Source organism: Oncorhynchus masou, chromosome 5 (assembly GCF_036934945.1).
Source record: "Oncorhynchus masou masou isolate Uvic2021 chromosome 5, UVic_Omas_1.1, whole genome shotgun sequence".
Classification (NCBI taxonomy): Eukaryota; Metazoa; Chordata; class Actinopteri; order Salmoniformes; family Salmonidae; genus Oncorhynchus; species Oncorhynchus masou.
Genome location: NC_088216.1, coordinates 61,669,097 through 61,813,275, shown reverse-complemented (window position 1 = coordinate 61,813,275; position 144,179 = coordinate 61,669,097). Strand labels below are relative to the sequence as shown.

Genomic DNA, 144,179 nt, shown 5'->3' with positions numbered 1-144,179 from the left:
CCAAGAGTTGTTTAGTTGCCCTTTGGTAAACTCCAAGCGGGCTGTCATGTGCCTTATTACAGAGAAGAGGCTTCTGTCCACTCTACCATAAAGGTCTGATTGGTGGAGTGCTGCAGAGGTGGTTGTCCTTCTGGAAGGTTCTCCCATCTCCACAGATGAACTCTGGAGCTTTATCAGAGTGACCTTCGGGTTCTTGGTCATCTCCCTGACCAAAGCTCTTCTCCCCCGATTGATCAGTTTGGCCGGGCGGCCAGCTCTAGGAAGAGTCTTGGTGGTTCCAAACTTCTTCAATTTAAGAATAATAGAAGCCACTGTGTTCTTGAAAACCTTCAATGCTGCAGAACGTTTTTGGTATCCTTCCCCAGATCTGTGCCTCGACACAATCCTGTGTTGGAGCTCCATGGAAAATTCCTTCGATCTAAAGGCTTGGTTTTTGCTCTGACATGCACTGTCAACTGTGGGACTTTATATAGACAAGGGTGTGCCTTTCCAAATCATGTCCAATTAATTCAATTTACCACAGGTGAACTCCAATCAAGTTCTAGAAACATCTTAAGAATGATCAATGGAAACAGGATGCACCTGAGCTCAATTTTGAGTCTCATAGCAAAGGGTCTGAATACTTATGTAAATGTGATATTTCAGGTTTTTTTATATACATTTGCAAAAAATCTAAAAACCTGTTTTTGCTTTGTCATTATGTGGTATTGCATGCAGATAGATGAGGGGAAAAATGATTTAATGCATTTTAGAATAAAAGTGTAACGTCACAACATGTGGAAAAAGTCATAGGGGTCTGAATACTCTCCGCATGCACTGTATTATAGTGTATATACACTAAACGCTTGTTGTCACTTTTATCTTAATTGTTTGATCTTTTTTTGTGGTCTACTTAAAGGATTGCTTTAGATCATGAGTAATTAGTTTTCCTATTGCCTGTATTTAGTTTGTCAGGACCCGGTTTCGAACCTGGGTCTCCGGAGTGAGAAACAGTCACTTAACCAACTGAGCCACGAATAGACAGCAGAACCCAGAAGATGAGGCAGACACAGCAGTACTTAAGACGGTGTATTTAATAAAGAAAAAATCCTAAAATACAAAAAATGGCAAATCCAAAAGGTGGTAGGAAAAACACAAAAAGACCTCAAAAGAAACTCACCAAAAATAAACAAAAACAAAAAACAGAATACCACAAGAACTTCACCCGGAATCGACAAGAGCACACAGAACACTAGGGCAGGGTGCTAACATACAAACACAGAGCACAGAACTGAGGGAAACAAAGGGTTTAAATACAATCAGGGAAAACGAGACACAGGTGCAAATAATAATGGGGATCAAGGGAAAAACATAGGGACAAAAAGCACAATGGGGGCATCTACTGACCAAAACCCGGAACAACCCTGGCCAAATCCTGACAGAATCCCCCCTAGGAACGTCTCCTGACGTTCCTACCAGCTCTCTCAGGGTGGAGGACCCTGAACTGACGAATGAGGTCAGGGTCCAGGATGTCTTTGGCAGGAACCCAGGAGCGCTCCTCAGGACCGTAGCCTTCCCAGTCCACCAGATACTGCCAGGACCGCTGCACCCGGCGGGAATCCAGTATCCGGTGGACGGTATAAGCCGGCTGGCCTCCAATGACACGAGGCGGAGGGGAGGTCTGTCTGCCGGGACAAGGGGAGAAAAAACAACAGGTTTTAACAATGACACATGAAATGTGGGATTAATCTTAAGGGATCTGGGTAAGTGTAGGCGATAAGAAACTGGGTTAACTCTCCTGGCAACCTTGAAGGGACCAATGTATTTTGGGACAGCTTGCGAGACTCCACCCGTAGAGGTAAGTCTCTTGTGGAAAGCCAGACTCTCTGGCCGGGCGCAGGGTAGGCCCGGGACGGCGACGTCTGTTGGCTTGTTGTTGATACCTCTGTGAGGAACGCATCAGATTAAGACGGGTCTTCCTCCACATAAGCCGACAGCGTCTGACGAACCTCAAGGCTGAAGGCACTCTGACTTCTGCCTCCTGGTCCGGGAACAATGGAGGAGCATAGCCAAACTGACACTCGTGCGGGGACATACCAGTGGAGGAGGAGCGCAAGGTGTTGTGCGCGTATTCGGCCCAAACAATAAAGGATGACCATGTGGACGGGTTGTCACGAGTCATACATCGGAGGGTGGTTTCCAGCTCTTGATTCATCCTCTCTGTTTGGCCGTTGGACTCCGGATGGTACCCTGAAGATAGACTGGCAGAAGCCCCCATGAGTTGGCAGAAGGCCTTCCAAAACCTTGAGGCGAACTGGGGACCTCTGTCAGAAACCACATCTTGAGGAATGCCGAAGACTCGGAACACATGATTAATTACCAACTCAGCCGTTTCCTTGGCAGAAGGTAACTTAGTCAGAGGGACGAACCTGGCCGCCTTTGAAAACCTGTCAATTATGACTAGGATAGTAGTATTGCCATGGGATGGAGGAAGTCCAGTAATAAAGTCCAATGAGATATGGGACCAGGGTCTGTGGGGAACAGGTAAAGGGTGAAGGAGTCCTTGAGGGCGGAGGTGAGAAGATTTGCCCTGGCAGCACACGGGGCAGGCATTGACGAAAGTGGCAACGTCTTCTCTTATGGTAGGCCACCAGAACTTACGCTGGATGAACTCCAAGGTGCGACCTACGCCCGGATGACAGGTGAGGCGAGAGGAGTGCCCCCACAGAAGGACCTGAGTCCTCACTGCCTTGGGGACAAACAACCGATTGGCAGGGCCTCCTTTAGGGTCCGGTTCGCTAGCTTGAGCACGTCTCACGGTATCCTCAACTTGCCACGAGATCGGAGCCACAATCTTAGCAGCAGGAAGGACAGGCATGTCCGTGTCATCTCGAATGGCAGGAGCGTAGACTCGGGACAGGGCATCCGGTTTGAGATTCTTCGACCCGGGCCGATAGGTGAGGATAAACTGGAATCGATTGAAGAAAAGAGACCATCTAGCTTGTCTAGAGTTCAATCGCTTCGCCTGCTGGATATACTCCAGATTTTTGTGGTCCGTAAGCACTTGAAATGGGTGAGAAGCCCCCTCGAGCCAGTGTCTCCATTCCTTCAATGCCATCTTAACCGCTAGGAGTTCACGATCCCCCACATCGTAGTTCCTCTCAGTCGGGGTAAGCCGGTGTGAGAAGAAAGCGCACGGATGAAGCTTCTTGTCTTCACCCCTCTGAGACAGGACAGCTCCAACACCAACCTCTGATGCGTCTACCTCCACCACAAATGGTTCATCCGTAGTCAGTAGTATCAGGATGGGAGCAGAGAGGACGCGCTGCTTGAGTCCTTGGAAGGCCGTCTCAGCTTCTCTTCCCCACAAAAACCTTGCATTGCCACCTTTGGTTAAAGCTGAGAGAGGAGCTGCCACCAAACTGAAGTTCTTGATGAACTTGCGGTAAAAGTTTGTGAAGCCCAGGAAACGCTGAACATCCTTAACGGATTTGGGGGTGGGCCAATCCGCTACCGCCCCTACCTTCCTAGGGTCCATTTGGACTCGACCGGGTTCCACTACAAATCCCAGGAATTGTACTCGGGATGAATGGAATTCACATTTTTCCGGCTTAACGTACAGATGGCTGTCCAGGAGGCGTTTGAGTACTTGTCTGACATGCTTAGTGTGTTCTTGAAGGGAGCTCGAAAAGATGAGGATGTCATCCAAGTAAACGAACACAAATATGTTAAGCATATCCCTAAGCACATCGTTTATGAGCGCTTGGAACACCGCTGGGGCGTTGGTCAGGCCGAAGGGCATCACCAAGTATTCATAGTGACCAGTAGGCGTGTTGAAAGCGGTCTTCCACTCGTCACCAGGTCTGATCCGCACAAGATGGTATGCGTTCCGCAGGTCAAGCTTAGTGAAAACAACTGCTTCCTGGAGCAGCTCAAAGGCTGTGGCCATAAGGGGTAGCGGGTAACGGTTACGGACGGTTATGTCATTGAGTCCCCGGTAGTCGATGCAAGGACGTAATCCACCATCTTTCTTGGCCACAAAGAAAAACCCTGCTCCCGCCGGGGAGGTTGATGGACGCATGAGGCCTGCTTCCAGAGAGTCCTTGATGTAGGTATCCATAGCAGCTCGTTCGGGTGGAGATAGGGAAAAGATCCGACCCCTGGGGGGGCAAGTGCCCGGAAACAGGTCGATGGGACAATCTTAAGGTCTATGGGGTGGTAGCATGGTGGCCCTCTGTTTGCTAAACACCAGTTTGAGGTCATGGTAACACTCGGGAACTCGGGTCAGGTCGATGGATTCTAAAGACTCGGGAGTAGAACTCGGGGAATTCTGGAAAATACAAGTAGCTTGGCACGTAGGACCCCACTGCTTGATAGTGCCCACAGACCAGTCGATGTGAGGGTCATGGCTGTGAAGCCAGGGGTATCCAAGGACGAGAGGGAACTCGGAACAGGAGATCAAATGAAAGTTCATCAATTCCTGGTGTTGTGAAACTGAAAGTCTCAAGGAGGTAGTGACATGAGTGACAAGTCCAGATCCCAAAGGGCTTCCATCCAATGTAGTAACCCTCATGGGGTCACTTAGAGGTTCAGAGGGAACGCCATTCTCCTTCGCCCAGACACCATCCATGAAGTTACCTGCGGCTCCAGAGTCTACCAAGGCTTGAAGGTGAAGCTTGTGGTTGTCCCAGGAGAGGGTGACTGGAATGAGCAGACGGGAGTTGGACGGATGGGAGGAGGTTATGTTTCCCGTTACAGTTCCCCCGGTCTGTACGGGACAGAGCGTTTCCCTGGAGCCCGGGACACGTGGAACGGAAATGGCCCGGTTTGCCGCAATATAGACAGCGTCGCTCCCTCATCCGGCGGTCTCTCTCAGCCTGGGAGATGCGTCCAATCTGCATGGGTTCCGGTGGAGCCAGCGATGATAAAGGTGGGGACTCGGAGCTGGGACTGATAGGAGCTAGAGGTCTACGGTTGAGTTCTCTCTCTCAGACGCTGGTCAATGCGTGAGGCCAACTTGATCAGGGACTCGAGATTGTCCGGTGGTTCCCGAGTGGCCAGTTCATCTTGGATAGTGTCGGAAAGGCCTTTCAGAAAGCACACCGTGAGCGCCTCGTTGTTCCAGCCACTCGCTGCTGCCACCGTGCGGAACTGGATGGCATAGTCCGTCACGCTGCGCCAACCTTGATGGAGAGTCAGGAGCTGTTTGGCTGAGTCAGAACCACTGCTTGGGCCTTGAAACACTCGTTTGAATTCCTCAGCAAAGGCAGAGTAGCTGGCACAGCAGGAACTATGGGCATCCCACACAGCAGTAGCCCAGGCCAGGGCTTTTTCCGACAGCAGGGTGATGATATATGCGATCTTAGACCGGTCGGTGGGAAACGACGAGGGTTGCAGCTCAAAGGAGAGAGAACATTGAGTGAGAAAGCCTTTACAAGCACTTGGATCACCTGAGAACCGTTGGGGAGGTGGAAGACGAGGTTCAGCCAGGGGGTTAACTGCCATGGGTACGTGAACCTGAGGTACTGGGACGGAAACTGTTGCCGGGGTAAGTCGATCAGATATTTGCTTAATGGAAGTCAGCATCTCCGACAGAAGATGAGAATGTCTAGCCATTAAGGCCTCTTGCTGAACCAGGGCGGCTTCGTGGCGTTGGACAGTCTCCTGGTGGTGGGACAGCGTGGCAAAAGGTCCTGGGAACTGGCTGCCTCTGGGTTCATTTTTGGCTCTGTGTTTCTGTCAGGACCCGGTTTCGAACCTGGGTCTCCGGAGTGAGAAACAGTCACTTAACCAACTGAGCCACGAATAGACAGCAGAACCCAGAAGATGAGGCAGACACAGCAGTACTTAAGACGGTGTATTTAATAAAGAAAAAATCCTAAAATACAAAAAATGGCAAATCCAAAAGGTGGTAGGAAAAACACAAAAAGACCTCAAAAGAAACTCACCAAAAAAAAAACAGAATACCACAAGAACTTCACCCGGAATCGACAAGAGCACACAGAACACTAGGGCAGGGTGCTAACATACAAACACAGAGCACAGAACTGAGGGAAACAAAGGGTTTAAATACAATCAGGGGAAACGAGACACAGGTGCAAATAATAATGGGGATCAAGGGAAAAACATAGGGACAAAAAGCACAATGGGGACATCTACTGACCAAAACCCGGAACAACCCTGGCCAAATCCTGACAGTTTCTTTTCCATGGTAATTCTATATCCTGAGATTTTAGATTATTCTTAAAATATTTTTTTCAAGGGGAGCATTACATTTTCAGTGTTGGTGAGGTATATCAGGAGATCATCTGCCAATAAGTTTATATGAGTTTATATTCATTTTTACCAATACTGATACCTGTTACGTTTGGGTCTTGTCTAATTCTTTCTGCAAGAGATTTGATTGCCAGTGCAAACAGGAGTGGGGAGAGAAGACATCCCTGTCTTGTGCCCCTTTCTAAAGCAATAATGTATTATTTCTGTATATTTTTGCTTTATGACATTTTCTACAATATTTTTATGAAATGTATTACACTACATGCCCAAAAGTATGTGGACACCGGCTCGTCGAACATCTCATTCCAACATTATGGGCATTCATATAGATTTTTCTGCTATTACAGCCTCCACTCTTCTGGGAAGGCTTTCCACTAGATGTTGGAACATTGCTGAGGGGTCTTGCTTCAATTCAGCGACAAGATCATTAAAGAGGTCGGGCACTGATGGCCGATTAGGCCTGGCTCTCAGCCGGTATTCCAATTCATCCCAATGGTGTTTGATGGGTTTGAGGTCAGGGCTCTGTGCAGTCTATGATCCAAGCCACAGACCACATTAAGCCTGACAAGCAGAGTCCTCCATCCCTCCACACACATACACTGTCTGCTACTCCTACAGATATGTTGTGCAGCTTGGTTTTATTTGGTCATAATAGAATAAAGTAGTGATTAACTAATCTGCATTGCCTTGGCCTCCACTTAAACTTAAGCTCTACACTGTGAAAAATAAACCCAAAGCATAATTTTACCACAGATACGGTACTATCTTTGATTTTACTTATGAAAAACTCACTCACACTGGACATTATGAGCTAACACGCTAGGTGGCAGTATTGCACAAACCTTCAGGCTCCAGCCTGCACAGGTGGACGAAAAGAGAATGGGTGCTTCGCCAAATATTTCCTAGTATGGCTTCAATAGCTGCTTGCAACCATTAACTTATTCACCAAAATGGCTCGATTGGAATCTCTTAAGGTGTTTCTAGCCTTATGGAACAAATGATTACCAAGTATGAGGGTAAAATGTTATGTTTCAAGTAGGAGAACGACATGCACCTACCGAGCATGTTGGACGTTGCGGTGAACACTGAAACACTAATCTCAGGCCTGGAACTAGCTAGACTAGCTAATTTGAAGTTTATGTATAATTTTCTAAAGTATACTCTGGACCTATCTTGTTCCTGGCAACAGTACCATAGTGCCTAACCTATGTATTACTGTCTCTGACAAATCCATATCTGTCTACCACAGCTACTAAGTAGCTATAATTTGTCACTGTTGTGCATTTGAATAATGGTACGGTATCATCAACATAAGGTGTAGTTTGCTTTGATGAGGTGGATGCCTCTTAGATATTTTGTTCTATCTATTACTATTAACAATAGGTTGTGCGTCATTTTCACTATTTTATGCCCGATGGTCATTTGAGCTAATAATATAATCTGTATTTTCAGATTCTCGGAAGCTCGCACTCTCAGGCTCCATAGAGGATCCCCATGACCAGCCGCAGGAGTGGAGCCACTGTCTGGGACAGGAGGGCAAGACCAGCCATGAAAGACGCACCTCAGTTGTCACATGCATACCGAACTGTACACTCATCGGCACTCGCTGACACAGCCTTCCTCAGAGGAAAACACAGACAGCTCCTCAGCATGGAGTGAAAGCCCCAGTGAGAGTGAGAGCCAAGGAAGTGATGATGAGTACCAACAACTGCAGACGGAAAACTCACTCAGGAGAGGAAGTGGAAAGGGCGGAGAGTAAGGAGTCCAAAGAGTCAAAGGTAAGCGGTAGGAACGGGGCAGAGACCTCCCAGGAGTCTCCATCCTCCATCCAGAGCCAACAACCCTCCTTCCCCTGTAAGGTCTGCAAGTTATTCAGGCACATGGGAAATTTCAACGTGCATGTAAGGAGCTGTACCTCTGCAGTGTGTGTGGTAAACAGTGCCGGTCCTCAGAGGAACTGACAGGAAACTATGAGATCCACATCGGGGAGAAGCCCTACCGCTGCCACTCCTGTGGAAAGGGCTTCAGACAGGCAGGAGAGCTGAGGGTCCACACAGGAGAGAAGTCCTACAAGTGTTCTGAGTGTGGGAAAATGTTAATCTCGCCACTACACTCAGAATCCATCAGAAGATCCACACAGGAGAGAAGTCCTACAAGTATTCTGAGTGTGGGAAAATGATAATCTCGCCACTACACTCAGAATCCATCAGAAGATCCACACAGGAGAGGAATCCATCAGAAGATCCACACAGGAGAGAAGTCCTACAAGTGTTCTGAGTGTGGGAAAATGTTAATCTTGCCACTACACTCAGAATCCATCAGAAGATCCACACAGGAGAGAAGCCCTATTGCTGCGAGGTCTGTAGGAAATTCTTCACTCAGAAGGTTCACCTCAACGTGCACATGAAGGTCCATGTAAAGGGCAAATAGTGAGGATATAGAGAGAGGAGTAAGGGATAGACTGCTTTTAAGGTCAATGGCATAAACTATTCTGACATGTGGCGTCACTCCTACGCAAAGCTCTGTTTAAAGATATTGTGTGAGACTGATTCCCTTCTCCTGATTTTTTAAATTATAATTATACTCAAAGAACATTTGCTATGTGTGGTAAGTGTTAATCTCCAATGCTTCAAACCAGTGGCGATTTTAGAATGTAAATCTTGGCAAAAAAAAACTAAAGTAGGCTGCATTGCTAGCAAAGCCACTACACTACACAACACAACACTGAACAATACATTAATTGCACTATAACAGTGACAAAATGTACCCACAAACCGTTAGGACCTACATAAAGCTGTCCCAAAAGCAGTCTCAACACCGTACCACTGCTACACCTGGCTATCAGCGGAGACTTGTCTGGCAGCGAAACAGTTCATTCAGCTTAATTTACTGCCTTATAAAAAACATAGCTGATATGGCTGACTTGCTTAAACAAATGTGGTTTCTACTGACAATTGAGATGTACTAACTATGGCATAAGGGGACAACAAGCAGATAAGAGGCAATCAGTCATTTCTATGAAGACATTCATGAGCGAGCTAGGTCGGACGTAGTCAATATAAGTTCAGCACCTTTGTAATGTACAGCAACATAATTCAGAACATGTGCCGTTCTTACAGTGTTCTCCATGTACACCAAGTCAGAACCATAGGATAAATAAAGGGGTCATACAGTATAAGCAGACAATGAAATCTCTTAAAATATTTGATGATTACATTTCTCTAAAAACAGGTTATAGGCTACATGTGCTACAAGTGATATCAGTTTGCAAACAATGTAAAAAAAATTACATATATTAATGTCAAAATAACATGTAAAACAGGAAGGACCCCCCAAAATGTTTTAGGCTCTGTCCCACCTGCACTGAATGGCCAGTTGCTACTGCTTACATTAATTTGGGATCCTAGGCCGAAAGCAGACATTTTGCCAATCATTAATAGACAGAACAAAACACATATCACATATCACAGAGACAATGATAAACAGCTGCCTCTGATCTTCATTGTTAAGGTTTTAAACACTGTTTCCCATGCTTGTTCAATGAACCATAAACAATTAATGAACATGCACCGGTCGTTAAGACACTAACAGCTTACAGACGGTAGGCAATTAAGTTCACAGTTATGAAAACTTAGGACACTAAAGAGGCCTTTCTACTGACTCTGAAAAACACCAAAAGAAAGAATCCCAGGATCCCTGCTCATTTTCTTGAACGTGCCTTAGGCATGCTGCAAGGAGGCATGAGGATTGCAAATGTGGCCAGGGCAATAAATTGTAATGTCTGTACTGTGAGCCGCCTAAGACAGCGCTACAGGGAGACTGGACGGACAGCTGATCGTCCTCACAGTGGTAGACCACATATAATAACACCTGCACAGCATCGGTACATCCGAACATCACATCTGCGGGACAGGTACAGGATGGCAACAACAACTGCCCGAGTTACACCAGGAATGCACAATCCCTCCATCAGTGCTCAGACTGTCCGCAATAGGCTGAGAGAGGCTGGCCTGTTGTAAGGCGAGATTGTGTGATTTTCTTTTTCAAAGGAAAACATGCAGCACATTAGGCGATGGTGGTGCCTAGTTCTCCTGCAGAACTTTCTCATGCCGTAAGTCTTGAACATTATAAAAACTTGTCATTTGCATCCTTATAATCACATGTTTCACTGTAGCCAGACTGACCTGAATATATTTTCATATTGAATGTATGTCACTCACTAAGGTCTGAAGAAGAGGTTGAAAGATTGAAAAAGGCAGCGAAAACAAAAACACATTTCAGGTAGGAGGTGTCAGATGATGAGTGGTATAGTCTAAAACCAATGTACAAAGACTTACCCCCCCTCTCATATGATGAGTGGTATAGTCTTAAACCAATGTATAAAGACTTACCCGCCCCCCCCCTCTCATATGATGAGTGGTATAGTCTAAAACCAATGTATAAAGACTTACCCCCCCCCCCTCATATGATGAGTGGTATTGTCTAAAACCCCCCCCTCATATGATGAGTGGTATAGTCTAAAACCAATGTATAAAGACTTACCCCCCTCATATGATGAGTGGTATTGTCTAAAACCAATGTATAAAGACTTACCCCCCTCTCATATGATGAGTGGTATAGTCTAAAACCAATGTATAAAGACTTACCCCCCTCCCTTATATGATGAGTGGTATAGTCTAAAACCAATGTATAAAGACTTACCCCCCTCCCTCATATGATGAGTGGTATAGTCTAAAACCAATGTATAAAGACTTACCCCCCCCTCTCATATGATGAGTGGTATAGTCTAAAACCAATGTTTAAAGACTTACCCCCCCCCCCCTCAAATGATGAGTGGTATAGTCTTAAACCAGTGTTCAGAAACTTACCCCCCCTCTCATATGATGAGTGGTAATGTCTTAAACCAGTGTTTAAAGACTTAACCCCCCTCTCATATGATGAGTGGTATTATCTTCAACCAGTGTTTAAAAACTTAACCCCCCTCTCATTTGATGAGTGGTATAGTCTTAAACCAGTGTTTAAAGACTTAACCCCCCTCTCATATGATGAGTGGGATAGTCTTAAACCAGTGTTTAAATACTTAACCCCCCCTCTCTCATATGATGAGTGGGATAGTCTTAAACCAGTGTTTAAAGACTTAACCCCCCTCTCATATGATGACTGGGATAGTCTTAAACCAGTGTTTAAATACTTAACCCCCCTCTCTCATATGATGAATGGTATAGTCTTAAACCAGTGTTTAAAGACTTACCCCCCCTCTCATATGATGAGTGGTATAGTCTTAAACCAGTGTTTAAAGACTTAACCCCCCTCTCATATGATGAGTTGTATAGTCTTAAACCAGTGTTTAAAGACTTAACCCCCCTCTCATATGATGAGTTGTATAGTCTTAAACCAGTGTTTAAAGACTTAACCCCGCCGCCAATATGTTTCAGGATGTAGAAGATGTCCCCCCTAAGAAGTCACAGCATGTCACATCAGCACATCAGCATCCAGCTCTGCAGGAACAGGCACTGTAAAGGCTATTAGCTAAAGTAAGGTGCACTCTTTTACACACATCGCTAGAGGTTCCCTTACATTACTTACTGACCACAATCTGTTTTCTTTCTAGATGATACTGAAAACAAAATGCACGACAAACTGGGAGCTGTGAACTGGGTATGTAGTCTGTTGTTAATGCTGAAGGCTTGATGCATGGCAAGATATAATAGTTGTGATGACTTGTTGAGTAGTTATAGATATCATTGAAAACCCCTTTAGTAGTAGTGTTTTTTGTTTGCATGGTGGTATTGTGAAAATGGGGTGTAATTTGTCTAGTGACCCAACTATACCACTCATCATATGAGAGGGGGGGGGGAGTCTTTATACATTGGTTTTAGACAATACCACTCATCATATGAGGGGGGGGGGTAAGTCTTTATACATTGGTTTTAGACTCTTAGGCACTACTCTTAATATGTATTCTTCCTTTTTCTTCAAGGAAGCAGATGTTCTTCTCAGGGACAGCCTAGAGGCAGCAAGGTGGTGCGAACGCCAAACATTTAAAGGCACCATTTCCCTCCCAGGTGCAATTGGGATGGACGGGGAAGACCATATTACAACTCTTAAAGAACTACGGTTGTATGATGGCCTGGATGAAGAGGAACATATTCTCCTCAAGGAACCATTCATGTTCTCATTCCAGTTAGAGAGATGAGATGTTCCATGTGGAGGCAGTTGACAAGAAAATGACTGTCTGCCTCTTCTGAGGAGCAGGAGTGAAGCCATTTTTGAGGAGTGGTCAAACCTTGTTTTTGTCTGCTGTGTAAATTGTGTTATGTTGTTTAGTAAAGATGACATAGAAGTCACCCGAGTCTCTGATCTCTGTACTGGAGCTGGTATAACTCAATGTACAAAACACATTCAGCTTGTCAGTATGTCTATATGGTATAGTCTGTCTCCATACTCATGAGGAAAGTAAATAGCATTATAAATCAGGATAGGTAGTAACAATGTATATATATATATACGTATAATATATATATATATATATATATATATATGTATATATATTCTCAATTAAATAATATAATCAAGTTATAATATTTATCAACACAATTTTAACAGTACATGACATAATTCTGTTGTTCACTGCAACAATATCAGTAGCTTGTCTCAAATATAGTATCAAGCAAAAAGTGTTACAACACATCTGCCGGACCACTTTATATAATATTTCTTATGATCTTCAAAAATTAAATACGTTTGTATTCAATGTGTCTTACGCAAACGTGTGTTGTTTTTATTCAGTGTGTGACTGAAACCTCAGATGGACAAAAAAGTGGGTGGGGTCAAACGTGGGTGGGGTCAAACGATTGACTCCGCCCGCACAGCTCCGAACTGTACAGTGCAGTCAGAGGTACTGTATGTCTGTCTGTGTCTGGTAGGGAATCTGCAGTAACTACCTCCCGCCCACATTGAGCACTGCCCCGAACTGCACAGTGCAGTCAGAGGGTCTGTCTGTCTGTCGGGAATCTGCAGTAACTACCTCCCGCCCACATATTTGCACTGCTCCGAACTGTGCAGTCAGAGGTCTGTCTGTCTGTCTGTGGGGAATCTGCAGTAACTACCTCCCGCCCACAGGGGCACTGCAGCACAATCACTCTGCTTGTGCACGCGGAAGGCCTTAGAGCGCGCCATTGAAGAGAACTCCAACGTGATTATTTCAATTTCGCTGTCGGACTGCGACTGAAATGTTTTGCTGAAAAAAAGTTTTTTTAGACAACTAAGCGTTAAACCGACAAGGAGGATGGCGTACAGAGGACAAGGGCAGAAGGTCCAGAAGGTTATGGTGCAGCCAATCGTATCCTTTTATCATGAAATACTCTGTGCAGTATTGTGTTGTAACGTTAGCCTGCTATTTTGCTCTGACTTGTGTCTGAATCACTGTAGCTAAGTTAGCAGGGTAATAATAACTAGCTAGTGGTACGTAGCTAGCTAAGTCAGCAGGGTGATCATAACTAGCTAGTGGTACGTAGCTAGCTAAGTTAACAGGGTAATCATAACTAGCTAGTGGTACGTAGCTAGCTAAGTTAGCAGGGTGATCATAACTAGCTAGTGGTACTTAGCTAGCTAAGTTACTAATTAATGAGCCGTTGCTATTAATACACATGGGCCTTAGAGTTTCAGCAAGGAACTGAAATATTATGGCCAGGTATGTAGCTAAATTAAATATTGAGATAGTAATGTTGCTAATGGCCAGAAAAACCTGTGTAGCCAGTTAAGCAATATGTTTGTAGTTTCCTTGACCCTCCCCTCTGTCCACCAGAACCTTATTTTCAGGTATCTACAGAACGTAAGTATTACATTTTTATATGATTTTCTTCATTTCAGTCACATGATTTTATGTTCATGGTTGTAAATAGACCTCGTACTTTCATAATACGTCACCTAGCGAGCGATCTCTCAAATGTATTCAATGCCTCTCTTCTCCCTGCAGCGTTCTCGGATACAGGTGTGGCTGTATGAACAAGTGAACATGCGGATAGAGGGCTGCATCATCGTAAGTCCTCTTCCTCCTGTGTTTCCTCCCTTATTCTACTTGGCCATGGCTCCTGAAACTATATATTTGCTGCTGATGCCTAGCTGTGTAGTTGAAACAAGCAAATCTCTCCCTCTTTCAGGGCTTTGACGAGTACATGAACCTGGTTCTGGATGACGCTGAGGAGGTCCACATGAAGACCAAGAACAGGAAGCCCCTGGGTAAGTCAGTTTTTCTGTCTTTCTTACCTCACATTTCTCAGTGTCTGTAATTGTGTATTGCATGTTGATTCATACACATTTCAGTAATAAGACTTGCAGGCTATTGTCCACATTCCACAATATCAGTTTGTCTGGGACTAGCCTCGGAGCCCCAGGCTTCTCACATTATGTTTGAAAGCTTGGGAAAGTTCTGTCGAGGAAGATGATACAAAAGGGGGTTTAGTCAGCCACCAATTGTGGAAGTTCTCCCACTTAAAAAGATGAGGCCTGTAATTTTCATCATAGGTACACTTAAACTATGACAACTGAGAAAAACAATCCAGAAAATCACATTGTAGGATTTTTAATGAATTTATTTGCAAATTATGGTGGAAAATATGTATTTGGTCAATAACAAAAGTTTATCTCAATACTTTGTCATTGCCAACAAAGGATATATAACAAAGGTCAAACGGTTTCTAAGTCTTCCAGGTTTTCACCCACTGTTGCTGGTATTTTGTCCCATTCCTCCATGCAGATCTCCTCTAGAGCTGTGATGTTTTAGGGCTGTTGCTGGGCAACACGGACTTTCAACTCCCTCCAAAGATTTTCTATGGGGTTGAGATCTGGAGACTGGCTAGGCCACTCCAGGACCTTGAAATGCTTCTTACGAAGCCACTCCTTCGTTGCCCGGGGGGTGTGTTTGGGATCATTGTCATGCTGAAAGACCCAGCCACGTTTCATCTTCAATGCCCTTGCTGATGGAAGGAGGTTTTCACTCAAAATCTCACGATACATGGCCCCATTAATTCTTTCCTTTACACGGATCAGTCGTCCTGGTCTGTTTGCAGAAAAACAGCCCCAAAGCATGATGTTTCCACCCCCATGCTTCACAGTAGGTATGGTGTTCTTTGGATGCAGCTCAGCATTCTTTGTCCTCCAAACATGACGAGTTCAGTTTTTACCAAAAAGTTCTATTTTGGTTTCATCTGACATTCTCCCAATCTTCTTCTGGATCATCCAAATGCTCTCTAGCAAAGTTCAGACGGGCCTGGACATGTACTGGCTTAAGCAGGGGGACATGTCTGACACTGCAGGATTTGAGTCCCTGGTGGCGTAGTGTGTTACTGATGGTAGTCTTTGATACTTTTGTCCCAGCTCTCTGCAGGTCATTCACTAGGTCCCCCTGTGTGGTTCTGGGATTTTTGCTCACTGTTCTTGTGATCATTTTGACCCCACGGGGTGAGATCTTGCGGGGAGCCCCAGATCGAGGGAGATTATCAGTGGTCTTGTATGTCTTCCATTTCCTAATATTTGCTCCCACGGTTGATTTCTTCAAACCAAGCTGCTTACCTATTGCAGATTCAGTCTTCCCAGCCTGGTGCAGGTCTACAATTTTGTTTCTGGTGTCCTTTGACAGCTCTTTGGTCTTGGCCATAGTGGAGTGTGACTGTTTGAGGTTGTGGACAGGTGTCTTTTATACTGATAACAAGTGGAGGACAGAAGAGCCTCTTAAAGACGAAGTTACAGGTCTGTGAGAGCCAGAAATGTTGCTTGTTTGTAGGTGACCAAATACTTATTTTCCACCATAATATGCAAATAAATTCATAAAAAATCCTACAATGTGATTTTCTGGATTTTTTTTCTCATTTTGTCTGTCATAGTTGAAGTGTACCTATGATGAAAATTATAGGCCTCGTTCATCTTTTTAAGTGGGAGAACTTGCACAATTGGTGGCTGACTAAATACTTTTTTGCCCCACTGTATATGGCGGAGTCCAGATGGAAACTACTGATGTGTTACCACTTATTAAACCAATCAAATGTTTTGCATGGGTGGAGGTCCAAACAGAGGTTGTTTGAACATTTGTCTGACTTGCAAAAAGCTAGCTCGCATAAGATATAGAATTAGCACAGGATAGGCTACCAAAACGTTGTCTGACACGATAGGAAAAGAGACACGGACCAAACAAGGAAATCCAAGGACGTGAAACAAGGAAATGCCTCTTCCGGTGGGGAGCACCTTGAAGAAAACACTTCAAACCAGATGACTCTTGTGGCCTAATGCCATCAAATTAAGGCCACTCCAGTTGACTAAGTCGTTAGTTTCTCATTCGTTGTCGATGATTAGTCATCTTTTCTTTGTCGGCAGTCTGAACAAGTGTCTCCTGCTGAAGTGTCAGTTACTCTAGACTGATCACCTGTCTCTCTATCTCCACCTATCCACCTCTCAATCCCTCCCTACATCTCTCTCTCAGGGAGGATCATGCTGAAAGGTGATAACATCACCTTGCTACAGAGTGTTGCCACTTAACTCAACAGGACAACATCTTTCTACAGCCAGCAGACAGACTTGTGGATGTTTTTCCCATTCTATTTTGTAATGTTTTTCAACACTTAACTCAACAGGACAACATCCATCTACAGCCAGCAGACAGACTTGTGGATGTTTTTCCCATTCTATTTTGTAATGTTTTTCATTTTTTTTGCAAACAATGTTGAAGCTCGATGGTGTTTGGTACATGAATAATGTAATTTTCCATTTATTAATGTTTCCTCCTCTGAAATAAATTGAGTTTTGTTTCTTAGTGGTTCTCATTTCAATAATGAAATATCTATTTACAACCTTTATTATCCCAAAGGGAACATAGCGAGCAGGGATCATATACGCATCACATCATTATTCTGTTGATCTGTATTCCTTCTGTTAATTGCAAAAGCCAACAAATAGAAAACTGTTAATTTGAGTGTTACTTGGTTTCATTTGGCTACAAATTCAATTGGATCATGCTGCTAGATGCATTTTATTTGCAAGCAATATTGACCATCATACTGGCATCCACTTTTATGGTCTTTGGGTTAATACTGTGAGGATCCACCAGATGGCGATATGTACTGTGCAACTCATGAGAAATGTAGATATATTTTCAGCAGGGATTCTATACTTCTCTCAATTTTTTTTTGCATCCAGGAAACATTGCCTGTGACATTTTAGATACAAGACTGCTGACTGCAGAGTACCATTTACGTCAATCAACAATTCCACACATCTTACCATAAGTGGCCATAATATTTCATATGGTATTAATAGAGTATTATATAAAGCAGGATTGGCCATTTCACTGTTGGGTACAATATACCTGTAACATGATGATCGGAGTCAGCGAGGCCAGCCTTGAGTTTGCAGTTAACAATAGTATTAATAACATACAACACTAGGCCGGCTGGCTATCTGGGGGAAGTGTGATGGAAACGAGCAGCCGAGGACAGACGGGAGTTCACAAGTGGAGAAGGAGCAAGGAGCTTCGGCAGCGAGGGCTGAGGTGTCGCCTTACTGGTCAGGAGCCCTGCGCCTCATCTTAAAAGGAAGGGGTGCCACAGCTTGTGGCAACATGCGTCGCTCATCAGGCATCGTTGTCAAGTGCCAGATGACTCTTTGTGCTATGAGGGGAGGAATGGGCTGACTCTCAATGCCACACGCCTCCCACACATTCTTAAGTCAGGCTGAGAACAGTGAGGCTCTACAGACGTTGGCAGTTGACTGTCACAGTGGTGCAGTTCAAGCAAACAAGTTTTACTTGAAGATTTCTGTATGTTGTAAGCCAATTTAAATTATTTTGGTGGCCTTTCAGCCATAGAAAGCTTTACCAGACACACACTCATACGTAACATAGCATGCATAACATACAATGCCATAACATAGTCCTCCATAGGAGTGTTAGGGCCAACTCCCCTTCTCATCCCTCTCTGTCTCCCCACTTCCAGACAAAGGACACAGTGCACGGGTCAGATGCACCCCCCCCCCTCCAGAGACTATTTCCCCTCCTTAGACCACTCCCTAAGCCACCTGACCCCTCTCCTACCTTGGCTTGGCTCAGCAAGGTGTGGGTCTGTATCCTGCCTACCTCCCTGCCTTTCTCTCATTCTGTCTATTCATAGCACCTTCATTGAACATGTTTTGGGGCTCAGACTTGTGTGGTGGTTATTTCTTTCAACCTCTGCTCTGTCTATGGCCTATATCAAAACTTCATGAATAAATGTAATTCAAAAAGTTCAAATACACAACATCAATACAGTAACAGATGTATTGTAATGGGATTGTTATTTCAACCTCTGGGTGGCCTTGGTACCTATTCTGACTCGCAGGGTAGTATGTTTGTTTGTTTGTTAGTCTGTGTGTCTCCCTCTAAAGCCAGCACCCATTGATAGCATCATATCATGACCTGGACTGAGAATAGGACCAATAGGTATTAATACATGGCTATTATATGCATGTTTATTTTGTTTATTCAAAATGTGGGTGGAGGTCCACCTCTTCTTGTTTAAAATAAAAGGTGCTATCCTTGGAGTTTTTGTTTTGTTTCTTGTTTTTTTTAAGGTTTATGTTTCTCACAAATAAAGCATTCAAATTCATCTAACCAGATATGATGTGTTTCTAAGTCAAACTGGAGCAGCAGATGCAGCTAGCGATAGCTTGTGGTAATGAAAATACTACTTACTGTGTCAGCAGAAAGATAGACAGCCATCTCTGCCTTTTTTTGTTTGGGGGGTAGAAAGGGCGAATATGTGTAAGTTTGTAACATTAAGCAACGTTAATACAACATCAGTTTAGCTAGTGCTTTGCATGATGGAATGGCGATAATTCATTGAGAAAATGTAGAAATATGGTACCTCAGATTGCTCTCTGTATGTTCATCTCCTCAGAATCAATCAAATGTACAGGTGTATGTATGACATCTTACCTGCAGAGATGCATTGTGTCAAACATAGCAATCTGTCACCATCTCTGACAGAATCCAGGAGAAACTGTCAGAGCAGAGCTGGGGAACTTCCAGACTGGTCACCTCAGACAGGCAGACTTGGTCAGAGCAAAAAGGAAAAAGAATGTGTTTTCAACTTGTTCACAATCTTCATACCAAACAATCCCATTGAATGGCCATCGGCTTGGACCTGTTCACGAGGCCCTTATCTTGTTTTCACAGGGCCGTCGCGATGCACAATACATGTATTTCCCCCCAATTAACACCGTGAATAATATGCAGGTCGCCTTTAAAAAAAAAATAGAATTTGTGAAAATGAGGAAATGTGGAGGCTTTTTAATTGTGGTGACTTTGGCTGGAATCTGATCTACAGTGGCAGGTTTGTTGAGGCCAAACTTGTACCAGAGGTGGGAAAGTCACCCCAGAATTTGGGGAAAATAGGCTGCAGGACTCATGTTAACATATGAATCCTGATGCTTATTGATCCTCTATGATCAGTTATTCAATGTCTTAACGGTCTGTTGATATCTTACTGAATCTCGTGTATTAGAGCTAGGCTGGGATGAAGGCTAGCACACATAATACAGTAGCTCTTCAGGACCAGGGTTAGTGGCCACTTCTGTGGTTTACTGTGTTCAAACAAGATCTATTGATTTACAATGGATATTTCATAACAATGGAAAAGGTCCTAGCTGTGCACGGCCATGCGATAAGCCTGTGAATAGATTACTACTTCTCTCTTCACAACGACCCTTTATTTTCTCTGCAGATACTGTATATGTAGCTGTTTGTAGCTTTTTGTGATGTTACAGAATGAGAGACATATCTTTTCAGATGATTTACTTCCTGTTTTATCTCATCATGAAACTGACACCTGTTTAGCACACACACACAGACACAGACACACACACAGAGAGTGGCGGTGGCTCCAAATGAAGTGCCTAAATGTGTTGAACAAAAGATCTGCAGGGGAGCAAAAGGAGAAGCGGAACAAAAAACAAACGAGTAATGAAATTATAACAATACGGAGAGAGGGAGAGGTAGAGAGAGAGAGAAAGAAAGAGAGTTGGGTGCGGGTGCCACAATGGCAGGGAACAATCGTGCCGCGTCAATGGAAAAAGAGAGGTGGGGGAGGGCTATCTGGACAATAGAGCCGGTGACAGGAGCACAATGGAAGCAGTGTTTTCAATTAGACATTATCTCATAGACAGAGTGGCAGGTCTCATTGTGTGAGGGGGCTATTTCAGGGCTGCCTTTGTGTGGGGCAGTGCCGTACCCACCTTCCCTCAATCCCCCTCAACCCTGCCGAGAGACTGTACCCCTCCTGCGCCCCTGTGTGTGTGTGTGCGTGCGTGTACCCATGGAGAGAGAGCAGGCCTTTATGCAGCCCTCCGTCAGGACAGGGGAGAATGTGGGTGGCTACTGCGACTGGACCTCAGACAGACAGACAGACAGACAGACAGACAGACAGACAGACAGACAGACAGACAGACAGACAGACAGACAGACACAGACAGACAGACAGACAGACAGACAGACAGACAGACAGACAGACAGACAGACAGACAGACAGACAGACAGACAGACAGACAGACAGACAGACAGATAGATAGATAGATAGATAGATAGATAGATAGTAAGAGAGAAACAGAGATATATAGTGAGAGAGAAACAGAGACAGAGAGATGGATAGATAGTGAGAGAAACATAGAGACAGAGAGATGGATAGATAGTGAGAGAAACATAGAGACAGAGAGATGGATAGATAGTGAGAGAAACAGAGACAGAGAGATATAAAGATAGTGGGAGAAACATAGAGACAGCGAGACAGATAGATAGTGAGAGAGAGAAACAGAGAGATAGATAGATAGATAGATAGATAGATAGTGAGAGAAACATAGAGACAAAAACAGATAGATAGTGAGAGAGAAACAGAGACAGAGAGATAGATAGATAGTGAGAGAAACATAGAGACAGAGAGATAGATAGATAGTGAGAGAAACAGAGAGACAGAGAGACAGATAGATAGTGAGAGAGAGAAACATAGAGACAGAGAGATAGATAGATAGTGAGAGAAACATAGAGACAGAGAGATATATAAATAGTGAGAGAGAGAAACAGAGAGACAGAGAAGAGACAGAAGTTAGCTTGTCATCAGGCTTTTGCTCCAGCCCAGCAATAACACACCTGATTCCAACCATTCAACAGCAATAACACACCTGATTCCAACCATTCAACAGCAATAACACACCTGATTCCAACCATTCAACAGCAATAACACACCTGATTCCAACCATTCAACAGCAATAAGAGGCTTGACAAGCACAAGGGCCCTGGTTTGAGGCCTTCTCTTGGCTATCTCCCAAATTGTTGTCACAAATAGATTGGCTGTCATATCAAAGAAAAAAATGTAATCAAATAAAAATAAAATATTTGTCACTTGCCGAATACAACAGGTGTTGACCTTATCGTGAAATGCTGAACACAACAGGTGTAGACCTTATCGTGAAATGCTTGCTTACAAACTCTTAACCAACAATACAGTTCAAGAAATAGAGTTAATACAATATTTACTAAATAAACTAAAGTTTAAAAAAATCTAATCAATCCAAAAAGTAACAGGACATTTACATAACGATAGCAAGGCTATATACAGGGGGTACTGGTACAGAGTCAATGTGCGGGGGTACAGGTTAGTCGAGGCCATTTGATTAGTTGTTCGGCAGACTTATGGATTGGGGGTAGAATCTGTTAAGGAGCCTTTTGTTCCGAGACTCTGGTACTGCTTGCCGTGCGGTAGCAGAGAGAACAGTCTATGACTTAGGTGACTGGAGTTTTTGAAAAAAAATGTGGGCCTTCCTCTGACAACGCCTAGTATAGAGGTCCTGGATGTCAGGAAGCTTGGCTCCAGTGATGTACTGGGCCGTACGCACTACCCTCTGTAGTGGTCAGATGCCGAACAGTTGCCATACCAGGCAGTGATGCAATTGGTCAGGATGCTCTCGGTGGTGCAGCTGTAGAACTTTTTGAGGATCTGGAGACCCATGCCAAATGACGACAAGACCTCAAAACAATTTCTGTTAAATTGCCTGCATTCACTAAAACTCTCAGTTCAAGCGGGTCCCTGCGGTCTGTCTCAATAGGGTCATGTTTGTGAGAGGGAGTGGCACTGTGGCCGTATGTTTTTCCGATGGCAGATGTGTTGTTTTGCTCGAATCTGCGGAAGTGGTGTCAGAACGGGGGTGTTGCGGTCCCTTCGCTTCTGAGAAATAATGCGAGCACTTGTTATCGTTTAAACACGCATGACGCACACAAATACACACAAACACATACACAGGAGTGATGTTTTTGCTGTTCTCGATAACAGCCTACTTCTCCCATGCGGTTGGTGTGTGTATCCGTCCTCTTCTGTTTCCCACCCCGCCTTTTTCATGTTGGTGAAGACACCTTGGTTTGTGTAAGTGCACACATAGGCAAATCTGCTTCATCGCTTTGGCTGCTATCAAATCTACTGGAGTGTCAGCTAAGCAAAATAAAGTCAACCTCACGAGGAGCCACACAGCTTTAACTGTTATCTCTGTCGTCACTGGGTCTTCCTTTGATGCTCACAAGATTCCATGGTTTTTCTTGATGTTCTGGCTGACATTGTTAAAATACACATTCGCAATCATATTAGTCATACAGATGGTTATTCCATTTGGCAAAATGTGTGTGAACTCCTTAAGGAAAACATGACCCATCAGCCCCCTCTGCTAGGGTGAGTGATACAGCACAACAGGGCATTGTGAGTATGATTGTTCTCTATCCCCAAAACATGTAGAGGCCTATCATAAGCTTTTAGGATTGTCCTATGGCCCACTCATTACTAACCAAAGGCCCCTGCAGACCAATGTCATGGTTTTGGTAGTTTAGTGGTTAAGGTCTTCAGTACATTGTGTTGTTGTGAACACTGGTTGGGATTGTGGGTCTGCCGTGTTTGAGATGGACTCTGTTCCACCAGCACCACAGGGAGAGGCAAACAGTGTGCTGATATTCACTTGCTTCAGTCCAACCCACCAGTGGTGCTGAGAGTGCTGTTAGATTAGACAGACAGGCAGGATGACAGATCAGATGCAGGAGAGAACAGAGAGGCCCACAGTCAGATAGACATCTAATGGGTGAGGGCAGAAGGCAGACAGCAGTGTGGTCTGATACAGATCTTAGCCATCAGGGAGGGCAGGGGGCTGCCAACCCCACAAAAGGGGGGCAAAGAAACAACCTGGCACACAGGAAGAGAGTGTGGTAATCTTAGTCAGTTTGGATCGTGTCTGTTATGACATATATCACATGGAGGTAAGGCGCTGATGCAAACACACATAACGGACATAAATTGTTTGGTTTGTGGGGATAGGTCGGCTGAAACCAATGTGAAGTTTGACTCTTTACCTTGCCTAGGGCAATTCTGGTCCTAGGAGGCCATTGTGTGCAGGCTTTTGTTCCAGCACAGCTCAACGCACACATGCCAGATTAAACTAATCAAAATATACCAGATTAAACTACACACATACCAGATTAAACTAATCAAAATATACCAGATTAAACTAAACACATACCAGATTAAACTACACACATACCAGATTAAACTAATCAAAATATACCAGATTAAACTAAACACATACCAGATTAAACTACACACATACCAGATTAAACTAATCAAAATCAATGATAAATTGATTATTTGAATCAGGTGTTCTAGTGCTGGGTTGGAATAAAAGTGTGCCCACCCCTGGAGTAGGGTTTTCACATTCTCTCTCTCTCTCTCTCAATATGAAAGTGGCTTAACAACCTTGGCTCAGCTCAACTCAGTTCGGTTGGTTTAAGCAGGCAAGGTAGAGAAAGATGCATGGCCTGAAAGGCAGAGGGGAGAATAAGGGTGCCAGATCCTGAGCCTGGCAAACAGTCTCACTGCAGCTCACTGACACCAGAGTGACTCACAAATAAACAGAGAGAGTAGAGTGCACAGAGAGGAGGGGGAAACAAAAAAAACAAATACAAAATAAAGGAGATGGGGAGAGATTGAAAGAGAGAGAGGGAGAGAAGAAAAGGAGAGAGAGCGAGGGAGAGAGAAAAGACGAAGGGGAGCGAAAAGGAGAAGTGGAGAAAGGGTTCTGTAATCCCGCAATAGTGGTGTTGGGCCGTCACCATGGTGACAGGCACAAAGGCCTGTGGTTGGCCATTGATGGCTAATTGTATTCTTCACAGCTCTTTTGTTAATTGTTGTCTGCCCAGCTCCTACTTCCTGCTGGGCCACAGCACAAAGGCAGGAACAGGGGGGATTAGAAATGGCACATCAGCTCCCAGCTAGCTAGCTATAGTCTCTCTCCCTCTCTCCGAGCCCTCGCCTCTCTCACTCCCTGTCAGTCCTTGCCTCTCTCTCTCTCATCTATCTGAGCCTTTCTCTCTCTCTCTCTCTCTCTCTCTCTCTCTCTCTCTCTCTCTCTCTCTCTCTCTCTCTCTCTCTCTCTCTCTCTCTCTCAGAGTCCTTGACTCTCGCTCTCTCTCTTTCTCTGACTGACTGATGGACTGACTGGGTGAATGACTGTCTAGTTTTGGCATAGGGCCTCACTGTATTTCTCTGTGCTTCTCTGGTCCACCACTGTATGGCTCCCATCCACGTAACAGATGAAGCACTATGTGGTACAACTATTAAAAATAGGCTTCTGTTTCTAGCTACAGACAGTACTCTGAAGTCTTACTCTAAGTGCCACTTTAAGGTGATAGTAGGCACACTTCCACTTCCACCCACAGAAGGTCATGGGGATCAAACACTTTTCTCAATGTTTGGAATACTGTACTCCAATAAGGGATGTTGTGTCCCATGTATGTTCAGATTATACACACCTGTTGCTGAGCAGTTTTAGGTTAGGTACTTTTCAGCCCTAATGTATGCTCTCCTTTGCTGTGTGTGTGTGTGTGTGTGTGTGTGTGTGTGTGTGTGTGTGTGTGTGTGTGTGTGTGTGTGTGTGTGTGTGTGTGTGTTGTTTTGGAGGGTAGGGGAGGGGATACCTTATTGACAGTTTGATTATTGTGTCAAATGAGAATCGAGTGCAGAAAATACCTTTCTTTCCAGTCTAAAGATCATATTGATTGGATACCCGGGCCCTTTCTCATTATCCTCTATCTTCCAAGCCCGCTGCCGCGACAGTTAAATGAGTCCTTTGCCTTTAAGGGGGAGGTGAATGGCAGGGAGCGTGAATGTTGGACACAAAACACCAGAAAGTAATCGGGAGAAAGCGGGTTGAGGTTGTGTGAGCGTTGGGGAGAACTACCGCGACGCTGATAGCAACGATAGGCGCTCATGTAACTCTGTCCTCGTCTTCTCTGTAGACCGAAGAGAACTCGACACAACGCACCCTCTTGTGCTTTGCATGCGGTGAGCGATCAAGCGCGAGGGCTCGGAAAAACAGCGGTGGAGACGGAAGTTTGGAAACCCCGGGCGCCTCAGGAGTGGTGAGTGAACAGCGCGGCACTGGAAAGCTCCAGACGCACATAGTAGTTTTCTATTTCACTTGATCCAGGATTGGTGTGATGACTCCCGACACACTGTACTACTTGCTATCGACAACACATACAGTATTATCTATTGTCTATAGAATGACATAAAGCATAACTTTGGGTGCTTCGGGATGTTTCCCCCCAAATAGAATGCGCCCATCCTGGATCGCGACTGTTTCGAATCCCAAAGGACAATTTGCAACTTTCATATGTGCACCATATTCACAGCTAATATCATATGTATCAATTACTCAGATCAGGCCATCTCGACTATTCTTCAGTTTGATTCTGTGTGAGTGTCAGTTAGTGTTTTTATAGGCAGAACAGTGACGATGAACGCAATAAGCAAGAGGAGAAGATGCCAGTTCTGTTGGCAAATGCAAATTAAACTGTTTCATCTACTTTCCAGAGAATAGCTGCTAGTGTTAAAACGCAGATGTTTTAAATATATGTGTTCTCTCATGGGTTGGGGCATAATTATTATATAAATACTTTGCTGGGGAGGTGTTGGGTGTTTGCATGGGCAGACAAGGCATCTGGCATAATGGCCAAATGCCAGATTGCTAGTCCATTTTGGGCTCATTGAGGAAAAAAAGTGGGCCGGTGTGTGGGCATCAAAGAAAGAAATTGGCTGGTGTGTTTGAAATGCCAGGGCCGATTTCTGGTCCCAGTCCGCCCCTGGGTGTTTGGATGTGTAGATCTTTGTAGTTTTGGTAGAGTTGGAGGATTGGTTGGAATAGGTAAGGAAAGAGAACATGCTTCATAATTCAGTAAAGTTTTACCTTTTGTAGAGTCTATGTGCAATCTGCTCTTCTAGATCATATGGACATAGCTCTGGGTGGAGGTGACAGAACATGCCCATTGAGCCAGATGAGGCATCTTTAGTGGTGTCCAGTCTTGATGGCTGGAATGAGTCGATTGACAGCACTAGACAGCAGAGACATCTTCATGGACAATGTGTGTGCATTGTGTTTTATAAGCAAAGTATGTCACTGTAGTGTGCAGGGTCTGGGTAGTCATATCCTACTGTGTGTTTTGTTATGTGTGTTGAGCATGCTTGGTCTGGGTAGTGTGTGTGTGTGTGTGTAATCGGACTGTGTGTGTGTGTGTGTGTGTATGTAATCGGACTGTGTGTGTGTGTGTGTGTGTAATGGGACTGTGTGTAATGGGACTGTGTGTGTGTGTAATGGGACTGTGTGTGTGTGTGTGATGGGACTGTGTTTAGGTCTGTGTGTGTGTGTGTGATGAGACTGTGTTTAGGTCTGTGTGTGTGTGTAATGGGACTGTGTTTAGGTCTGTGTGTGATGGGACTGTGTTTTGGTGTGTGTGTGTGTGTAATGGGACTGTGTTTAGGTCTGTGTGTGTAATGGGACTGTGTTTAGGTCTGTGTGTGTGTAATGGGACTGTGTTTAGGTCTGTGTGTGATGGGACTGTGTTTTGGGTGTGTGTGTGTGTGTGTGTAATGGGACTGTGTTTAGGTCTGTGTGTGTAATGGGACTGTGTTTAGGTGTGTGTGTGTGTGTGTGTAATGGGACTGTGTTTAGGTCTGTGTGTGTAATGGGACTGTGTTTAGGTCTGTGTGTGTGTAATGGGACTGTGTTTAGGTCTGTGTGTGATGGGACTGTGTTTTGGTGTGTGTGTGTAATGGGACTGTGTTTAGGTCTGTGTGTGTAATGGGACTGTGTGTGTGTGTGTGTGTGTGTAATGGGACTGTGTTTAGGTCTGTGTGTGTAATGGGACTGTGTTTAGGTCTGTGTGTGTGTAATGGGACTGTGTTTAGGTCTATGTGTGTGTGTTTAGGTCTGTGTGTGTAATGGGACTGTGTTTAGGTCTGTGTGTTTAATGGGACTGTGTAATGGGACTGTGTTTAGGTCTGTGTGTGTGTAATGGGACTGTGTTTAGGTCTATGTGTGTGTGTGTGTGATGGGACTGTGTTTTGGTGTGTGTGTGTGTGTGTGTGTGTGTGTGTGATGGGACTGTGTTTTGGTGTGTGTGTGATGGGACTGTGTGTGTGTGTGATGGGACTGTGTTTAGGTCTGTGTGTGTGTTTTAGGTCTGTGTGTGTGTGTGTGTGTGATGGGACTGTGTTTAGGTGTGTGTGTGTGTGTGTGTGATGGGACTGTGTTTAGGTGTGTGTGTGTATGATGGGACTGTGTTTAGGTCTATGTGTGTGTATGATGGGACTGTGTTTAGGTGTGTGTGTGATGGGACTGTGTTTTGGTGTGTGTGATGGGACTGTGTTTAGGTGTGTGTGTGTGATGGAACTGTGTTTAGGTGTGTGTGTGTGTGTGTGATGGGACTGTGTTTAGGTGTGTGTATGATGGGACTGTGTTTAGGTGTGTGTGTGTGTGATGGGACTGTGTTTAGGTCTGTGTGTGTGTGTGTGATGGGACTGTGTTTAGGTGTGTGTGTGTGTGTGTGTGTGTGTGTGTGATGGGACTGTTTTTAGGTCTGTGTGTGTGTGATGGGACTGTGTTTAGGTGTGTGTGTGTGATGGGACTGTGTTTAGGTGTGTGATGGGACTGTGTTGAGGTCTGTGTGTGTGTGATGGGACTGTGAAGCCTGAAGTTACATAATTTAAGATGATTTAAGGCTTTAATTTCCAGCCTATGTCCTCATGTGTATCTGAGAGAGCCAGTGTGTGTGTGTGTGTGTGTGTGTGTGTGTGTGTGTGTGTGTGTGTGTGTGTTTGCCTTTACAGTGACTGGCTGCACACAAAGCTGTCCGTCAGTGGGGAGTCCCTGACCTTTCTGTCCATATCTATTCCTCACTCGCTTTTCTTATTCTCTTTTCTTTGCCGTCCTCATTCCCACTCTGTTTTCTCTCATTCTCTCTCTGTGTGTGTGACTGTGTTTAGGTGTGTGTGATGTGACTGTTTAGGTCTCTGTTTTGTCTCATTCTCTTTCTCTCTGACACACACAGCGAGAGAGAGACACACTCTTGCCCAATGGTTGTGTTGAGTTCCAGTTGTCTTTAGCCTACAGAGCAGAGAGGGTCTGTGTTAAAGCAGGCAGAGAAGGGAAAAGGGACTGGCATAGTCTGTCAGCAGCAGAGAGCTGACTCCATGTTCATGCTGTACTGTCTCAGCTGTCACTGTCTCCACTGTCAAACATTTCAGCGGGTGCACCTACCTCTGTAGAAACACACACACACACAGTTCCACCTACCTCTGTAGAAACACACACACACACACACACACACACACACACACACACAAACACACACGCGCGCACACACACACACACACACACACACACACACACACACACACACACACACACACACACACCCAAACAGTTCCACCTGTTGAGTGACACGGTGCATATGTTTCTGCTCCACTTCATTTCTATTGGCAAAGTTCAAGAACTCAGGGCAGTGTTTTTTTTGTGTGTGTGACCCATCTCCACTACACCAAGCAGGTCCATAAGGGCAGCAGAGCAGACAAAGATTGTCCTCTTTCTTCTTCTGTGGCAGTCTGCATTGCTCTCCCTGTCCTATTGAACCAGGGGTCCACAGAGACACACCACTGTGGAGACAGAAGTGTGTGTGCTCCCCCTGTGTGTTGTGTGTTCAGATCAAATAAAAAGTGATAGATTGGTTGCTGTGATCCATAGAATGTATTATGCAAATGTCCTTGGATCATCAAGTCATTAAACAATACGATGAATTTGTCATTAAAAACTGAATACACATGGAACACACACTTATTCAGTCCTTGACAAGTTAAGTGGATGTTTTAAATCACCTCTGTCACCTTTTTGTTGTTGTTGACATTTGTGTGTCAGTGATGTTGTGGGAAGGGTGTCACAGGGCAGAGTGATAAGGTGTGCTTGTGTCTATAATGAGGGGAGTGAAAGGCCTGTGGTGAAATGGAAGTGCATGTTGTCTCCTGTTGGATCTGAGACTCAAACCCCATGATTAATGAGCCAGGCAGATTTCTGTATGTGTGAGAGAGGATGAGAATGATAGAATATTGACAAAGAGGGCAGTAATCATTGACTACATTTTACTAAGTGTGTGTTCAAGAGGCATTGCAATGGAAGAAAATGGTTTCACACACCATTGCTCTGTGTGTGTGTGAGAGTTCACATGGTTTTGGGCTCTCTCCTTCTTGAGGCATGATATGATTTAGAGAGATCTTGAGGTAATATTTTATAATATGCTTTGATTTCATTAGCTACATGATCTTTGTACCTAACTCTGAAATGCACCACTTCAGCGCTAGCTATCTTAACACAGTGGTTCCTCTGAAAAAGAACATTTGCTTGAGAGAAGGGTTGTGTCATGATGCTGGCTTTCAATGGCCTCATCACAGGAAACCCAGTTTAGTGTGGTGTTTCACTGATTGGTTGATGCAGACTTCATACTCTGGAGGAGAGTTAGAAGATCATTGACTTTTGATGAATCTCCGACCCCTCCCTCTAACACCTCATCTCATGCGTACACACAGTCTCCACCTGTTGTCTCGTGGTGAGTGGTACCTTATTGGGGAAACATAGATGAGGATGTCTCAGACTCGGCATTGCTTATAGAGCTCTCAGAGACAGTCAGTAAACTCTATAGCTCAGTCAGTAGAGTCCAACAATAGAGAACACATCTTACCTGCTGCCCTGCATATCAGCCTCTCTTAGGAATTTTAAGGTAAGACTCCTTTCCACCAACTGGTTCCACTTCAGTCATTAATATACAGTATTATGAAGCAAAATTACTGAAAATAAGTTTAATCCATGAGTGTTTTCAACTTGCGATGTTCTAAAGTTCCAACTAAGACAGTAACATCTTGTTTGTGGCGCACTGAACTTCGTTTGTTTGTTGGGTTAAAGTTGCACTTTGCCTGTGACTGTATTTTTCTGTTTTCCAGTCATCTCATTTGTATGGTGTCTTTTCGTTAGATTTTTGTGCCAGTTATTAATACAGCATTATGTCACAACGGTCTGTAACAGGCATCGTCATCTAGATTCAGCCACAGGCCAATTTATTTCTTGAGGGGATGGTCAGGGGCCCGGGACATAATAATCATTTGTGGACTGCAAATTGACAGCAAGAAGCCCAAACAGACACTGTATAATATTTGACTACAACAATCATTTCAAACTCCGTTTACATTTGTATATGATCACATGTATCTCTCTCTTATGCGTGGGAATACTTGGGAACAGATTCCCAAAATTTTAAATCACTTTGAGCAAAATATTGCTCAGAACTTGGCCTGCGGGTGAATACATTTTTGTTAACCCCCCCCCCAAGTTTTGTCAGCAATTCTATATATTTTTTCTTCTAAATGTTCCTCCAGATGGCGAACCCTTGTCTTTTAACATCATACAGTCTATGATGTCTTTTCTACAGGTGTCTGAATGTGGTGTTGTTGAAGGATGCTTCATGGTAGACACATCTCTTCCTGTATCTCCTAACTCTGGTCATTTCTGGGAATGATGTCAACCACACCTGCTGTTGTATTGTGCTTCTTTACCTTGGTGTGAACCGTGGGTGTAGATTCAGGGGTCTGTAGTGCTGTTAGAAGCCGGTGACGTGTTCTACTATAGGGAGATATTCACTAACGGTAATAAATCAGTCTGAACAAGAAAGAACGGAAGCTGCTGTGAAGGCTGCTTTGACTTCCTCATGCCACAGCTAAACAGCTTTTAATCCCTCTCAGAATACATACGTGTGTGTGTGTGTGTGTGTGTGATCCTGTACCCGCTGCAGGTGTGTGTTAGTGCAGAGGGCACTAGGTGGGGCGCTGCTTCAAAAAGCAAGCTGCTACAGGACCAAGGCGTGTTTCGCCATGCCTCTATCTAAATAGATTTCAGGAGGATCTTTTGTTGGTTCAAATGTTTTGTTTCGCCCATTTCATTGTTTGTGTAACGTGAGCGATGCAACATCAGACAGTGGAATTTTACTTAATTCATTCGGCAATGTATGACTGACTCTTCTCTCACAAGTCTGTAAGAAAAAAACAAATGATATGGAATGGCCAAACATACTATTTAAGTGTTGAATTGTTAATTTATGTTTAGACAACCATAAGCAATATATTTTAGACAGTCTTCCTGTAAAATCCAACCACATAAAAGAACAGTTATTTCCCATCACCATAAGTTGTTAACGGGTGCCTGGTGTGACTATAGGTAACAATATTAGACTGCTCTTGCCAATGCATTTTCCAAGACACAGATGGGGAGAGGCAGTACATTTCACACAATACAAATCGTTCCAAATCGTTCTTTATGTTGTTCTGTGGTTAATGGAATGTCACTGTATAGTCCTTGTATGGATGATTGTGATGCCAACTCTCGATTGTGATGCTCCCTGTTCATAAGTAGAGCACCTCAACCATTCCTTGTCCTGGGACCCCCTCCCAGGCTAACTGGCGACCCCAGGGGCCACCATCATACGTCAGCAAAAATATATTTTTCAGGTCTAGTCTTATCATCAGGTGAATGATCATGGCAAGGAGAAGTAATCAACATTTTTAAAATGACTAGATTTCGTAGATTAGTTTAAATTATTTTGACCTTCCCGGAAGAATAATTTTCAACTCTAATATATCTAATATTTCTAGCTAATTGATTAACTCAACACGTTTTTCTAACAGCAGCTGGTTAATGGGCCATATGTTGGCAAAAATTAATATCCAAGTCAAGAAAGCTTACCAGCAGCTAGCGGCACTTTCTGCACTGGTAGCCTGTTCTGCACTGGTAGCCTGTTCTGCACTGGTAGCCTGTTCTGCACTGGTAGCCTGTTCTGCACTGGTAGCCTGTTCTGCACTGGTAGCCTGTTCTGCACTGGTAGCCTGTTCTGCACTGGTAGCCTGTTCTGCACTGGTAGCCTGTTCTGCACTGGTAGCCTGTTCTGCACTGGTAGCCTGTTCGCGGGTGCTCTTTCAAAGCCTATGTCAGATACTCCAGTGAGTGTAATTTGATCGATATGAGGAGATGAGATATAAAGTTGACATCATTATGAAGAAATTATATTTTTATAGGAATAACATTCAAAATGTGTTTATTCTGTTGTTACTTACGATACTTAAAAAAAAAGACCTAAATAAAACTGTGGGTTTTGGGACCACCGGTTGAATACCCCCCCTGCTATCAGAATTTACTCTGGGCCTTCTTAGAAACTCTGAGCGTTCAAAGTGCACACTGGACGCTCTGGCTGAGGAGTAGGGTTGATCCGAATACCCCGAGCGTTCTGACCTCACAACTGCAGTCAAGCACCGAAGCTAACTGGCTGAAGTTGGCTAGCTTGCTACTTCCAGACACAAATGTGAGAACACCTCACTAAACATTTTACTCTCCCTAGCAGACCTGGTTAGTGTTCATGTTATCAAGAGGGTTAGTGACTGAACTGTGTTACTGGCAATAATTTAATTCATTTTTTTTTCTTTTTCAGATGTTTACTGTTCATCTTTTATAACAACGGAGTTTAGGGCTTCTGTTAATTGCTCAATTATTCTGCGCTCTGGTACTCTCAACCCAGAGTGCTCTGAAATCAGAGTAGATTGCCAGGGTGAATTTACAAATACACCCGATTTATCTCAATGGGACTGGCCTTGTTCAATGAAGTCTAAATATATACACAAATAAAAATACATGAACTATTGACAGAATATGCAATATCTTAATATTTAGCAACTTTACAGTATTGTACTGTAGAAGGTCTTGATGGAGTAGTTATAGTTAAAAGTTGCCTACTCCCAAAATATTCTGAATTTGCTTCTGATACACTTTTTTACACTTTTTTGTTATTATTAACCATGAACATTTGCATGGTTGCCGTCCTGGTGTAGCCCCTCAGATACAAATATATGTGTGTTGTGGCTGTCAGGTGTGTGAGGGGGGTGAATATCACCTGTTGGTTGTCACAACCCAGTGTCCAGTGGATTTGTTTATCTCCCATCAGGAGAATTCACAAACACTCTATTGATCAGCACCCACCTAAACAGCATAGCATTATAGCCCACTAGTTTCCTGCTCCATTTACATGTCTTTCCCTTGTGTGTTTGAACAACATACACAACAGATTGCTTGTACCGTTAAGTTGAATTCCTCATCGCCGGACACACACCTCAGTGTGTGTGTGTGTGGCAATTTGCAAATGACCAGAGACAGTTTTTTTTTCTTCCCCATAGCTGTCTGAAGAATGATTTGCATCTCTTTTGGAATCAGTGAAAACGAATAAAGAACTGTGTGTATCTCTTTTTTTGTTATGCTTTCTGTTTGTCAGTGAATGCCTAAGTTAATAAACAATCTGAGCCAGCACTAAATGTGAACGTAACAGTGCTTAAATAAATAACCTTAACTGTGGAAAAACAACCATATTACGGTCAATTCAGTAGAATTCATTCTCTCAAATCCTCTATTTAATTATTCAATTAAAGTAAGCACATTTTGGATTAAGTGCCATGTATTTTTGTTTTTAATTTTATGGTTGTTTTTTAAGATGTCCACATATTATATAGGTGTATTCCAGGGGCAGACTGGGACCAGAAATCGTCCCTGGCATTTAACACACGGGACCAGTTTTTTTCTTCTTTGAGGCCCCCACACCGGCCCAGCAGATAATGCACCGTATCAGACATTTATGTAGTTGGTGCTGTATATTTAAGCAATAAGGCATGAGAGGGTGTGGTGTATATGGCCAATAGGGCTGTCCTTAGGCACGACACAATGCCATGTTGGCCATATATCAAACCCCAGAGGAGCCTTAATGCTGTTATAAACTGGTTACCAACATAAGAGCAGTAAAAATACAATGTTGATCATACCTGTGGCATATGGTCTGATACACCACGTTTTCATCCAATCAGCATTCAGGGCTCGAACCACCCGGTTTATAATAACTAACTTGACATGTTTTTGTTTTCAATTGTACAAAAAGACTGCCAGAAAGGCCAGATTGCAAGATCGTAATTTGATGACTCATGGTTAGCCTACTGTACATGGTAAGCTAGTGCACACCAAGTTGTACTTCACGTTTTTAGTATGGAAAACATCTGAGGATTTTTCTGCAATATTCAGAACATATTGACACAATTACATTTTTTTATTGAATAATAATCTAATTTCCTCAATTACATGTGGAAAAACATATATTTGAGTGAACAGTATCAAGCCAACAGCTTCTCCCTGGTTTTAGCTTGTGGCTATCACTGTCTAGCTGACTAGCTTTAGGATATTTTCTAGCCCTATACCAGTGACAAACTTAGTTATGGTATCGATACGTCAGTACACAAAGAAAATCTAGCTCACTTTATTTTGCCTGTTAGAAAGAAATAGCCACAAATTCATTCAGAAACGGAGGAAGATGATAGCCAGCTATAGCAAGCTAATGTTAGCCGATGCCTCTTCAACAAGAAGCAACTGTGACAACATTGATCCTAAGATGATTAAAAAAAGAGAATTCCCACTGAACAAAATCCACAATCCATCCCTCCAAAGACACCATCCAACGGGTCATCCACACACACCGAGAGCCCAAGTGCAGACAGCCAAAAACACAACTCTTGCGGCAAGCTACAGAAATAAACTTTGAGCAAAATCCACAAGCCACTCTATTAAAGGGAACCGAGCTCCTTTTCTCCGGAATGCCATCAGATCCATGATTGAAAACAATGCCGACACGTTGCATTTCGTTTTAGCCCGACATCCCCACACACAGACACACATACAGGTTTGGCCCCAACCACAGGGCTCTATAGATGAGCTAAATGCCGTAGCTCTATAGCTAGCTAAAGTTAGCATAGAGGTAGTAGAGGGAGCTCTTTCACTTACCTGGTAAAGCCCTGATAATGCTCTCTCTTTTGGTGCTGCTGGCTGTTTGTGATACTTTATATGCCATGCTGTTTGTAATTATACCCAATTTGCCCAACTCATTCTCACAAATGTAACCCACTTTTTACTAAGTGTTTTTCATGTGTGTAGACATAGAGACATAACATACATTTGCATAGTAAGTGTTGCTACACCCTACTTACCCACCCTTTTTTGTCATTTCTATATGAAGCACTTGATGTGACGGGTGAGCATGGCTTTTTATGTCCTCACTGTGTGATGCTGACCAGAGGGCATTGTGGGATTGTTAAAGCTGATTTGAGGAGAACCTCAAACCCAACTTTTTTAGAACAATACAGTATAATAAAATTGTATTTAATTTGGAAATGTTTTCTTGGGGTTCTCTAAGTTAGTATTATATGTTTTTCTGGCATTGAGAAATGGCTGCTACATGCCCTTTTAAGGCCTCTTACCAGCGAGATAATGATAATTTGTCTGAAAAAAAAACGAATTAGACAGGCCCACTGGGATAAAAATGGACCAACCATCTGGCATTTGCCCGAAATGCCAGCTGGCCAGTCTGCCCCTGGTGTATTCAACTGGTAACACAAAAACTTCAGTTAGGCAAACTCTAAATAAGGATGAGGGTTAAGATTAAAGTTAGTTATAGTTCCAATGACGTTAGGGAGAGGCATACAAGTTAACATTGGGTAAGCAAACGTCTCCATTCATTGCTCTGTCAGTTAAATATACCTCTATATCAGGGGTAGGAGTGCCGCTGGCACTTCTGTTTTTGATTCAACCAACCTAGAAGACCAGGTATGTTTTAATTTTTTTTGTCCATAACTGAACTGATTAATTAGCTCAGTTGGTCTGCTGTGGTGCCTATTTGGAGAATGTTGCAGTACCTGGTACTCCAGGAACAGCATTGCCTACCCCTGTTCTACATTAACAGACTGAAAATGTCACACTGTAGAGTATTTCTTAGAGTGTAAATGTAGCTGGTAAGCTACAAGTGATTCATAGCTATGATGGATAAAGATAGGCTATCGCACCTCTATTTAAATATGGATTTGGACAGCATGTAAAATACCAGGAAACACATCTGAAAAATAATAATGTATTGTTACTGTAAATCTGTCCAAGACCATTTCACCAATTACAAAGTTTGTTCAACTGATAAGCAGTGCAAAAGAGTATATTATAAATCCAGAAAACAGGCTATTTTAGGCTAGAGACTAGACTCTAAATAAAAACTTGATCAGGCAAGTCAGTTAAGAACAAATTCTTCTTTTCAGTGACGGCCTGGGGGCAGAACAACAGATTTTACCTTGTCAGCTCAGGGATTTGATCTTGCAACCTTTCAGTTACTAGTCCAACGCTCTAACCACTAGGTTACCTGCAGCCCTGAATTACCCTTCATTCCATCTGGGACAAAGCAAAAAAGAACACTTATCTCATCATGTGTTGAAAACTGACTTTTAGCCCTAAGTTTCCATAAAAGAGTGTTGATTCTTAAACCATCTTTATCTGTGCACACCCCTTTAAAGAATTGGATGATTGATTGGTTAATTGGGTTCCTTGTTGTCAATCCATAGCCTATGACCTTGTCTTGTTACTTAAGTTGCTCTCTGACTGCAGAGGCTTTGATGTTTGTTTAATGTCATTTATGTCGGTATCTTTCTGACATGTATGACAGTATATGTGTATGGCTGGCTTTGGCTCAGCCAAGTTTATCCAGTCCAAGGAGAAGAACCAGTTTTGTATCTCTCTCTCGCTCTTTCTCCCTTTTATAGTAGATTTCGCAATACTAAATGTGATATGGGGGGTTTTACACTCTTGGAGTTGAAGATATGATAAACTCTGATGCGTATGCACACACACCCTGTCTTTCGGTGAGGTTAGATACATGTGTGTAAAGCAGTGTGGCCCGGTAAGCCCAAGCGATTTTAGACATGATCTGTGTATAAAGGAGCTAGTTAAGAACTCTGGGCCAAGCTGGATCCTAAAACGGCTAACACCTCGTATAATCTCACTCACTCGCTCTCTCACTCGCTCTCTCACTCGCTCTCTCACCTCCCGCAGTTCTCAATACTGAGACCAGCTCAGCTAGCCTTCTTTAGAATCACCTGTTGTGCAACTTACTGCACAAAGACATCTCCATGGCAACGCCTTAGAGCCATGGCCTGTCAGTCTATAAGGCCCTCAGCAAACAGGGATCTATACGGACACACACACACATCCTCTCTCTCAGCCACATATGCTCTGTGCACACACGGGTGCCCTAAAGTAGTCGTCCTGAATGGGGCTAGGATATAAAGTGTGTCGGGGCTAAAGGAAACAGCACATTGTGTGTGCCTGCCCCTTTTAAGGGAGGAGGGGGCAAGAGGGGGCTTTCTGCAAAAGGGGCCCTTCATACACGTCCTTTCTTCCCCTTCTCTTGTTCTTTCTCTTTATTGGGAGTATGTTTTGTCCTCCTCCCCCCTCCTCTCTTTTCTGATAAATACCACAGTACTCTTCCGCTATCCACCACAATACATTGCCTGTTCCTAAGTTGGAGAGAGATGACAGAGCGAGAGAGAGAGGGATGAGAGAGGGATGAAAAGGCTGCTTTTTAACCTGCGTTTCTGAAAAGCAGAAGAAAGGAGCCACTGCACCAGAGCCAGAGTTCCTTTCTCTTCTCTTTTCTCTCCTTTCTCTCTTTTTGTGAAAAGTGCAGTTGTGTCATCAGCCTATTTATATGTCTTATTTAGAAAGCCTCCTCAGAGAGAGAGAGAGAGAGGACACAGGGAACGGGGGGAGAGAGAGAGAGAGAGAGAGAGGACACAGGGAACGGGGGGAGAGAGAGAGAGAGAGAGAGAGAGAGACGCAGGTAACGCAGAGAGAGAGACGCAGGTAACGCAGAGAGAGAGAGACGCAGGGAACGCAGAGAGAGAGAGACGCAGGGAACGCAGAGAGAGAGACGCAGGGAACGCAGAGAGAGACGCAGGGAACGCAGAGAGAGACGAGGGACGCAGAGGGAACGCAGAGAGAGAGAGACGCAGGGGAACGCAGAGAGAGAGAGACGCAGGGAACGCGCAGAGAGAGAGAGAGACGCAGAGGGAAGGGGGAACGCAGAGAGAGAGAGACGCAGGGAACGCAGAGAGAGAGACAGAGAGAGAGGGAACGCAGAGAGAGAGAGACGCAGGGAACGCAGAGAGAGAGAGAGAGACGCAGGGAACGCAGAGAGAGAGACGCAGGGAGACGCAGGGAACGCAGAGAGAGAGAGACGCAGGGAACGCAGAGAGAGAGAGAGACGCAGGGAAGCAGAGAGAGAGAGAGACGCAGGGAACGCAGAGAGAGAGAGACGCAGGGAACGCAGAGAGAGAGAGACGCAGGGAACGCAGAGAGAGAGAGAGACGCAGGGAACGCAGAGAGAGAGAGAGACGCAGGGAACGCAGAGAGAGAGAGACGCAGGGAACGCAGAGAGAGAGAGACGCAGGGGAACGCAGAGAGAGAGAGAGAGAGACGCAGGGAACGCAGAGAGAGAGACGCAGCAGGGAACGCAGAGAGAGGAGACGCAGGGGAACGCGCAGAGAGGAGACGCAGGGAACGCAGAGAGAGAGAGAGAGACGCAGGGAACGCAGAGAGAGAGAGAGACGCAGGGAACGCAGAGAGAGAGAGAGACGCAGGGAACGCAGAGAGAGAGAGAGACGCAGGGAACGCAGAGAGAGAGAGAGACGCAGGGAACGCAGAGGGAGAGAGAGACGCAGGGAACGCAGAGGGAGAGAGAGACGCAGGGAACGCAGAGAGAGAGAGAGACGCAGGGAACGCAGAGAGAGAGAGAGACGCAGGGAACGCAGAGAGAGAGAGAGAGACGAGAGGGAACGCAGAGGGAGAGAGAGAGACGAGGGAACGCAGAGAGAGAGAGAGACGCGCAGAGAGGGAACGCAGGGACGCAGAGAGAGACGAGACGAGGGAACGCAGAGGAGAGAGAGAGACGCAGGGAACGCAGAGAGAGAGAGAGAGACGCAGAGAGAGGGAGACGAGAGCAGAGAGAGAGAGACGCAGGGGACGCAGAGAGAGAGAGAGCGCAGGGAACGCAGAGAGAGAGAGAGAGCGCAGGGAGACGCAGAGAGAGAGAGAGACGCAGGGAACGCAGAGAGAGAGAGAGAGACGCAGGGAACGCAGAGAGAGAGAGAGACGCAGGGAACGCAGAGAGAGAGAGAGAGAGACGCAGGGAACGCAGAGAGAGAGAGAGAGAGACGCAGGGAACGAGAGAGAGAGAGAGAGAGAGAGAGAGACGCAGGAGACGCAGAGAGAGAGAGAGAGAGAGAGAGACGAGAGGGAGACGCAGAGGAGAGAGGGGACGCAGAGAGAGAGAGAGAGAGAGAGACGCAGAGAGAGAGAGAGAGACGCAGGGGGAGAGAGAGAGAGAGAGACGCAGGGAACGCAGAGAGAGAGAGAGAGAACGAGGGAGAGACGCAGGGGAGAGAGAGAGAGAGAGAGACGCAGGGAACGCAGAGAGAGAGAGAGAGAGACGCAGGTAGAGCAGAGAGAGAGAGAGAGAGAGACGCAGAGAGAGAGAGAGAGAGACGCAGAGAGAGAGAGAGAGACGCAGAGAGAGAGAGAGAGACGCAGGGAACGCAGAGAGAGAGAGAGAGAGAGACGCAGAGAGAGAGAGAGAGACGCAGAGAGAGAGAGAGAGACGCAGGGAACGCAGAGAGAGAGAGAGAGAGACGCAGGGAACGCAGAGAGAGAGAGAGAGACGCAGAGAGAGAGAGAGAGACGAGGGAACGCAGAGAGAGAGAGACGCAGGGAACGCAGAGAGAGAGAGAGAGACGCAGAGACGAGAGAGAGAGAGAGAGAGACGCAGGGGAGAGAGAGAGAGAGAGAGAGAGAGAGAGACGCAGGGAACGAGAGAGAGAGAGAGAGAGACGCAGAGAGAGAGAGAGAGACGCAGGGAACGCAGAGAGAGAGAGAGGAGGCGCAGAGAGAGAGAGAGAGACGCAGGGAACGCAGAGAGAGAGAGAGAGGGAACGCAGAGAGAGAGAGAGAGAGAGAGAGAGAGAGAGAGAGACGCAGGGAACGCAGAGAGAGAGAGAGACGCAGGGGGAAGAGAGAGAGAGACGCAGGGAACGAGAGAGAGAGAGAGACGCAGAGAGAGACGCAGAGAGAGAGAGAGAACGCAGGGAACGCAGAGAGAGAGAGAGAGAGACGCAGGGAGGGAACGCAGAGAGAGAGAGAGAGACGCAGACGCAGAGAGAGAGAGAGAGAGAGCAGGGAGAGAGAGAGAGAGACGCAGGGAACGCAGAGAGAGAGAGAGAGACGCAGGGAACGCAGAGAGAGAGAGAGACGCAGGGAACGCAGAGAGAGAGAGAGAGACGCAGGGAACGCAGAGAGAGAGAGAGAGAGAGAGAGACGCAGGGAACGCAGAGAGAGAGAGAGACGCAGGGAACGAGAGAGAGAGAGAGACGCAGGGAACGCAGAGAGAGAGAGAGACGAGAGGGGGAACGCAGAGAGAGAGAGAGACGCAGGGAACGCAGAGAGAGAGAGAGAGAGAGACGCAGGGAGGGAGAGAGAGAGAGAGACGCAGGGAACGCAGAGAGAGAGAGAGACGCAGGGAGAGAGAGAGAGAGAGAGAGAGACGCAGGGAACGCAGAGAGAGAGAGACGCAGGGAACGCAGAGAGAGAGAGAGACGCAGGGACGCAGAGAGAGAGAGAGAGAGAGACGAGAGACGCAGGGAACGCAGAGAGAGAGAGAGAGACGCAGGGAACGCAGAGAGAGAGAGACGAGGGACGCAGAGAGAGCAGGAGAGAGACGCAGGGAAGAGAGAGAGAGAGACGCAGGGAACGCAGAGAGAGAGAGAGACGAGGGAACGCGCAGAGGAGACGCAGGGAACGCAGAGAGAGAGAGAGAGCAGAGAGAGGAGAGACGCGCAGGGAAGCAGAGAGAGAGAGAGACGCAGGGAACGCAGAGAGAGAGAGAGAGAGAGCGCAGAGGGAGAGAGAGGGAGAGAGAGAGACGCAGAGAGAGAGAGAGAGAGCAGGGAACGCAGAGGGAGAGAGACGCAGGGAGCAGAGAGAGAGAGACGCAGGGGAACGCAGAGAGAGAGAGAGACGCAGGGAACGCAGAGAGAGACGCAGAGAGACGAGGGGACGCAGGGAGACGCAGAGAGAGAGAGAGAGAGACGCAGAGAGGACGCAGGGAGAGAGAGAGAGAGACGCAGGGGAACGAGAGAGAGAGAGAGAGACGCAGGGAACGCAGAGAGAGAGAGAGAGACGCAGGGAACGCAGAGAGAGAGACGCAGACGGAACAGAGAGAGAGAGAGAGACGCAGGGAACGCAGAGAGAGAGACGACGCAGAGAGAGAGAGAGAGAGAGAGAGAGAGACGCAGGGAACGCAGAGAGAGAGAGAGACGCAGGGAACAGAGAGAGAGAGAGAGACGCAGGGAACGCAGAGAGAGAGAGAGAGAGAGACGAGGGAGAGAGAGAGAGAGAGAGACGAGGGGAGACGCAGAGAGAGAGAGAGAGGGACGCAGAGAGCAGGGAACGAGAGAGAGAGAGAGAGACGCAGGGACGCAGAGAGAGAGAGAGAGAGACGCAGGGAGACGCAGAGAGAGAGAGAGCAGAGAGAGAGAGGAGACGAGGGCAGAGAGAGAGAGAGAGAGACGCAGGGAACGCAGAGAGAGAGAGAGAGCGCAGGGAACGCAGAGAGAGAGAGAGACGAGGGGAACGCAGAGAGAGAGAGAGAGACGCAGGGAACGAGAGAGAGAGAGAGACGCAGGGGAACGCAGAGAGAGAGAGAGACGCAGAGAGAGAGAGAGACGCAGGGGAACGCAGAGAGAGAGAGAGAGAGACGCAGGGAACGCAGAGAGAGAGAGAGAGACGAGGGAGACAGAGAGAGGAACGCAGAGAGAGAGAGAGAGAGAGACGCAGGGAACGCAGAGAGAGAGAGAGAGAGAGACGCAGGGAACGAGAGAGAGAGAGAGACGCAGGGAGACGAAGAGAGAGAGAGAGAGAGACGCAGGGAACGCAGGGAGACGCAGAGAGAGAGACGAGAGAGAGGGGAGACGCAGAGAGAGAGAGAGAGAGAGCGAGGGAACGCAGAGAGAGAGAGAGAGAGACGCAGGGAACGCAGAGAGAGAGAGAGAGAGACGCAGGGAACGCAGAGAGAGAGAGAGACGCAGGGAACGCAGAGAGAGAGAGAGAGAGACAGGGAACGCAGAGAGAGAGAGAGACGCAGGGAACGCAGAGAGAGAGAGACGCAGGGAACGCAGAGAGAGAGAGAGAGAAGAGAGAGAGAGAGAGACGCAGGGGAACGCAGAGAGAGAGAGAGACGCAGGGAACGCAGAGAGAGACGAGAGACGAGAGAGAGAGAGAGAGAGACGCAGGGAACGCAGAGAGAGAGAGAGACGCAGGGAACGCAGAGAGAGAGAGAGAGAGAGACGCAGGGAACGCAGAGAGAGAGAGAGAGAGACGCAGGGAACGCAGAGAGAGAGAGAGACGCAGGGAACGCAGAGAGAGAGAGGAACGCAGAGAGAGAGAGAGAGAGACGAGGGAACGCAGAGGAGAGAGAGACGCAGGGAACGCAGAGGAGAGCAGAGAGAGAGAGAGACGCAGGGAACGCAGAGAGAGAGAGAGAGGGAGACGCAGGGAGAACGCAGAGAGAGAGAGAGAGAGAGAGACGCAGGGAACGCAGAGAGAGAGAGAGAGACGCAGGGAACGCAGAGGGAGAGAGAGACGCAGGGAACGCAGAGAGAGAGAGAGAGACGCAGGGAACGCAGAGAGAGAGAGACGCAGGGAACGCAGAGAGAGAGAGAGGGAACGCAGAGAGAGACGCAGGGAACGCAGAGAGAGAGAGAGACGCAGGGAACGCAGAGAGAGAGAGAGAGAGACGCAGGGGAACGCAGAGAGAGAGAGAGAGAGAGACGCAGGGAACGCAGAGAGAGAGAGAGGGACGCAGGGAACGCAGAGAGAGAGAGACGAGAGCAGAGAGAGAGACGCAGGGAGAGGGAACGCAGGGGGCAGAGAGAGAGAGAGAGACGCAGGGAACGCAGAGAGAGAGAGAGACGAGGGAACGCAGAGCAGAGAGAGAGAGAGAGACGCAGGGAACGCAGCAGAGAGAGAGAGAGAGAGAGGGGACGCAGAGAGAGCAGGGAGACGCAGGGAGAGAGAGAGAGAGAGACGCAGGGGACGAGAGAGAGACGCAGAGAGAGAGAGAGACGAGGGAACGCAGAGAGACGAGAGAGAGAGACGCAGGGAACGCAGAGAGAGAGAGAGAGAGAGACGAGACGCAGGGAGCAGAGAGAGAGACGCAGGACGCAGAGAGAGAGAGAGACGCAGGGAACGCAGAGAGAGAGAGAGAGACGCAGGGAACGCAGAGAGAGAGAGAGAGAGAGAGAGACGCAGGGAACGCAGAGAGAGAGAGAGAGACGCAGGACGCAGAGAGAGAGAGAGAGAGAGACGCAGGGGAGACGAGAGAGAGAGACGCAGGGAACGCAGAGGAGAGAGAGACGCGGGGAACGCAGAGAGAGAGAGACGCAGAGAGGGGACGCAGAGAGAGAGAGAGAGAGACGCAGGGAACGAGAGAGAGAGAGAGAGAGAGACGCAGGGAACGCAGAGAGAGAGAGAGAGAGGGAGACGCAGGGAACGCAGCAGAGAGAGAGAGAGAGACGCAGGGAACGCAGAGAGAGAGAGAGAGACGCAGGGAGCAGAGAGAGAGAGAGAGAGACGCAGGGAGAGAGAGGAGAGAGAGAGAGAGAGACGCAGGGAGCGAGAGAGAGAGAGAGAGAGAGACGCAGGGAACGCAGAGAGAGAGAGAGAGACGCAGGGAACGCAGAGAGAGAGAGAGAGACGCAGGGAACGCAGAGAGAGAGAGAGAGAGAGAGAGAGAGGAGACGCGCAGGGAACGCAGAGAGAGAGAGAGAGAGAGAGAGAGAGACGCAGGGAACGCAGAGAGAGAGAGAGAGAGACGCAGGGAACGCAGAGAGAGAGAGAGAGACGCAGGGAACGCAGAGAGAGAGACGCAGGGAACGCAGAGAGAGAGAGAGAGACGAGGGACGCAGAGAGAGAGAGAGAGAGACGCAGGGAACGCAGAGAGAGAGAGAGACGCAGGGATACGCAGAGAGAGAGAGAGAGAGAGAGAGACGCAGGGAGACGCAGAGAGAGACGCAGAGAGAGAGAGAGAGAGACGCAGGGAACGCAGAGAGAGAGAGACGAGGGAACGCAGAGAGAGAGAGACGCAGGGAACGCAGAGAGAGAGACGCAGGGAGGAGAGAGAGAGAGAGAGACGCAGGGAGACGAGAGAGAGAGAGAGAGCAGAGACGCAGAGAGAGAGAGAGGAGAGACGCAGGGAGAGAGAGAGAGAGAGAGACGCAGGGAACGAGAGAGAGAGAGAGAGACGAGGGGAACGCAGAGAGAGACGCAGGGAACGCAGAGAGAGAGAGACGAGGGAACGCAGAGAGAGAGAGAGAGAGAGACGAGGAACGCAGAGAGAGAGAGACGCAGGGAACGCAGAGAGAGAGAGACGCAGGGAACGCAGAGAGAGAGAGAGAGAGACGAGGGACGCAGAGAGAGAGAGAGAGAGAGAGAGACGCAGGGAACGCAGAGAGAGAGACGAGGGGACGCAGCAGAGAGAGAGAGACGCAGAGACGCAGGGAGCAGAGAGAGAGAGACGAGGGAACGCAGGGAGAGAGAGAGAGAGAGAGAGAGACGCAGGGAACAGAGAGAGAGAGAGAGAGACGCAGGGAACGCAGAGAGAGAGAGAGAGAGAGACGAGGGACGCAGAGAGAGAGAGACGCAGGGAACGCAGAGAGAGAGAGAGACGCAGAGAGAGAGAGAGAGACGCAGGGAACGCAGAGAGAGAGAGAGAGAGACGCAGGGAACGCAGAGAGAGAGAGAGAGACGCAGGGAACGCAGAGAGAGAGAGAGACGCAGAGAGAGAGAGAGAGACGCAGGGAACGCAGAGAGAGAGAGAGAGACGAGGGAACGCAGAGAGAGAGAGAGAGACGCAGGGAACGCAGAGAGAGAGAGAGACGCAGGGAGAGAGAGAGAGAGAGGGAACGCAGAGAGAGACGCAGGGAACGAGAGAGAGAGAGAGAGAGACGCAGGGAACGCAGAGAGAGAGAGAGAGAGAGAGAGAGAGACGCAGGGAACGCAGAGAGAGAGAGAGAGAGGGAACGCAGGAGAAGAGAGAGACGCAGGGAAGAGAGAGAGAGAGAGACGCGGGGAGACGAGAGAGACGAACGCAGAGAGAGAGAGAGAGAGGGAACGCAGAGAGAGAGAGAGAGAGACGCAGGGAACGCAGAGAGAGAGAGAGAGGGAGAGACGAGAGAGACGCAGGGAACGCAGGGAGAGAGAGAGAGAGAGACGCAGAGAGAGAGAGAGAGGGAACGCAGAGAGAGAGAGACGCAGGGAACGCAGAGAGAGAGAGACGCAGGGAACGCAGAGAGAGAGAGAGAGGGAACGCGAGAGAGAGAGAGAGAGACGCAGGGAACGCAGAGAGAGAGAGAGAGAGGGAGACGCAGAGAGAGAGAGAGAGAGACGCAGGGAACGAGAGAGAGAGAGACGAGGGAACGCAGAGAGAGAGAGAGCAGAGAGAGAGAGAGGGAACGAGGGAACGCAGAGAGAGAGAGAGAGACGCAGGAACGAGAGAGCAGGAACGCAGAGAGAGAGACGAGCAGAGAGACGCAGAGAGACGCAGAGAGAGAGAGAGAGACGCAGGGAACGAGAGAGAGAGAGAGAGAGAGGGGGAACGCAGAGAGAGAGAGAGACGCAGGGAACGCAGAGAGAGAGAGACGCAGGGAAGCAGAGAGAGAGAGCAGAGAGAGAGAGAGAGACGAGGGAACGAGAGAGAGAGAGAGAGACGCAGAGAGAGAGAGAGAGAGACGCAGGGAACGCAGAGAGAGAGAGAGAGAGAGAGAGACGCAGGGAACGCAGAGAGAGAGAGAGAGAGACGCAGGGAACGCAGAGAGAGAGAGAGAGACGCAGGGAACGCAGAGAGAGAGAGAGAGAGACGCAGGGAACGCAGAGAGAGAGAGAGAGACGCAGGGAACGCAGAGAGAGAGAGACGAGGGAGAGAGAGAGAGAGAGAGAGAGAGACGCAGGGAACGCAGAGAGAGAGAGAGAGACGAGAGAGAGAGGGAGGGAACGCAGAGAGAGAGAGAGAGAGACGCAGGGAACGCAGAGAGAGAGAGAGACGAGGGAACGCAGGGAACGCAGAGAGAGAGAGACGAGGGAGACGAGAGAGAGACGAGAGAGAGAGAGAGAGAGACGCAGGGAACGCAGAGAGAGAGACGCAGGGAACGCAGAGAGAGAGAGACGCAGGGAACGCAGAGAGAGAGAGAGAGACGCAGGGAACGCAGAGAGAGAGAGAGAGGGAACGCAGAGAGAGAGAGAGACGCAGGGGAGAGAGAGAGAGAGAGAGACGCAGAGGGAACGCAGAGAGAGAGAGAGAGAGACGCAGGGGAACGCAGAGAGAGAGAGAGAGAGAGAGAGAGACGCAGGGAACGCAGGAACGAGAGAGAGAGAGAGACGCAGGGAACGCAGAGAGAGAGAGACGAGGGACGCAGAGAGAGAGACGCAGGGAACGAGAGAGAGAGAGAGAGAGAGACGCAGGGAACGCAGAGAGAGAGAGAGACGCAGGGAACGCAGAGAGAGAGAGGAACGCAGGGAGCAGAGAGAGAGAGAGCAGAGAAGAGAGAGAGAGAGAGAGAGAGACGCAGGGAACGCAGAGAGAGAGAGAGAGAGACGAGGGACGCAGAGAGAGAGAGACGGGGAACGCAGAGAGAGAGAGACGCAGGGAGAGAGAGAGAGAGAGAGAGACGAGGGAACGAGAGAGAGAGAGAGACGAGGGAACGAGAGAGAGAGAGAGAGAGACGAGAACGAGAGAGAGAGAGAGAGAGGGACGCAGGGAGAGAGAGAGAGAGAGAGAGACGAGGGAACGCAGAGAGAGAGAGAGAGAGACGCAGGGAACGAGAGAGAGAGAGAGAGAGACGCAGGGACGCAGGGAAGCAGAGAGAGAGAGAGAGACGCAGGGAACGCAGAGAGAGAGAGAGACGCAGGGAACGCAGAGAGAGAGAGAGGGACGAGAGAGAGAGAGAGACGCAGGGAACGCAGAGAGAGAGAGAGACGCAGGGACGAGAGAGAGAGAGAGAGACGCAGGGAACGCAGAGAGAGAGACGCAGGGAACGAGAGAGAGAGAGAGAGAGACGCAGGGAACGCAGAGAGAGAGACGAGGGGAGAGAGAGAGAGCAGGGGGAGAGAGAGAGAGAGAGAGCAGAGAGAGAGAGAGGGAACGCAGAGAGAGAGAGAGAGACGCAGGGAACGCAGAGAGAGAGAGAGAGACGAGGGAACGCAGAGAGAGAGAGAGAGAGACGCAGGGAACGCAGAGAGAGAGAGAGAGACGCAGGGAACGCAGAGAGAGAGAGAGAGAGACGCAGGGAACGCAGAGAGAGAGAGAGAGAGACGCAGGGAACGCAGAGAGAGAGAGAGAGAGACGCAGGGAACGCAGAGAGAGAGAGAGAGAGACGCAGAGAGAGACGCAGGGAACGCAGAGAGAGAGAGAGACGACAGGGAACGCAGAGAGAGAGAGAGAGACGCAGGGAACGCAGAGAGAGAGAGAGAGAGAGAGGGAACGCAGAGAGAGACGAACGCAGGGGAGAGAGAGAGAGAGACGCAGGGGGGGAACGAGAGAGAGAGAGACGCAGGGAACGCAGAGAGAGAGAGAGAGAGACGCAGGGAACGCAGAGAGAGAGAGAGAGAGAGACGCAGGGAACGCAGAGAGAGAGAGAGAGAGAGAGAGAGACGCAGGGAACGCAGAGAGAGAGAGAGAGAGACGCAGGGAACGCAGAGAGAGAGAGAGAGAGAGAGAGAGACGCAGGGAACGCAGAGAGAGAGAGAGAGAGACGCAGGGAACGAGAGAGAGAGGGAGACGAGACGCAGGGAACGCAGGGAAGCAGAGAGAGAGAGAGAGACGCAGGGAACGCAGAGAGAGAGAGAGAGAGACGCAGGGAACGCAGAGAGAGAGAGAGAGAGAGACGCAGGGCACGCAGAGAGAGGACACAGGGCACGCAGAGAGAGAGAAGGGACACAGGGAACGAGAGAGAGAGAGAGAGAGAGAGAGAGGACACGCAGAGAGAGGGAAGGGACACAGGGAACGCAGAGAGAGAGGGAGGACGCAGGGAACGCAGAGAGAGAGGGAGGACGCAGGGAACGCAGAGAGAGAGGGAGGACGCAGGGAACGCAGAGAGAGAGGGAGGACGCAGGGAATGCAGAGAGAGAGGGAGAGAGAGAGGACGCAGGGAACGCAGAGAGAGAGAGGACGCAGGGAACGCAGAGAGAGAGAGAGGACGCAGGGAGAAGGAGAGGACACAGAGAACAGAAGGAGAGTCGAGCTCTTAAACTATAGGTTTAGATAAATAACAAAGTGAACATGTGACAGTGGTAACAGAATGTGTTTTAAGTTTTAGATGTTGTAAAGTCAAGGGTAATCTACTAAGTTATTTGAATGAGTCGTGTGTGTGGTAAGACAGAGGGGGAGTCCTTGGGGCTGTCCCTATATGCTCCACACGGAAAAAGCTGAGGAAAAAGAGTGCTTATTATCAGTGTATCCTGGAGCTCTCAACGCTGGTCTTTGTGTGGTGAGATCTGGCTATCAACCACAGAGAAACACGAAACTGATTCAACCTCGACTATCTCTCCTCTGCCCTTATCATGCTTTTACAACTCTCATCGTGTGTGTGTGTGTGTGTGTGTGTGTGCGTGTGCGTGTGAAAGTGAATGAGTCTGTTGTGTGAGCGTATTCTGTGGCCAGAGTGGAGCCCCCTGGGATTGGCACTCTTGACATCAAAAGGCCAAAAGAACAGAAAAAACAGAGAGGAAGAGGAGAGCGAGGGAAGGGAAGCTTTTGTGTGTGAGGCCCTGAGAGCTCAGTTCCTAATGATACGCAGTCAGCAACACAACACAATAAACCTGCTTCAGGCCCTACCCATTCAAAGAAGGAAAGCAAGAGTGTGCGTGTGTGTGAGAGAGAGAAACATTGTATGCCGGCATAACACTAAGAGAAACATCCATGACATCCACAACACCTGTATCGCATTTAGTTTCTGTCGTCTTGCCTCTAAAATCTCATGTCAAATATTGACACTCACACAGCAGCCGCTGCGTGTCGGCCTCATCATGTCAGACAAATGGATGTGTTGACGTTGTTCTCTCACTACAAGGCTTAGTATACTAAATATCTGACACATGGTCTGGGCGTGAGGCTATCTATGATTCAGGGGAGACTGAGAGAGGGACATGGTCCTGTGAACCCACTGTGGATCCAGGTTTTCATCTCAACTCAGTTAATTAGCCCACGTTAAACTATTATCAATACTATTGGTAAATATTCTTAGAGATGGCATTTGTCTGTGTGTATTTTGGGGAGAGAATCTCTAAAATGAGAGATTGAAAGTGAATTGGTGGCCTTTAAAACAAGGCAGATCCTAATTGCTGGCGGTCTTCAGTGAGATCCAGCATCCACAGTGGGTACCCAGGACCAGGGTCGAATCCATAGGTGCATTGTGTGGGCCGAAGAGAAGCAGAGGGAATATTTTGTTTCACCAATGAAAGGCGAGTGTATGTCTGTCCGCCTGCTCTTTGCTGCTGCCGAGCGTGATCTTAATATAACTATTAAACATATCTTCTTACTAAACTCTCTGACTCGACAGTCACATAATCACACACTGATGACCAGATCAATTAAAATCATGCTTGGGAGCAGGAAGCACATATGCCTTCATTTTCCTTGACATGTTGTTTCTAGTCCAGCTCCTGTGCTATATTTGAATGTGTGATTTTTCTTCTTCTGTGGTGTCTCCGTTTCAGGCAGGTGGCCAGGAAACCCACTTGGTGCATAAAGGTGACATTGTTAGGCGCTCCTGGACATCCCAGCGCGGTATCACACACCTGGATCACACCTGTGGGTCCAACTATTTGATTATCACATGTTAATGTTCTAGATAGGCTCACCGGTTGCAAAACATATTATGCAAATTAGTGGATTGTTTGGATCAAAGATGCCAAAAAGAGGCTCTTTGTCACAATAACGGGAGGTTTACATGAACACACAGAGAGGGAGGCGGGATAGAGGGAGATAGAGAGACTGGGAGGGCGCTAGAGGGAAAGAGTTGAAAGGAACATAGAAAAAGAGATGTCACAGAGTTGAGACTGCAGAGTGGCTTTGGGCTCTGCTGTCCTGAAAGAGGGAGTGTGTTAGACGGCTGTCCTGTGTGTGACTGAAGAGAACATGACGTGTTTCAGCATCACCAGTGCTCTACTGTGGAGGGGTCCTCTGGGTCTGGGGACCTCCACACTCACCGCACCGAAGAGGTATCTCTCCCTTACTGTACCTTCTCTGTTTCTCTCTCTGACAGGGTCCTGAATGAGGAGAGACGGAATGCTTCTTTTCCATAGTTGTCATTAACTCTGAAATGGGGGAAGGTTAAGGGTTTGAAGTGTTTGTCCTATACCTAGGATATATTTATTTTATTTAACCCCGGCAAGTCAGTTAAGAACAAATTCTTATTTTCAATGATGCCTAGGAACAGTGGGTTAACTGCCTGTTCAGGGGCAGAACGACAGATTTGGACCTTGTCAGCTCGGGGGTTTGAACTTGCAACCTTCCGGTTACTAGTACAACGCTCTAACCACTAGGCTATATATTTTTTTACATATTTAACCCCATATGTTTTGGGGCACACAACTACCGCCATACTTCCATGTGTTTTGTACTGGTTACATTGAGGAGCTCCATGACCCTGGTGGGGGTCGTAGAGCAAAACAGAGAACACCATCGTGTTCGTGCGAGTCTCCGCCTTCTCAGAAAAACAGTTTGACCTGCAAAATATTATGGGAAGACTGATTTTCGGGACGTCTCATGGTCTGACAAACACTGCTGTAGCTCGGACACCTTCCCACAGATGTGGAAGGCCGACATGGGCAGATTCAGTGAATTGGGACTCAGCCCACGCAAAACAACTGATATCTCTAGCTTGAACTGATGGATTTTGATGGGGTTGTCTATTGACACATGCAAGGTTTAAAAACTTGCTTGTGATATCACAAGTTAATGATTTGTTGTACTGCATAATTTAGCTGGTATAGAAATGTAGACATTTCATGGTAAATATTTTCAATTCAAGTAACAGTCCAGTGTTTTCAGATTTCTATGAAATATGACATATATAATGAATTACAATATGAGTTAAATAGTTTTCCTTCCAAAAAATTGTAATTAAGTATGTTAAACAGCTTGTCTGTGTTGGAATAGTGTGGGTGTACCCCAACAACAGAATGGTGTGGGTGCACTGTATACCGGTCATTCAAAATATTCATGCAAGTAGACGGCTGATTGGCCAGCTCATCATCCTCAGGAAATAGGCAACCTTGTGTTTGAGTTACAAGTTTGAGGTGGGGCTTTTCAAGGTTTTTTTTCTCCAATTGATGTTTTGGCCACTTACGAGTATAGGATTCAACTAAATAATTTGGGTATGAGTCAACAGACTATGAACTTTTAAAAGTGAGAATTTCACTGGACAGCTACTTAAACAATTACCTTCCTCTTTGGTTTGTTTGGGATTCAGTCAAACCACCACCACAACGTAGAATGTAGTTATTTCCATTTGTGTACTTATCACCATGTTAACAGTAATACCAGCTGAGATGGGACTGTTTAATAAAGTGTAATTAAACAATTGGCAGAGGGAATGGCTGCAGTGGGGTTCCACAGGGCATCTAACTTAATTCCCCCAGGGAGGACCATGGTACTAGAGTCCCACTAAGCATCTGAACCTGTACTATAGTGCACCTGCTACTTTACAAGGGTTCTGTCCCAGCCACCAATCAGGCTTTAATGTTGCCATCGCCAGCCTCACCTGCTACTATAGCAGCCCTCAGGGTTTAAGGGAATCAACCACTCTCGGCTGGCGAACAACTGCATGTCAACATGCTAACTTTGCCAGAGTATTGAAACATTCCTTAAGCAGGATTGATTGAATCCAGTCATAGGTTTATAATGGCTCGTGGCACCGTAACACAACATTAAACAAACTTTTTTTTAGACTTGTCAGTTCTGTCTGTTTGTCTCTCTCTCTCTCTCTCTCTGCCCCAAGGAGTCCATGCAGAGCTTCTGCCTTTACATTTGTCAGAGTTCAATGGCAGTTTTTAAATTTGTTTAATAAAATAATTCAGTCACTTGATCAGCCGCCGTGTGCAGGAATGGAACGGACACCTTGCTCAACTCCGTCTGTCTCTCTCCCTCTACTCGTCCCCTTCAGGCCATGTTTGGAAAACAATAGACAGTTTTCCCACCACTAACTGCTCCTGTCAGGGAGGGAGCGATGTGTATTTATTTTCCCTTTTGTACTTTCACTATTTGCATCATTACAACACTGAATAAATAAAAATATATATATATATATACACACACACACATAATGACATTTGAAATGTCTTTATTCTTTTGAACTTCTGTGAGTATGATGTTAATTTTTATTGTTCACTTTTGTTTATCTACTTAACTTGCTTTGGCAATGTTAACATGCTTCCCATGCCAATAAAGCCCTTCAATTGAGAGAGAGAGAGGGAGAACAACAGATAACATTGGCATTGCAGATGCCCCGGGGTGAGATGTTGTGTTTGCATGTTACAACATGTTGTGTAACTGAAGCTTTTGTCTGATGTTTAGTGTGTCGTGGGAAGTGTATGATTTCAGAGGTGTCGGAGCTCAAGACTCAGTGCTAATCTTATCTCTGCTCTTATCCTGCCTCCCTCCTTTCTTAGATGTAATCACTGAAAATGACTGGATTGGTGAAGGCAATGTATTGGAACTTGCTTTCACCTCTCTCCGAGTTTCCATTCCATTTAAACTGTTGATAAGTGCACACTGTTTACGTGCAATACAGTTTTCCAGTCCCACTTCAATGAAATAGTTTTTAAATGCTCCTGATAAATGCATGGTGTCATGACAGAGTCCCAAGCAGCTATATTCACCAGGAGTCTTACATATAGGACTGTGGTGAGGCTCATAAACTCAGCAGAAAAATACATTTCCCTTTTTCAGGACCCTGTCTTTCAAAGATAATCTGTACAATCCAAATAACTTCACAGATCTTCATTGTAAAGGGTTTAAACACTGTTTCCCATGCTTGTTCAATGAACCACAAACAATTAATGAACATGCACCTGTGGAATGGTTGTTAAGACACTAACAGCTTACAGACGGTGGGCAATTAAGGTCACACAAACTTAGGACACCAAAGAGGCCGTTCTACTGACTCTGAAAAACACCAAAAGAAAGATGCCCAGGGTCCCTGCTCATCTGTGTGAACGTGCCTTAGGCATGCCACAAGGAGGCATGAGGACTACAGATGTGACCAGGGCAATAAATTGCAATGTCTGTACTATGAGACACTTAAGACAGCGCTACAGGGAGACCGGACGTACAGCTGATAGTCCTCGCAGTGGCAGACCACATGTAACAACACCTGCACAGGATCGGTACATCCGAACATCACATCTGCGGGACAGGTACAGAATGGCAACAACAACTGCCCGAGTTACACCAGGAACACACAATCCCTCCATCAGTGCTCAGACTGTCTGCAATAGGCTGAGTGAGGCTGGACTGAGGGCTTGTAGGCCTGTTGTAAAGGCAGGTTCTCACCAGACATTACCGGCAACAATGTTGCCTATGGGCACAAACCCACGATCGCTGGACCAAACAAAAAGTGCTCTTCTCTGGCGAGTCACGGTTTTGTCTCACCAGGGGTGATGGTCGGATTTGCGTTTATCGTCGAAGGAATGAGCGTTACGCTGAGGCCTGTACTCTGGAGCGGGATCGATTTGGAGGTGGAGGGTCCGTCATTGTCTGGGGTGGTGTGTCACAGCATCATCGGACTGAGCTTGTTGTCATTGCAGGCAATCAACGCTGTGCGTTACAGGGAAGACATCTTCCTCCTCTCATGTGGTACCCTTCCTGCAGGCTCATCCTGACAGGACCCTGCAGCATGATAATGCCACCAGCCATACTGCTTGTTCTGTGCATGATTTCCTGCAAGACAGGAATGTCAGTGTTCTGCCATGGCCAGCAAAGAGCCCGGATCTCAATCCCATTGAGCATGTCCAGGACCTGTTGGATCGGAGGGTGAGGGCTAGACCCATTCCCTCCAGAAATGTCCGGAAACTTGCAGGTGCCTTGGTGGAAGAGTGGGGTAACATCTCACCACAAGAACTGGCAAATCTGGTGCCGTCCATGTGGAGGAGATGCAGTGCAGTACTTAATGCAGCTGGTGGCCACACCAGGTACTGACTGTTACTTTTGATTTTGACCCCTTTTTTCAGGGACACATTATTCCATTTCTGTTAGTCACATGTCTGTGGAACTTGTTCAGTTTTTCGCTGTTGTTGGATCTTATTATGTTCATACAAATATTTACACATGGTACGTTTGCTGAAAATAAACACAGTTGACAGTGAGGGGATGATTCTTTTTCTGCTGAGTTTACATCTACACTACATGACCAAAAGTATATGGACACATGCTTTTTAAACATCTCATTCCAAAATCATGGGAATTAATATGGAGTTGGTCCCCCCTTTGCTGGTATAACAGCCCCACTCTTCTGGGAAGGCTTTCCACTAAATGTTGGAACATTGCTGCAGGGACTTGCTTCCATTTAGCCACAAGCATTAGTGAGGTTATGCACCTACGTTGGATGATTTAGGCGTGGCTCGCAGTCGGCCTTCCAATTCATCCCAAAGGTGTTCGTTGGGGTTGAGGTCCGGGCTCTGTGAAGGCTAGTCAAGTTCTTCCACAACGATCTCAACAAACCATTTCTGTATGGACCTCGCTTTGTGCATGGGGGCATTGTCATGCTGCAACAGGAAAGGGCCTTCCCCAAACTGTTGCTACAATGTTGGAAGAACAGACTCATCTAGAATTTCATTATATGCTGCAGCATTAATATTTCCTATCACTGGAACTAACCATGAAAAACAGCCCCAGACAATTATTCCTCCTCCACCAAACTTTACAGTTGGCACTATGCATTCGGGCAGGTAGCCTTCTCCTGACATCCGCCAAACCCAAATTCGTCAGTCGGACTGGCAGATGGTGAAGCGTGATTCATCAAGCCAGAGAACGCATCAGCTCAACTGCTGTGCCCTATAATAATAATTTGAATGTGTGTTACAGTTTTGATCTGCATGTTAAACTAGCCCAGAGCCCTAGGTAGTCTATTAGACCACTATCAGACACTACTCTGTAATCCTATTGCATACTCAGCCTATTGCATATTTACTTGCTTCAAGATGTCCAAGCAAGCTAAGGTAAATAAACTAAATTACTATTGCCCTGTGGCACACCTCTGTCATCACGAAGCGCTTTGAGAGGCTGGTGAATGACCATATCACCTCCATCTTGCCAGACACACTAGGCCAACTACAATTTGCAATCGCTGTTGCACTGCACATCGTCCTATCCCACCAGGACAACAGGACTACCTATGTGAGAATGCTGTTTGTCGACTACAGCTCTGCTTTCAGCACCATAGTGCCCAGCAAGCTTGTCACTAAGCTCAGGGCCCTGGGTATTCGGGCAGGTATGAACCCCACCCTGTGCAACTGGGTCTTTGACTTCCTCACGGGCCGACCCCAGGTGGGTGTATGGGTAGGAAACAACACCTCTGCCACGCTGATCCTCAAAATGTGAGGCCCCCCAAGGATGTGTGCTCAGCCCCCTCCAGTACTCTCTGTTTGCATTTCCTGTACTCCCATGACTGCATGGCTACGCACAACTCCAACTCAATCATCAAGTTTGCTGACGACTGCTTACAGGGAAGAGGTTAGAGCACTGGAGGAGAGGTGCCAGGAAAATAACCTCTCCCTTAACATAAAAAAACAACAGGAGCTGATTGTGGGCAACCGGAGACCGAGGAGGGAGGACCTGAAATGTTCCCACCACACCGACACCATGGGGAAGAAGGCGCATAAGCACCTCTACAACCTCAGGCGACTAAAGAAATTCGGCATGACCACTAAGACCCTGACAAACTTCTATAGAAGTGCACCACCCTAAACTGAATGGCTCTCCAGAGGGTGGTGCGGTCACCAGGAGCATGCTGCTTTCTCTCTAGGACACTTACAGCACTCTGTGTCAAAGGAAGGCCCACAGATCATCAAGGACCTCTGCCAGCCGAGTCGCGGTCTGTTCACTCTGCGACCATCTAGCAGAAAGAGACAGTACAGGCGCATTAAAGCCAAAAGACTGGAAAAACAGCTTTTATCTCGAGAGTATCTACTGCTGTACATATTCTTATTATATACACTGCTCCAAAAAATAAAGGGAAAACTAAAATAACACATTCTAGATCTGAATGAATTAAATATTATTATTAAATACTTTTTTCTTTACATAGTTGAATGTGCTGACAACAATCATACAAATTATCAATGGAAATCAAATTTAGCAACCCATGGAGGTCTGGATTTGGAGTCACACTCAAAATTAAAGTGGAAAACCACACTACAGGCTGATCCAACTTTGATGTAATGTCCTTAAAACAAGTCAAAATGAGGCTCAGTAGTGTGTGTGGCCTCCATGTGCCTGTGTGACCTCCCTACAATGCCTGGGCATGCTCCTGATGAGGTGAAGGATGGTCTCCTGAGGGAATTCCTCCCAGACCTGGACTAAAGCATCCGCCAACTCCTGGACAGTCTGTGGTGCAACGTGGCGTTGGTGGATGGAGCGAGACATGATGTCCCAGATGTGCTCAATTGGATTCAGGTCTGGGAACGGGCGGGCCAGTCCATAGCATCAATGTCTTCCTCTTTCAGGAACTGCTGACACACTCCAGCCACATGAGGTCTAGCATTGTCTTACATTAGGAGGAACCCAGGGCCAACCACACCAGCATATGGTCTCACAAGGGGTTTGAGGATCTCATCTCGGTACCTAATGGCAGTCAGGCTACCTCTGGCAAGCACATGGAGGGCTGTGCAGCCCCCCAAAGAAATGCCACCCCACACCATGACTGACCCACCGCCAAACCGGTCATGCTGGAGGATGTTGCAGGCAGCAGAACGTTCTCCACGGCGTCTCCAGACTGTCACATCTGTCACATGTGCTCAGTGTGAACCTGCTTTCATCTGTGAAGAGCAAAGGGCGCCAGTGGCGAATTTGCCAATCTTGGTGTTCTCTGGCAAATGCCAAACGTCCTGCACGGTGTTGGGCTGTAAGCACAACCCCCACCTGTGGACGTCGGGCCCTCATACCACCCTCATGGAGTCTGTTTCTGACCGTTTGAGCAGACACATGCACATTTGTGGCCTGCTGGAGGTCATTTTGCAGGGCTTTGGCAGTGCTCCTCCTGCTCCTCCTTGCACAAAGGCTGAGGTAGCGGTCCTGCTGCTGGGTTGTTGCCCTCCTACGGCCTACTCCACATCTCCTGATGTACTGGCCTGTTTCCTGGTAGAGCCTCCATGCTCTGGACACTACACTGACAGACACAGCAAACCTTCTTGCCACATCTCGCATTGATGTGCCATTCTGGATGAGCTGCACTACCTGAGCCACTTGTGTGAGTTGTAGACTCCGTCTCATGCTACCACTAGAGTGAAAGCACCGCCAGCATTCAAAAGTGACCAAAACATCAGCCAGGGAGCAGAGCATATTGGGGGTGTCTTGCTAAATGCCTATAATTTCCACCTGTTGTCTATTCCATTTGCACAACAGCATGTGAAATGTATTGTCAATCAGTGTTGCTTCCTAAGTGGACAGTTTGACTTCACAGAAGTGTGATTGACTTGGAGTTACATTGTGTTGTTTAAGTGTTCCCTTTATTTTTTTGAGCAGTGTATTTTGGGTGTATATACACACAGATTGCATTTGGATAACTATTTGGGTGGTTAACTGTATTCTTCCTGACATTCCTGAGTTATTATTTTTATATTGGATTATTATTATTTGTGTACTTGTTTTTGACATTTTTACTTCATTTTTCAGAGGTAGTAACATACGCATTTTGCTGCACCCGCTATAACATATGCTAAACTGTGTAAGTGTTGATATTCAACTTATTCAAATCACACTTTGCAATTCACAAATCCACATGCACACAAGTTCCGCATGGATGCAGTTTGTTATAAACATGGAAGGTGTACATTTAACTTAGATTTGTGTGTAGAGCACTGATAAGCTGTGGAGGGCTGAGGTGAGGCGAGCCCATGCATTGTCTGAGTTGTGACGCTACGGCATTGTTTAACTCTAAGATTAGATGTGTTGGACCCCAAACTCAGAAAACACACACACCTTAATGCATACCTGGCTGTCAGCAGGTCTGTGACTCAGATTCTGGGCATGCCTTTGTGTTGGACACAGGCAGAGCGGAGAGACACTCTCGCGGAGAGACACAGAGCGGAGAGACATGCACGCACACGCACGCACACACGGGTGGCAGTCTAAAGCCACATGTGTCAGCTCTATAAGCCAACCACTTTGGAACGCTGATGAGAATGCTGTTAAGAAGCCCAGGAATAACTTCCTGTGCTCCACAGCAGGATGCTGAATGCCACCAACACCCCCACAGGGAAACCTCATCACTCCTTAAACATAGGAACAGTAAAATGAACAGAGTGTTTGAGGTGAAGAAGAAAAGCTTGAGGTGTGTAGAGGAAAGGGATTTGAGTGGATTCTGAAGGTTGTTGCATGTTTGCCCATCCTCTATAACCTAGTGGTTAATGGGGTTTGGTCAGTAACCGAAAGGTTGCTGGTTCGACTCAGAGTCAGCAAGGTGGAAAAATCTGTCATTCTGCCCAGTAACCCCCAACAGCAACTGCTCCCATGATGTCGATTAAGGCACCCCCCTGATTCAGAGGGGTTGGGTTAAATACGGAAGACAGTTCATCTCCACCTCCTCATATACACACCCTGGGACTGGTAATCTTGAGAACCCCCCCCCCATATTATTTAAAAGGTTTTGGTGAATGGATTGGTTCATATCTCACTCACTCACTATAGCACTCACACACAGGTTCAGAGCCTTGGCCTCTGGAAGGCAGGTGGCTTTGTTAGAGACAGAATATGAGAGGGGGAACGGGGGGAGGAACTCTAATCACTATGCGCTTGGCAGAATGGTGGCGCTCTGCATTTTCCCCCGGTCCCGGAGTCGGTCGGCACATTCCGCTGGCATTGTTATCTGCACTGTTTCCTGCGGCCGCGGCTTTTGTCCGTCTTTTGCCCATTGTCCCGGCTTCCTTTGTTCCCTCCGTCTAACAATGGCTTTTTTCTCTCCCTTTATTTATATATATGTGCACTTTTCGCCCTGTGTGTTCTGTTTGTTTTGTTCTCCTGTCTGGCTGCTTTTCTTTCCTTCTGCAGCGGAGGTGGGGAAAAAACGCAGCTAAAGTCAGAGTTCATTAAGGTTCAGCCTCTCTCTCTCTCTCTGCTCTCTTAGCCTGTCCTTTACTCCATCTCTCTCTTTCACTCTTTCTCTCCATCTCTCGGTCTCTTTCTGTTCGTGTGTGTTTGATGTGCAGAGTCTTCGACTTGTCATGATGATTAACTTTCCCTGAGACCTACAATGTCTCCCAAACTAGAAGTTTGGTTTTCAAGGTACAGTTGACTTGTGTTTGTGTGACATATTCACAGTATGTCCTTTGTTCCCTACGCAAAGCAGGGGTTTCACACACACCCAAAGCTCAGAGACCCAGAGATAGTCACGCCTGGAAAGCTTATGGTCACATTACAGAGAAAGGTGGTGTGTGTGTGTGTGTGTGTGTGTGTGTGTGTGTGTGTGTGTGTGTGTGTGTGTGTGTGTGTGTGTGTGTGTGTGTGTGTGTGTGTGTGCGATGCGCGGGTTGCGAACTTTACCAATGTCAACTAGATTGAATCATTCCTTCTATCGATCTATTACATTATTCTGTTGAGCAAGTGTTAATATAACGTTAGTCTTCTCGGACAACATAATGACGAAAGAGAAGCTACATTTTATCTAATTGTAGACAAGTTGATTAACACAGCCTACCAAACTGTTAGAAATTATAAGCAGAAACATATGTATATCAGGCCCCAAAACAATATCCTGCATCCCCTGTCAAAAAGTTGTGCTGTTGTGCAGTCACTCTGGTAAGGCTAGAGGCATGAGGGCAGAACAGCATTTGCGTTGCTTTCCCCCTACGTCAAATCAAATTTTATTTGCCACAAGGGCCGAATAAAACAGGTGTAGACCTTACAGTGAAATGCTTACTTACAAGCCCTTAACCAACAATACAGTTAAGAAAAATAAGTAACTAAAAATAACAAATAATTAAAGAGCAGCAGTAAAATAACAGCAGTGAGGCTGTATACAGGGGGTACGGTACGGGTACAGAGTCAACGTGTGGGGGCACAGGTTAGTCGAGGTAATATGTACATTTAGGTTGAGTTAAAGTGACTATGCAGAGATGATAAACAGAGACTAGAAGTAGAGGGGGGTGACAAAGCAAATAGTCTGAGTAGCCATTTGCAGAGTCTTATGGCTTGGGGGTAGAAGCTGTTAAGATCCTTTTGGACCGAGACTTGGGGCTCCGGTACCGCTTGCGGTGGGTGCGGTAGCAGAGAGAACAGTCTGAGTAGGGTAGCTGGAGTCTTTAACAATTTTTAGGGCCTTCCTCTGACACCCCCTGGTATAGAGGTCTTGGATGGTAGGAAGCTTGGCCCCAGTGATGTACTGGGCCGTACGCACTACGCTCTGTGCCTTGCGGTCGGAGGCCGAGCAGTTACCATACCAGGCAGTGATGCAACACTCGATGGTGCAGCTGTAGAACTTTTTCAGGATCTGAAGACCCATGACAAATCTTTTCAGTCTCCTGAGGGGGAATAGTCCATGTGAACAAGCCTATCTATTCACCTGAATGGTTCTTCTGCCCCCGCCCCCTCACACCACTATTTTTATTTTACCCCCCGTTTTCCTCCCAGAATGGTGGAGCCCAGTCCCCCAGCGCTGCATCTCCATGCCAGCGGTGATGTTAGCATGGTGGGCGTCAGTGTGAAGTTGGAGGAGTCTGGAGGAGAAGGGGGAGGAGCCCACACCAGGGCAGAGCAGCTCTCCTCTCCTGCCTGTGATTGGTCAGGACATCAGCCAATGGAACGACCGGAGTCTAGACAGCTGACTCCTCCCCTCTCCCGCTCACCCTCAGTAATAAACTTATCACATTTTTTAAATGTTTAAACAATTTGTTTTTTAAAAGTTTATCCAGGTCTGCTTCCCAATCCCACTAGTCCTTGCCTATAGGCACTTGTGCAGATCTGGTTGTACTATGTTTATCACAGACAAGCTAGCTACAGTTTGTTAGCTATATGATTGTGTTCTAACAATGTTTTCCCCTGTCCTCGGTAGGAGGGCTCTCCTGGTAAGGAACAGCTTCTCAGACAGAGTCCTGTTGGGATGAAGGGGGGCAGCAGGGGGTACAACCACCGACCAGAGGGACACATGCACCCCACTGTCAGCGAAGGTATGGCAAACCTACACCTCGTCTGATCATCAATTTGCTCTATAGAGATCTCTCCTGTACATTGATATAGGTGAAGGTGTTGAGTTTTTTTTTTTTACAATGCATCCCATTTAGACTCTGAGAAGGCCAGAAGAGTTTGCCTTAGCTCTTTGTGCTCATGTTTGTGCTCCTGTTCATTGGCTACAGAATTGCATTAAATTTCCCTTGGCTGTTTTTATGTTTAAAGAGAAAGAACACAAAGTACCTTTCTATTGGAATCCTTACAAACTGGCAGACCTTGAAATTTGAACTACTGCATTGATTCATACACGTACACAATCTAATTCTGTTGTTCATACAATATGGTGGCTGAACAACAACAAGTAACACATCTTTGTCCTGTTTCCTGTTGGCAGTCATGCCCACCATAGAGAAGCTTCTGAGTGTGGACTGGAGGGAGAAATTTCTGGACAAAAGCCCCCTGGGAGGCAACCACCTGAAAGGTGAGCTTTTACCCCTAACCCTTGACCTTTTACCTCTCACCCATCAGTGCTTGGTCCTTCCGGTCTCTCCACCTGTCTGTCAGTCTCTGCTTGCCTGCCCGTCTGCTTCCTATATCTAATTGTGTCTCTATGTATAATCATGTTTGTACTCCTTTCTCCTCCTTCCTTCCCAGGCACTCCAGAGTCTCTGGCAGAGAAGGAGCTGCAGTTGTTATTGATGATCAACCAGCTGGGTGGTCTGAGGGAGCAGCTGCTGGGAGCCCACTCTGAGCAGAGGAACATGGCTGCCTTGCTGCTGGAGAAACAACAGCAGCAGATGGAGCTGGCCAGACAGCAGCAGGAGCAGGTGATCCTGACCTCTGACCCCTGGCACAACTCACACACTCTGACCCCCAAACCATAACATTGACCATAACCTGAGTGTACCTGGACTAAGCTTTGTGTGGTTAATTCCAGATTGCCAAACAGCAGCAGCAGTTGATCCAGCAGCAGCACAAAATCAACCTGCTTCAGCAACAGATCCAGGTGAGACGAGACCTCTACAAATGACATGCTATTTTCATAACAGAATTTAGAAGTAACTTTGGGGTAACTCTGAGTGGGACTTACCTTGTGCCCTCTGTCTGACCTGGTCTCAGCAGGTTAACATGCCCTATGTGATGATCCCAGCCTTCCACCCCAACACCCAGCAACTCCCTGTCACTGCCGACAACCAGATGACCATGCCTCTGCAGCCAATCCCCTGCAAGCCAGGTGAGTCACACCCGCTCTAGCTTTTTTGCTCGGCGTGGATGTTGCCTGTAATCCATGGCTTCTGGTTGGGATATGTATGAACGGTCACTGTGGGGACGACGTCGTCGATGCACTTATTGATGAAGCCGGTGACTGAGGTGGTATACTCCTCAATGCCTTTGGATGAATCCCGGAACATATTGCTGTCTGTTCTAGCAAACCACTCCTGTAGTGTAGCATCCGTGTCATCTGACCACTTCCGTATTGAGCGAGTCACTGGTACTTCCTGCCTAAGTTTTTACTTGTAAGCAGGATTCAGGAGGATATAATTATGGTCAGATTTGCCAAATGGAGGGCGAGGGAGAGCTTTGTAAAGGTGGTCTAGAGTTATTATTATTTTTTTCTCAGGTTGCACATGCTGGTAGAAATTAGGTCAAACGGATTTAAGTTTGTCTGCATTAAAGTCCCCGGCCACTAGGAGCACCTCTTCTGGATGAACATTTTCTTGTTTGCTTATGGCCTTCTACAGCTCGTTGAGTGCGGTCTTAGTGCCAACATCGGTTTGTGGTGGTAAATAGATGGCTACGAAAAAAATACATAAACTTTCTTGGTCGATAGAGTGGTCGACAGCTAATCATGAGGTACTCAGGCGAGCAATACCTCGAGACTTCCTTAATATTAGACATTGCGCACCAGCTGTTATTGCCAAATAGACCCCCACCCCTTATCTTACCAGACGTAGCTGTTCTGTCCTGCCGATGCACAAAACCCAGCCAACTGTATATTATCCGTGTCGTCATTCAGCCACGACTCAGTGAAGCATAAGATATTATAGTTTTTCATGTCCCATTTTTAAGAGAGTCTCGAACGGAGATCATCCAGTTTATTCTCCAGTGATTGCACGTTGGCCAATAGAACGGATGGTGAAGGCGGGTTACCCACTTGCCAACAAATTCTTACAAGGCACCCCGATCACCGCTCCTTGTATTTCCGTCTTTTCTTCACGTGAATGACGGCGATTTAGGCCTGGTCTCGGAGAGGCTGTAAATCCTTTGCGTCGGACTCATTAAAGATAAAATCTTTGTCCAGTTCGATGTGAGTAATCGCTGTTCTGATATCCTCAAAGCTCATTTCAGTCATAAGAGACATTAGCAGCAACATTATGTACAAAATAAGTGTCAAACGATGTGAAAACACACCAAATAGCAGAATTGGTTAGGATGGCTCCCGTAAAACGGCAGCCATCCTCTCCATTAATTCCAAGGCCCCGTCGCAGTGCTTCGAAAGAAGGAGGGTAGATTGGGGCCCATTGGTGGGCTGTGACATGGTTTAGATTACTCACTGGTTCATTATAAACACTCAATCCTCTCATACACTATGAAAACAAAAAAAGTAACATGCTGACATCAAGTGATCTCTGCAGACTTTTAATGTATCATAAATGTCAATCTGAAACAACAAAACAATGGTCAATTTAGCGCCTCGGTTTTGTTTATCTTGTTGCTATGTACTGTATAAGTTGCTATAGAAGGAGCAGCAGTCCCTTTCAGATTGTATTGTGGTCAGTAACCTCAGTCAAACCCCCTTTTCCCCTGCTCATACACTTCAATCTGTGGTGGAGTCGGCATGATGATAGTACAGATAATGTCTAGATGTTATTGATTCTGTTCCCTTCTGACAGAGAAGAGCTTTCATCTCCCCCTTCTTATTTTGCAGTGGACTATCCCATGCAGCTGCTGCAGAACTCTCACTCCACCCCTGTGAAAAGGCCCAGTGGTACCTTCCGTCAGGTAGTGCTTTTCATCTATTACTATACTAAAACTATACTGTACTGTACAGTAAGACCTTTTCCAGATGGAATAAAATAAAGACAGGTTCATGTTTTCTCTGCTTTATACAGTGCATTCGGAAAGTATTCAGAACCTTGACTTTTACATTTTGTTACTTTACGGCCTTATTATAAAGTGGATTAAATTGTTTAATTACCCTCATCAATCTACACACAATACCCCATAATGACAAAGCAAAAACAGTTTTTTTTTTAGAATTTTTTGCAAATGTAATAAATATTAAAAACGGATATCACATTTACATAGGTATTCAGACCCTTTACTCAGTACTTTGTTGAAGCGCTGTTAAATGAATTATATTCCTATTTAAAAGCACCTTTGGCAAAGATTACAGCCTTGAGTCTTCTTGGGTATGATGCTACAAGCTTGGCACACCTGTATTTGGGGAGTTTCTCCCGTTCTTCTCTGCAGAGCCTCTCAAGCGCTGTCAGGTTGGATGGGGAGCGTCGCTGCACAGCTATTTTCAGGTCAAGATGTTCGATCGGGTTCAAGTCTGGGATCTGGCTGGGCCACTCAAGGACATTCAGAGACTTGTTCCGAAGCCACTCTGACGTTGTCTTGGCTGTGTGCTTAGGGTCGTTGTGCTGTTAGGTGAACCTTCATCCCAGTCTGAGGTCCTGAGCGCTCCGGAGTAGGTTTCCGTCAATGATCTCTCTTTACTTTGCTCCGTTCATCTTTCCATTGATCCTGACTAGTCTCCAAGTCCCTGCCGCTGAAAAACATCCCCATAGCATGATGCTGCCACCACCATGCTTTACCGTAGGGATGGTGCCAGGTTTCATTCAGGCGTGACACTTTGCATTCAGGCCAATGAGTTCAATCTTGGTTTCATCAGACCTGAGATAATTTTTTTCTCTCTCTTTGGGGCCATGGACTCATGCTGCTTACGCCAAACCCCGAATTGCTCAGTTTGACCGGGTGGCCAGCTCTAGGAGGAGTCTCGGTGGTTCCAAACTTCTAAGAATCTTGGGGATCGTCAAAGCTGCAGACATGTTTTTTGGCACCCTTCGCCAGGTCTTTGCCTCGACATAATCCTGTCTCAGAGTTCTACAGACAATTCCTTCGACCTCATGGCCTGGATTTTGCTCTGGCATGCACTGTCAACTGTGGGACATTTTATATAGACAGGTGTGTGCCAAATCATGTCCAATCAATTTAATTTACCACAGGTGGACTCCAATCACATTGTAGAAACATTTCATGGATGATCAATGGAAATCTGAACTAAATTTCAAGTCTCATAGCAAAGCGTTTGCAAAAATGTTTTTGGTTTGTCATTATGGGGTATTGTGTGTAGATTCTTTCAGATTTTTTTTCTCCTCATCAATTTTAGAACAAGGCTGTAACGTAACAACATTTGAAAAAAGTGAAGGGGTCTGAATACTTTCCGAAAGCACTGCACCTAACAGCTGCAACCATTGCACAGGTTGCATGCCGAATCCAGCACTATAGTACATGGTTATTTGTATTTTTATAAGCATGTCATGTTTTTGGTAAAGGCCTGAGGTATGTATGTACCCGATGAAGCCATCTCTCTTAATACTACAGATACAGGCTGGGAGATCTTTGAAAATTCTGTCAAAACAATGCACTCCAAATGAACAATGCATGTTTCTGGTATCTGGGACAGTGAACAACTGAACAAATACACCACACCCTGTTCACAGTTGTGTGTGTGTGTGTGTGCCTTTGTGTGCACAATGCAGTCATGCTCTGTCTGCACTGTTGCACAAGTGGAAAAGGGCATCACGTAAATCACTAGACAATCACTAAACAAAAGAAAGACCGGAGAGAGAAAGCACAGACAAAAAAAAAGGCTAGACTAAAGAAACACTACAGTGGTGTGAAAGGAAAGATATGCTGTGACACACCAAATCTGTCATTCATAACCCTAAGACACACACACACCCCATACATGGGTGTGTTTTTTGTGTGTTTTTTTTTACTTTGATGAGAATTGGAAGTTGTGTGTGTGTGTTTATATTGACTGCACTAAGCAGTGTATTCGGAATGTGTTTTTTTTGTGTTGGGCTGACACACCGCTAATTGTCTACTTTTTTGTCTTTCATCCGCTTAGGAAGCCAGCCAGCCTCTGAATCTGACCTCCAAGCCCAAGGGGATGGACATGGGGAAGAGCCCCAGCCCGCAGATCTTTGAGCTGGGCTCGCTGACTCTTCAGGGTGGGTACAGACCAAGGGACAACCATAGAGACAGCCCTTCACGGCCTGCACTTAACCTAGGTCAGTATACACACACATACATTACATGCAAAAGTTTGGGGTCACTTAGAAATGTCCTTCTTTTTGAAAGAAGCACACATTTTTTTGTCCATTTTAAAATAACATAATCATCACAACATTTTTTTCTGCTGTTCTATGAAGGGAGTAGTACACAGCATTGTACGAGATCTTCCGTCTCTTGGCAATTTCTCACATGGAATAGCCTTCATTTCTCAGAACAAGAATAGACTGACTGACGAGTTTCAGAAGAAAGTTCTTTGTTTCTGGCCATTTTGAGCCTGTAATTGAACCCACACATGCTGATGCTCCAGATACTCAACTAGTCTAAAGAAGGCCAGTTTTATTGCTTATTTAATCAGAACAACAGTTTTAAGCTGTGCACATGATTGTAAAGGGGTTTTCTAATGATCAATTAGCCTTTTAAAATTATAAACATGGATTAGCTAACACAACGTGCCATTGGAACACAGGAGTGATGGTTGCTGAAAATGGGCCTCTGTACGCCTATGTAGATTATCCATAAAGAAAATCTGCCATTTCCAGCTACAACAGTCATTTACAACATTAACTATGTCTACACTGTATTTCTTTGTTTGTTAGGTACATGAAAATGCTACACATGGTTCACTCCTACAGACAGTCACAAGGCCGTAACTTGCCATATAAAGTAGACAAACCGGCATCGAGGCATCCGGTTACTGTTTGATTGAACATTAGAATGGGCAAACCGAGTGACCTAAGCAACTGAGTCTGTTATGATCATCGATGAAAGGCACGCCATTTCCAGTATCTTAAACTGTCGACCTACTGGGCTTTTCACGCACGAAAAGGTTTACCAAGAATGGTGTGACAAACAAAAAACACACTGTCATGGGCAGTCCTGTGGGCGAAAACAGCTCGTTGATGAGAGAGGTCGAAAGAGAATGGCAAGAATCGTGCAAGCTAACAGGCGGGCCACAAACAGACAAATAACGGTGCAGTATAACAGTAGTGTGCAGAACGGCATCTCGGAATGCACAACGTGTCGGTCCTTGTCGGAGATGGGCTACTGCAGCAGACGACCACACCGGGTTCCACTCCTATCAGCTGGAAACAAGAAGAAGAGTCTCCAGTGGGCACGACATCACCGGGTTCCACTCCTATCAGCTAGAAACAAGAAGAAGAGTCTCCAGTGGGCACGACATCACCGGGTTCCACTCCTATCAGCTAGAAACAAGAAGAAGTGTCTCCAGTGGGCACGACATCACCGGGTTCCACTCCTATCAGCTAGAAACAAGAAGTGTCTCCAGTGGGCACGACATCACCAGGTTCCACTCCTATCAGCTAGAAACAAGAAGTGTCTCCAGTGGGCACGACATCACCGGGTTCCACTCCTATCAGCTAGAAACAAGAAGTGTCTCCAGTGGGCACGACATCACCGGGTTCCACTCCTATCAGCTAGAAACAAGAAGTGTCTCCAGTGGGCACGACCCCACCGGGTTCCACTCCTATCAGCTAGAAACAAGAAGTGTCTCCAGTGGGCACGACATCACCAACACTGGACAACTGAGGAGTGAAAAAACATTGCCTGGTCCAACGAATCCTGGTTCCTGTTGCGTTCCTGTTGCATCATACTGATGGCCGAGTCAGGATTTGGCGGAAGCAGCATGAGTCCATGGTCCCATCCTGCCTGGTGTCAACTGTACAGGCTGGTGGTGTATTGGTGTGGGGAATGTTTTCCTGGCACCCCTTAGGTCTTTTGACACCAATTGAGCAATATTTGAAAGTCACACCTTTGTAGAATCCACACCCCGAATAATTCAGGTTGTTCTGGAGGCAAATAGGGGTTACGGGCCGGTACTAGATGGGTGTACCTAATTGACTGTTTTTATGTATACGCACACACACGTCTACCTCCGCTCATGCCATTCCTCAGCTTCAGACATGTCAACACCCTGACTGTGTGTGTGTAGTGAGAGAACCTGTTCCTCCTTTGACTTCAGGGCTTGTGCGCTACCATCCCCGTTTCCTCTCAGATGCAATAGGTTGTACTCCGATACTTTGACTCACTTTTATATTGACATTTGCAACCCGTTGTCGGTGCCCTGCCCATTTGAGCTTTTAATGACAATTTTTCCCTGATTTTTCTTTTTTTTTTTTCACTCACTCACTCACTCACTCACTCACTCACTCACTCACTCACTCACTCACTCACTCACAGGTTTCCTGGGAGAGGGGGATGTGGTGACCCAGGCCATCCACGATGCCCAGCAGCTGCTGTGGAGTCATGGGCCGGGCGGAAGAGAGAGGGAGCGAGAGAGAGACTGCACTGCCAGGATGGTAAGCCATTGTCTAAAGTCACTCTCTCCTGTCACACACGCAGGCTTAGGGTCGTGGGTGGGTTCAGGGCCAGGTTTAGAGTTACAGGGATCCGTGGTCTCACAGTGGCTGTTATAGACTGGAGAATGTCTCAGCTACACACACACACACACACACACACTGAGAAAGTCTCAGCCATGTCCTCAAGCAGGAACAACAGCTGCTGTAAACTCATGTGTTCTTATAAACACTGGTGATGACTCACCTTTCTCCTTTGTCCACTGCAACACACCGCTCCCCTCCTCTCTGCCTTCTCTCTCTCCTCCTCCTTTTCTCTCCAGAGTCATAGGTACAGTGTTCGGCCATGTGTGTTTGAAATGTAGACTTTTCATGGACTCCACAGTGGCACCAAAATCTCCAAGACAAGTCCTTTCATCAGCAGTGACAATGTCATGTGGAGCATTTGGTGCCATCATAGTCCTTATGTCTTTCACCCCTCCGCCATCCTCTTTCCTTCCCTCAGGTTGAAAACACAATTCTCTCCTCCTCATCCCTCTATTTCCTGCTTTTGCGTTTCCACCCCTGCTTTCAAACACCGGCTGACATGAGAAACCTCTTTCTGCTCAGCCAGAAAGAGTGCTGTTCAACACACACACACACAGAGAGAGAGACGGATAATGATAAATGCTCTCTTCAGATCTCTTTTTACGGCCACAACATTCAAATTTGTGTACCCATGTGGGTACAGGTGTAGGCCTGTGTCTGTCAGGTGTCTGTCAGGTGTGTGTGTGTGTGTGTGTGTGTGTATATAACTCTCCCTGTCTCTGTGTAGGAGCATAAGGAGTCTGGTCGCAGCGACAGGCTGCCACACCAAGACCGGGGAGAGAACAGACAAACCCGCCAAACCAACGAGGACCACCACAGCAGTGACTCTGAGGGTAGGCCCTCCAAAACTGCCTGATCAAAAATAACATGTGGTTTAGATGGTAGAGGGCAAGCATCATAGTAAGTCTATAGCTTAAATGTGTTCTCCTTTCCTTTATCTACACTGATCTGAACACACAGAGCAGGAGAAAGCAACATGGAGGATTTCTTGTCTAGTATTTGTTTTCATGTTTCCTGTTCTTTTACCAGTGAACTTGAAGGAAAGTAGATTTGTTGTTGGCCACTGACTGTCCCCCTCCTGCAGGCCCCCTGTCTGCTCCTGGTGTGGGGTTGTTTGCAGAGGTTCGCAGTCCCCCCTCCTCCGTCCACATCAAGAGGCCCATGAACGCCTTCATGGTCTGGGCCAAAGACGAGAGGCGACGTATACTACAGGCCTTCCCTGACATGCACAACTCCTCCATCAGCAAGATACTGGGTGAGCATGGACACACACACGGGACATACAGCATGCACTAATTGGGATTAATAGAGTTGTATGAAATTGAATTGACATGCAAAACACATACATGCTGTCAGTCAATGAGCACTGTAATTGTGTGTTTGTGTATAGTCTTTGTATAAATATTGTTTGTGTGTGTGTGTGTGTGTGTGTGTGTGTGTGTATATCTATTCCGGGTGTGTCACCTCCTGTAGTCCTGGCACAGAGGGGACAAGCGAGGGCACGATCTGCCACCTGCTTCCCCCGGTGACAGGAACCCCCCCGCCCACACACACACACACACACACACACACACACAAACACAAATACAGCCACGCACCCCTTTCCTCTGACCAAACACTCACATTCCATTCCATTGTGGAGCACTGGAGACACTCATGCTATCTCCCTCCCTCCCTCCTCTCCTCTCCTCTCCTCGTCCCCTCCCTCCCCATCGAACGTAGTTCAGCTAACTCCTTTCTCTGAAAGTCTGTGTCCAACTAGTTCAAGTCTTAATGTCACGAGCACAAGTGCAGTGGAATGCCTTTCTTGCCAGCTCTAAACCCAACAATACTGTAATACATATCAAGGTAGAACAAAAAACATACGAGAAATACAATTAGAAATGAGAAGAACAGGAGAAAGTAAGAAGCTATATACAGGGTCAGTATCCAACATTATATTTACAATGTGCAGGGATACTGGAGTGATGGAGGTAGACACAGTTGAAGTCAGAGGTTTACATACACCTTAGCCAAATACATTTAAACTCAGTTTTTCACAATTCCTGACATTTAATCCTAGCATAAATTCCCTGTCTTAGGTCAGTTAGGATCACCACTTTTATTTTAAGAATGTGAAATGTCAGAATAATAGAGAAGTTTACATACACTCAATTCGTATTTGGTATCATTGCCTTTAAATTGTTTAACTTGGGTCAAATGTTTCAGGTAGCCTTTCACAAGCTTCCCACAATAAATTGGGTTAATTTTGGCCCATTCCTCATGACAGAGCTGGTGAAACCGAGTCAGGTTTGTAGGCCTCCTTGCTCACACACGCTTTTTCAGTTCTGCCCACATATTTTCTATGGGATTGAGGTCAGGGCTTTGTGATGGCCACTCCAATACCTTGCCTTTTTGCCACAACTTTAGAAGTGTGCCTGGGGTCAATGTCCATTTGGAAGACCCATTTGCGACCAAGCTTTAACTTCCTGACTGATGTCGCTTAATATATCCACCAAATTTTTCTACCTCATGATACCATCTATTTTGTGAAGTACACCAGTCCCTCCTGCAGCAAAACACCCCCACAACATGATGCTGCCACCCCCATGCTTCACGGTTGGGATGGTGTTCTTCGGCTTGCAAGTCTCCCCCTTTTTCCTCGAAACATAACGATGGTCATTATGGCCAAACAGTTACATTTTTGTTTCATCAGACCAGAGGACATTTCTCCAAGAAGTATGATATTTGTCCCCATGTGCAGTTGCAAACCGTAGTCTGCCTTTTTTATGGCGGTTATGGAGCAGTGGCTTCTTCCTTGCTGTGTGGCCTTTCGGGTTATGTCGATATAGGACTCGTTTTACTGTGGATATAGATACCTTTGTACCTGTGTCCTCCAGCATCTTCACAAGGCCCTTTGTTGTTATTCTGGGATTGATTTGCACTTTCCGCACCAAAGTACGTTCATCTCTAGGAGACAGAACACGTCTCCTTCCTGAGCAGTATGATGGCTGCGTGGTCCCATGGTGTTTATACTTGCGTACAATTGTTTGTACAAATGAACGTGGTACCTTCTGGCATTTGGAAATTGCTCCCAAGGATGAACCAGACTTGTGGAGGTCTATAATGTATTTTCTGAGGTCTTGGCTGATTTCTTTTGATTTTCCCATGATGTCAAGCAAAGTCGCACTGAGTTTGAAGGTAGGTCTTGAAATACATCCACAGGTACACCTCCAATTGACTCAAATTATGTAAATGAGACTATCAGAAGCTTCTAAAGCCATTACATAATTTTCTGGAATTTTACAAGCTGTACAGTCGTGGCCAAAAGTTTTGAGAATGACACAAATATTAATTTTCACAAAGTCTGCTGCCTCAGTTTGTATGATGGCAATTTGCATACACTCCAGAATGTTATGAAGAGTGATCAGATGAATTGCAATTAATAGCAAAGTCCCTCTTTGCCATGCAAAAAATATCTAAAGACACTGAAGCAGCAAACTTTGTGGAAATGAATATTTGTCATTCACAAAACCTTTGGCCACAACTGTTTTGAGGCACAGTCAACTTAGTGTATGTAAACTTCTGAACCACTGGAATTGTGATACAGTGAATTATATGTGAAATAATCTGTCTGTAAACAATTGTTGGAAAAATGACTTGTGTCATGCACAAAGTAGATGTCCTAACCAACTTGCCAAAACTATAGTTTGGTAACAAGAAATTTGTGGAGTGGTTGAAAAATGAGTTTTAATGACTCCAATCTGTGTATGTAAACTTACGACTTCAACTGTATGTTAGGTGACAGGGATACTGGAGTGATGGAGGTAGATATGTATAGGGGTAAGGTGACTAGGCATCAGCATATATGATAAACAGATAAAAAGCAGCGTATATGATGATTGTGTGTGAGTGTGCATAGACGGAGCAAAAAAACTAACTTCTAAGGGTCAACTCACTGGTAAATAGCTAACGGCTACAGTCTTATTTATGGCTTGGGCATAGAATCTGTTCAGGAACCTATTGGTATCAGACCATATGCACCCATACTGCTTGCCATGCAGAAGCAGAGAGAACAGTCTATGGCTTGGTTGGTTGCTGTCTTTAATGATCTTCCGGGCATTCCTTTCACACCGCCTGATATAAAGGTCATGGATGGCAGGGAGCTTGGTCCCAGTGATGTACTGGGCTGTCCTCACCACCCTCTGTAGTGCCAAGCGATAGAGGGCGGTGCTGTTGCCATACCAAGCAGTGGTGCAGCTGTAGAACTTTTTGAGGATTTGAGGGCCAATGCCAAACCTTTTCAACCTCTGAGGGGGAAGAAGTTCTGTCTCGCTTTCTTCACAACTGTGCGCACGTGTGTGGACCATTTTAAGTCCTTAGTGATTTGGACACAGAGGAACTTGAAGCTCTCGACCCGCTCTGCTGCAGCCCCGTCTCCAATGCAGCCCCCCCCCTTTCCTAACTAGGAAAAGCCTATGTATTCTTGTACAGAAAGTCCTCTGCTCTTTAGTCTGACATTGTCTCTCTGTTTTGTCTGTGTCCCTCCTTCCCTCCAGGAACTAGATGGAAGTCTATGTCTAACCAGGAGAAGCAGCCCTACTATGAGGAGCAGGCCAGGCTGAGCCGACAGCACCTGGAGCGTTACCCCGACTACAAGTACAAGCCCCGCCCCAAACGCACCTGCATCGTGGAGGGGCGGAGACTCCGGGTGGGCGAGTACAAAGCCATGATGAAGAGCAGGAGACAGGAGCAGAGAGGGGCATACACACACAGGTAACACACACTGGAGATGATGTTCTGTTACAGATTGGCTCTGATAGTGAAGAGAACCTGAGTTGATATTATGCAGAGAGCTCTTAGCGAAACAAACTCTGCTCTAGTCCCTTGTGTTTTTTCTGTAAGAACACAAACAAACCCACTGTGGTTAAATAGAAATGCAGGCCTACAGCTGGTTATGTCTTCTCTCATAGACAACAATAGAGCAGAGTTTTATTCACTATGACTGTAAAACTGCTCTTGAGTAACAGCAGCTTCGAGGGGTTTGTTTTTTTCAGTCCTCTTTTCTGGGTATGGACATGTCCTGAGACATGGTGGTAGACTCCTACATACAACCATGCCTCAGGGCAAACACCTATCCAGTCCTTTCAGATTTAGACAAGGATTTGGGAATTGTTGTACATTCCAGCACCAACGTCCTGTCTCTGTCTGTCTTCCAGTCACTCAGAGCCGCAGAAGCTGCACTACGCCCCAGGCGAGGGCCAATACCCAGGCGGCGGTGGAACGGTCTCCATGCCGACTGTGCCATTCCACCCCGCGCTATTGGAGCACTACCTGCCACGAGGGTTGGAGGCTCCGCCTCCTCGCAGACTTGATGGGCAGATCACACCCACACCCCTCCACAGAGAGAGGGAGAGACCACCGTACAGCGAGGGGGAGGAGAGTGACAGAGGAGAGAGGAGTGAGGGAGAGCTAGTTCTCCTCACTGACTGAGTGGGAGAGAGGAAGGGAGAGAGTTTGTAATAGGGATAAAGGAGTAAGGGAGAGCTAGTTCTCACTGACTGACTGACTGGGAGGGAGAGAGAGAGGGAGAGTTTTCAATAGGGATAAAGGAGTAAGGGAGAGCTAGTTCTCCTCACTGACTGACTGAGTGAGAGGGAGAGCGTTTTTAATAGGGATAAAGGAGTAAGGGAGAGCTAGTTCTCCTCACTGACTGACTGAGAGGGAGGGACAGAGAGAAAGTAGTGTGTGTGTGTGTGTAGACAACTGAATGAAAAGGTGTGTGTGTGTGATGAAGGGGATCTTGGTCCACATCAAGTGTGTCAGAGTTCAATGGTTATATCTTAGCCATGTGATATGACCATATCAGCAGAGTCCATGACATGTTAGGGTTAGTAGGAGACAGTTGTTTGTTACGACGTTAAAGGTGTCTGACAGCTGAATCTAAAAGATCATTGGTCATGAATCATAGATTGGTCTGTCCATGTTGCTCGTAATAAAGGTACATTCACAATGTGGAATGAGTTGAGATACACTGGATTAGACTTGGGGTTCATTACTGTCACCAAAAGGCATTGACATAGATGTTTCCCCTAAACACACATCTATTATTTCTAGACCCTATCCTTAAAAATATTAGGGCCAGGGTATGAAACATCTGATCTCTCCCTAATGACATGTATCAGTAATTAGGTAGAGATCTGATTTTGATTCTGAGGGAGAGTGCTGCCCTCTGCTGTTTGGGATGGGCACAGCACCATTAAATATCCCGATCGCTAGAAAGTAAGATTTTTTTTAAACATTTTTTATTACCAATATTTACAGATGACCTAGTCTGTGGTGATAGAGATTGAATAACCCCCATTAATAGCATAGGTAATGAGATGCACTCTGTCAGAATGCACTTTCACTGAACACTCATCTCCTTTCCAAACAGACTCAGGCTGCACCAAAGTAGTCTAAAGTATAAACTTGTCTCCTTATATCCTCTCCTTCATATGCACTGACAACAAAACAGGACAAGGCAATATGGGGGATTCCTTGTGCGAGAGTTCTTTCACATCAGTGCAGGTGGAGTAAAAGGAAGCCACTTCAGACTATCAGGATGCACCCAGTGTTTGTTTTTGCACTTGCGATAGTAGTTGATCAGCAGTGACATCTAGTGTAATGAGGAGAAATGTCTAAGGAATCTCCCTCCAAACCCTTATTCTAGATTGATCTCATCCTTCTCTGTTCTCTAGTTATGTACAAGCTGTATGTGATGTGTGGATAATGTCTTTCAATCAATTTATTTTGAACACGGGTTTACAATGTACTTGTCACAGAATGTTATACAAATGTTCTGTAAAATGTGTGTTTCTTTGAGTGTGCGTGTGGGTATTGAACTCAAAGGTTGGCCTGAACCCTTTGTCTGTGTATTCTGACACCATGGCCTCTTGTCTTGACCACAGATGTTGCTCTGTCCATGTACTGCAGTTTGCCTTGACACAACAGTGCTCCATCTCAATAGTCTTAATGTCGCTTCGTCTCCATCTGCGCTGACCTGAAAGAACTGGACAGGTGAAAGGAAGGTTTTCAACCCATCAGTGCAGATGGAGAAAAACAGAATAGGAATCCATTTGACTGTTGTGATGAAGGCTGTATCCCAATGTCCTGGACAGAAAAGAGGTCAGATTTGTGGTGTAATTGTATTGTTAACTGAGGCAGGCCTGTGGTTAGTTGCTGTTACACTGTTGTAAAGCATTTGGTGAGCAGGGTGAAGTGGCCACTGATCTATGGTCAGTTTTACATCTTTGCCTATGTTAAGGACAACTTCAACCCAGAGCCAAGGGGATGGCACTGTATAGAGACTGTATCAGAGAAACATGTTTATCTAATTATGACAGAAACCCAGAAGAGAACTGTCACCTGTTGTCACCCCTGCTGTTGTAAATATAGATAGATTTTATTTTGTTTATAAGAGCCTGTGTAATTTAAAGGTTTACCTTTTCTGTATGTTTTCTAAGTTGTGGTTTTGTTTTTTGGAAAATAATAAATTTGGTTGTTATCTTTTCTGTGTTCAGCTGCAATCACGTGCTCCTATATCCCCAAAGGAGTGCAGTCCAATAATGACTTCTTACCGTACTGACTCAGGTTACCAAGGTGAATTTCCACCCCCAGTCCTCATCATGGTAACGATATTTAGGACCTTACATAAACAGTTCCTTATCAGCCGGGCCTATAGTGAAACTAGAAGGCAAATACACGGTCATAAATCATGATATATTACTGACCAAATGCATAGAAGTCAACTCCTATAGAAATGCAATGGCAGTGATAGGTGACTTCATGTCATCAGAGCAGTGTATTAGGATGTGTTTTAGAGGAGATCTTCAGTAGTGGAGCCCCTTGGTGGTATTCCCAGGGCCAGACAGGTCGCAGGAAACTAGTGAAGCCAAAACGTATTACCCCTTCAAGGTTGGTGTTCTGTCACTCACATACACAATAAATAGTTCAACGTTTAATGGAAATATTTACTGACCAATGTTACTCTCCCCAGCACAGTCAGATTCACAGTATTTCTTAGTATTTACAACCGCTGACTCCCTACACTCACCTAAAATTCAACAGTCAAAAAAGAAAATATGGAGAAAGTAGAATCTAGTTTTCTGTAGTGTTTCTAAGTTATTTGCAAATGAACTGCAAGCCTTATGAAGCTAACCATTTTGGTATGTGTGTATATAGAAAAAGTAAAATGAAAACATGAATACACCCTTCAACACATCTCTAGTCTACAAATACCACTGTCAGGATGTAACCCTTCCATAGTCAGCACATATCCACAGGGTTATGTTGAAAGAATAAAATCAAGTCCCACAGTAGTGCACATTTATCTTCCTACATGTGTATTATTGGCTATTTTTCTAAATGGGGAACTTACTTCCTTTACTTCAAATGTAAAGTATTCTAGGACACATTCAAAAGCTCTTCCAACGTTTGTCCAGTGAAGGCATGTGCTGTAGGAGTGTATAAAAACTCTACTTTATAGATTTCACTAGTAGAGCTACGGGCACTGAGATTCTTGAACCCGCTCCTGCTGGCTTGCCCTCAAAGATCTGAGAGGATTGGATAGGTGTTAGGCTGGAGGGAGTTTCTAAAACGACTAGTAGTAGCAATAAGCATAATCGTTTACATTTTGTGAAGGGAGTTAAGGGCATATTTAAGAATTGGAAAGCAGCCCTAGCCTGCCGTAGTTGGTCTACCACTTTAAGTGGGGTGCATTTCCATGAAACCCAGGGTCATTTTTGGTTGTGCATTCAGGAAGCAGACATTTACAGTCATCTGGCCATGCTAGCATGAAGTAGGCTGTTGCTTTCTAATCACAAATCTCAACCATTAACCTATGTTGCCACTTCTGTTTGTTGTAGCTTGGCAATCTAGTGTCTGACTAGTTTAGTTGAATGTAACCACAGACCACCAGGAGTGCTTTGGTGCATAGAACATCTTGACATTCGACCACCTTGTCTCCCTCATACTCTTACGGTCAGTCTCCATCTCGTGTCTCCCTCGTACTCTTACGGTCAGTCTCCATCTAGTGTCTCCCTCGTACTCTTACGGTCAGTCTCCATCTAGTGTCTCCCTCGTACTCTTACGGTCAGTCTCCATCTCGTGTCTCCCTCATACTCTTACGGTCAGTCTCCATCTGGTGTCTCCCTCATACTCTTACGGTCAGTCTCCATCTCGTGTCTCCCTCATACTCTTACGGTAAGTCTCCATCTAGTGTCTCCCTCATACTCTTACGGTAAGTCTCCATCTCGTGTCTCCCTCATACTCTTACGGTCAGTCTGCATCTCGTGTCTCCCTCATACTCTTATGGTCAGTCTCCATCTAGTGTCTCCCTCATACTCTTATGGTCAGTCTCCATCTAGTGTCTCCCTCATACTCTTACGGTCAGTCTGCATCTCGTGTCTCCCTCATACTCTTACGGTCAGTCTCCATCTCGTGTCTCCCTCATACTCTTACGGTCAGTCTCCATCTAGTGTCTCCCTCATACTCTTAAGGTCAGTCTCCCTCATCTCTCCTTAAGCACCACGTCTGAAAACAGGATGAAAGCAATATGGTGGATTCATTTGTCATCCATCTAATTGTTTCCTATTAGTGTAGATGAAGGAAAGGAATCCACTCTAAGACAGTTGAGATGCACCCTAACAGGAATACAGTTAAGAGTCTCACTGAAATGTTACGGTCAACTCAAAGGAAACATATTCACATATGTACATCTACGATAAACAGGAATTCATTGCACTTGGTCACCTGTTCGTTCAACCCTGGGGCCGACATAGAACAGTTGGTGGTGAGCTGTGACTCACCTGAAGCCTTTCAAAGTGTCGTCTCTGTCCATAACGGCCTTTAAAAATGTATACAAGAGGGCCTTGACCATCCATTTAGGAAACACTACAAGATTCTCTCAACCAATTCCGCTGACTCAATGACATAAATAGTTTGGAATGTTGCCGATAGAAATGTACTGTATAGAATGGACACAATACTACATCAAGAGTAATTTCCATTTGTTGCATCAATCTACTGCTATGTTGCAGATGCTCTGCTTAACACTATTCCAGTAGTCAAAAACCCTGGTCCTGGACAGTTACAGGGTGTGCAGGTTTGTTCCAGCCCAGCACTAACACACATGATTAAATGAACCAGGATAATGATGATTAGTTGAATCATGTGTCTAGACTGTAGCTCTCCAGGACAAGAGCTGGTGAAAATGGCATCTACCCTCCCTGCCTGTACAGCTAGTGACAAGGGACAAAAAGGCAAGCTCTCCTGAGAGCCAAGAGGCTGCTCATCAGTCTCACCGTGTAGCCAGACAACACATTTTGGAGTGTGTAGGGGAACTAAGAGGCCTGGCAAGCATGGCTAGTGACTCGTCACAACAGTCCTTCTCTTCAACACCTTCATAGAGTTGGCAGCCTCCTAGATTGGTGAATTATTAACCCTGTCAGAAACAGCAGACAGCCAGGGATCACAGGACAGGCTTATGATATCCTAATACAGCTCTCCTCTACTTTCCCTTACATGTTGATCTTCTGATCTGAGAGGGCTGGAGAGGAAGGGAGGGGGGACTGGGATAAAGAAAGGTGTGGACTTCCCCCAAAGATCATGATGTCAGTCAGAGAAGGAAGTGGTTGCTGGCTCAGTGTGGACTTCCCCCAAAGATCATGATGTCAGTCAGAGAAGGAAGTGGTTGCTGGCTCAGTGTGGACTTCCCCCAAAGATCATGATGTCAGTCAGAGAAGGAAGTGGTTGCTGGCTCAGTGTGGACTTCCCCCAAAGATCATGATGTCAGTCAGAGAAGGAAGTGGTTGCTGGCTCAGTGTGGACTTCCCCCAAAGATCATGATGTCAGTCAGAGAAGGAAGTGGTTGCTGGCTCAGTGTGGACTTCACCCTGCTGTCTTGTCCTTGGTCAGTCAGAGAAGGAAGTGGTTGCTGGCTCAGTGTGGACTTCACCCTGCTGTCTTGTCCTTGGTCAGTCAGAGAAGGAAGTGGTTGCTGGCTCAGTGTGGACTTCACCCTGCTGTCTTGTCCTTGGCCACCTCACTCACATCCTGATAAGCGTCAGAACAACATTGGGGTTAGTGATTCCACACCCTTTGAAGCACTGGCTCTGACAGTTTACGCAATAACCTATTGTATAAGATTCTGGCTCCTTTTTAGGGAAGTTATGACTGAATGGATGGAGGTTGGGATGTTACAGTGAATATGTGCACTTCAGGCAAAAGTCCCTCCACCACCTCAGCCAATCAAAAGAGTCGAGAGAGGAGGACGTGTAAAAGGGCAGAGGGAGGTGAGAGAAAGGGGGAGGAAGAGGGGTCAGATACTGGGGAAGGCAGGGGTGATTGAGGTTGTGATTTTCACAGTAGTCTGAGTGCAAAGTTTAACAGAGCGAGTCACCATAACTATAAAAGCTAAAGTGGTGGAGAAGAGGCAGAGGGAGAACAGGGCCCTGGTTTAAAGTCTAGCACCAGTGACGCAAAGCTGCTCCTGGCCACAGAGGCAGCTCTGCTGTCAGACATTATTAAAGGACCATATCACTGTCTTGCCATGGCTAGCCCCTCTAACCTACACGGCAATGCCACCTTCACTGCAAAGCAACTAAAACTTCAGTTCTACGTCAGCCCCTAGCCACTTCGTGTAGATCAGAGTTGAATGAATACACTATTTTCATGGTGAAACTATGACCATATTGCTTAAGAAATCCTCTCAGATCAGTGCCTACATTAAGAACAAGCTGGCTGCCCTCTATCCTACACTACACGCCTTGAACACAACCACAGGGAAAACTCAGAGCCCATAAATACAGAACTGTCTGCACCCTGTTCTCCATGTTGGCACCAAATGCTCCCGGACTCAGCTAGTGTTTCAGCTACCCGTCTGCCTGGGGAATTAATCTTACATCAGTAGGTCAATCAATTCTTCACAGAATAAATAAATAAAGACACATTTACACACAGACCACCCCTGGCTGTTTTGGGGAATCTTGATGAGCTTGACTGGTGAGACAGAGGTGGACAGTTGAAGAGGAATTAAATAGTATTTGCGCTTGTTGCCAGGGACCGAGTTTGGAAAAAATGTTGTGGTCCATCCACACTCGGCCCTCTAAATGTTATTTACCCCTCGACCCCATTAATAATGCTCAACCCCAACTTTTGTCCCTCATCCCCCAGCACAGCCCTCTCCTGCTCAAAGTGTGTCTGCTCCACTGGTCAGTGCCAGTGATGGGGTCCCTCTCTTCTCCTCTCATTCTGGGATCTGTAGAGCCATCACTGCAGGTTTGGTCTTGAAGTATTGGTTGAAGCGCAGCACAGCATACCTGCAGGAGAGATGGGGGGGGGGGGGAATAGGGAAAGGAAGTGTTGAAAGAGAGCGGAAGAAAGTTCCATTTTGACTTAATGAGAGCACCAAGTATCCAATAGCAGCCATAACAATAGCACAGACAGCTCCAATTGACTGGTTGTTAAACTGTCAAGAGCAAGATGTCATTCATACAGGTGACCGGGGGGGGGGGGGGGGGGCAGTTCTGTCATCACTGCAGGACTGATTGGGTTGCAGACACTCAAACCACCAGGGTCAGTTTCACCTCTGCAGGCCCAAGACGAGACCGCTTTCACTCTCTACGCCATCATTTCTCTTTTCACAGGCCCTCTCCCCTCTTTCTCTACTGGTCAGCTTTCTCTGCGTGTGTGTTTGTGGAAACTGTGTAGTGGAAACTGTGTAGTGGAAACTGTAGTACCACAGAGCTTGACCGTGCTGCAGGGTTTGTCTTTCAGTCTGTCATCCACATTAAATGATCCCTTTCACTCACATGCACCACAGGCAGACAGACAGGCAGACAGACAGGCAGACCAACAGCTTTTAACATCACTTCACAGGAGACCATTACACACAAACACACACTTACCCCAGGAAGTCAAAATCGATGGAGGAGTACTTGGCCTGGATGAGTGCCCAGAAGCCCCAGAAGAAGTGTGATGCCTACAGAGAGGTCAAAGGTTAGACAGGGTCAAACTAATCAAAGTTTCAGCCCAGCATCTACCAAGTCATCTGATAGAGAGAGAGAGTGTATGTTCCGCACCAGAGCAAACTTGTTGACCTGTATGTAGAGTCTCTCCAGCTCTCTGTCGCTGACCTCCTCTCCTTTCTTAGTGGACAGTTTGTACGCCTGCAGATACACACGCAGCCACTCCAGCTGCATCTCACGGCTAGGATACAGCCCATAGTCCAGCTCACTCATACCTGTAAACACACAGGTTCACACACACATTACATACATATACACACACATATATACACACACACACCATGACTAAGATACAGACCATGTATCTCCTCTTACCAGCAAATTCGTTGAAGTGGTTCCCGATGTCAAAGGCCTGATAGTTGTAACTAGAGTATTCATAGTCTATGAACCGGACATGGCCTGGAGAAAATGGAGAGTTTGGAATCAGTAACATTTGGATGTTATAATTAAGTGGATGATGCGAGTTTGTGGATGATCACCTGGGTGATGTTCTAAACTGATGACATATCTCACCCTCTTTGCTGTTGAGGATGATGTTCTAAACTGATGACATATCTCATCTTCTTTGCTGTTGTGGATGATGAGGATGATATTCTAAACTGATGACATAGCTCACCCTCTTTGCTGTTGAGGATGATGTTCTAAACTGATGACATAACTCACCTTCTTTGCTGTTGAGGATGATGTTCTAAACTGATGACATAGCTCACCTTCGTTGCTGTTGAGGATGATGTTCTAAACTGATGACATAACTCACCTTCTTTGCTGTTGAGGATGATGTTCTAAACTGATGACATATCGCACCCTCTTTGCTGTTGAGGATGATGTTCTAAACTGATGACATCTCACCTTCTTTGCTGTTGTGGATGATATTCTTGCAGAGCAGGTCGTTGTGACAGAGCACCACAGGAGAGCCCAGCTGAGACAAGTGCTCCTTCATCCACACCATCTCCTGCTCCAACACTGCCTGGCTGGGCAGGATGATGTTCTAAACTGATGACATATCTCACCCTCTTTGCTGTTGAGGATGATGTTCTAAACTGATGACATATCTCATCTTCTTTGCTGTTGTGGATGATGAGGATGATATTCTAAACTGATGACATATCTCACCCTCTTTGCTGTTGAGGATGATGTTCTAAACTGATGACATATCTCATCTTCTTTGCTGTTGTGGATGATGAGGATGATATTCTAAACTGATGACATATCTCACCCTCTTTGCTGTTGAGGATGATGTTCTAAACTGATGACATAGCTCACCTTCTTTGCTGTTGAGGATGATGTTCTAAACTGATGACATAGCTCACCTTCTTTGCTGTTGAGGATGATGTTCTAAACTGATGACATATCGCACCTTCTTTGCTGTTGAGGATGATGTTCTAAACTGATGACATCTCACCTTCTTTGCTGTTGTGGATGATATTCTTGCAGAGCAGGTCGTTGTGACAGAGCACCACAGGAGAGCCCAGCTGAGACAAGTGCTCCTTCATCCACACCATCTCCTGCTCCAACACTGCCTGGCTGGGCACCTCCTGCTGGATCCTGGAGAGATGGGGGGAGGCAGGAGGAAGGGAGAGATGGCAGGAAGGGAGAGACGACAGGAGGAAGTGGGGAGACAGGAGGACGTGGGGAGTAAGTTCGTTTATTGCTAGTCTTTATCTTAAAAGGATAATGTTTAAAATCAGACACGGAGTGCGTGTGTGTATACTGTGTAGAGTCAGAGTGCCCAGTGGAGCAGTGCTTAGGGGAAACGGACACTGTCCTGTGTGGTAATGGGCTTGAAGCGTTCATCCAGAAGATTGACCGACTCCCAGTGTGTTAACTCACCCCTCTGTTTAGGGCCTCCCACCTCTAACCTTCTTCCACTAGTAGTACAGCAACTACTGGATGGACTGCTCAATACTAGCAGTAACCTACCTCCCCATGGCCTATCACCACCGAGGACCATCTACCTAGGCCACCTCTCGCCAACTGAGTGGCCAAGTCCCCAGAGCCTCACCCAGCTCTCTTCTCCCTGCCTGCCCAGATCTCTGCTGTTGGCTGGGTAGAGCAGCAGCCAGTACCCACCCACAAGAAGACAGAAGCCTCCTCTGACAGTGCTGGTTGGGGCACACTTGTTGAGTCTACATGTGTGTGTGTGTGTTTGTACAGTGCAGGCAGGCTGGCTGACGCATTAGCTCGCTACATTACCCAGGCATTCTAGGCAGGCTGATAAGTGGTATGCAAACATCTGTTATCCCAGTGCATACCTCCGCCTCCATAATCCACCTGTTGTTATGATCGCACTTATATAGGAGTCTGTATAGAGGACTTAATAGCAGATCCAGGCATTGAGGACAGGACTGGGAGACAGCTGGCCAGCACATATATGAACAGTAAACTGTTTTAAGAAAATACCTTCTTGAGTAAGAGGGGGCCAAAGTGTGTGTTTGCGTGTGTGTTCAGGTTAACTGGTACAGAGTATTGTGTTCAGGTTAACTGGTAGAGTATTGTGTTCAGGTTCCTCTTACCTGGCGTTGGAGGCTTGCTCGGTGAACTCGGTGGCGACCAGAGAGAAATATTTCCTCATCTTGATCCACAGGTTGGGTTTGGGGATGCAGCCGTTATGTGCGTGGATGGCATGGATACGAGCCATCTCCCTGGATATTAGCCTGAGGACACACAAACACACAATACATCATTCTGCAAGTATGATGAAATAGACAATCATTACGGAATGACTCCTATCCCCCAAAAATAGATTTGTGTCCTGCATCCTGTTCTGATCAATGAAAAAGTAGTTTACTTGACTGTTTTTTGGCCTTTTAAATGGCGTTTACTCAACACAGTTCTTATTGTAGTTCCATGGTGCAGCCAACAGGGCTTAGGACTGCCTAGAGTCGCAGTCCCCCTGGACTCATTAGCAGTCAGCTACGCTAGGAGCTTGTATATTTACACATCAAACCAGGCTTTCCCTGCAGACTAGACATATACCAGGATCAGCTTGAAGATGGTTTTCTAGTAAAATGTCCTCACCTGAGTAAGATCGGGTCCCTGACGTCCTGTGTTCCGAGGGCGTCCCCCTGCATGAACTCGTAGCAGAGGCCATTCTGGAAGGTGCAGTAGAGGCGCGGCGCACAGCCGTTAGCATGTAGCACCTAGAAAGACATGCAAAGGATTAGACACTGATGACCTCATAAGACACACCAGGAAGTAGCCTGCATATGGGTCCAAGCACAGGGAGTTGAACTTGGCTACCAGTATAGATGCCCTTAGTTCCTGAGTTTGATAGTGAAACGCTCTGAAGTGTCAAATGTGTGAACTGTATACGGTGTGTGTGTGTTTGCGAACCAGGAAGCTCTTGAGAACGTGTGAGGTGCACCTGGAAGCTCTTGAGCTCGTTGTCTCGGTCGACGATCAGCTCCGTCTTGTTCCCATACACACGCACCAGAACCACGTCCTCTGGACTGGCATCCACATAACAACCCACCAGCTTATTAGTGGTCCCATCAGTGAAGAGCTGAGAAAGGGAGGGAGGGAGATTAATACAGCAAAAATGCATCAGGTAGCCTGACGGTTAGGGGTGTTGGGCCAGTAACCAAAAGGTTGCTGGATGGAATCCCCTGAGCCGACAAGGTTAAAGTCTGTCGTTCTGTCCCTGAGCAAGGCAGTTAACCCACTGTTCCCCGGGCGCTGATGATGTGGATGTCCATTAAGGCAGCCCCCCCCCCCACCTCTCTGATTCAGAGGGTTGGGTTAAATGGGGAAGACACTGACTAGGTATCCAGTGAAGGTATAGTTTAGTCTACTCTAGTTAACCGTCACTAGGTCAGTTGAGGCATAAGCCTGTCCTTGCCAGCAGTCATATCAGGAAGCATAGGCCTTGATGACCATGAGAAGGTTGAGGGAGTCACAACAGTCATTTCCTAGAAGGTCTGACTAGCTTATCTTATGAGTTGAGATAGGTACAGTATTCTGGGTAATGTCTATACTGAAGCTGGACAACTGGGCCAAAGGGCAAGGACTTTCCAGCTAGGCTACTTGTTTAACGGCACCCAGACAAGGAAGCTGTTTGCATTGCCAGCCACTTCATTCAATGACTACTGTTGGGGGAGAAAGTAACACACAGGAAGTCATGGTCTGCATGTCTGGTCTTTAGTTACATGTGGCTTTCTTTCCCCATCTCCTTTCTGACCATTGAGATCCACCCAATGGCTAATAACTTACCATATTCATGCTCTCTGGAATGTGGACAGTGATTTTACAGTGGGCAGATATCCATCCCCAAAACTAGAGATTGCAGAGCGAATAGCCCCATCCACACTGGCCCGCTCTCTGGCCGCCCACCCCTACATAGCTGGCATTCCTAGCATGGTTGACCAGAGAGCTGGGCACACCGGCACCATGTTATGACCACACACACGTATCCCGCATTATCCCGTGACAGTCTACACAGACCCAGAACACAATGCACCACTATGACCTGTGATCATCGTGTCTCAGTGTGTGGGAGTTTCTCCACGTATCACAGGCAATAAGCTCCAACACAACTGGGATAATTATTAACCAACATTCTGTTTTAGGTGACGTGTTCTTTGAATGAGAACAGAACGTCTGCATATCTTAGTAGGCTATCACTTTATTGTGGCTACAAATTAAAAAATGTTCTCCAGAGCATTGATCTTCTCTGTTGAGACTGAACCATTCTCTCCGTTTCTAGCCATTCATGAGGCCATAGACAGTCAAACGCGCAAAATATATGAAGTATCTCTTGCACACACACACACACACATCAGAATTGGCAGAAGGCCACATGGCATTAATGTGTGATAATAAGCAGGTCAAATGTGATGGGAATGGGATGTGACTGGGGTGTTGGTAGGTTCTGGTGTTTGTAGGGACAGAGGGCAGGATGTTTGGGACTGGACACTAGATATTTACAGTAACAGAAAACCCCCCGACCCCCTCCAAATCCTGTCCAGGTGGCTCAGTCAGTTCAGATCCAGTAACCCCCCCCAACCTTCCCCTCCAACTAGTTTCTCACACGTCCTCCCAGCTCTCCATCTGTATAAGTCTACCACTCAGTCTGTCCTCCCACTCTCGCTCAGTTTGTCTTCCATCTCTCTCGCACGGACCCATGCCTGGTGGGGGCTGTATTAGGCTGTGTGGGTTACAGGGACAAAGGCAGCGGGACAAAGCCTGTTTGGCTGGCTCCCATTGAGAAAAGCTGTGTTGGGAGGTCAACAGTATCACGTTCTCAGTCACAGGGCAGCCGGGGGGGGGGCAAACCCAGATTAAGCACACACAGCTGAGAGACAGTCACATTCTGGCCTCAATGTACCAAACACAGGATGACTGGGGTTAGACATGTCTAAGTTTGTCAGCACTAGGCAAGAGTGGGAAGTTAGTCTCACTAGCAAGGCCCAAGAGCTGGGCGATATGGCCACAAATCCACATCCCAGTAAATTTTTCACGACAACCATAAAAAAAAGTCATATCGCGATAAAGGTAACTATTTTGCTGGATAACACAACGATGAAACATTTCTTAAATGGATAGTTACTTTACATTAGCAGTAGGGCGCTACAATTTTTTTTTTTTGCCAGTGCAAAGTCAGACAAGTGAGATGGTAGCCGATGATTAAAAAAGTAAGCTAACATATCCAGGAAATGCATGATTGATATTTTCATGTGCAACCTGCCAAAATAGGATCCAGAATGATCAGATTTATTTTTAGCTCTTCAGAGAATTTGCTAACATCTTTGTGCTTATTGACCTGTATGCTACATTACTCACCACCTGAGGAAGTGGGAACTCGAAACCCTTAGCTAGATTGCTAACTCTAAATATGACATTGTTGCTAGCCATGTAGTCTAATTGAGTAATCAGTAAATGTAGGCAAATGTCTTACAAAAACTTTCCAGAACAACTGTAGTTGCTTTGAAAGCATTTTTCCCCGCAACAGCATTTTTTAAAGGTGTGGATCAGCTTAATATTGCAGAAAGATTGTTGCTTCCATCAATGGAATGTCTGCATCATCTCCAATCCGCCATATATCTATCTATATACACACTTATTTTTTCTATTTTTATTTTTAGAATAAACCTTTATTATTCCCCACAAACCCTACCACCAATTGGAGTAAACAATAACACTGCATTTTCCCCCGCAATAGCATTTTTAGCAACAGTCCTGCTTCTCAGAATGCACAGAGTGAGTAGGGGGAATGAGAGTAGGCAGCCGACAGCCAAACAGGGACAGAGATACTTTCATAGCAGGAATCAACATAATGCATACGCCATTACTGTTGACCGAATAATGGTTTTCGAACAATCTACAGGAATGTTGTGCAGCAAAAATCACTGATAATGACCTGAGTAAACAGTGTCGGTAATTTTGGGTTTATCATCCCTGCTCTTCACGGCCCGAAAGAAACCATTGTGTCATGTACCATTAATGTCATCATCATACGTCACAAACACATTGCCATAAAACAGCTGACAAGATACAAGAGTCACCCGATAGCAGGCCTACCTACTGCTTAGTGCCAGTGAATAATGCATTTCCCCTTTCCCTGACAGGAACCCTAAACGTGGAAGACATCACACAGGGTCAGAAATAGGCCTAGGTATATTTATTTAACTAGGAAAGTCCGTTAAGAATAAATTATTATTTACAATGACGCCTACCAAAAGGCAAAAAGCCTCCCGCGGTGACAGGGATTAAAAATATAGTACCAAACACACATCACTACATAAAGAGAGACCTAAGACAACAACATAGCAAGGCAACAACACAACATGATAACATGGTAGCAACACATTGCAGCAGCATAACATGGTATAAACATTATTGGGCTGACAACAGCACAAAGGGCAAGAAGGTAGAGACAACAATACATCCCACAAAGCAGCCACAACTGTCAGTAAGAGTGTCTATCAATGGACATCATAACTCCAGTTGGTATGGAGATGAGTGAGTTGTGTCTTATGTGGGTGTGTGAGTGTGTAGCTGAGAGTGAGTTGTGTCTTATGTGGGTGTGTGAGTGTGTAGCTGAGTGTGAGTTGTGTCTTATGTGGGTGTGTGAGTGTGTAGCTGAGAGTGAGTTGTGTCTTATGTGGGTATGTGAGTGTAGCTGGGGGTGAGTTGTGTCTTATGTGGGTATGTGAGTGTGTAGCTGAGAGTGAGTTGTGTCTTATGTGGGTATGTGAGTGTAGCTGGGGGTGAGTTGTGTCTTATGTGGGTATGTGAGTGTAGCTGGGGGTGAGTTGTGTCTTATGTGGGTATGTGAGTGTAGCTGGGGGTGAGTTGTGTCTTATGTGGGTGTGTGCGTGAAGCCAAAGTTAGGTGTTTGTCGGGGATCAGAAGTGAGTCGATTAAGGATGGAGATATGATGTGGTTATCTGACAATGGTGACTCACAGGGTACTGAAACAGTCTGGAAACGCACACTGTTTTGCCACTACACTGCCCATCTTATCTGAGAGGACAGCTTACAAAGTGGCTGTACTTAAGTGAAGCTATTGAGGCAGTGGGGAATGCAAATGAGATTGTTGACTGTTCACTCTGGTGTTCGCTTTATAATCATGACATTTTGATCAACTGAATTAAATTGAAATATTTTTGCACAGATATCTTCCTTGATATGTTGTGAATAACGTGTGTAAGTGTCAATGTCTGATAAATCGTTTGTGAGCATGTCTCTGATATCGAAGGAGCTCCCTCAATCAGTGGGGCCAGAACCGTTTGATACAACCACTTTGTGCTCTCCTGAAAATACAGCTTTCACATTCGTCCATTTAGATGTGACATCTTGTCCAATCAAACTATTTGACTGAAGTCTCGAAGGAGTTTTGTGGAGAAAACAAAAAAAATTGAATGATCATTTTGCTATGCTGCTAATCAAGATTTAATGATGAATTAAAAATGGCATTCAGACATGAAACATGCAATCTGCATCTGAGAGTCTCGTTTCATTTGGAATCTATTCAGTTCTAAAAGCAATGTTTATAACAACCCATCAGTAGTCATCTTTGCTACAACTTAACTGTGTCCTTCAAACACGTTCTTAAAATATGCCACATCTTGAAAGGTAAAGGTATGAATGATGCTTCACTCAGATGGAGTTGTTCTGGAACGACGTCTGGATGAGCAAGCATGGCATCAGTGGGCGACTCAATACTAAGTTTCCTGAAGTCCCAAACGGAGATGGAAGTCATGTCCGAGGACAAGGCGAGGTAATGGGTGGATGGCAAGTAGAAGTGAGGCAAAAAGGCACGAGGTCCAAACCCGAACTGACTGAAATATAAGCAGAGTACTTTCTCCTTTGAATCAAGTACAGGAGAGAAAAATGCATTTTACGCACCAGAAGACCCTGGCCAGTCGACAGAGTGAACTTGAAATTGATCTTGACAAAAATTAGGAGAAAGAACCTACGTCGTCAGGTGAGGTGAAGGCTTCCAAGCCACCCAAATGATCAGGAAAATGCCTGAGACGACTCTGGCCCAGTGGGAATACGATTCACAGAGAACGTGGATCCATGCCTTTTGGCTGATTTGTTTGTGGTATCAGGCTGGGTGAAGAACAAGTTGGGGTCTGTCAATTCGGTCAAAGTACCCAGAGGTGTGTCTGCTGCTCAGATGGAGAGGGTGCTATTCGTTTCGAGTCTCTGGACAAAAGTGGTGTCCTGCTTTGATCTCCGGAGTAGAGCGCCACTGAAAGGAATGATAACTGGGGTGAGGTTGAGCGTTATACCCTGACTACACCGCTCGCGTGCTGTGCGCGATCATGCAATATACATTTTGGAATCTATATTATTAAATTATTGCTTCAACGAGCGTCTGCGTTGCCAAGGGCTAAAATAGAAGTCAGTTCTATTAGTGACGCAGGTCGCGGTACAAGTCTTGCCTCTCCCATCTCCTCATTGGTTTATGGAAGCAGTTACCCACATGAATCTCCTCATTGGTTAAACCCACGTGGGTGATTGAAAGACGAACAGTGTTGTCGGTCGTCGTGGTAATACTATGAAAGTTTAGATGCCAATCACCATATAAGTTCAAAGAAGAAAAAACCTGGAAGGAGGAAAGATGACTAGAACTGATTCGGTTGACCATTTTATGTGTGGATTAATTGTCAGAGTTAATCTGATATAGGACCTTGTGCATTTCAGGTAAAATAGCAAAAATGTTTAATGCTTTTCGACATGTCCCCAAATTAATGTAATTGGTTTAGAGTAGAGTTTCGACCGATTATGATTTTTCAGCACCGATAACGATTATTGGAGGACCAATAAAGCCGATAACGATTAATTGGCCGATATTTATTTATTTATAATAATGACAACAACAATACTGAATGTACACTTATTTTAACTTAATATCAATAAAATCAATTTAGCCTCAAGTGAATAATGAAACATGTTCAATTTGGTTAAAACATTTTATTTTTTTTACCTTTATTTAACTAGGCAAGCCAGTTAAGAACAAATTCTTATTTTCAATGACGGCCTAGGAACAGTGGGTTAACTGCCTGTTCAGGGGCAGAACGACAGATTTGTACCTTGTTAGCTCAGGGGTTTGAACTTGCAACCTTCCGGTTACTAGTTCAACACTAACAACTAGGCTACCCTGCCGCCCCATAATGCAAAAACAAAGTGATGGAGTAGTAAAAGTGCAATACATGCTATGTAAGAAAGCTAACATTTCAGTTCCTTGCTCAGAACATGAGAACATATGAAAGCAGGTGGTTCTTTTTAACATGAGTCTTCAATATTCCCAGGTAAGAAGTTGTAGGTTGTAGTTATAGGACTATTTCCTTCTATACCATTTGTATTTCATTAACCTTTGACTATTGGATGTTCTTATAGGCACTTTAGTATTGCCAGTGTAACAGTATAGCTTCCGTCCCTCTCCTCGCTCCTCCCTGGGCTCGAACCAGCAACACAACGACAACAGCCACCACATCGAAGCGTTACCCAAGCAGAGCAAGGGAAACAACCACCCCAAGGCTCAGAGCGAGTGAAGTTTGAAACGCTACTAGCGCGCGCTAACTAGCCGGCCATTTCACTTCGGTCACACCAGCCTCATCTCATCTTGGGAGTTGATAGGTTTGAAGTCAAAAACAGTGCAATGCTTGACACACAACGAAGAGCTGCTGGCAAAAACGCATGAAAGTGCTGTTTGAATTCATGTTTACGCGTCTGCTTCTGCCTACCACCGCTCAGCCAGATATTTAGGTAAGTAAATCAAATAAAAAAAATGTTTTTATTATTATTTATTTAATAATCAGCACCCAAAAATACTGATTTCCGATTGTTATGAAAACTTGAAATCTGCCCTAATTAAAATCGGCCATTCTGATTAATCGACCGACCTCTAGTTCAGAGTTTGTTTTGATATTTTAACCTGCGTGTTGTGATCAGAGTTTGGTGTGGGGGGACAAAATACATTCCTGTACGATGGCGCACGTGCACAGCCGGTTTGGGTTCCGTGTTAAGGTGGATCAGCTGAAGTTGGGGAACCCTGTGTAAGTGATGCACGCTGTTTGGTGCGATGCAGACTAGAGGTCAACCGAACATGATTTTTCTACGCCGATACCGATTATTGGAGGACCAAAAAAAGCAGATACCGATTATTCAAAAGATATATCTATATATATATTTATTTCAGACTAAATTGATTTTATTAATGAATTATAGTAAGTGTTTATTCAGTATTGTTGTAATTGTCATATATATATAAATGACAATTACAACAATACTGAATGAACACTTACTATAATTCATTAATAAAATCAATTTAGTCTGAAATAAATAATGAAACATGTTCAATTTGGTTTAAATAATACAAAAACAGTGTTGGAGAAGTAAAAGTGCAATATGTGCCATGTAAAAAAGCTAACATTTAAGTTCCTTCCTCAGAACATGAGAACATATGAAAGCTGGTGGTTCCTATTAACGAGTATTCAATATTCCCAGTTAAGAAGGTTTAAATTGTAGTTATTATAGGACTATTTCTCTCTATACCATTTGTAATTCATATACCTTTGACTATTGGATGTTCTTATTGGCACTATAGTATTGCCAGCCTAATCTCAGGAGTTGATAGGCTTGTAGTCATAAAAAGGGCTCTGCTTCAAGCATTGCAAACGCAGGAAAGCGCTGTTTGAATGAATGCTTACCAGCCTGCTGCTGCCTACCATCGCTCAGACCACAGTCAAATTATAGACTTAATTATAATAAACACAGAAATACAAGCCGTAGGTCATTAATATGGTCAATATGGTCAAATCTGGAAGCTATAATTTCAAAAACGTTTATTATTTCAGTGAAATACGAAACCGTTCCGTATTTTATCGAACAGGGGGCATCCCAAGTCTAAATATTGCTGTTACATTGAAGGTTGTGCAATGTTATGTCATAATTATGTAAAATTCTGACAAATTACAGTCTTTGTTAGTAAGAAATGGTCTTCACACAGTTTGCAATGAGCCAGACAGTCTAAACTGCTGCATATACCCTGACTCTGATTGCACTGAACGCAAGAGAAGTGACAATTTCCCTAGATAATATTGCCTGCAAACATGAATTTCTTTTAACTAAATATGCAGGTTTAAAAATATATACTTGTGTATTTATTTTAAGAAAGGCATTGATGTTTATGGTTAGGTACATTGGTGCAACAGTGCTTTTCTCGCGAATGATCTTGTTAAATCATCACCCGTTTGGCGAAGTAGGCTGTGATTCGATGATAAATTAACAGGCACCGCATTGATTATATATATTTTTATTTTATTTTAACTTTATTTAACTAGGCAAGTCAGTTAAGAACAAATTCTTATTTTCAATGACGGCCGAGGAACAGCGGGTTAACTGCCTATTGAAAAAGCGACAGTACCAGTTGATATATTATCGATTATATATTTTTAAAACAACCTGAGGATTGATTATGAAAACCGTTTGACATGTTTCTGTGGACATTACGGATGCTATTTGGAATTTTCATCTGCGTTGTCGTGACCGCTCGAGCCTGTGGATTTCTGAACATAACGCGCCAAACAAATGGAGATATTTTGGATATAAAAGTAATCTTTATGGAACATTTATTGTGTAACTGGGAGTCTCGTGAGTGCAAACATCTGAAGGTCAAAGGTAAGCGATTTAATCTTTTGCTTTTCTGACTTTCGTGACCAATCTACTTGGCTGCTAGTGTTCATAATATTTTGTCTAAGGAGAGAGATGTTCTTACATAAACACTTGTTATGCTTTCGCCGAAAAGCTGTATTCAAATCTGACACGCCAGGTCGATTAACAAAAAGCTTTGCTGTGTTTTGCTATATTGCACTTGTGATTTCATGAAAATTAAATATTTTTAGTAATTTAATTTGGCGCGCTGCAATTCAGGGGGTGTTGATGAAAATGATCCCGCTAAAGGGATGGGTGCGCCAAGAAGTTTTAATGCAGAAAAACTACAAGGGGTTTTGACAGAAGGGGTTCTAGCTTCCCAGGCTGACGGCCTGGTGTAAGATCTGTTGGGGCCAAGTAGTGTTAGGGATAGTAGTATATATACACACACACAATACACCTACCCATTCAAGGGTTTATTTAGTTTAATATTTTCTACATTGTAAAATGGCAGTGAAGACATCAAAACTATGAAATAACACATATGGAATCATGTAGTAACCAAAAAAAAAAAAGTGTTCAACAAATCAAAATATATGTTATATTTTAGATTCTTCAAAGTTGCCACCCTTTGCCTTGATGATAGCTTTGCACTCTTATATATCCCATTTAGCAGACGCTTTTGTCCAAAGCGACTTACAAGTCGGCTGGGGCCACTACTTTTACATATGGGTGGCCCCAGCGGGAATCGAACCCACGACGCTTGGCGTTGTAAGCGCCATGCTCCATGCTCGCCATGCTCTACCGACTGAGCCACACAGGACCCACTCTTGGCTTTCTCAGCTTCACCTGGAATGCTTTTCCAACAGTCTTGAAGGAGTTCCCACGTATGCAGAGCATTTGTTGGCTGCTTTCCTTCCCTCCGCGGTCCAACTCATCCTCAACCCAATTGAGATGGTTTGGGTCGGTGGATTGTGGAGGTCAGGTCATCTGATTCAGCACTCCACTTGCCTTTTGTGTCAAATTGCCCTTACACAGCCTGGAGGTGTGTTGGGTCATTGTCCTGTTGAAAAACAAATGATAGTCCCACTAAGCACAAACCAGATGGGATGGCATATCGCTGCGGAATACTGTGGTAGCCATGCTGGTTAAGTGTGCCTTGTATTCTAAATAAATCACTGACAGTGTTACTAACAAAGCACCACCACACCACCTCCGTGCTTCACGGTGGGAACAACACATGCAGAGATCATTTGTTCACCTACTCTGCATCTCACAAAGACACGGTTGGAACCAAAAATCTCAAATTTGGACTCATCAGACCAAAGGACAGATTTACACTGGTCTACTGTCTATTGCTTGCGTTTCTTGGCACAAGCATCTTCTTCTTATTGGTGTCCTTTTAGTGGTTTATTTGCACCAATTCGACCATGAAGGCCTGATTCACGCAGTCTCCTCTGAACAGTTGTTGTTGAGATGTGTCTGTTACTTGAACTCTGAAGCATTTATTTGGGCTGCAATTTCTGAGGATGGTAACTAACGAATTTATCCTCTGCAGAGGTAACTGAGTTTTCCTTTCCTGTGGCGGTCCTCATATGACAGCCAGTTTAATCATAGCGCTTGATGGTTTTGAGATTGCACTAGAAGAAACGTTCAAAGTTCTTGAAATGTTCAGGATTTACTGACCTTCGTGTCTTAAGGTAATGATGGACTGTCAATTCTCTTTGCTTATTTGTGCCGTTCTTGTCATAATATGGACTTGGTCTTTTACCGAATAGGGCTATCTTCTGTATACTTCACCTACCTTGTCACAACACAACTGATTGGCTCAAACACATTAAGGAAATAAATACCACAAATGACCTTTTAACAAAGCACACCTGCTACTTTAAATGCAAATCCAGGTGACTACCTCATGAAGCTGGTTGAGAGAACGCCAAGATTGTGCAAAGCTGTCATCAAGGCAAATATAAAATAATTTTTGATTTGTTTAACACTTTTTTGGTTACTACATGATTCCATGTGTGTTATTTCATAGTTGATGTCTTCTCTATTAGTCTACAATGTTTAAAAAAATGTCAAACTAAAGTAAAACCCTTGAATGAGTAGGTGTGTCAACTTTTGACTGGTAGTATAGTATATACAGTTAGACGGCAGTGCAATTTCTTCTGTGAACAAATGTGTAATGCACTTTCCAAACTGTGAAAGGCAGCAATATGCAACAAAGCGTCTAGTCTGCCGGAACACCACACGAAGGGAGACGTATGACCTTTTTGTCAACGTATCCATGGAGCACAGAATACAGACATGAACATTCGTTGTTGATTCGACTTAAGTCTCCAAGAACGGCGTAGTGACTGACAGCTAGTTAAATGCTAACACCACTAGCTTAGAACTCAGCTTGAATAACTACAAACGAATTAACTAAATGTAAGAAAAGCCAGTGTGATGCACGAAATAGATGTTTTAAATGTATGCACGGGACGAGGAATATATCAAGGCCCCTGGACTGGTCTGATAGTTATGCTAACTTTAGTTAGCTAGCTAGTGATGATGATGGGCCATGGCGTTGGCGCATCATTCAGTGGAGAGATGTCGAACTTACCTTGGTCTTGACATGGTTTATGTCCCACGCTGGCCGAAGCTGCTTTATCAGCTTCATTGCCCCATCGGTTACGTTATGTTCCTCCACGAAAATCGGGAATTTTCGAATTACCGGCGACCCCACAGGCACGTGTATCTCCGTCTCCATAATGTGGTTTATTTTCCGTTTCGAATTCTTGACAGATATGAATGGAATTCGGGACATACAAAAAAAAACAACAGCAATTTTTTGTGAGCTGGTTGGTATAAACAGCTAACGGTAGCTAAACAAGGTGCTTATAAATGGTTAAAGCAAAGGATGCAACTACCGGTGAGGTTCTCGTCGTCGCTTATCTCCTACTTGGCACCGCCCTCGCGTAATCATCCTACGCTAGACGCGCATAACCGCGAGCTCCGAGCAACTGGCGGACTGGGAGGGAGCACGCCAACTTTCTAAGCCCGAGTTTGTCCGAGTGGAGTCGAAGAGCGTCAAGAGGAGCCGTTTTCGTTTTTCGGTATTGTGACAAATAAACTCTGTGGGTGTATGCATATCCAAAGAGTCATTATCAAATAACACGAGAAAGGCGAAATTCATTACCTTGAATGAGGATCTACTTTTGATCAGAAAGAAACATGTAATTGTTTTTAAGCAACATTTTAGGCCTATTCATTGGTCCCAGACATAGACAATAACCTGGTCTGGGGCGCCCCCTATTCTTCTCAATATGATTAGAAGTACCAATTTTAGTCAGAGTGTGTCAGTGTTGTAATGCAAGTACCAGTCGAATACCAGCACCAGCAATGTAATGGCATTCAATATATTTTATAGGGTGTAAAACAAATAATGTATACCCTAAATATTTGCTAATTTAGGCTCACTCAAGCTCATTTCAGTTATAGTGTCACAAGTCATGACTGAGGGAAGGAAACTCATTCAGCAATCACAATTTAATTTTTTTTTATTCCCATTGTTATTGGACCTTGAACCCATAGGAGGCCATTTTGAAATGTATAAAAGCCTTATCCATTTTTCTGTTTTCTGTCTGTAGCTAGGTTTCCATTCAATTGGGAACAGATTTTAATGTGAATTTTCAAAAATCTGCATGAAAATAGTATGTGCATTTTCCCACCAGAGATGAGTTTATCAAACTGACTTGTTACAGATAAAAGGCTGTGCGTGATGACGTAGTGCACATGCAAATACCTTTTGAGGTTAAATTCCCATGTACAGAATAACAAATACAAGTTAAGTGGGTTTCCATTGCATGTTCAACTCTACTATGGTTTTATCACAAGAAATTTTTAGTTATATAGCTCACACCCTGGTATTGGCTGGCATGTACGCTCTAGCCAACACCTTGCGGGTATAGCCTACATCAGTGTTTCCCAAGTCAAGTCCTTATGTACCCCCAACAGCACACATCTTTGTTGTAGCCCCGGACAAGCACACCTGATTCAACGTGTCAACTAATCATCAAGCCCTCAATGAGTTGAATCAGGTGAGTTTGTCTGGGGATACAACAAGTTGGGGAGTTGGGTAACCCTGGCCTACATACATGATGAGATTATTATTGTCGAAAGAGCTAGATTAATATTATTTGTTAAAAGGCAGCAAGCATCGATGATCATGTCACCACAATGAGACCCTTGATATTTATACTTTCATCATAACTTATTTCATCTGTAGCCTAATAAACTGCATACATTCAAGACAAGTTGTAATGGAAGTGTCACACAACATGTAATCGAGTGACTCCAAGTTTACTTTGATATGATGGTTATTATAGCAATATTTGCACATATAAGCGTTTCCACTGACATTTCTTGCATAATTGAAATCAAATTTATTTATATATATATACCTTCTTACATCAGCTGATATCTCAAAGTGCTGTACAGAAACCCAGCCTAAAACCCCAAACAGCAAGCAATGCAGGTGTAGAAGCACGGTGGTTAGGAAAAACTCCCTAGAAAGGCCAAAACTTAGGAAGAAACCTAGAGAGGAACCAGGCTATGAGGGATGGGCCAGTCCTCTTCTGGCTGTGCTGGGTGGAGATTATAACAGAACATGGCCAAGATGTTCAAATGTTCATAAATGACCAGCATGGTCAAATAATAATAATCACAGTAGTTGTCGAGGGTGCAGCAAGTCAGCACCTCAGAGTATCTCTACCACTCCTGCTGTCTCTAGAGAGTTGAAAACAGCAGGTCTGGGACAGGTAGCACGTCCAGTGAATAGGTCAGGGTTCCATAGCAGCAGACAAAACAGTTGAAACTGGAGTAGCAGCACGGCCAGGTGGACTGGGGAGAGCAAAGTGTCATCATGCCAGGTAGTCCTGAGGCATGGTCCTAGGGCTCAGGTCCTCAGAGAGAGAGAAAGAAAGAGAGAATTATAGAGAGAGCATACTTAAATTCACACAGGACACCGGATAAGACAAGAGAAGTACTCCAGATATAACAAACTGATGCAGATTTAAAGAGGAGTCCGTAATTTGCTTTCTAATGATCATGATCTTTTCCTCAAAGAAGTTCATGAATTTATTACTGCTGAAGTGAAAGCCATCCTCACTTCGGGGAATGCTGCTTTTTGTTAGCTTTGCAACAGTATAAAAAATAACTGTTGGATTGTTGCTATTTTCCTCAATTAAGTTGGAAAAATACGATGATCGAGCAGCAGTGAGGGCTCTTCGATACTGCAAGGTACTGTCTTTCCACGCTAGTCGGAAGACTTCCAGTTTGGTGTGGCGCCATTTCCTTACAATTTTCTGGAAGCTTGCTTCAGAGCTCTGGTATTTTCTGTATACCAGGGAGCTAGTTTCTTATGACAAATGTTTTTAGTTTTTAGGGATGCTTCTGCATCTAGGGTATTGCGCAAGGTTAAATTGAGTTCCTCAGTTAGGTGGTTAACTGATTTTTTGTCCTCTGAAGTCCTTGGGTAGGCAGAGGGAATCTGGAAGGGCATCAAGGAATCTTTGTGTTGTCTGAGAATTCATAGCACGACTTTTGATGCTCCTTGGTTGGGGTCTGAGCAGATTATTTGTTGTGATTGCAAACGTAATAAAATGGTGGTCCGATAGTCCAGGATAATGAGGAAAAACATTTAGATCCACAACATTTATTCTATGGGACAAAACTAGGTCCAGAGTATGACTGTGACAGTGAGTAGGTCCAGAGACATGTTGGACAAACCCCAATGAGTTGATGATGGCTCCGAAAGCCTTTTGGAGTGGGTCTGTGGACTTTTCCATGTGAATATTAAAATCACCAAAAATGTGAATATTATCTGCTATGACTACAAGGTCCGATAGGAATTCAAGGAACTCAGTGAGGGACGCTGTGTATGGCCCAGGAGGCCTGTAAACAGTAGCTATAAAAAGTGATTGAGTAGGCTGCATAGATTTCATGACTAGAAACTCAAAGGACAAAAAGGTATTTTGTTTTGTAAATTGAAATTTGCTATCGTAAATGTTAGCAACACCTCCGCCTTTGCGGGATGCACGGGGGATATGGTCACTAGTGTAACCAGGAGGTGAGGCCTCATTTAACACAGTCAATTCATCAGGCTTAAGCCATGTTTGTCAGGCCAATCACATCAAGATTGTGATCAGTGATTAGTTCATTGACTTGCCTTTGAAGTGAGGGATCTAACATTAAGTAGCCCTATTTTGAGATGTGAGGTATCACGATCTCTTTCAATAATGGCAGGAATGGAGCATAGTTCATTTTACCAACATAAAAAGATCCCACCTTGTTTAGCGTATTTTGATTTGTCACGTGGAAAGTTTAACAACATATATTTTGTTTCCATCAGGCCTGTCATGATTCTTTTTTATCAGACATGCACTTTACTTGCATAAAAAGGTTGGATGGAAACCTGGTTTGTAAAATGGATTTTCTATCTATAAAACCCATTGGTTTTATCAATCAAGATTTTTTTTTTTAATCAACTTCCACTGCTCTCCTAGCAGGGGTGGAAAGAGTACTGAAATAGTTACTTGAGTTACTTTTAAAATAAAAACATTGACCTTGATAATTAGCTAATTTAACTCAGGTTACCTGAATGTTGTTACATATGATATTTTCCATACATTAAATTGAAAAAGGAAGCGAGGAAATTAATGATGGGATTTGATTAATGCCCGGGCAATTAAGGGAACCGTGTTAGTGTTGATTGCATTGGATTTGAAACCGGGCTGCCTCCAGGGCATGAGCTGGAGGCCTACAGCAAAGTCGGCTCAAAGCAAAGGGGATGTAAATTAAGCACGTAGAGGAGCCTAATGAGTACGATTCTGTAGCACGAGCTGGATACCAACCAGCACTCTACCCTGCACCTTAGAGGCTGCTGCCCTATTACAAAAATATAAATGCTTCATGCAACATTTTCAAAGATTTTACTACGTTACAGTTAATAGAAGGAAATCAGTCAATTGGAATAAATTAATTAGGCCCAAATCTATGGATTTCACTTGACTGGGCAGGGGTGCAGCCATGAGTGGGCCTTGTTGGGCATAGGCTCATCCACTGGGGAGCCAGGTCCAGCCAATAAGAATACATTTTTCACCACAAAATGGTTACGCAGTCGCCTCAGACGACTCCGCAGGTGAAGAAGCCGGATATGGAGGTCCTGGGCTGGTGTGGTTTGCGGTTAAGAGACCGGTAGAACGTACTGCTAAATTCTCTAAAATGACGTTGAAGGCAGATTAGGGTAGAGAAATGAACATTCAATTCCCTGGCAGTCAGCATGCCAATTGCCCAGTCCCTCAACTTTACATGTTGAGTTCATATTTTTGTTCAGTGTAAATTCAATAGGCCCTAATCATGGATTTCACATGACTGAAAATACAAATGTGCATCTGTTGGTCACAGATACCTTAAAAAAGGTAGGGGTGTGGATCAGAAAACCAGTCAGTATCTGGTGTGACCACCATTTTCCTCATGCAGCATAACACATCTCCTTCGCATAGAGTTGATCAGGATGTTGATTGTGGCCTGTGGAATGTTGTCCCTCTCCTCTTCAATGGCTATGCGAAGTTGTTGGACATTGGCGGGAACTGGAGCATGCTATCGTATACGTCAACCCAGAGCATCCCATACATGCTCAATGGGTGACATGTCTGGTGAGTATGCAGGCCATGAAAGAACTGGGACATCTTCAGCTTCCAGGAATTCTGTACCGAGCCTTGAGGCCGTGCATTCTCATGCTAAAACATAAGGTGATGGCGGCACGACTATGGGCCTCAGGATCTCATCACGGTATCTCTGTGCATTCAAATTGACATTGATCAAATGCAATTGTGTTCGTTGTCCGCTTATGCCGGCCGATACCATAACCCAATCTCCAGCATGGGGCACTCTGTTCACAACGCTGACATCAGCAAACCACCAACACACACAACGCCAGCATATAGAGAAATGAGCATTACATTATCTGGTAAATACGCTGGTAGGCATTCCAGCAGTCAGCATGCCAAATGCATGCTCCCTCAAAACTTGAGACATTTGTGGCATTGTGTGACAAAACTAAACATTTTAGTGGCCTTTTATTGTCCCCAGTATAAGGTGCACCTGTGTAATGATCATGCTGTTTAATGACCTTGATATGTCACACCTGTCTGGTGGATGGATTATTTTATCAAATGAGAATTGCTCACTAACAGGGATGTAAACAAATGTGTACACACCATTTTAGAGAAATAATCTTTTTGTGGGTATGGAACATTTCTGGGATCTTTCAGTTCATGAAACATGAGACCAACACTTTACATGTTGCGTTTATATTTTTATTCAGTGTAATTAGTCATTGAACACTAGCCACTTTAATAATGTTTACATACTGTTTTACCCACTTTATATGTATACACTGTATTGTAGTCATGGTTCATCCTAAATACAGTTGAAGTCGGAAGTTTACATACATTTAGGTTGGAGTCGTTAAAACTCGTTTTTCAACCACCCTGCAAATTTATTGTTAACACACTATAGTTTGGGCAAGTCGGTTAGGACATCTACATTGTGCATGACACAAGTCATTTTTACAACAATTGTTTACATACAGATTATTTCGCATATAATTCACTGTATCACAATTCCAGTGGGTCAGAAGTTTACATACATTAAGTTGATTGTGCCTTTAAACAACTTGAAAAATTCCCGAAAATTATGTCATGGCTTTAGAAGCTTCTGATAGGCTAATTGACATCATTTGAGTCAGTTGGACGTATACCTGTGGATGTATTTTAAGGCCTACCTTCAAACTCTGTGCCTCTTTGCTTGACATCATGGGAAAATCAAAAGAAATCCGCCAAGACTTCAGAAAAAAATTGTAGACCTCCACAAGTCTGGTTCATCCTTGGGAGCAATTTCCAAACGCCTGAAGGTGCCACATTCATTGGTACAAACAATAGTACGCAATTATAAACACCATGGGACCACGCAGCCGTCATACCGCTCAGGAATGAGACGTGTTCTGTCTTCTAGAGATTAATGTACTTTGGTGCAAAAAGTGCAAATCAATCCCAGAACAACAGCAAAGGACCTTGTGAAGATGCTGGAGGAAACGGGTACAAAAGTATCTATATCCACAGTAAAACAAGTCCTATATCAACCTAACCTGAAAGGCCGCTCAGCAATGAAGAAGCCACTGCTCCAAAACCGCCATAAGACAGCCAGACTGCAGTTTGCAAATGTACATTGTGACAAAGATTGTACTTTTTGGAGAAATGCCCTCTGGTCTGATGAAACAAAAGTAGAACTGTTTGGCCTTAATGACCATTGTTATGTTTGGAGAAAAAGGGGGAGGCTTGCAAACCGAAGAACACCATGCCAACCGTGAAGCACGGGGGTGGCAGCATCATGTTGTGGGGGTGTTTTTCTGCAGGAGGGACTGGTGCACTTCACAAAATAGATGGCATCAGGAGGTAGGAAAATTATGTGGATATATTGAAGCAACATCTCTCACATATTGGCAGCCTCTCTCACGTTATTGTTTTAAACCAGGCAATGAGTGACAATGGCTATATTTTCACATCCAGTAGGGTCCCGTCTACCTTCAATGTGTACCAAGATTCTCTGATTTCTTTAACTAATTCCTCAGTGACAATCTCTCTCATGAGTGATGTCATTTGAATATCATGTGACGTGTATGAGGCATTGTGGGGCATGGGGCTAAACACCGTGGCAAGTTCCTTGTCTTTCAGAGTATATACCATCATAGACAGAAAACGTCTACTGCCCTCTTGGCACTAACGCGTCCAATGTCCCCCTCAGTGGTTGCTGGTTTGAAATAAGGAACTCAATGATGTCCACAATCGCCGACAAATACATGTGATTTCTTTCCAGCTGCCCATCATTAACAAGTGTTGACACCAATATTCCCAAGCACTTCAAACTAGGTTTTTCTTTCCGCAGTGCATTTCAAACGGTCCTTGCTTGATGCGTGCCTAGTAAATCCTTTGGTACTATCAATAGAATTCTTCCAGTTAGAATACCATCTTGGGTGAAGGCCTTGTCTGCATTATCATTGGACCCAACACAGAACTTACCACATGTGAAACGAAATGCAGCATATGCAGTATCTGAGTATTACTGCCACTTTCTTCCTATGAAGCATTTTCTATTAAATGAGTGTTTTTGGACAGAACCTGCGGCTAGGGTATGATTCTAGGCTAACCTGGGCTGGCTCCTCTGTTCCAAGATAATCAGGAACAGTCAGAGGTGGAGGCTACTGTGAGCCATTATGGCGGTGTTTGTAAAAGGATGGGTAGGCTCTGCACACAGAACTAGCTGGAGCTCGGCAGAATTATCACTGTTGGGCTTTGCAGTGGCCTCAGTGGTTTGCTGCTGCTGCTCATTGCACTCCTTCTCCTTTGTTTGGGTACTTTGGCAAAGCCAATTTCTGATATCCATCGTGGCAGATTAGCTGATTCGAGCTCGCTAAATAGTCTGAGGCTAATACCAATAAAACGTTTTACAGCTATAGCTAAGAGGGAAGCAGCTTCAACTGTAAACAGGTGCTTAAGAACAGCCCTTATGGCCTCCCGGGTGACACAGTGGTCTAAGGCACTGCATCGCAGTGCTAGCTGTGCTACCAGAGACTCTGGGTTCGAGCCCAGGCTCTGTCGCAGCTGGCCGTGACCGGGAGGCCCATGGGGCAGCGCACAATCGGCCTAGCGTCGTCCGGGTTAGGGAGGGCTTGGCCGGCAGGGCTTGTCTCATCGCGCACTAGCGACCCCTGTGGCGGGCCGGGTGCAGTGCACGCTGACCAGGTCGCTAGGTGTACAGTGTTTCCTCCGAACATTGGTGCGGCTGGCTTCCGGGTTGGATGCACGCTGTGTTAAGAAGCAGTGCGGCTAGGTTGTGTTTCGGAGGACGCATGGCTCTCAACCTTTTCCTCTCCTGAGTCCGTACGGGAGTTGTAAGCGATGAGACAAGACAGTAACAACTAACAAGTGGATTCCACGAAATTGTGGAGAAAAAAGGGGGTAAAAAAAAGAACAGCCCTTAGGCTTGTTATATAAAACATACTAGACATGTAAATAAAGCAGAGCGTTTGTGGTATATTGGCCATATACCACAGCTAAGGGCTGTTCATATGAACAATGCAACATGGAGTGCCTGGATTCAGCCCTTAGCTGTGGTATATTGACCATATACCACAAACCCTGAGGTGCCTTATTGCTATTATAAACTGGTTACCAACTTAAATAGAACAGTAAACAAGTATTTTGATTCATACCCGTGGTGTCTGATACAGTAAACACATGGCTCAAATGCTGTTTCAGCCACTCAGCATCCAGGACCCAAACTACCCGGTTTTTAATCTGTATTACACAGAAGCTTTAGCCATTACTCTATTCTGTTGTGTTTGTTACCAACATGGCACTTATCATACAGACACATTTATATACTTATACTTATATTGGACAAGAAGGATTAGCTATGCAAATCACTGAATGTTTTGGTTTTTCTGTGTTCTTGGTCAGACTTGACATGTTTTGCCAGTCTAGTTCATAGCTTTATAGAGGAGCACACCGCTAGTGTGTGTATTGTATTATTCTGATTGACATTAGACACTGCTTACTCAACATCAGGTGCAGTAATTCGTTTATACTCTTTATTCATTATTTATCTCATGGAGACGACAAGTTTTTACATGAGGGACCTAAATGTAATATATTGTTGTAATTATTGTGGAATTACATTCCTAAATAAACATATTAAATGTGTATGGTGCTCTAGGCTAGGTCATTTCTTTCACTTTTCAAATCCATAACTACTAAAATAACAAAAAAAACAGTTGTCTTCCAAGATTCAGTGTTGAGCTGATACATTGCACTGAGACAGTTGTATCTCTGATAAAAGAACCAGGACTCAGTGTGTGTTTGGTTGTGAACCAGATGACAGCACCAAACATGTGTGTGTGTGTATCAGAGAGCGAGCTACTCCCCTCTATCACAAGGACACTCAATAACCCATGTCATACATAACATTGCATCTTCAGAAAGGCATAACACACACACACAAAGACAGAGGGACTCACAGAAGACCATAGGATTACTGAAGAGTGGTACGAAATGATATAGTCCTTTAATTCCAGCCATTTAGAAAGTCCTGCAGAGAGAGAACCCCACTACAGTCATGGGGTTACAGAGAGAGAGAGTGGAGGTATGTGTGTGTTTGTGTGTGTATATCTGTATGCATGTACAGTATGTATGGTGTGTGTGTGTGTTATGCCTTTCTGAAGATACAGTGTAGTGTATCACATGGGTATGGGTTATGGGGAAGGTTGATCCGTCCGTTATACTTTCTAAACCTCGGTGTCGTCCCACCACTGAGTCTGTTCCTAACCCGACCCAGAGTTGCCCTAGTCAGCGCCTTCTATTTACAATATCCATCTATTCATTTATGTTCTAAATAGAAGATTCTGGCCCCAGTGATTCCCAAACACTGCAGCCTTTACAGCCATGCAGCCTCTCTCTTACTTAGACTGCTCATTCACTCATCAAATCAACAACATCGAATCAACATACATCAGTTATTATTCAAAGCTAATTAAAGAGATGCTACTCTGTGGTGAGCCTGGCTCCTGATTTGTTACTATGTCTTGAGCTTGGCTCTTGATTGGTTAAGGCCACCTATGTTTGGGCCCCTGCCCTCAGTAAGGTTCATGAGATATTAGGCACCACGCTGTTCTGTTCGTTAACTTAGCCGCTAATCTACCGCGGTTAGCGCTGAAGCTCTACTGGCCCGGGGCAAGAAAAAATAATTAACAAAAAAAAGAAAAGAAAATGTGATAAACAATTACAAAAACGGCGAACTGAGACAAAAGGAAATTAAAAATAAACACCTTATTTATAGAATAAATATAGTATGTACAATTTGCTTTGTGTGCATCTAAAAATAAATAGACAAAGCATTCCTTCCCCTGAAGAAGTATTCACAACCTCGGACGCTGGCACAGGTTCACTAACATCCAGGCTTCTGCTTCAAGAATCCAGAGGACTTTCTAGAATAGAATCTTGGATACAGCTTCTAGAATCCAGAGGGAATAGATTATATAATCAAGGATACAGGTTTTAGAATCCAGAGGAAAGGTTCTACAATAGAATCTTGGGATACATTTTCTAGTATTCAGAAGGTATAGATTCTACAACCAAAGATAAAGGTTTTAGAATACCCAGGTTCTAGAAAAAAGAAGATACAAATTCTAGAATCTAGAAAACACAGGTCCTAGATCAGAATCTTGGATACAGGTTCTAGAATCTAGATGAAGGGAATGGTGAACAGAGAGGCGATCAGCACAGAGGCGATCAGCAACATGACATGTTGCACTGTCTCATATTCACACATATGACAATCTCTCCATCTGGTGTCTATGTGTATACTACAGTACTTTCCACACAGTGACACTATAATCCACTGGGGCTGCCTCAATTATAGACATGACGTAATCATTATCTATGACCAACACACAAGATGACAGAAGAATTAGGAAAAATAATCAAGTTAAAGAAAAATCTAACAGACTCAACTTCTACTTTGTAAAATGGGTCACAAACCTAAGCAGGAAAAACATATAATTTTAAAGAGAAGGAAACTTAATTCATAACACACATGTTTTGCATATTCATATTATGTGCCCTGCACATGCATTCTGCTGGCCCCTTAAAATCATAGAAATCTAACAAGCACCTGATAAGGAAACATCAGATGATAACACATGCATTTCACCATCAAGCTGGGCTCTGCTGCGTAGAGAATTAGTGTCTATACTGACAGTCGGTAGATGAGGGTTGGATAAGAGACCATTTTGAAGCATGGCGTCTACCTGTCAGATATTGTAGGTCAGCTGCACATTGTGTGTGACGTTGTGTGTTGTACCATGATAAAGAGAAAGGGAGAGAGAGAGACATGACATTTTGTTACATGATATCCCTAACAGAGAGATCGAGAGAGAGAGACATAACATTTTGTTACACGATATCCCTAACAGAGAGAGAGAGACATGACATTTTGTTACACGATATCCCTAACAGAGAGAGAGAGACATGACATTTTGTTACACGATATCCCTAACAGAGAGAGAGAGACATGACATTTTGTTACACGATATCCCTAACAGAGACATGACATTTTGTTACACGATATCCCTAACAGAGAGAGAGAGACATGACATTTTGTTACACGATATCCCTAACAGAGAGAGAGAGACATGACATTTTGTTACACAATATCCCTAACAGAGAGAGAGAGACATGACATTTTGTTACACGATATCCCTAACAGAGAGATCGAGAGAGAGACATGACATTTTGTTACATGATATCCCTAACAGAGAGATCGAGAGAGAGAGAGAGAGAGAGGGACATGACATTTTGTTACATGATATCCCTAACAGAGAGAGAGAGAGAGAGAGACATGACATTTTGTTACATGATATCCATAATGGTGGGTATATTGGCTTGACAAATCATCCTTCAACAAACTTCAATTTTTGATAACGTTCATCTCACATCAGTTGACATCCTGTCTTTCCTCACTAACCACTGAAGCCCAGTTAAGTCGTCCAATCAGAACACACCAAACAAGTAAAGCCATCCTTTTTACAGATTCTCCTAATTTCTTGCGCTGGAAAACATGTCATACAATTTGGAGAGCAGATTTCACCTAGAAAGGCCTCTTTCTCAATAAGAGCTGTCTCTACCCTCTCTGGTCTCTCTCTGGCCTCCCAGTAAGGCCACTCTAACCTCGGTGAACCCTATGTGTGCATGGCCGCAGGAAGATGTTTTCGGCTGGGGGTGCTTGTTGACAGGGGGAGGAGGGAACGAATACACATTAACATTTTTTTAAATATTATTTTCGTTTTCTCAGATTTATCAGGGGGTGCTGCAGCACCCTCAGCACCCCTACTGCAACCATGTTTGTGCATAACCGTCATCCTGCCAGAAACTTCGGCAGGCCGGACAAACATAGAGACAGAAATTTGGGCTCAGTGTTTGTGTGCAAAAAAAGTAAACAAAGAAACAACAATCTAATTTAAGACATTTCACTATCATAGCCCTTTGGGGGGATTTAGGGGAGAACAAGGAAGTTTTGACACTTAGTTGTGGGGCGCTGCTGCCCCAGGGACCACTAAGGACAGGGTTGGCAAGAACTGGGCTGACTTTAATTCAAGAAACAACCCTCCAACTGAGTGTGAAACATGATTGTGTATATAGAGGTTCCTGGCACCTGACCATACGACCTGGCACCACGTTAGTGACCTCTGTCCACAGAATAGTTTAAAGTTGCCTCTCACTGCTGATATATGGTTAGGTATGTTTTCATCTCTCCCAAATGGTTCAGGTTAGGATTTGGGAAGGGTAAGCTGATCCAAGATCTGTGCTTAAAAAGCAACTTCTACCCAGAGATGTTAACACTTCCTGTTTCTGTTCAGGTTAGTGTTCAGATGTCTACTGACTGGGATGGAAGGTTGTTACCTAAGTGGATTCAGGTCATTCTGATCCGGGTCCCTGTGCAGCATACCCCACTGAATCACTACTCTAAAGGCAAGGCAAATTGGGATGGTCATTTAAGGCCCTGTGCACTCCCCTTCATCAAACATTTTTCACATAGGCACCGATTCCGACTTAGGAAATGAATGCCTTTGATACGCAATTCTCAGTAGTTGGTATTCAGACTTACCTTATGCAGGTGCGAAACGGGCTTTGCAGACGTGGTTCCCTTGAGCATGCTGAATACGTTTAATTAAACTGCTAAAAACCCTAAAGCTAGTTGGCCAACAGATTTTCTTGTGCTGTTTTCAATCAATACGGTTTTCAGTACATTTGTCTTAAGACATCCCTTAAATACGGGGTATTTGAAATTTGAATTTTGTCAACCAACTCATTAGAATACATTGGTTCAGAATAAAGGGATCAGTGAAAGAAAGCCATCTAAATACACTCCCTGTCAAAGGTTTAAGAACACATACTCATCCAAGGGTTTTTCTTTATTTTACTATTTTCTACACTGTAGAATAATAGTGAAGACATCAAAACTATGAAATAACACATATGGAATCATGTAGTAACCAAAAAAGTGTTACACAAATCAAAATATATTTTATATCGGAGATTCTTCAAAAAGCCACCCTTTGACTTGATGACAGCTTTGCACACTCTTGGCATTCTCTCAACCAGCTTCTCCTGGAATGCTTTTCCAACAGTCTTGAAGGAGTTCTCACATATGCTGAGCACTTGTTGGATGCTTTTCTTTCACGTGGTCCAACTCATCCAAAACCATCTCAATTTGGTTGAGGTCGGTGGATTGTGGAGACCAGGTCATCTGATTCAGCACTCCATCACTCTTCTTTTTGGTCAAATAGCTCTTACACAGCATGGAGGTGTGTGTTGGGTCGTTGTCCTGTTGAAAAACAAATGATAGTCCCACTAAGCCCAAACCAGATGGGATGGTGTTTCGCTGCAGAATGCTGTGGTGGCCATGCTGGTTAAGTGTGCCTTGAATTCTAAATAAATCACAGAAAGTGTCAACAGTAAAGCACCCCCACACCATAACACCTCCTCCTCCAAGCTTTACGGTGGGAAAAACACATGCGGAGATCATCTGTTCACCCACACCACGTCTCACAAAGACACGGTGGTTGTAACCAAAAATCTCCAATTTGGACGCATCAGACCAAAGGATAGATTTCCATTGGTCTAATGTCCATTGCTCGTGTTTCCTGGCCCAAGCAAGTCTCTTCTTATTATTGGTGTCCTTAAGTAGTGGTTTCTTTGCAGCAATTCAACCATGAAGGCCTGATTCACACACCTCTGAACAGTTGATGTTGACATGTGTCTGTTACTTGAGCTCTGTGAAGCATTTATTTGGGCTGCAATTTCTGAGGCTGGTAACTATAATGAACCTATCTTCTGCAGCAGAGGTAACTTTGGGGCTTCCATTCCTGTGGCGGTCCTCATGAGAGCCAGTTTCATCATAGCTCTTGATGGTTTTTGAGACTGCATTTAAAGAAATTTTTAAAGTTCTTACATTTTCCTTGTTGACTGACATTCATGTCTTAAAGTAATGATGGAATGTTGTTTCTCTTTGCTTATTTGAGTTGTTCTTGCCATAATATGGACTTGGTCTTTTACCAAATAGGGATATCTTCTGTATACCACCCCTACCTTGTCACAACACAATTGATTGGCTAAAATGCATTAAGAAGGAAATCAATTCCACAAATTAACTTTGAAGAAGGTACACCTGTTAATTGAAATGTATTCCAGGTGACTACCTCATGAAGCTGGTTGAGAGAATGCCAAGAGTGTGCAAAGCTGTCATCAAGGCAAAGGGTGGCTATCTGAAGAATCTCAAATCTCAAATATGTTTTGTTTAACACTTTTTTGGTAACTACATGATTCCATATGTGTTATTTCCTAGTTGTGATGTCTTCACTATTATTCTACAAAGTAGAAAATAGTAAAAATAAAGAAAAACCATTGAACAAGTAGGTCTTCTAAAACGTTTGACCGGAAGTGTATATGCATATTTGTCTCCTTTTCAGCACCAACTGATAGATTTAGAAATACTGTGATTGTGTAGATTATTTGGGCACATTTTAGGGTTAGGAAAGTATGTATGAATCATAAGGAATAAAATGGTTTGGAGAGCCTTTACACACTAAACATATTGATGAATCAAAAATACAGTAGTTTAATTTATCCTGAATCAAGTACAATCCATTAAATATTGGAAGGTGGCCTCCCGAGTGGCATAGTGGTCTAAGGCAGTGCATCGCGATTCTAGCTGTGCCACTAGAGATCCTGGGTCGAGTCCAGGCTCTGTCGCAGCCGGCCGTGACCGGGACAATTGGCCCAGCATCTTCCGGGCTAAGGGAGGGTTTGGCCGGCAGGGATGTTCTTGTCCCATCGCACTCTAGCGACTCCTGTAGCGGGCAGGGAGCAATGCCCGCTGACACGGTCGCCATGTGTACGGTGTTTCCTATGACACATTGGTGCGGCTGGATTCTGGGTTAAGCGGGCATTGTGTCAAGGGTTGGCTTGTGTTTCGGGGGACGCACAGCTCTCAACCTTCGCCTCTCCCGAGTCCGTACGGGAGTTGCAGCAATGGGACAAGACTGTAACTATCAATTGGATATCACAAAGTTGGGGAGAAAAAGGGGTAACATAAAAATAAATAAATCATTTAATAACAAATATTGGAACTGTATGACAATGGTCAAACTGCTACGTGTGGTCCGAGTTCCATAATGATTCAAATAGGCTACATGTCCCTAAATATTGGACAGCATTGACCTAATATGATCCAGTAATGCTAGCGACCCTCAGGAACAACTTCACGGATGTGACAGAGGAAAGAAAGGTAAACGGAATGGAATGATGCAAAGGGTAAGGTACAAATTGAAGAACTAACACTAAAGTGACAGTTATAAATGTATGTGGGTATTACTGATGGGGGCTCCCGATAGTGGCTAATATTTAACATGATACAAATTGTAAAATAAAATGGAGAAAAGCCAGGGCATATAATTAAAATATTTTAAAGCGCTTATATCAACTGGGCAGGTTCAGCCCTACAGAAGCCTAAAGCTTGGGTCTCCAAATTTCATCTACGCAAATTATGAGGGCACTGTCACGACTCCCGCCGAAGTCGGTCCCTCTCCTTATTTGGGCGGCGTTCAGCGGTCGACGCCACCGGCCTTCTAGCCATCGCCGATCCACTTTTCATTTTCCATTTGTTTTGTCTTTGTTTTACACACCTGGTTTCAATTCCCCAGTTACATGTTCATTATTTAACCCTCTGTTTTCCCCATGTTTTTTGTGCGTGATTGTTTTATGTATGTTCAGTACGTTATTGTGGGCTCGGTATTACGAATATTTGAGTAAAGTTACTTGTGTTACTCATCTCTGCTGTCCTGCGCCTGACTCCTCTGCACCCGCTACACCCAGACCATTACAGGCACACAATACAACTGTGGAATAACAGCACATCTATTTATAGCCTAATTCACAGTGGAAAAGGGGCCACAATACATGTCATGTTGATATGATTTTCAGTTTGGTTTCATATTCGTCTCCACGGATCATAAGGAAAAATCATCTAAAACAATTGCTGTGTGTATTTACAATCCCCTTCTCCAAATGGATTACTCATTTATCTAGCTCTTATCAACCACTCTTATCAATTTACAATTTATAGTTATTGGAGAAAGCTGTTATTTCTATTGGAAAAAAGAAAGTAGACGCTTTTTCCACTTGGAACCGGTAGGTTCGCTCAATCTTACTCCTGGTTTCCTCGCGCGTAAAGGTGGTGGAATGAAGTCAAGGTCAGAATACAGTGTAGACACACCTCCACCACACCTTCATTTCTTAGATCTCCACCCTGAATGAATAGCGGGTGAATATAATGCTATTCTCATGCTTAAATTCAAGGTCAGAATACGCGTACAGAGAAAAGTGCATAAAAAGGGAATTCACTTCCATTTACAGGCGCTTAACTCGGATCGGAATCGGCACCTTATCTCATCATTAATTAATCTCTTTATATATTTATATATATAGCACTTGGTGATAAAGCATTCTAGGCTTGTGTGAGTTTTTTTGCTGTCTGTCTTCCCAAGTCTTTAAAATATATCTCATCTTTACAAATGTGGCCAACGTGACTGGCCCAAGGGAGAATGTCCCCATTGAAAATAATGAGGATTAATCTGCCCAAAGATAAAACAGATATAGATTCATATCAAATTCACTATTACCAATAATAATCATAATCATTGTAGTAATAATAATAAAAAACAATAGTAGTAGAACTCTCTTATTTAGTCAAATAAAGAAAGAGTTGAGTAGTCTGAGATCCAGTGAGGGGAGGGGGGAGGAGGTTGGGGTCAAAGGGTCAGGGGTTAGGTCTGGGTCTGAAATTCATTCAGCTGTTCTGTGGTTCAGATGTCTAAATGGAGATACTGTACAGTTCCGTTGTTCAGGTTGTTTCCGGTGTTCTGGCGTTGATGCCGTGTATGTATGCTGTCCAGGTTTGTGTGTGTTCAGTCTCCCACGTCGGTGTCTCTGTCTCCAATGAGCCAGAGGACATGGAAGCAGAGGGCCAGGAAGCCGGTCCCCAACAGATCTCCCAGGGCCGTCAGGTAAGGAATAGAGAAGTTATCAGGGTTCATCCCCCTACTCCACATCCAGTGGACCATCCAGTCAGCCAGGTACAACAGGATCAACACCTAGAGACAGAGAGGGAGAGTTGTGAGGAGGGGGAGGGGTGTGCGCGAGAGTGAGTGGTGAGTGTGTGTGCGTGTACCTGCAGTAGAGCAGCTGCCATATAAAAGGCAATGAATGTGGATGTTAGAGTGGTGTGTCCTCCCTGCATGGAGTTGATAGTGTAGAGGAAGACCAGGTGACCTGGAGCGACCAGGAGGAAGAGCACCCGCGCCGAACGAGAGTTCACATCTGAGAGAGAGGGGCAAGAAAGACGTGTTTACATAATAACACTCAACAAACCAACATTTTGATTGCAATCTTGCATCAGTAAACATTTACCCTTAACATAAAACCAATCAATACTCACGTGAGCCAAAGAAAGAGGTGCAGGGAGTGGGGCATTTTCTGGGGTTGGGATCAGGCTCTCCCATTGGGATACCGTTCATGTGCAGATAGGTGGAGATTCTACTGGCCTGCACTGCAACCAGGTTACCTCCCACACCTGGCAGAGCACATCACAGTACATGTATGAGACAGACAGGCATAGTCTATGAGGGGTCTCGTATCAGTGGTTGTGTATGAGTGGTTATGTGCTGGGTATTTCAATGCCAGGAGTCTCACCGTTGATAACAGGAGTGAAGACAGCCATACCAGCAAAGTTGGGGTTGGACACAGTCTTATCTAGGATCAGACCCCCAACACTAAGGAGAGCACAGAGGAGGGGAGGTGAGACACAGGACAGACACGGGTGAGACAGAAGAGATGAGAGGTAGGTGAGACAGGTTAGAGAACAGTGACATAGATAAGAGGTGGGTGAGACAGTTAGAGAACAGAGACACAGATGAGAGGTGAAACAGGTTAGAGAACAGAGACACAGATGAGAGGTAGGTGAGACAAGTTGGAGAACAGAGACACAGATGAGAGGTAGGTGAGACAAGTTGGAGAACAGAGACACAGATGAGAGGTAGGTGAGACAAGTTAGAGAACAGATACACAGATGAGAGGTAGGTGAGACAGGTTTGAGAACAGATACAGAGATGAGAGGTAGGTGAGACAAGTTAGAGAACAGAGACACAGATGAGAGGTAGGTGAGACAAGTTAGAGAACAGATACACAGATGAGAGGTAGGTGAGACAGGTTAGAGAACAGATACAGAGATGAGAGGTGAGACAGGTTAGAGAACAGATACACAGATGAGAGGTGGATGTGACAGGTTAGAGAACAGATACACAGATGAGAGGTGGGTGAGACAGGTTAGAGAACAGATACACAGATGAGAGGTAGGTGAGACAGGTTATAGAACAGTGACACAAATGAGAGGTGGATGAGACAGGTTAGAGAACAGTGACACAGATGAGAGGTGGGTGAGACAGGTTAGAGAACAGTGACATAGATGAGAGGTAGGTGAGACAGGTTAGAGAACAGATACACAGATGTGAGGTGGGTGAGACAAGTTAGAGAACAGATACACAGATGAGAGGTAGATGAGACAGGTTAGAGAACAGTGACACAGATGAGAGGTGGGTGAGACAGGTTAGAGAACAGTGACATAGATGAGAGGTGGGTGAGACAGGTTAGAGAACAGTGACATAGATGAGACAGGTTCGAGAACAGTGACACAGATGTGAGGTGGGTGAGACAGGTTAGAGAACAGAGACACCGATGTGAGGTGGGTGAGACAGGTTAGAGAACAGATACACAGATGAGAGGTGGGTGAGACAAGTTAGAGAACAGTGACATAGATTAGAGGTAGGTGAGACAGGTTAGAGAACAGATACACAGATGAGAGGTGGGTGAGACAGGTTAGAGAACAGTGACACAGATGAGAGGTGGATGAGACAGGTTAGAGAACAGTGACACAGATGAGAGGTGGATGAGACAGGTTAGAGAACAGTGACACAGATGAGAGGTGGGTGAGACAGGTTAGAGAACAGATACACAGATGTAAGGTGGGTGAGACAGGTTAGAGAACAGATACACAGATGTGAGGTGGGTGAGACAGGTTAGAGAACAGTGACACAGATGAGAGGTGGGTGAGACATGTTAGAGAACAGATACACAGATAAGAGGAAAGTTAGGGACAGAGAGAGGAGAGAAGGGGCGAGACACAAGACAGAGGTGAGAGAGTGGCTCAACATAGGTCTTGTACCTGCTGATTGCCATGGCGATGATGACAGGTTCCCAGCCTGAGTAGAGCACCTCTCTGGTGGACGGGATCCTCCGAGCGATCAGCACCCACAGAGGGGTCATTGCCACAAACACAGCACACACCAACGGGTTGGCATAGTCGTTAAACTCTATAAGAGAACACGCACACACACACAGGGGTTAACATCATCGCTATGCTATATAACACACACTTCATCAGCTCAATATAGAAACTCAGACTGGGTTTGAAAGGGAAATCGTGAGTGTTTCCATGTATTTATGTGTGGTCGTGGGGGCAATAAAAAACACATTATTCTGAATCACATGCCGCAGAGTGTGGTGATGAGCTAACACTAGACGGCATACAGTGAGGGGAAAAGTATTTGATCCCCTGCTGAGTTTTTACGTTTGCCCACTGACAAAGAAATGACCCGTCTATTATTATAATGGTAGGTTTATTTGAACAGTGAGAGACAGAATAACAACAAAAAATCCAGAAAAACACATGTCAAAAATGTTATAAATAGATTTGCATTTTAATGAGGGAAATAAGTATTTGACCCCTCTGCAAAACATGACTTGGTGGCAAAACCCTTGTTGGCAATCACAGAAGTTAGACGTTTCTTGTAGTTGGCCACCAGGTTTGCACACATCTCAGGAGGGATTTTGTCCCACTCCTCTTTGCAGATCTTTTCCAAGTCATTAAGGTTTCGAGGCTGACATTTGGCAACTCAAACCTTCAGCTCCCTCCACAGATTTTCTATGGGATTAAGGTCTGGAGACTGGCTAGGCCACTCCAGGACCTTAATGTGCTTCTTCTTGAGCCACTCCTTTGTTTCCTTGGCCGTGTGTTGTGGGTCATTGTCTTGCTGGAATATCCATCCACGACCCATTTCCAATGCCCAGGCTGAAGGAAGGAGGTTCTCACCAAAGATTTGACGGTACATAGCCCCGTCCATCGTCCCTTTGATGCGATGAAGTTGTCCTGTCCACTTAGCAGAAAAACACCCCCAAAGCATAATGTTTCCACCTCCATGTTTGACGGTGGGGATGGTGTTCTTGGGGTCATAGGCAGCATTCCTCCTCCAAACACGGTGAGTTGAGTTGATGCCAAAGAGCTCAATTTTGGTCTCATCTGACCACAACACTTTCACCCAGTTGTCCTCTGAATCATTCAGATGTTCATTTGCAAACTTCAGACGGGCATGTATATGTGCTTTCTTGAGCAGGGGGACCTTGCTGGTGCTGCAGGATTTCAGTCCTTCACGGTGTAGTGTGTTACCAATTGTTTTCTTGGTGACTATGGTCCCAGCTGCCTTGAGATCATTGACAAGATCCTCCCGTGTAGCTCTGGGCTGATTCCTCACTGTTCTCATGATCTTTGCAACTCCACGAGGTGAGATCTTGCATGGAGCCCCAGGCCGAGGGAGATTGACAGTTCTTTTGTGTTCTTTTCTTCCATTTGTGAATAATCGCACCAACTGTTGTCACCTTCTCACCAAGCTGCTTGGCGATGGTCTTGTAGCCCATTCCAGCCTTGTGTAGGTCTACAATCTTGTCCCTGACATCCTTGGAGAGCTCTTTGGTCTTGGCCATGGTGGAGAGTTTGGAATCTGATTGATTGCTTCTGTGGACAGGTGTCTTTTATACAGGTAACAAACTGAGATTAGGAGCACTCCCTTTAAGTGTGTGCTCCTAAATGGGATATATTATATTATTTATAATTTCTCAGTGTGTGCTCCTAATCTCAGCTCGTTACCTGTATAAAAGACACCTGGGAGCCAGAAATCTTTCTGATTGAGAGGGTGTCAAATACTTATTTCCCTCATTAAAATGCAAATCCATTTATAACATTTTTGACATGCGTTTTTCTGGATTTCTTTGTTGTTATTCTGTCTCTCACTGTTCAAATACAGCTACCATTACAATTATAGACTGATCATTTCTTTGTCAGTGGGCAAACGTACAAAATCAGCAGGGGATCAACTACTTTTTTCCCTCACTGTAGCTATGGGATCACACAGTCAGACATACATACATCCCCTACCACTGTGAGGTTAGTGGTGGAGCCAAACCTCAAGTAGGCCTATGTTAAAATAAGATCCTTACTTTAAGAGTCTAGCAGTTATTAAGGGGTGAGTTAAAGTGTTTCTAATGGGACTTTTACTACCACACTCACACCCTGGGGGGAGACAGATAGGTGTAAAGCCAGGGTGGGGAACTCCAGTCCTTGAGGGCCTGATTGGTGTCACACTTTTCCTCCATCCATAGCAAACACAGCTGATTAATCAAACTGCATTCTAAACTGAAGATCATGATTAGGTGATTATTGGAGTCAGGTGTGTTAGCTGGGGCAAAACTGTTACACCAATCAGGCCCTCGACGACTGGAGTTGCCCACCCCTGGTGTAACGTAAAGTGGGTGTTTGTGATGAGTGTGTTTGAGTGTGTGTGTATCTGTATCTCAAGCATAGCAATACTATGCACTATATATACATGTTCCATTTAATTCTGAGATCACAAGTGTGTGTTTGTGTGTCTGTGTTTGTATCTGTATCACAAGTGTGTGTGTGTGTTTCTGTATCTTTCGTGTGTGTATGTGTGTGTGTGTGTGTGTGTCGTACCTAGCTCCTTGTACAATCCTGTGCTGATGCCAGCCAGCAGAGAGAGGGTGATCAGGTCTCCCAGACTGGCAGCGATGGGCGTGGCCACGTTGTCAGGGTTGATGCCCACCTTCCTGGCTGCAATGATCACACCGATCATAATGATTCCTGCAGACAGAAAGAGGGTTCATAATGTTAAACTCACCAATCATAATGATCCCTGCAGACAGAAAGAGGGGCGTAATGTTAAACCCACCAATCATAATCAGTTTTATGGAATATTTAACATAAACTCAGCAAAAAAAGAAATGTCTCGTTTTCAGGACCCTGTCTTTCAAAGATAATTCGTAATAATCCAAATAACTTCACAGATCTTCATTGTAAAGGGTTTAAACACTGTTTCCCATGCTTGTTCAATGAACCACAAACAATTAATGAACATGCACCTGTGGAACGGTTGTTAAGACACTAACAGCTTACAGACGGAGGGCAATTAAGGTAACAGTTATGAAGACTTAGGACACTAAAGAGGCATTTCCATGGACTCTGAAAAACACCAAAAGAAAGATGCCCATTGTTCCTGCTCATTTGCGTGAAGGTGCCTTAGGCATGCTGCAAGGAGGCATGAGGACTGCAGATGTGGCCAGGGTAATAAATTGCTATGTCCGTACTGTGAGACGCCTAAGACAGCGCTACAGGGAGACAGGACGGACAGCTAATCGTCCTCGCAGTGGCAGACCACGTGTAACAACACCTGCACAGGATCGGTACATCCGAACATCACATCTGCGGGACAGGTACAGGATGGCAATAACAACTGCCCGAGTTACACCAGGAACGCACAAACACATGCTGAGAGAGGCTGGACTGAAGGCTTGTAGGCCTGTTGTAAAGGCAGGTCCTCACCAGACATTACCGGCAACAACGTCGCCTATTGGCACAAACCCACCGTCGCTGAACTAGACAGGACTGGCAAAAAGTGCTCTTCACTGACGAGTCACAGTTTGTCTCACCAGGGGTGATGTTCAGATTCATGATTATCGTCGAAGGAATGAGCGTTATACCGAGGCCTGTACTCTGGAGCGGGATCGATTTGGAGGTAGAGGGTCCGCCATGGTCTGGGGAGGTGTGTCATCAGACTGAGCTTGTTGTCATTGCAGGCAATCTCAACCCTGTGCGTTACAGGGAAGACATCCTCCTCCCTCATGTGGTACCCTTCCTGCAGGCTCATCCTGACATGACACTCCAGCATGACAATGACACCAGCCATACTGCTCGCTCTGTGCCTGATTTCCTGCAAGACAGGAATGTCAGTGTTCTGCCATGGCCAGCGAAGAGCCCGAATCTCAATCCCATTGAGCACGTCTGGGACCAGTTGGATCGGAGGGTGAGGGCTAGGGCCATTCCCCCCAGAAATGTCCGGGAACTTGCAGGTGCCTTGGTGGAAGAGTGGGGTAACATCTCACAGCAAGAACTGGCAAATCTGGTGCAGTCCATGAGGAGGAGATGCACTGCAGTACTTAATGCAGCTGGTGGCCACACCAGATACTGACTGTTACTTTTGATTTTGACCCCCCCTTTGTTCAGTGACTCATTATTCAATTGTTGTTCGTCACATGTCTGTGGAACTTGTTTAGTTTGTCTCAGTTGTTGAATCTTGTTATGTTCATACAAATATTTACACATGTTAAGTTTGCTGAAATTAAATGCAGTTGACAGTGAGAGGATGTTTCTTTTTTTGCTGAGTTGATATAATCCATTTTCTGCTGTCAAATCGTATCTAGGGTTACCATGTGCCCATGAATAATTACAGTCTGAAAAACGTGAATCAGTATTAAAGATTATTGTCTCCTATCCTCCTAGTGGTACCTAGTATCAGAGAGGCGATGAATGCGGTAGCCACACTGGAGGCACACAGCAAGATAGCATGTCCCAGTCTAAAGTTCCCCTCTGGGATCCAGCCAAAGATCACTGCTGCGATGGATGCCAGGAACCCTACTACTGTGGCCTGGACCTAGGAGGCAGAGAAAGGGAGGGAAGGGTTACTGTAAACTGTAGTGTGTGTGTGTGTGTGTGTGTGTGTGTGTGTGTGTGTGTGTGTGTGTGTGTGTGTGTGTGTGTGTGTGTGTGTGTGTGTATGTGTGTGTGTATGTCAGTTTCCTGTAACCCCCTGGTGAGCTGACCCAGCACGCAGGGATCCATCTAGCAGATTACGTGACTGTCGGGGATCCAAAGTCTGGGGTTGAGGGGTTCCATGAACCACAGATTCAGCACTTTTACATCTGACACTGTTCATGTATGGTAACACAATGATTGGGCATATTTTGTTTTATATCTGTGACCTGTTTTGTTTGGGAATATGTTGAATGTTGTTCTGTGTTCCCCAGTGTTCCATCCAGGTGTTATGGGATGTTCCATAGTGTTTCGTACCTGGATGAGGGCGAGGTTTCCAACGATCATCTTCCACATGTCCTTGGCTGAGTCCATCTGACCAACATTAGCCTGCACAGAGAGACACACACAGAAGACCATAAGAGACCACGACCAGAACACAACTATAACACAACCACAACACAACTATAACACAACTATAATACAACCATAACACAACCATAACACAACTATAATACAGGAGACCATAAGAGACCCCGACCACAACACAACCATAACACAACTATAACACAGGAGACCATGAGTCCACGACCACAACACAACCATAACACAACTATAACACAGGAGACCATGAGACCATGAGTCCACGACCACAACACAACTATAACACAGGAGACCATGAGACCATGACCACAACACAACCATAACACAACTATAACACAGGAGACCATGAGACCATGACCACAAAACAACCATAACACAACTATAACACAGGAGACCATGAGACCATGACCACAACACAACCATAACACAACTATAACACAGGAGACCATGAGTCCACGACCACAACACAACCATAACACAACTATAACACAGGAGACCATGAATCCACGACCACAACACACTACCATCTGACTGGCCACGGTTTGAATCCAGAAAAGGTAACCAGAATCATGATGTTTCAAAAACATAGAATGTGTTCGCCTGAGTGTGAAAGTGTACATGAACACGTGTGTGTTTGAGTATGTGTGTGTGTCAATGTGTGTGTGTGTGTGCGCGCTGTGCCATTGGCCCTGGCTTCTGTCAGAACAATCAGGGGTCAGTTCTCTGGACAAAGGAGCTCTAGAGTTCTGACCCCTTCACCCTGTGGCCGACTCCAATTATCTCATCTCTCCACACACACGCACGCACGCACGCACACACACACACACGCACACACACACACACACACACACACACACACACACACACACACACACACACACACACACACACACACACACACACACACACACACACACACACACACACACACACACACACACACACACACACACACACACACGTACAGCTAACCTTGTGGGGACACACAATTCAGTCCCATTCAAAATCCTATTTTCCCTAACCCCTAACCCTAAACCTAACCCATACTCTTACCCTAACCTTAACCCTAACCCTAACCTTAACCCAAAAACCTAACCTTAACCCTAGCTCCTAAGATTGGACTAAGAAGCATTACCAATGGAGGATCTCAAATGAAAATACTTCCCCGTCCAAGACTAGGCTTAATGTGTCGGGGAAAAGGCCCTTAGAGCTGTAGCAGGACAGTTGTGTATGTGTGTGTGTAGCAGAGAGCTGATAGAGGAAGACCGAGTCAGTGGCTGTGTTTGAAACCCATCTCTCTTTACTTCCTCTCATTCACGGATCCTTCCATTGATTACCCAGTTATGTAGGAAACAAGATGACATGATGTAAAAGTGATCGTTACTGTAGATGCTCTTTACAGATGTGTTACACAACTATACATACAACTGGATGAGCTATGCAAATTAAATAATATCATATTAGATCTGTGATTAGGCTACTTCTCTGAAAGGCAGAAGGAAGGATGCTTGTTCTAAGTATTCAAACAGGGTGAAATGCTGAGTATCTTCCCCCCCCACACCCCCAACACTACATCAAGCTCTAGTGACTAGCCACATGACTGCCAAAAACAGAGAGAATGCTTTGGAAGGAGAGAAAAGAACATGTTTGAAGGAGAGAGCAGAGAGCAAGAGTGAGAGTGAGTATATAGATATATATATTCACTTTATATATTATCTACCTTACTTGCTTTGGCAATGTTAACACATGTTTCCCATGCCAATAAAGCCCTTGAATTGAATTGAGAGAGAGAGAGAGAGAGAGAGAGAGAGAGAGAGAGAGAGAAAGAGAGGGAGGGAGGGTTTGAATGGAGAAGTTGGCTCAGAGCCAGACCACATTGGCATCTAGGTCTCAGCTTGAGCCTCTGTTCCCAATGTGCACACACGTATGGGGCTAGTACTAAACACTACTGCCACTCATGTGATCCTGATTCAGTTACAGCAACTCTGCCTCAGTATCAGCATGGCAGTATTTTTATTTGTGTGTGCCTGTGAGTATCCGAGTGTGTGTGTGGCAGAGAGTTAATAAGAGGAAGATTGAGTCAGCAGCTGTTTTTGAAACCCATCTCTCTTTCCTTCCTCTCTTCCACTAATCCTTGCATTGATTACCCAGCTATGTAAAAAAAGACAAACAGATGACATGATGCAGTAAGCTGGCTCTCAACACTATGTGGTAGCTAATGCGATTATGCCTGCCTGCAGTCATTCACTAAATATGATTATTCCAATGCTTATAGTCAATTAGGGTCACAAACAAGGATCATAGAGAGTTACAATAACAAATGTTTGTAAGAAGGAAAAAGAGGGAGGGAGAGAGATAGAGGGGCAGAAAGAGAGACAGAAAGAAAGAAAGAAAGAGAAAGAGAGAAAGAAAGAAAGAAAGAGAGAGAAAGAAAGAAAGAAAGAAGAATTATACTAGCCTTATTTCCTCTCCTATTCTTCAAACAAAGATGACAAGTTACAGCAGACCAAAATAACAAGCAATTCAAGGAGAAGCGTGGTCATGTGTATGGCATTCTGCCTTGGCCCCTGGCAGTTCTTTTTTCTTTGATAAGTGCATTAGGAAACTTACAGTGGGCTTAATCTGCTGATAATTAGTAATGCCATGGAAAGAAACGTGGCCGACCGGGGCCAGCCAAGATCCGCAAAGAAAAATAATAAGTCTATCATACCATACACATTACATACTCAGGTCACCTGCCACACAATACACACTAAGCTCCCTTGTCATCAAGCCTCAGCAGAGAAACAGCCTCGACAAGGAAACAGCCAGGAGAAGGAGAAGCTTCTCATCCTGGAACGGGGTATGTATACCCACCACAGGAATATCAATAAACACATGCGGGGGCCATGATTTCTTAAGAAACCCTATAATGAATTGCGTACTACGTCATACTGTATATGTGCAGATATGTGCACCACATCATTGCTCTCTCTCTCTCAACTGTTTGTGCATCTTGCTAGCTGTCACTCAAATGCAGATGAATGAAACCTCATTCACTGGAACTTCAATTGCTAAGGGCCCATGTGGTGTAAAATGGCACTGTACAGCCTCCAGTAAACAGTTGCTTTCAAACAAGGGATTGTGCTGCTAATTGACATAAAACAGTAATTCTGCTCATAGATTAGGCATGTATGAACTACACATAGACACATCCTGTCCAAAGCGGGAGGTTTAAAAATGACTCACTAGCCACCAAAGTTCCGGTGCATGTCTTTAATAATCAGGACAGGAAAGAACTGGAAAAGCTTATCACATTCTGCTGTGTTTGTCAGCCTGTTTTCCCACAAGCCAATGGAAGGAATGTGTGGATTGGTGTACTTAAGAGCAGCAGTGGACTAATTTGCATTTAGCACCACATAGCTCCAGGGATAGGAGGCTAGGCTAGCTAGCGCCTCCTATTAACAACACCAGTGTCCCAATGACCCCTCTGCCTGCTGCCTACAATGGACAATAGTGTTGTGTTGTTCTATTGGTGTGGTTAGCTGAGTGTTAGCTCATGATCTAAGAGCCTAATAGAGATTTAAACACTTGCTTGGTGGCAGGTACAACAGACCCATGGCTTTGGTTAAACTTTGAGCAAAGTCAGAGAAATCAGTTTAAACCAGAGGAATGACAGGAAAGCTGGGATCTGTTACGGTTAGTTAGCCTGTCAAATGTCTTACGAAACCAGAAACATATAGTACAAAACTCAACTGACTAAAGTCTAGCGAGAAAATGCAAACAACACTTGGTTGTCAGGTTGGTAAGTGTTGCTGTTGATAAAGTGTATGTGTGAGATAGTCAGCCTTTCTGGAAATATTTTCCCATTGACACAATCCTTCAGACAATGTTACGTCTGGAGAGGAGACAGGTCAACAGGTGTCCAAACTGATTACACACTCCCATACACCTAGGGCAGGTTGACGCTGGATTAGATAGCTGTGTTGGATCAGTAGAGCAGGGAGTGGAATGTTGGCTTGAGGTCAGGTCACAACCCAAGATAAATAACATTTAGCAATCATGACCTCTGACTTTTGACTGTTGACCAATCACTTGAGAGGTTCCAAGTGAGTGATTAAAATAACACACTTTTCCCTGAATGAGTAAAAACCCTTTTGGAATCTAGTCACCACTGAGCATTATTTTGTTTTCCATGGGGTTCTAGATACATTAAACAGAATGGAACAATTCATTACGTTTCCATGACAACACTGACAAAGCTCTTTCAGACACTGAGGTGAGCGTGAACCCCTGTCTCGTTAAGACACGTGATTAGTGCTTGTTCACCTGTAACCCACCTGCAGACCCCTGTTAGTCAAACACTACAGTCGTTGCCAAAAGTTTTGAGAATGACACAAATATTAACAAAGTCTGCTGCCTCAGTTTGTATGATGGCAATTTGCATATACTCCAGAATGTTATGGAGAGTGATCAGATGAATTGAAATTAATTGCCATGCAAATGAACTGATTCCCCCCCCCAAAAAAATTCCACTGCATTTCAGCCCTGCCACAAAAGGACCAGCTGACATCATGTCAGTGATTCTCTCGTTAACACAGGTGTGAGTGTTGATGAGGACAAGGCTGGAGATCACTCTGTCATGCAGATTGAGTTTGAATAACAGACTGGAAGCTTCAAAAGGAGGGTGGTGCTTGGAATCATTGTTCTTCCTCTGTCAACAATGGTTACCTGCAATGAAACACGTGCCATCATCATTGTTTTGTACAAAAAGGGCTTCACAGGCAAGGATATTGCTGCCAGTAAGATTGCACCTAAATCAACCATTTATCGGATCATCAAGAACTTCAAGGAGAGCGGTTCAATTGTTGTGAAGAAGGCTTCAGGGCGCCCAAGAAAGTCCAGCAAGTGCCAGGACCGTCTCCTAAAGTTGATTCAGCTGCGGGATCGGGGCACCACCAGTACAGAGCTTGCTCAGGAATGGCAGCAGGAAGGTGTGAGTGCATCTGCACGCACAGTGAGGCGAAGACTTTTGGAGGATGGCCTGGTGTCAAGAAGGGCAGCAAAGAAGCCACTTCTCTCCAGGAAAGCATCCGGGACAGACTGATATTCTGCAAAAGGTACAGGGATTGGACTGCTGAGGACTGGGGTAAAGTCAGTTTCTCTGATGAATCCCATTTCCGATTGTTTGGGGATTCCGGGAAAAAGCTTATTCGGAGAAGACAAGGTGAGCACTACCATCAGTCCTGTGTCATGCCAACAGTAAATCATCCTGAGACCATTCATGTGTGGGGTTGCTTCTCAGGCAAGGGAGTGGGCTCACTCACAATTTTGCCTAAGAACACAGCCATGAATAAAGAATTGTACCAACACATCCTCCGAGAGCAACTTCTCCCAACCATCCAGGAACAGTTTGGTGATGAACAATGCCTTTTCCAGCATGATGGAGCACCTTGCCATAAGGCAAAAGTGATAACTAAGTGGCGCAGGGAACAAAACATCAATATTTTGGGTCCATGGCCAGGAAACTCCCCAGACCTTAATCTCATTGAGAACTTGTGGTCAATCCTCAAGAGGCAGGTGGACAAAAAAAACACAAATGTTGACAAACTCCAAGCATTGGTTATGCAAGAATGGTCTGCCATCAGTCAGGATGTGGCCCAGACGTTAATTGACAGCATGCCAGGGCAGATTGCAGAGGTCTTGAAAAAGAAGGGTCAACACTGCAATTATTGACTCTTTGCATCAACTTCATGTAATTGTCAATAAAAGCCTTAGACACTTATGAAATGCTTGTAATTATACTTCAGTATTCCATAGTAACATCTGAGAAAAATATCTAAAGACACTGAGGCAGCAGACTTTGTGGAAATTAATATTTGTGTCATTCTCAAAACTTTTTGCCACAACTGTATTGTTAAAATCTGTTACACTCTGCTGCGCCTGATTAATCTGACAAGAACATTATGATAATGTTATGGTTTCTAGTGTTACACTCTGCTGCGCCTGATTAATCTGACAAGAACATTATGATAATGTTATGGTTTCTAGTGTTACACTCTGCTGCGCCTGATTAATCTGACAAGAACATTATGATAATGTTATGGTTTCTAGTGTTACACTCTGCTGCGCCTGACTAATCCAAACAGTATAGCAACACAATGGTTGCCAAATGTAAGGACCACAACAAAACACACTCACTGCTGTTGATAGTCTGGAGGCCAATGTCATCTCCAGGTTGCCCTTTAACCCCAGCAGCGCCGGGACCAGGATGAAGACCTCTGTCACCTCCGTAAACACCGTCCAGTGCTGCAACATAACAACACACAATTACACTACTACACACAACACAATACCAGGTGTGTATTCATGGATGCCAAGGGAAGCCAGGCTTCCCCAAAAATGTGATCATTAAAACAATTTTTATTATATAACAACTTCTTTTTCGTCTCTCTGTCTTTTCATAATTGTTCTTCAATTCTCACCGGAGAAATCATCGGAGCGAGGGAAACGGCGCCCCGCTATCTCAGTATGTGTAGCCCAAGTATATGATGCTGTCTCGACAAAAAGAGTATGACATGTTGCCACCGTAGCATTTCATTAATTGATTCCAGCATTTGACCTTCATTCATAAAAAAATATATAAAATAATTATCCAATCAGTGTTGAGCTGAGCTCAACTGTGGGTGGTCCTGGCACAGCTAACTTAACTGGTTCATTAATGCCAAATCGAGGAAGTTGGGGGCCTGGCAAGTGTTTTAGCCAGCTAGTCTAGTCTAGCTGGCTAAAACTAAAAGTGTGTACTATTGTTTGACAGTCATATACCATTTTGGCAACATAAAAGAGAGGACAATTGCTTTGGAGTTCATCCAGTCTAGTTGATAGGACTAAATTGTCTTTGGTGTGTTTAAGTTTGTTTTCACTGTATAAGGATAAGTATATATATAGCCTAGTTGATTTGATTACGTTTAAGTTGAAACCCACTGGGCACAAATGTAATTGATTTCAAAGTTGGGTGATAAAAATAAGCAATTCCCTGACGTTGATGACTTTTTGCAAATCCAATCAGTTTTCCAGATTCAACGTCATCACATAGATGTTTTGTTATTTAAATGATTTGGAAACAATGTTCATTCAAACAGTTTTTGCCCAGTGGGAATGGTTCTGGAATGGCAGAGGAAGTGCAACAGGTGTCTTTGTGCTGACTTGCTGTAACTCCCCGTGGTTCTAAATCAGTAATTGTTTAGTAAACTGTCGGATATTAACTTGCTTGACCACTCTTTGTTAGATGGAATACTTGCTATTGTGAACTTCAGCAGACGGATGTTGCTCTCCGGTTTTGTGATGAAACAAATGTATGTGTGGTTGAATTTATTCCGCCACTGTGTGACTGTTGTCTTTTTGTTGTCTCTGCCTTATTGTACTGTATATGACAGTGGCGTATGAACAAATGGGTTAACTTCTTTGGGATAGGAGGCAGCATTTTCACTTTTGAATGAACTGCCTCCTACTCAGTCCCAGATGCTAATATATGCATATTATTAGTATTGGATAGAAAACACTCTGAAGTTTCTAAAACTGTTTGAATGATGTCTGTGAGTATATCAGAACTCATATGGCAGGCAAAAACCTGAAAAAAAACAGGAAGTGGGAAATCTGAGGTTTGTAGTTTTTGAATGTATAACACATGTATTTTCATCAACATTTATAATGAGTATTTCTGTAAATTAATGTGGCTCTCTGCAAAATCACTGCATGTTTTGGAACTACTGAACATAACATGCCAATGTAAAATTTGATTTTTGGATATAAATATGAACTTTACCGAACAAAATATACATGTATTGTGTAACATGAAGTCCTATGAGTGTCATCTGATGAAGATCATCAAAGGTTATTGATTAATTTTATCTCTATTTGTGCTTTTTGTGACTCCTCTCTTTGGCTGGAAAAATGGCTGGGATTTTCTGTGAGTTGGTGGTGACCTAACATAATCGTTTGTGGAGCTTTCGCTGTAAAGCATTTTTGAAATCAGACACTGTGGCTGGATTAACGAGAATTTTATCTTTAAAATGGTGCCTAATACTTGTATGTTTGAGAAATTTGATTTATGAGATTTCTGTTGATTTGTATTTGGCGCCCTGCAATTTCATTGGCTGTTGGCGAGGGGTTCCCCAGTCCTAGAAAGGTTAATTGCACAAACAATGCAGTTATCACAACAGGTTGCAATATGGCTTTTTTCCTGGATTGTCTTCCCCAGTAAATTTACCAACACACCACTACTGCACAATACAACACGCCACCTACACAACAAAATAACCTTTACTGACCTACAAATTAGTATAAATTCTGATTTCGATTGTGATAAAACAGTTATCGTGATGCAGTTATCACTGAATTTTCATGCTACAATATCCCATTATATTACAAACCCAACAGCGTATGAGGTCGACAATGTCTTGCTGACATTGAGTTTGATATTGATTCAATCTGAAACCTGATCTCTGTCTCATCTTAGTAATATTCTATTTGTCGAGACCGTGTTGGGATCATATGATCTTATTCACTCTGGAGAGGAGCAAGGTCATTTTGACCTCACACTGCAGCAATTCACCACCCTCTTTCTGCCACTTCTCTCTCCCTCTCTTCTCTCAACCTCCACCCGCGCCTTCTCTCTCTCTTGCTCTCTCCACCAGCCTCTCTCTCTCCGCAGAACAACAGTGGACAAGAGGACATTTTATTATCACCTTTCATACAGTACTTGCAACCCACGGTGTTTTAATGTAACCCTCCATCTGCCTGCTACGTCACTGCCTCAGCACAATTACCCTACCTTTCCACAGCGAACAACTTGAGGCAAAGTCAGCCAGGAGCAAGAGCAGCTGTACTGAACAAAAATATAAACACTACATGCAACAATTTCAAAGACTTTAGTGAGTTACAGTTCATATAAGGAAATCAGTCAATTGAAATAAATAAATGAGGCCCTAAATGATGGATTTCAAATAACTGGGCAGTGGTGCAGCTATGGGTGGGCCTTGGAGGGCATAGGCCCACCACAAAAGGGCAGAAATACTCCTCAGCACCCTGAAATATGGGACCAACACTTGTCCCATGTTGCATTATATTTTTGTTCAGTGTCAATCTAAAAGGTAATTTAGGCTTGTGGAAATAAATAAATCATACACACAAATGCATGTGCTCACGCAGCTAAGGTGTTATAGAATCAAATGGAAATTCAATGGATGACTCTGTGGTACTGGAGTTGATTACTGGCCCACTTTGGCCCCCACTTTGGCTGTTTTCCAGCCCTTGAGATGGTCTCTATGAGTCCCTTGAACTAATGATTTTGGGCTCCCTAGTGGCGCAGTGGTCTAAGGCACTACATCTCAGTGCTAGAGGCGTCATTACAGACACCCTGGTTTGAATCCAGGCTGCATCACAACCGGCTGTGATTGGGAGTCCCATAGGGCGTCGTCGTCTGGGTTTGGCCGATGAAGGCCGTCATTGTAAATAAGAATTTGTTCTTAACTGACTTACCTAGTTAAAATATATATATATTTTTCAAAAGACTGGGGTGAAGTACATCTCTGGTGTTTCTCCATTAGCCCAGTGCAATGGGAGGAGGAACAGAGTGAGGCTGGGGTATGAGGATGAGTTTGGGGTAAATAGCTAGGGATAGGCTGGGTTAGCCTAGAATGCTGGGACGGGGGTATAAGCCTGGGGTATAAGGTTGGGGCTGAACATTGATCCATCAACAGAGAAAGTGCTGATATTTAGAGCCAGTCCCACTGGCCCCCAGCACTTACAGCTCAGCCCAGCCAGCCCACAGCTTAATCAATACTGAGAGGCTGTCAGAGAAAGGAGAGGAGGAGAGAAGAGAAGAGAGAATGGAAAGGAGGAGAGGAGAGAAGAAGAGAAGAGAGAATGGAGAGGAGGAGAGAAGAGAGAATGGAGAGGAGAGAAGAAGAGAAGAAAGAATGGAGAGGAGGAGAGGAGAGATGAAGAGAGAGGGAATGGAGAGGAGGGAAGGAGAGAAGAGGTGAGAATGGAGAGGAGAGGAGAGATGAAGAGAAGAGGGAATGGAGAGGAGGAGATGAGAGGAGAGAAGAAGAGAAGAGAGAATGGAGAGGAGAAAAGAAAAGAGGAGAGAAGAAGAGAAGAGAGAAAGGAGAGGAGAGGAGAGAAGAAGAGAGAATGGAGAGGAGAAAAGAGGAGAGGAATAATACCGAGATGACGTTGTCCTGCCTACTGGGCAAAAACTGGTTGAAGCAATGTCGTTTCCACATATTTATTAACAAAATAATTTGATGTGAACACTGATTGAATTTGCCAAAAGTCATCAACCTAAGGGAATTTCATCTGTTTTTCAACCGACTTTTAACCTAAATCCAATGACACGGTGCCATTTTTGGTTGATTTCAAATTGAATTCATGTTAGTTGAACATCTATTTTGTAAATCCAAAATAGATGTTGAACTGTCTGTGCCCAGTGGGAGGTTAACACTGCTGCTCTCTGTCTGTCAGCAGCCTGGGCTCTTTAAAGCAGCCGACTCCGCAGGGACCCCACCACCCTACCTCCTGGCACTCTGCCACCCCAGCTCTGATTCCCCTCGTGCCCCTAGACCCCCCCCATGTCATTTCTACCCTTTAACCCAATTCACTCTCTCGTTCCCTTCCTATCTACCCACAATCTTTTCCCCAATCTCTCTATCTTCCCCAACCCATTTCTCTCTCTCTCTGCCTCTCTTCCATAAACCCCCTTTTCCTTTCCTTACCCACCTTTCACCCTCTCCTCCTCTCTCTACTCTCTTCTCCAGCTGTGATATATGTTGTTATCTCCAATGGAACAGTGGAGCCCAGCCAACAACCCCCTCACTCCCCAATGACCAGCCCCAGTTCTGCGAACTCTGTGGACAGTCAGTATCATGATGTTTCAGAGGCATACAGGCTGTGGTATGCCGTCCAAGGGGTCAGGTTGCAGAGTTAGGTAATGCAGCCCCGTTTGCCCACTGTTGCTTAAATGAAACCGCTGTGCATGTAGAGTGCTGTGAAAAAGTACTTCCACCCTTTCTGATTGTATCTATTTTTGCATATTTTTGATACTGAATGTTATCAGATCTTCAACCAAAACCTAATATTAGATCAAATGAACCTAAGTTACCAAATAAACAAAATTGATACTTATTTCATTTATTGAATTAACAAAGTTATGCAACACCCAATTCCCCTGTGTGAAAAAGTAATTGCCCCCTTACACTCAATAACTGGTTGTGCCACCTTTAGCTGCAATGACTGCAACCAAACGCTTCCTGTAGTTGTTGGTCAGTCTCTCACGACGCTACAACACGTGTGGCTTTTCAAGCATTAACTGCTCGTTTCAAGTCTTGCCACAACATCTCAATTGGGATTAGGGGTCATGGGTCCCATATTATGCCTGGCGAAAACCAAACACTGAATTCTACACTAAGACCCTCATACCAGCATTCAAGCGTAGTGGTGGTAGTATGATGGTTTGGGGATGCTTTGCTGCCTCAGGACCTGGACAACTTTCCTTAGTAGAAGGAACCATGAATTCTGCTCTGTATCAGAGAATTCTACAGGAGAATATCAGGCCTCAAATCAAAATATATTTGCCACATGCGCCGAATACAACAGGTGTAGATCTTACAGTGAAATGCTGACTTATAAGCCCTTAACCAACAATGCAATTTTCAGAAAAAAACAGAAAAAACAATGAATTAAGGAATATGTCTCTCATCCGTCTTTCTGTCTGCCTTTTACACTGTGGCATCGGATGATGTTCAGATGACCAATATAAAACAGCAAGGGGAGACGTGGGTTCAGCCTCAGTGCCTCAAAAACAGACAAACAATCTACAATCGATCATTTTGACCCCTAGCTTTAAAAATAAGTATTTCTTGTTAAATAAGATATCTTTCTGAGCAACTGTATTAATATAAAATAACATAATTTACCAATATTTTTGAACACACGATATAGCTCAGTGTTTTAATTATTTATTTTATACAGTCATTTTTGCTCATCTTTAAAAAGGGTGTCAATAATGTCAGACCCCACTGTATGTATCAGATGATCCATTCTGGAGAGGAGCAGGGAGTTGTGGGACGGTGCTGCACTGCACTCTAACCTGGCGTGGTCTCAATAAACTAAACAAGCTTCCTTTCCTTGTGCCCATTCCTCAATGATTTCTGATCTGGCAGAAAATGTAAGTTTAAAGCAAATATTTAGTGGAAATAAGGAAAGCACGTGAAGGGAGGGAGGTGATGAGAGACATCCATTTTGTCATTCATGATAGTGTGTGTGACGAGAGCTTAGCAGATCAATTAAATGACTGTTAGCACCATAGATATTATATCTTTATCATCTTCTGTGGATAACATTCCAGATTAAAATGAGGAGACAGCTGGATTTACCAGATTATGAGGCTAAATCAGATCCACAGGCGACCAAGCCCACACTCTGGTTTTACACTGGCTCCTGTAGAAACCCGACAACTGGATGTGGTTGACCGAAAATGGCCTCCCTTGGGCAGAAAGGGCTTGGCTGTTGTGAGGCCTTTGTGTTGATTGTGTTTTCCTGTGTACGGTTTCCTATATTTTTAGATTGTTTGTCTGTTTTTGAGGCACTGAGGCTGAACTCACGTCTTCCCTTGCTGTTTTATATTGGTCATCTGCACGTCATCCGATGCCACAGTCTAAGGCAGACAGAAAGACGGATGAGAGACAGATAGCTAGGATAAATTCCACAAACCAGCAGACAAACAAGTTACCACACATATTTACACTATTTAATCTGTGAACGTCAATAAACTGTGTCTCACACTATCTGGGGTGGGGTGTTCTCCCTTTCTACTGGAAGCGTCACCCCCCTTCCAGACAAACATAAAAACAACCATTACACCAGTCTTGACCTTTGACATACCTAGGAATGTAAACACAAAAATCACATCCAACGAAGAACAAATCTGTGACCTGTCCTCTCAATGACCTACAGTAACCAGTGGTGGAAAACGTTCTAAATTGTGTAAAATGTAACGAGTACTTTTGAGTGTCAGGCAAAATGTATGGGAGTAAAAAGTAGATATTGTATTTAGGAATGTAGTGGAGTAAAAGTAAAAATTGTCAAAAATATGAATAAATAAAGTACAAATAGCCCAAAAAACTACAATACTTAAGAAGTACTTCCAAATATTTTTACCACTGACAGTAAGTGTCCATTTCAGAGGACCATTTCAGCTAGGGCCATTTCAGCAAGCCCACTGCTCATGGATTGGCATTGACAGACAGTCTTGGGACACTGTGTCTTGAGGTATGGGGTTGAAAGACAGTACTGAACCAATGACGTTTATAAACTATGGTTTGTTGATGCAAAATTTTGGCCATTGAAAGGCTTTAAAGCCACGAGTCGACCATATTGGCACTCCCCAGTAGGAGCTGTCCTCCATAGTAATTCATGGAATTCTATAGTATTTAAATTAAATTATTCAAGTATTTAAGTATTGTTGTTGTTGTAGTGGAGACAGTAACATTCCTAATCTCTCAAAATTATACTTTAAGGAAAATTATTTTATATTTTTTATGTTTTTTTTTCATGTTTTATGTTTTTTATGTTCTTTTTTAATGTTTAGCACACATAATATAATTAAAATGTATGCATTAAGGTGGCTGTAATAAAATACAGTGGAAAGAGAAAGTATGTGAACCATTTGGAATTTCCTGGATTACTGCATAAATTTGACATAAAATTTGTTCTGAACTTCATCTAAGTCACAGCAATAGACAAAGACAGTGTGCATAAACTAATAACACTAATTATTGTATTTTTCTTGTCTATATTGAATACATAATTTAAACATTCAGGTTGGAAAACTTGTAGGTTGGAAAAATGATGTGAACCCCTAGGATAATGACTTCTCCAAAAGCTCATTGGAGTCAGGAGTCAACTAACCTGGAGTCCAATCAATGAGATGTGATTGGAGATTTTGGTTAGAGCTGCCCTGCCCCATAAAAAACACTCACAACATTTAGGTTTGCTATTCACAAGATCCGCAACTACTGAAAACATTTGGTTGAGGTTATTGTTGCCAAAGGAGGGGAAACCTGTTATAAAAACAAATGGTTCAAATACTTTTTCCAACCTGTACTGTGAATGTTTACACAGTGTGTTCAATAAAATTGCAACACACACACACACTGAGGGGCTGAGATATTTTGCATCTACCATACATCTGAGTCAGAGCCAGCTTGCTTAATTAATGAGAGAGAGAGAGAGAGAGAGAGAGAGAGAGAGAGAGAGAGAGAGAGAGAGAGAGAGAGAGAGAGAGAGAGAGAGATGCCTCCTGCAAGGGCAGAAGGGGATTAGCTGAGTTAGCAGTTAGCAGTGTCAAGGGAGGGGAATTAGAATGTGATAGAATCTACTAGACAAGCTTCTAGAACCATTCACTATACTGACAACATTGTCATTATTATGTCTCTTCACATAGGGAATGATATAACTTTCTCTTATCTTTATCATCACGGCTGTTGTTATTGACTCTGAAATCAACAATTGCTTAGATGAATCAGCATGATATGAACGAATTAGAAAATGAGAGAGGTAGACAGACAAGGAGAGAGAGAAATTCTGAAGTGAACAATTCCTGAGCGCTGGTTGAACAATTCCTGAGTGAACAATTTCTGATTAGAGGGCATGACATGGTTAACGGCATGAGAGTGCAGGCTTTAAACCACAGTAAGGCAGTAATCTGTCCTTATAACAACAGTTATAACACTAGAACCACTCCCACCTCACAGGTAGGCACTTAATTTCTCTTCACCCCTCTCTCTCTCTCTCTCTCTCTCTCTCTCTCTCTCTCTCTCTCTCTCTGTTCATTCCACTCCCTACTTACCCCTCTCCTTCTGCCTCCCTCCTTCCCCCCTCTCTGCCTTCCCCCTCTCTCTCTCTCTCTCTCTGTGTTCATTCCACTCCCTACTTACCCCTCTCCTCTCCTTCTCCCTCCCTCCTTCCCCCCTCTCCGCCTTCCCTCTCTCTCTCTCTCTCTCTCTCTCTCTCTGTTCATTCCACTCCCTACTTACCCCTCTCCTTCTCCCTCCCTCCTTCCCCCCTCTCCGCCTTCCCTCTCTCTCTCTCTCGCTCTGTGTTCATTTCACTCCCTACATACCCCTCTCCTCTCCTTCTCCCTCCTTTCTCCCTCCTTTCTCCCCCCCCTCTGCCTTCCCTCTCCTCTCTCTCTCTCTCTCTCTCTCTCTCTCTCTCTCTCTCTCTGTCCAGAGTTCCTGGGGTACACCATGTTGGCATCAAAATGGGTAGTCGGAGCCAGAGCTTGGTCTCCCAGCAACCAGGCACCTCCAGCTTTATCTGTAGCAGAGGCTGACCTTAAAGAAATATATGACCTGCCAGGCGCCCAGGACCGTATTTTTACACTGTACACACTTGTACGCAAGTGTTCACACACACACATGTACCAACAATAACACCCACACCATGTGTTCACACACACACATACCAACAATAACACCCACACCCAGTTTACACCAGGCAAGTCAACAGGAAAGTGGGAAGGAGAGTAATTATAAGTTAGTTGAATTGTTTTCCCTGTGGCTCTCAGAACCCAGCGGTTCTGTTGTTGGTCTCCTTTGGGTTACAGTCAGCTACAGTGGCTGAAATAACCACCATACTTTACAGCTGAATGCACATACTATCCTCTGTTCCACTCTATTTGTTATGCTATTCTGTTCTGCTATATTATTTTTTATCAGAACCATGAGGATAAACCTATGTGTTTGAGTCTCTGTCTCAGCAGTATTCACAGATATGTCAGATAAATCAACAGACAAGTCTTTATTAAACGGCCCAGCTGTCCTCTCTACCTCCTCAACCTCCCCCTCCCCCTTCCAAGAACAGACTGTGTTCCAACATGTGCCAGGTGGGGGGGTGAAGGGGTCATATGTTACGTAGATACTCCCATGGTCTCCGATAACCTCCCATTCTGTCCATCATCAGAGCTGAGCTGTCACATTGGCTAGCAGGAAAGGGATTGACGGGCGCTGGGCCAATCTGACTCGAACCAAGCAGTTCATTGAAACATGCCCAAGACCAGCCCCTTAGTAGTCATCGCTCATCATCACACAATGACAGCAGCTTAGGCCAAACATTGCAATCCTATTTAGTTTAGGTTTAGTTATGCATAGTAATATAATAATATATGTGACTAAATCAATCAGACATGCTTGTCCCTCCCTTGTGTCAGTGACAAGCATGACTAACAACACGACTGTAGCAATAGGCTGAACACTGTGCCCTTATTGTCTTAATAGGACTGGGACCGTAGTGACTACTAGATTGTGGATGTGGTAGCATAAGCACATCACAGTACAGTTCCTGACACAGGGAATAGTGTTGTCTATAGCCTACAGGTGGAAAAGAACTATGTCTCAACATTCTGTTTCTTAGTCCATACTGCAGATTGAATCATCAGGTTCAGGAGTTTTTATCTGACCATGTGACCTGTCACATCAGAAATAAATTGGTGTGAATCAAAACAGGGTAGACACTAATCAGAATTCTAGGGACAACCCTACCCTAAACTCTAACCATTACCATAACCGTTTACAATGTCTTCTTCAATGGGGTGACGTCGGAATTAGGTTGTCCCAAGCATCCCGATTAGCAATAAACATCAAAATAGTCTCTCCTCACCTGAACGATGTCCAGCACCATACCCGCCGCCACTGTCCCGAACCCGGCCAGCAGGAACGGTAAGACCACCTGGAGGCCAATAGAGAAGGAGGTCTCCTTCAATGGCACCGGTGGCTCTGGGCTCTGGTCAGTGCTTATGTCGTCACTCTCATTGCTCTGGCTGGCGTTCTCCAGGAGAGCGTCCTCCTCGCGCTGGCCCTTGGCATTGGCCCTACAGTCTATCACCACTATCTCCCGGTCCTCATCTCCTGGTTCACCAGACCTGTCCGCGACGGATGTCACCTCCGTGAGCTCGTACTCGCCCCTCTCCTCCGGTCTCATCTCCTCGGGGTCCTCGGTGAGGATGGCTGGGTGAACGGAGCCGTTGGAGTGGAGGTATGCTGGTGGCACCACTTCCTTCTTCATCTCTATCGCCCCCGATGACATGTCAGTGTCCAACGGTTTGTCTTGATCTTTCGACCAAAGTACCATGCGGAAGCTTTTGGGGACAGTAGACTGAATGAGAAATATAGGCTATGGCCAAAAGGTGTGGGACGTTTAATTGAGTTTAGATTTCCGTTGATCGGTTTTTAATAACCTGATCTCACAACATAATTTATCCCATTAAAAAATGCTGGTGAGTGGCACTCAGGTGTGGTCACGAACGCGAAATTATGTGGTAATAAAAAAACGATTCAAGGGCGCAACTAGGCTACACTTGCGTCTGCAAAGGCAGGTGTGAGTCGCCGCTCTCCCCCAGGCGTGCGTACCCTCTTGCCGGTGCTTCGGGAGAAGATCGAGTATGTTCTCCATTCACTGCGTGCTCAAGGTAGGCAGATGGATAGAAGAATGAAACATATATTTTCCAAAAAGATATCAAAAACAAAGAAACAAACAAATTGTTATCTGGTCAATGTTATTTGATAGCATAATCTGGTCAATAATGTCTGGTAGCCAACGGGTTTTGAAAAGTTGGTCTTAAAAGGTAAATGAAGTAGCCTAGGTCCAGTTGTTATTTTCATAAAGTCACCCAAGAGCGCAGTCCAGTCCTGCAAGCACTCTGACAGTTCTCTCAGACTAGCTCGCGCCAGTCGGTGTCCGGGGCTGGGAAGGTCTCACCTTACACCACGTGGTTATTTTATGAAGAGTATTTAAAGATCTGCAGCACGGATAGGGTTACTGAACTGCGGAAAAGTACTTATCCTCCAGCGCTCTGGCCACGGTTCTCCTGAAAGAGAAGAGATTATGAATAACGTTTATGCATAGGCTACATGTTCTGTCTCTTTCACATGAAATATTAGCTTTACAAAATGTATTCAAACTAGTTTTATTGGCTTTTGTAGCCATTTGCCTTTAAATGGCATTATTGCGCGCAAATGTCCAATGGGATGGACATGGCAATACTGATTGTATTTGGTAGGCACCGGTGAGATATTTAAAAATACAATTTTAGGCTGTTTGCCTATGTTATCCTCAAACGGATGATATCCATATCAATAGGCCTACATTGTTACCTAATTCCACAGCGGCATCATTTCTTGACATGATCATGATCTATGGATGAACAGAACCCTTAAACACTTACGCTCTAGCCCACCTAAATCAGCATTTACTTTCAGCTGTCTACAGCAAGATGAGTTTACTAAGGTTCGGCTAACCGTTAAAAGCGGTGTTTTGTGCCAACACCTCTCCACGCTTTACACTCTTGTTTGGCGTTGTGAAGAGGGGTTGCCTATAGGAACGTTTACAAACGGGTATATATACAGGATACAGCGCCAAACATGTAATTTCCTCTGACCGGCTATAAATAATCTGCCTTCAATCAAGGTGTACATCCTCTAACACTAATACTCTCCCAGCATGTTATGACATCCGTAGAGGATACGCTGAAACGTCAGTGCGCATTTGGTTCCCCCCCTGGTCCGGGAACAATCCTTTGCTCTGTTTAGTAGTCAAGACCAATACCCCGCAGCCCAACATGGCAAAGGCGTAAATTAGTACAAGCTTGGTCGTAGCTGAATAGGGGGAACCCTCCTGTTTTAGTAATAATTCCAACACGATCGCTGTATTAAATGACAGATCATGTGGATTTTTTTCTCTCAAAGTGTAGCCAGCCCAGTTATGTCTAATGAAATAGTTCAAGCAACTGGCTTGACAGATAAACTAGCCATAACATAACGCTAACATGAGGCAGGAAATATTCTCTGAAGTGGCCATGCCAACAACAAAAAAAATATTCCCTTACGGATAATAAACATTTATTCACACAGAGAGAGAGAGAGAGACAGAGAGAGAGAGACAGAGAGGGAGGGGGTGCAGTGAGTAATAAAACATGAAAATAGTCTATGGTCAGCATCCCCATCCAATAGGTCTGGATCGGTACCAGCACATCAGGTATAACAGACAGTTCTTTACCTAAACCGCGTAGATCCACAGAGGAGACGAGAGAACTCAAAACAGAAGCAGAACAGAGGGCACTGCTGAACGCCACACAACGGTTGTCTCATATCCTGCACTCGGTTATAATGTGTGCTGCAGCCTGTGTGGGCGCAGGTGTGCATGCCTTATGTACGGTAACGGCCCGTACCAGGCTTAATCGTTAACCCCGAGTGGTTAAGGCTGTCACTTTCCGACCGTCACATTGTTCCATTCAGAAGAACCATGCGAGCCGCTACATGCGCATCTACTGTATAAACCACATCCTGGAATAGGAAATCACAAGGCGGGTCCACCAGAGATGACGTGAGCACGTGTGCGTGAGAGCCCCCTCCTGCTTCTCCCTGTTTATAAATTAATGTTTATATTTTCTCCATGAACGGTTGAGCCATGTCTCTGTCCGATAAGCACGGAAGTGATTTGATCTATCCCTGCCAATAACACCCATGGAGCGAAGAGTTGGGATGGTTATAGACTGGATTCTTCATTGCATCTGAAGTGGACTTTCAGATAACCCTTTCACCAACACATCCTTATATAGCTGGATTGGTCATCGACATGCTCATTCAGAAGTACACATAAACAATACAGGATTAGGATGATATTCTAATAATAGTACACTAGTAGAGATCATAGACAATAGCACAGGGCAAATGGTATTGAGCCCAGGTCATCTGTACTTTCCAACACCTTGAAAGTGAGCTAAAACTTAGGCATTCACAGAATTACATCAACTATAGTTTGACCTCAGCAACTGATAGGCTAGATATCAACTATGTGACTCAGGTCAAGGCACCAATGTGACCTGTTTTCACCAATGTCAAGTGGACTGACTAGGTATTGATCTTGGGTCATCTGTTTCACTCAAGATGACATTTACCCAAATTGTTTATGTTTCTGTCTCCATATGACATGGTAAATATATACAACGCAAAAAACAACGCTAAAGCCCATATAGGTGTTAGTGCTGGATTACACTCAGGATTTTCACAATGGCAGGCAGGGGCCAAGTGCTGTTTCCTGTTGTTTGCTAACTGACTGGTTTTCCTATTGAAGTTGGGGTTGTACCAGGTTGGAGATGTAACAAGAAATACATAAAGTGTTAGCTACAGTTAGGGTTGCACATTTTGGGGAATATTCAGAGGTGGAAACTTTCCGTGGGAATTAACGGGAATATATGAGAATTAATGAAAATATATGCAAATGAATATTAACACCATTTAAATGTAGATGTTTTTTGCGTTGTATATACTTACCATGTCATATGGAGACAGAAACATAAACATTTTAACTTATCATAAGTAGACATAATTGCAAATGATTTCCTTCCAATATAAATAAATAAAACAATTTAGTTACGGGTTGAACTAATTAAACGAGTTGACTCTTCACACGGGGTGATTTCACTAAACATCAAAAGAAAGGGAATATTGAATGATCCCCAATGATCCATTGCATCTCCCAAAAAGGTTTTCAACATACATCTATAAAATTATAGTCTAGAAACTAAAGCTTTGGTTGACTTTCTCTCAGGATTCCATGTCTTCTCCCTGGACCTCCTCAATGTCCACCTCTTGAACATCTGACTCTGAGACCTCATCTTCACTGTCACTTTCCAACCTTGTTGAGGATGGCTCGTTATCAGGCTCAAAAAGCATCAAATTTGCCTGGATAGTCACCAATTTTTCAACCCTTGTATTGGTCAGCCTGTTGCATGCTTTGGTGTGTGTGTTCCCAAACAAGGACCAGTTGTGCTCTGAGGTGGCTGATCATATATACACTTCAACTGTGAGAGACGGAATCTAAAACAAAACTCCAGAAAATCACATTGTATGATTTTTAAGTAATTAACTTGTGTAGTAGTCAGTGTGTAATCCCATGGGAGGGTTTGAGTGCTGTATAAACAAGTTGAGGAGGGAGAGAGAGAGAGAGAGAGAGAGAGAGGAGAGAGGGAAATCGAGTGGGCATAGAGGCAGACATACTGTACCTGCCTCCCCTTCCCACCTTTCCCCCTTCTTCCCTCCCTCGCGCACTCCCTAGGGGAGCCCAGCTAATGAGTTCCCCAAACTAGTAGCACCACAGGGATCAGGGGGCTTAGCAGCAGCAGGAATGATGGAGGACGGCTTACTGTTTATCACCACATCTCAGGCCTCTGGTGCTGCCTGGCAGCCTGTATGCCTCAGTGTACACACACCACCTCAAACCATCTCCTGGAATGGTGCTGCCTGGCAGCCTATATGCCTCAGTGTACACACACCACCTCAAACCATCTCCTGGAATGGTGCTGCCTGGCAGCCTATATGCCTCAGTGTACACACACCACCTCAAACCATCTCCTGGAATGGCGGTGACTGGCACCAAATAACATAAGGACAACAAGGCTAATGAGGAGCTCACATGGAGAGCCTGTCTGGGGAGTGTGTGTGTGCACGTGCATGCACAGGATTAACCACCACACCTCTGAGTTGTGTGCATGCGTTTATAAAGTCTAGATAAGGCCCCTTTTGAAGGCCCTCAGATCAATCCCCCCCCCCAAAAAAGTATATAGCATAATATGGAGTTGGTCCTCGCATTGTGCACGGGTGCATTGTCATGCTGCAACAGGAAAGGGCCTTCCCC

General features: G+C 44.9%; 4 protein-coding genes across 8 annotated transcripts; 2 read left to right on the top strand and 2 right to left on the bottom strand.

The window, feature by feature from the left end:
• The first annotated feature begins 13,404 nt into the window (after nt 1-13,404).
• On the top strand, nt 13,405-17,062 carry LOC135540052 (small nuclear ribonucleoprotein E). Its single transcript, XM_064966370.1, has 5 exons — nt 13,405-13,597; nt 14,063-14,089; nt 14,234-14,296; nt 14,418-14,496; nt 16,733-17,062. The coding sequence occupies exons 1-5, from the start codon at nt 13,544-13,546 to the stop codon at nt 16,786-16,788; spliced, it is 279 nt and encodes a 92-aa protein (XP_064822442.1). The 5' UTR covers nt 13,405-13,543; the 3' UTR covers nt 16,789-17,062.
• An 8,289-nt stretch (nt 17,063-25,351) lies between these two features.
• On the top strand, nt 25,352-77,292 carry LOC135540050 (transcription factor SOX-13-like). Of its 5 annotated transcripts, none has more exons than XM_064966367.1 (14): nt 25,352-25,723; nt 61,520-61,739; nt 61,941-62,055; nt 62,451-62,537; nt 62,711-62,883; nt 62,994-63,062; nt 63,176-63,290; nt 64,986-65,059; nt 67,197-67,359; nt 69,560-69,678; nt 70,490-70,595; nt 70,847-71,017; nt 74,301-74,517; nt 74,961-77,292. In XM_064966367.1, the coding sequence occupies exons 2-14, from the start codon at nt 61,521-61,523 to the stop codon at nt 75,232-75,234; spliced, it is 1,902 nt and encodes a 633-aa protein (XP_064822439.1). In that variant the 5' UTR covers nt 25,352-25,723; nt 61,520; the 3' UTR covers nt 75,235-77,292. The 5 variants fall into 5 exon arrangements, with proteins under 5 accessions (XP_064822439.1, XP_064822440.1, XP_064822437.1 ...); XM_064966368.1 differs by lacking the exon at nt 25,352-25,723 and adding an exon at nt 30,299-30,409; XM_064966365.1 differs by lacking the exon at nt 25,352-25,723 and adding an exon at nt 50,660-50,895 and having other exon boundaries at nt 63,179-63,290.
• Nucleotides 77,293-77,727: 435 nt separating this feature from the next.
• On the bottom strand, nt 77,728-97,871 carry LOC135540051 (ethanolamine kinase 1-like). Its single transcript, XM_064966369.1, has 9 exons — nt 97,516-97,871; nt 86,173-86,310; nt 85,827-85,948; nt 85,322-85,462; nt 84,211-84,353; nt 83,124-83,207; nt 82,863-83,023; nt 82,689-82,762; nt 77,728-82,100 (listed from the first exon to the last, which is right to left on the bottom strand). Exons 1-9 carry the CDS (start codon nt 97,717-97,719, stop codon nt 82,028-82,030), a joined length of 1,140 nt encoding a protein of 379 aa, XP_064822441.1. The 5' UTR covers nt 97,720-97,871; the 3' UTR covers nt 77,728-82,027.
• A 15,286-nt stretch (nt 97,872-113,157) lies between these two features.
• On the bottom strand, nt 113,158-141,815 carry LOC135540049 (solute carrier family 41 member 1). Its single transcript, XM_064966362.1, has 11 exons — nt 141,540-141,815; nt 139,146-140,352; nt 128,625-128,732; nt 122,379-122,450; nt 121,818-121,962; nt 119,970-120,116; nt 117,348-117,495; nt 115,820-115,899; nt 115,566-115,700; nt 115,299-115,447; nt 113,158-115,221 (listed from the first exon to the last, which is right to left on the bottom strand). The coding sequence occupies exons 2-11, from the start codon at nt 139,614-139,616 to the stop codon at nt 115,036-115,038; spliced, it is 1,641 nt and encodes a 546-aa protein (XP_064822434.1). The 5' UTR covers nt 139,617-140,352; nt 141,540-141,815; the 3' UTR covers nt 113,158-115,035.
• Nucleotides 141,816-144,179: the final 2,364 nt, after the last annotated feature.

Bases quoted from the DNA above. Each gene is read 5' to 3' on its own strand.
- LOC135540052 (XM_064966370.1), top strand. From the start codon at position 13,544: ATGGCGTACAGAGGACAAGGGCAGAAGGTCCAGAAGGTTATGGTGCAG. The intron at 14,090-14,233 runs GTAAGTATTACA...TTCTCCCTGCAG, and splicing joins TTTTCAGGTATCTACAGAAC to CGTTCTCGGATACAGGTGTG. The intron at 14,497-16,732 runs GTAAGTCAGTTT...TCTCTCTCTCAG, and splicing joins CAAGAACAGGAAGCCCCTGG to GGAGGATCATGCTGAAAGGT.
- LOC135540050 (XM_064966364.1), top strand. From the start codon at position 50,813: ATGACGTGTTTCAGCATCACCAGTGCTCTACTGTGGAGGGGTCCTCTG. The intron at 63,063-63,175 runs GTGAGACGAGAC...ACCTGGTCTCAG, and splicing joins TGCTTCAGCAACAGATCCAG to CAGGTTAACATGCCCTATGT. The intron at 63,291-64,985 runs GTGAGTCACACC...CTTATTTTGCAG, and splicing joins GCCAATCCCCTGCAAGCCAG to TGGACTATCCCATGCAGCTG.
- LOC135540051 (XM_064966369.1), bottom strand. From the start codon at position 97,719: ATGTCCCGAATTCCATTCATATCTGTCAAGAATTCGAAACGGAAAATA. The intron at 85,949-86,172 runs GTGCACCTCACA...ATGTCTTTCTAG, and splicing joins ACGAGCTCAAGAGCTTCCAG to GTGCTACATGCTAACGGCTG. The intron at 82,101-82,688 runs GTAAGTGTGTGT...TCTCTCCTGCAG, and splicing joins ATCGATTTTGACTTCCTGGG to GTATGCTGTGCTGCGCTTCA.
- LOC135540049 (XM_064966362.1), bottom strand. From the start codon at position 139,616: ATGGTACTTTGGTCGAAAGATCAAGACAAACCGTTGGACACTGACATG. The intron at 120,117-121,817 runs GTACCACTAGGA...TTCTGTCTGCAG, and splicing joins CATCGCCTCTCTGATACTAG to GAATCATTATGATCGGTGTG. The intron at 115,701-115,819 runs GTGAGACTCCTG...GTGCTCTGCCAG, and splicing joins CTTCACTCCTGTTATCAACG to GTGTGGGAGGTAACCTGGTT.